The sequence below is a fragment of the Ammodytes marinus genome (assembly GCF_949987685.1).
Source record: "Ammodytes marinus genome assembly, chromosome: 2".
Lineage (NCBI taxonomy): Eukaryota > Metazoa > Chordata > Actinopteri > Uranoscopiformes > Ammodytidae > Ammodytes > Ammodytes marinus.
In genome coordinates, this window is record NC_137231.1 from 27449162 (window position 1) to 27587959 (window position 138798).

Sequence of the window (138798 nt, forward strand, 5' to 3'; positions counted from 1 at the left end):
AGCCATAGTGAAGCAGATTTCCGGCAGTTAAGGTTCTGCCTCAAAAGGGCCCAGGGCATGGTTCCCTTAATGAAACAAGTCTTAAATGCGGCAGTGGCGAAATGGGTAGGGAGATCGCCTCTGGAGTGCAGGGTCGGAGGTTCGATCCCCCGTCTCCCCGCCACATGTCGAAGTGTCCCTGAGCAAGACACTGAACCCCACATTGCTCCCGATGTTTCAGAGAGCGCCTGGGACACAAACACAATTTCCAATCCGGCGTCCATGGGTACAAATGTAGATCAATTCTGCAGGAGTTTGAGAAGAAACTTCCAAACCATGAGATCCTTCGCAACATAATAAACAAAGTACTGATTGTTTGTTTACATATTTATTTGGAGAGGAAAAAACCTCCAAAGTTCTCTTCCTTCCTGTGACTGGGTGGCCTTACTATCAAATGCTGCATCATTAGTTTAGCTGAGGCAGGTAGTGTAGGAGGCATGTTTGCTTAAGCGCTGAATGTGGTCTGGATGCGTTTTCAAAGCGCTTTCAATAAACTGAACATTTCTTTTTTTGTGTTGAGGTTACATCTTCACTTTGAGACTTTTTTTTTCTTCTTCCCACTAGCGTTACCCCAATGACTCCAAACCTCCTACTTTGCTAAAACCCTGTCATTTTATTTAATAATTTGCCTCCTGTCTAAAAAGAAACCACAGTGATTCATTCCACCCACAGCATTCACAGGTCATGGATGACTAGCCATCATCAGATCCCTTTTCTCCACCTCCATAAATCTAAACAGAGTTATGGACAGCTAAGCCACGTCAACTACCCTCATTTTCTTATTCTTGTGCCAGACAGAGCTACTATTCAGAAGCCAAGCTTGAGTCGAGGGGAGAAAAACAAGGGCAAGTTAATGTGAATTTAGAGGCCTTTATCTCATTGTTCTATCAACACAGACATTTCGAGAATAACTGTACCTGTGATCAAAGCTTGTCAAAGTGGTAATTATCTCCTCCTCTCTTAGCTGCCAGTAGTGATTCTGCTGAAACCAATCCCTCCATATTTCATCTGCAGTCTTCTTTGCGAATTCCTTTCCGTGGAACCCTGATAAAGACGGTCTCGGAAGCCCCAGGAGGATGACAGATAAATGAGACTGGCGCACCTGAAGATTACATCTACAGAAGTCATCCCGCTCTGCAGTATCAGTCTGAATAAGCTTCTATTTGGGGTGCAAAGAAAAAGTTTCAAGTTAAGGGAGTCTTATTGTGTAAGGTCAGTTCTTAGTGTCTAAAGTCTCGCAGATGAGACAGGTAGGATTTTGTTTTCAGCACTGTAAGAGTGGTTTCTTTTCTTTTTGGCTGCTGCTCCTCTAAGATCTCCGCTAAGTGGTACACAGTCATGCCTGACTGAGGAGAAGCTGGCAAACAAGAGCTGCACTGTAATTCGCTGACTCGTTTGATAAGGCCTTTGTGCTTCTCTGTTACAAGTAAAACTCCGATCAGTGATCCCATTGTCCATCTGCTAAAGTAATCTGTGTTTTACCTGGACCAGATCCTGCAGCATTACAAGATTCTTTCAACTGCTCTTCCAAAAACAAGGCCTTCAATCATAGAAGCGCAATCTGTAAGGAATTTAATGGTTTGCTCTTTAAGTTTCTCTTTATGTTTCCCCTTTCAGGCCTTTGTGTATTGCATCTGTCTGTGCTTAAGCTGTACAGTCACATTAAGCCGTACTAGTGCTGAAGTATCCACTGTTGTGCAGCCCAGAAATAATCAGGCTAAACACATCATTCGTCAATGTTTAGCTGTCAAGAACCAATACATAAGACTAATAAGTGAACTTTTACTTATCTAAACAGTGGTAGAACAAGGAATAACTCTTATTTTTCAGCTGAAAAGTAGCATGGATAAATAGGATACACTGGTACATATGGGGTTAAGTTTCAGTCAAACGATGCTGTGTTGTAGAGATAATGGAGAGTGGAAATTCTTGGAAATAGAGTTTTTGGATTTTGACTTAAGGTAAAGAACAAATCAAATTAAGTGAACAATGGTTACTTACCCTCATGGGAAGTTCAGTGATTCAGTCTTCCTTCAAGTTTCCTGGAGCATGGTGATGCAATTTATTTCCAGTTACAGCGCATGAAGGGTTAGTGTCTGGTTGCAGGGCCATTAAATTGTGATGTCTTTATAATCGAGCACCTCTGGATACACACAGGTAAGAACGATTTTCCAACTTTTAAGTGAAGCTTTGGCCAAGCCAGTGGAGTGGCTCGAGGGATGGCGATTTGACTTTCATTTGGTCTGCCATTTGGGTCCAGGCTATAATATCTCAACAACGATTTGATGGATTGCCATTAAATCTTTTACAGACATTCATGATCCCGAGAGGACGAGGCCTAATAATGTTGATGATCCTCAGGCTTTCCCTCTTGTCCCACAATGATTTTGACTTTTATGGTTTGTACTCAAATGGCTCCATGACTATTGCCATGAAATTCAGTACAGGATGAATCGTGAAAACATTCCTGATCCCCTGACTTTTCACCAAGCACCATCATCAGGTCGAAATTATATTATAATTATATTATTTGTCGAATTCTTTGGTTTATGACCAAATAGCTGCAAATATAATGACAACCAACAGCCAAATATCCACTTAAGTTTGAGTGGGAATTATACAATGTTAGCATCTTAATTCAATTTATTCATGGTCAAAATTATACCTGGTTCAAACAAAATGCTGTCCAACCCTAGATTTCATTTAAACATTGAGATAATAGCGCACATTTCATACATTGTCTCCTATAAGGCGTTCATAGCATTGAACTAATTTCTTAATCTTCAAAATCTTACGTCAGAAAGGTTGGAGGGACAGGTCAGGAGGTGTTTTCCAAAAGCTTTTCAACCAAACGACAGGCACTTTTGAAGAAACATACCAGCTGCTTTATTGTCTCATCTATATACTGTATGTGCATACAAATGTATTGTAAAAACTACCTCTAAATGGTATCTGGGACAAAACCTTTTCTTGAGACAGTGTAGACAAGACTGTTTTTAATGTAGGCCTATTTCCAAACAGACTCAAACCATTACGTTGAGGCTTCCGAAATGCGTCATTTCCCCCAACACTAAAATTAACACCAAAGTGTGCTAGGACTGTCTGTATCCACTTGGAACCTCTGTGCCATTAAAACAGTCTGAGTCAGTGTATGACATGAGGGAATGGATGGGCAAGGGTGTGTGTTTGTTTACAGTGGGCCCGTTTCAGTCTACAGGTGGTGTGTTTGTGTTTACAGATGCTTATGGGCGGTGGACCTTGGAACACCAAACCCTCTGTTGGGTCCATTTGAGTCTTCTCTGTACTGACTGTGGGCACTCGCTAATTTGTTTCGTCTAGGCTGTCCAAATCAGATTTTACTTGTTAAACTTGACCAATTGGAGGCCTTTTATTGTCAATTCCAAAAAAAATTTGGACCTAGAGATTCACGGCAAGCCTTGAAACGTAGCCTTGCTAAATAAAATCACTAAGGACTATGGTGTGTTCTTGGTTAACAATAATTTAAAGATATCTGTCTTCATCAACTGTGCAATAAACTATCAGAAGGGTGCAGGAAGTTGATGTTGGCTCACACTTGGTGCACACAGTGTTGCAGGGGGTAAATGTGGAAAGGCCTGGCTGAGGATGACAGTGAGAAGTAGTGCTGCATTTTGTGAGAAGTAGTGCTGCAGTGTGAGACCTCTTAGCAGGGCCTCTCCATAACAGATCCCTTTTATTGAACAGAATATGAGAGACATTTATAGACTGGATAGCGCAGAGGTTCCAGTTGTATTTGAATGCTCATATGGGTGGAACAGCCAACAGCATTAAACCCACTGGTTCCCAAACTAAGTGTAAAGAGTGAAAAAATGAATGGAAAGGTAACTCTGAGCTGATTAATGGAGAAGGAATAAAATAAAAACATATTCCGCAACTCAAAAGTTTTTTTTTTAAATACTGGAAAGACAGAGGAAGCATTCTACCAACTGCATAGTAGCTGGAACTAGGATACATCACATGAAATTTAAAAAAAACATGAATGGTAATTATGTGAGGAGATGAGGAAAGGGCAAAGTCAGAGTGGAAAGTATAATTGCAGAGGATTACGTTACTTGCATGCGAGTCTTATACAGCAGTCCTTACAAAATGTATGTCCAGTGTAGCCTTCAATGCCACATTCGCTACATTATGTGCGACACAGCATTATAATCATTGTGAATGAAATGTCTGCTCCTTGAACAATGGCTCCTACTGCTGTTTGACATTTGGCAGAAAGAGCAGCTTTTCAATATGGATTATTCATCAGCGTCTTGATCCTGCGCTGCAAATGTCACCACAACAATGCCTCTGACTTGGCAGCAGTGTCTGTCTTTCGGCAGCTCTGCAGATTAAGGAATTGGAAATAATTACCACTTCTAATGTGGCCTTGATTTAGACTTTGTGTTCAAAAGCTTTTTGCTTTCCAAATTATCATTATTACCATTTTGTTGAGAAGTAAGGAAATAAATGCACATATTTGAATACAACATCACTACAACAGTGTGCTCTATATGCTCTGGGATAGAGTTTCTTCTAAATGACTTGTTAATGTGCCGATTGCAAAAAAAATGCAAAAAGACATGGTGCCTCTGATGACTGATAGACGCAACAGACCTGTGGCAACCTGACCCCACACATTTCAGAAATCAATAAAGATACATTCATGAAAAACTAAAAGCCCCTTATATTTGAAACCTTGATTTGGGCCTTAAAGTGTATCTTGTATTTTTATTTGCAGTGGAAAAACAGCACCCTTTTGCTTTTTTGTGACAAAAAGTAAATATTTGTCATTTGTGCTTGAAAGTCATTTGTTCAGTTAATTAACAGTCAATATTCTTGCCATAAATGTTATATGGATCTTTAATCAACACTAATTTCTGCCCTCATTTATTCATTCATAAGATCACATTGTTTGTCAATTATAAATCAAAAACTGTTTAAAATTCCCCTAATTAAAAGTTATACATTTCCACCCTGAGGCGGCAACATATTAGAAACAGAGAGATACTATTATACGTCCCTAATTTGAGCTTTCCTAACAAGAGTGAATAGAACGTTTCTCTAAATTTCCTGTTGTAATGTATGGAATGGGTAAACACAGCGCCAGGGCATGCACTTATTGGATCCAGCTGTGCCTGGACAGAGGTTGCTGCATTCAGCTGGCCCCAATTCCCCAAGACATTGAAGTAAAACAAAAGACTCTGTGTTTATCAGACAAGAGTTTCAATCAACGAAGCATACCATTAAAGGAAGCGTGCTATTTTCAAAGTTCACATTTTGAGCCTGTTGTAAAAATAGAAAAGAACCTGATCATATGTGATCATATTCGTCCACAGGTCTTTTGATGTTTCCACTAATCTGAAGAGTTACAGCCACAGTGGAATAAATCACTGTTATAAACAGTGCAAAAACCAAATGCTCGTAAAATATGTGACTGCTCTATGAACTAAAGATGATTCATATGGATAGGGTATAAGGACGCTAGTTACATTGACACCGTCTGTCTGCAGGAAAATCCTCCAATTTCCTGCAGACACTGAACTTCTTATATCCAACGAAATGTCGGGGTATACGGGCCAGCTGACTTCTATTACCCACTACTGGTCTGGAGTAAAAACAGCCACAGTGCCTATCCACACCTGTCAATGGTTACAGACAAGGCCCAGGATGGCAATCATATGTGATGAGTAGAAGAAAAATCAACTTATAAAACACTAATAGAAAAGCATGCCTCCGGGTCTCTCTTTAAAAAAATGATTCTCAGTTTAATTTCTCTTTCCACCAGAGCTCATTCTTGGTTTCCATGACACAAGGGTTTTGGCCTCAATTGGGACTATAGGAAAGTCTACATAAATTGTTGAATACAATTGTAGAGCCTGCAGGCATAGTGTCCCACTGAAATGAAAGGGGGTTCTCAAACTTGTTTTGTGTCAAGGACCACCAGCATGTGTATCAGACCACCACAGCTATTTGTGTTTCCCAGGGAACCATAGCTGGGAAACATATACATAACAGTTACATAAGTTTCTAGAGCATGTGAGATAGGAAAGGATGGGGATTTACAACTATTACTGACCCCCTTTTTATGCTTTGCCATAGAGCTCTGCTCCAAAAACTGTAAAAACAATTATCTCTGAGCCATGCTTTTGAACTGGGTGCACAATGAACAAGAATGCTGTAGTACATTGTTTTTGTCTATCTCACTATACCTTTTCCTGGTAGTGTAAATAGCCTACTATCAAGAAAAATTTGGAAGCTGAAAACAGTCCAGACAAATACACTGTTTGCCACTGTTTGACAATCATTTACTAAAAACTACAGTAGCCAGCATGTGACATTTGCAGTATTCTGCCTTAATTTGACTAGTTTTTTTATAAGACTGACATCTGCAGTGAGAATGAATGGGTTAGGAGTGACTAAGGTCACGTTCACACCAGCCTTGTTTAGTACGGTTGAAGCCAACCTGGGAGCGTTTAACCCCCTGGTGCGGTTTGTTTGAGTTGGTTTGAAGGCAGTCCGAGACCTCTGGTGCGAACTGAAAAATGAGACAATATATCTAGCATCTGGTGCCCACCAAAGAAGCAGACTTGTAGGTGTGCACACAACCTAACACATGTCAGTTTGGTTTTATCACTGGACTTGTTACCAAGAAAAATAAAGAATTTTTCCCACATTATCCTCTCAGTGAAACAATTTAGAAAGATCAAAAACTAGTAACTCAACATATTTGGAAACCTGCTCAGTCTCCTTCTCCCTGATAATTAGATCAGAGAAAAATCAATATCACTCCTCTCTTCCAGGGTAATATAAAGCTACAACCAGAAGCTTGTTATCTTAGCTTAGGATAAAGACCGGAAGCAGGAGACATGAAACAGCCATCCCTGCTCCGTCCAAGAGAAACAAAATCCACCCAATAACTACAAGTTGTGGTACATGCCAGAGCTTGTACGTTACACAGTTACATCTTATCTCCCTTACAGCCACAACAAGTCGTTTTCATATGTCGGCAAAAAAGTGTTGATTGACTTTAAATGTTGCAGGGTAGCAGATTTGGTTTTCTTTGGATGGAGCCAATATAGCCGTTCCCCCCTGTTTCTAGTGTTTATGCTAAGCTAAAGTAACCAGCTCATGGCAGCAGCTTGTTATGTAATGTACAGTTATGAAAGTGATATTAATCTTCCAATGTAATTCTTCTAAAAAAAAGTATTTCCCAGATGTCTTGAAGAACACTTGGCAGTCCCTGGTGCACAGTTTGAGAACCGCTTCCAGAGGCCTCTGTAATAATCATTACAAACCCCATGAAACTTTAAACGGCCAGATTGGACCAGATCTTCCTCTGCGCTCTTCCACAGGCCGCGAGGACATTGCCCTTCTTGTCCGTGAACCGAAAAACTGGTGGTAACAAAAGCTCACATCCGACAAGGCTCGGACAGGTAACATGGGAAGTGCTCTTTCAAGGTGGAGAGCTCCCTTCCTTCCTGGGCCTGAGAGGACAGACTGTGAGGGGGCTCTGTGTGAGGAGGAGGGATCCAGTTGCAAGCAGCTGAATCGCTGCTCTGTTGGGTCTCCCCTGGACACTGTCATAGCGTGTTTGCTGAAGGCGGGTCAATGAGGACTTTCTTTGGCAGAGGAATTTCACAGCACACGACAGCACACACACACACACACACACACACACACACTCACAATCACACTCACACACAATGACTCACTGGATCTCTACTTTGGTGAGAACGGAAGTGGTTGTTGGGAAGGCTGTCACAAAAAGCTACTGGTTTAACTTCTTACTCTAAGAGATAAATTGGTCTTTTTTTGGTAGCTGAGATGTGTCCATCATATTATACTACTTTGGTGGAAGATGACATAGGAAGAACAGATGTGCAGCATGAACAGAAGGAGTGTTTACACAGCATATCTGTATTAAACAGATTACATTGTCAAAGTTAACGCACCCCTCACGCAAGAAATTAAATATATTTTTAAAAAAGGGAGTTAATTGGTGAGTTGAAGTTTTACATTTTTTATTGTGAGCTGGATTCAAATAATTATACATGGAAGAAAATTGTTGTGGATATCATCATGTCTATTTGGTTCCGACAATTAAAAGTTTTTCTGAACCGGAATGCAGTTTCTATTTATGCCTGACCGATAAATAAACTATATTGACCTTTTAGTATTGACTCGGATAAATGTATAAACAACACGAATACACATTATATAAATGTCAAAAACAATGTGTTCATTACATAGTTTGTCCACAACAGAGAAGGCACTGCTCTTACAAAACAATGTAGCCCACTGACTCGCTTGTTGTGGAGCTTTCGGGCGTATCACACTCTTCATCAGCAGCTCATTTGCCATTGGCACTGTAGCTAATGAAACTTGAAATATTTTGAGAAAACTTTACTATGAATGTGTCAGTTTTCCGAAACTCTATTTCTCATAAGTAGACCCTGACTATCCATGGATTTCCCATGCATTTAAAGAAATTGCCCAATATTGGACATCAAATGTTTTTTTTTCAACTCTCAAATATCAATATCAGCCTTAAATATCTAGTGCCAATAGGATAAAGTTTAAAATACAATGTTGAGTTAATTGGAGAAGAGGTTTGTTTTTACCCTGTGAGGGATATTGTATTTTATGGAGATGTTTTAATTTTGAAGGCTGATATGGGAACATTAATCAATCAATCAATCAATCAATCAATGGCCCTGTTCTCGTCCAGAAAGTCATGACAATGAGCCAACATGCACAATACCCTGCAAGACCCTGAAACAGAACTACAGAAGGTAGGCTATTTAAAGACACATTCATTTGATTTGTTACACCTGTGCTTTTATTGTGAAATGTCATTTTGATCACTTATAATGCAATGTCAAAACTTTTGTTAATTTTTATTATTTCTATTTGCCTACTTAAGTATGATATTACATTTATTTTTGGGACCACAACAGAAACATTTTTTATTTATTTTTATCTGGTAAAAGCTTCCTGAAGTGGGTGCAATTGGCAGTATTTCTAAATTCCTGAAAAGAATCCTAATGCAACAAGCAGCTTGTTGCTGGCAGTATCGCAACTCATTCACGTGTGTTCATTCATTCATTATCACACACTAGCCTCCAGCCTCCCTACAAACGATTATTCCGTTGACTGGCAAAGCAGCACACAACACACCTATGCTATAGTACTGTGTGCATCTAAACAGCTGCCCCCCACCCCCCCAGCCCGGAAAAAAAGAGAACACACACCTTCATGTGGAGCAGCGCTGCATCGTCTCTGCTGCAAATGAGTTTCCCTCGATGTCAGCTGAGGGCGACAGAGGGAGGTGTTCCCCCTTCCCGGTTCTCAAGATTTTCCTCAGTCCACAATAAACTTTCATTTTGGGAAGTCGACTCACACACACACATAGACAAACGCTTACACATACATAGGCCTACACACACACGGCGGTCGTCATCTTGTCCTGCATCGTTTCCCCGGGAAAGCTGGACTATACTTGATGTGACGTTAATTGTACTACAAAACGCGCGAAAGGAAGAAAGGAACAAACATAGGACGCGCACAGGTGGAGCTCTACAAAGCGTCTTAAAAAATAAAAAAATAATTAGTGTCATCTTCTGGAAGAGGAGTACAGGCACGCGAGAAGAGACACGACAATGACAGAAAGCTGCAGCCTTTTCACTGCAGCCGTTTGATTTGTTGTTTTGTTTGCTTCCTGTGGCACGCTCACTCCTCACGCGACCCCTCGGGGAACACCTGGAATGGAAAAACTTTATCTGCCTCGGCTGGACTGTAGCAAAAACTCCCAAGGAAGAATGAAGTAACCGCTATGGAGCCGGACAATGCCCCGCACTCCAAACTCAAAACCACTGGAGTCGGGGGGTGAGTCGACAAAAAACAAATATATATAATTTTATTTTGTCTAACGAAGGAGTCATTAGTGTACTCGTGAATCACCTGCGTCTTAATTAGCGTCAAGTCCATTGGACAGTAAAATGTTTAGTTGCTAGTAGCGTCGTTATAAATTGTAACAACTTGCACAAGTCTTTTGCAGAATATGTTCAGAAGTTGTCTGAGAAAAAAATGTCAAGTTCATGTTTAAAAAAAATAGGCAGTCATAGACTGGGAACAGGTGGTGTTACTTCAAGTTTCTGGGCAGCTTGTGGAAACTATTTTCTCTGCTCTTTAGACAGAATAGTTCAGCAGAAGCCAGAGTGTAGCCTGCTGTACTGTTCTCAAAGTTGTGTCTTTTGCAGCTTGTATTAGAATGAGCTGCCAAATAATCTGGGACTGATTTGAGGGAGATGTATGAGAGGAGGAGACAGTCCTCCTTATTCTCCTCCTCCCCCTTTTTTCTCTCTTCCTCCCTACTGTGCATCTCACTCAGCTGGTTGGGCCGGCTGTCCCAATGGGAGGGGGAATTTAAAGTCCAAATGTTGCATCATATAACCCCACTGGACATATGAGAGACTTGGCCACAGACTGCACACCCCCCCCCCCTCTCTCCTTTTTTGGGTTCCTGCTAAAGTCAATGCAAGTGAGGCGAATTGGACATAAAGCGAGGGAGGGAAGGAGGAGGAGGGAGGAAAACTTTTAAAAGCTTCAACCAGCAGTTAGTGAGTGTGTCAGCGGTTGACCAGTGGCTTTTCCGCGGCTCCCTGGGAAACCACAAATGTAAAAAGATTTCCTGTGACCGCTCCAATTATGGCACTCGTCGCCAAGCGCTGGTTCACTTCAAACGTCAACTCGCTCGCCAGGCGTCCAGTTTCATCTGCTGCATGATAGGCCCAGTAAACCACAGCACCATTAATTCCAAGAGGGTGTTAAAAAAACCGCCACATTATTCTGGTGATAATATGTTCACACTCGGCGGAGATAATGTGACACTTTCAATGTCATCTCCGCGTGTGAGAGATAAACGCTCCTCTTTATCAGTTGTCATGGGAAAATAAATGGTGTAAAGTTTGTCCCTTTCATTTGGGGATGCATGAAACCCTTTCGAAACTATCTAAAAGAAAGTGCCTATACACATGCTGTAATCAAGGTAATTTGTCTTAAGGCACTGAAAAGGAAAATGCACCTTCTTTGACACATGCAACACTTGTCTTTTCACTTAGTTATGTTATGTGATGGCATGGTTTTTAGGTTGATCAGATGTGGTCCTGTGGGAGCATTTACCTGACCGTGATAAGCAGCAGGTAATCTGTTCAGGCAGGAAGATAACACAAAGCTTGTTGTCTTGAAACAGACGTTAAGATGCTTTCAGCGAAGACAATCTTCTACTTCTGCTCTTCTACAGCAAGTCTGATCACTGTGGTAGGTGAATGTGCAGGAGTTTCTGGCAAAGGAGCGTCAACAGAAATCCCAACTATTGGATCATTTAACTTTAATTTCATATTAGTAGGAAGACTGGAATGAACATCATAGCATAAACAAATGTCTCTAGGCGAAGTAAGAAAATAGAGGATACAATGTGAGGTCTCTGGTTAACATCAATGGGAATAAATCACTGTGTTTGACATTGTAGAGACTTAAGAATGAAAACACACTTGAAAAATGAATGAATTGAAAAAGATAACATCTCCTAGACTTTCTGTTCCCCTCGATTATCTGCAATCATTTTGTTTTTTAAAGTTTTTCTCTTTCTCTGTAGGAGAGTTCTGATTCTTTGGACTATACTCTGTTGTACCTGCTCTCTAAGGCTCGCACAAGCACAAGGTAAGCAACTTTGGGACAAGGATGGCGGGATGCTTGCATGCTTTTCTGCAGACACATTGATGAGCAAGTTGTCACAAATGTACCTCAAAAGCTAGTATGGGAAAGAGGAAATTAAAACTGATGTATTGGGAGGTCACAATGACACTTTTAGGTGTATGAGCTCTAGAACAAAAAAATTGATGTAGAAAGTGAAAAGGAAAACTGTAAGTAAGTGTTCATTACCCCAACATGGGCCCCTTGTTGTGCATGTTTATCCAAGTTATCCAGATTATGCATGACAGAGGTGATCAGTATCTACATTTTCCATTCACTGCTTGCTCAGCCTTACCTCTGTCAGCATCACTGTTTGATCTTTCATGACTGATTCAATATGTTTACTCTTTCCTGGAAAGCTCATTGAGTCTTTGCTTAAGATCGGCAGCTCTTCTCCGCCTGTTTTTCCCGTGAAGTAGATGTTGTGTACTGAACACTTGAAACGGATTAGTGGGAAACTGCTGACGCCGCTCAGAAAATGGCTTCATGTTCATGGATTTTTTTTTATCGTAAGCATGAGCATGAGAGATATCACACACTCTGTTGTCACTACATCCTCTACTCTCAGTAGAGGCGATGTATCGCCGTAGGGCCTTCATTATTCATTAGAACAATCAAAATATAATGATATGTCATTTCTGAAGTACGTTTCATATTTATTTTGGTTGGATTTAATCGCAAATGGCAAGACAAACCTATACACCTTATAGCAGTCTGTAGCAGTTATGTTCTTGCCTTTCAGCTTAAAAAAGCCTCATATCTCTCTCTGATGTCTTAACAAAGGTTTCCAATGTGGTACATAGCCTGTCATTCCTCATTCTAAAAGTCTTCCCTGCAAAATTGAAATGCACTCTTTATCATGTTGAGTCACATTCAGCTGGGATGTCAGATGTAGTCAGCTTTCTGTTAAGCAACTTTAAGACCCTCATGGGCATGTTGTCTGATATTGCTGCCAATCAAAAACTGCCAGATCTTATCCAATAATCAGAGCTCTTCCCAGTGTTTCTGCCAATGCACTTTATGATTCAACTATTTCTAGCATTTACTCAGTAGTAGTAGCCTCTATAATGTGATATTAATGAGTGTCTAGAAACATATTTTGTAAAGCTGTGTTACTTTGCAAACTCTCAGAGTCTAATGAAACTATCGATTTTTCCATTAATAAAGCAGAAAACAATTCTGCTGGTATGAAACGTGCAGGCTTTACTGATTATTATTTGATTTTTTTGTACGGTCCTGGCCAAGTTAAAGGCCCGATCCAGGATCAGTAACATTGCACTGCACCCTTTCCCTCTGCATCCATCATAGTTCTACCACATGGGATACTATAACAAAACTCTTACCTTGGCCACCAGAATTTGAAGTGGCTACAAGGAACTTTCAGTTTCTGTTGATTCTAGTGGCACCTTTGGATAGAAGCACTAGTTTTTTAACAAAACCAGCGACCAAGCTTGTGCTAGCTGTGCTTGTATTTGTTTAGAAAGCAAATTAAATAGTGACCGCATATGAGGTAATGTGAGATAGGAATATGACGATGGTGAAACAAAGTAAACTTTGATTTATACCGTCTGGGAAGCACAGGATGTTCTGTTCTGCTTGCAGTAAATCATTTTCCAAGGAAATCGTATCCGAGGGAAAGGTATTAACAATAACTATGTAAAAACAGGCATTGTTTGCACCGTCTCGTTTGCTGTTTGAGGAAAACTTCATGAACATTTAAAAGTTCTTTGTAGGAGGTTCATCTGTCAATGTGCTTTAAATGTAGTATTTTTTCACACTTACAATCATTACACATACATAAACTGCCTACAACTTTTTGTGTAATGGTCAGGGCCACAGTGCAACATCCTTGGAGCAGATTTAGGGTCTCAATTTGTCACTAGATGTAATAGCAGCCTCCTTCCAGATGGTGGCTCACATGTCAGTGCCTGCAATCAAACTAGCAACCCTGGGGTTTCTGGGGGGACCCCCTAACCTCTTCCCCTATACCTTTACCTTGAAGCCATCTTGCATCATCCTTGATCAGAATGCAAAGAGTTTGAATAGTAATGAATGATGATTGTAAATGATTCAAATGTAATAAGATGCATGCACCTTGAGAATTCACGTAATCTGGATGCCCCATTGCTCAGTCATACATTTAAAAAACTCATCCATTTTAATGTGGCATGGGGAAAGTTGAACTGAGACAACTTTTGACTGACTTAAGGGCCTTCCTTTGGCAACTATGAATTAATGTGCTGTTTCAGAGGACAGACATTCACTCCCTGGTTCTTGAGAAATATAGCGTAACTTTCCCTCTGTATCATCTTGGGATTCAGAGTTCTTTAAAGACCTTCTCCATCTTTCCATAAACCCAGGCTTGGATTTATGTGGTTGAATTAAATGCCAGGAACCAGTTTTGTCACTTATCCTGAAGGAACAAATTAAGTGTTAAGAGACTCTTATGTTTGTTACTGTGAAGCAGCTGCAGGAAATATGAAGTCTGTATTGACTTACCAATAGTGGAAATGCATTTGTCTATGCCGATGCCTACTTTATGAAAACTTTTATTCTTCAGAAGGGCTTTGTCTCCAGGGGGTGTTATACTGAGTTCTCAGTTTTTTTCTTCTTTCCAGCTCATCAGGAGGTCATGAAAAGCCTCAGGCATCTGGCCTTCCTGCAGAGATTTTAGATATGCATGGGAAAGCCCTAAAAGAAGATCACAAATCACAGAAAGAAAGAACAATTTTGCTTTCCTCAAACCGCATTATTAATTCAAACGTGTGCTATATGGGAAAGCTAGCTGAAGACAGTCTTTGTTCTTCATTTCACTTTCTGTTTGAAGTTTCCTTTCAGTGTGTGGGTTTTCAAATCAAGCTGACCTCCCACTGCCTGCACAGAGGGTTTCCCTCCTAATACGTCTAGTGTCTATAATTGCTTCTCCTCTGCTCAGCCGTAATTCATCATTTAGCAGTTTATTTTAGCCTTGGCCCCATTTGTTTGGCATCAGTTCGGAAAAGGAAGAATATTTGAGTTCAAGCTTTAAGCTTTAAGTTCCGACGTTGCGCATACTGAGAATATTAAGGTACCGTGTTCAGGAATTGCTGATTGGCCAGGAATGATCAGTTCTCCTTTATTTTCCAACCTTGCTAAACTAAACAGAAAACTTTTGTTTGACATCACTGAGGACTTGCACCGGTGCCTAACAAAAGACAATCGTATAATAATGGGAACATTTCCAGGCTGTTTAGATGTTCGAATCAAAAACAGATTTCACTTTCTAAGAGCGCTGAATGTTATGCTTGCAAAAGTAATATCCTAGACTTAGTATAACACTGGTGCTGTTGTTTCAGGGCTTCATGGTTTTAGGTTCAGGACCACCATGTTGGGATTAGGGGTTTCCACAATGTTTTGGAGTTGAGAAATGATGTAGTGGATAATTACATGATTAATTACTCTAATTTTGGTTGAGCATCTTGTTGAATACTAAATAGTGTCAATGAATATCAAAGTATGGTCTTTTCTAAATTCACTTTTGCTCAGAAGTGCATTTATTGTAAGGAGTTAAACTCATCCAATTAAAAGCAATATACAGTACACACAATGCTGCAATGTGTGAAAATTACAAAACATTTCCCTTCCCATGAGATACAAGTAGCAATTAAAACCTGCAAAAGACACTGCAGTATGTTTTCATAAGCTGTGGCCCCTGTCAGAGCGACCAACTTTAATCAACATAAATTCACGGACAAAGTGAGACAGCTTTTCTATCTGTGCAGCAATAAGTCTATTAAAACCCTACCACTGTCCTCTCCAGGGACCCGCTCTGCCACTGTTTCCTGAGATTGCTCTAATTAAGACTGATGAAACGATTGCCTAATTACGGCAATCCCCAAAACTTGATGTTGATGTGTGTGGCCTTAATGGAAATTGTACGCAGCCTTTTAAAATAGCTTTTGCCGCAGGGTTTGCATTAATGTAACTTTAAACTTCTGAACTCCAAGCTTGGCACCACAACATAATTATCACTTACCATACGTATATTACTTTGATGCAGATCAGTGTACCACAGTGGATGCTTCTGAATAGGTGTCTTACACAAATTGAAACAGTATTTTCTTTTCACTCATCCAATCGTATTAAAGCACATATGAAGTGAAATGTGTGAGCCAATTATTTTAGAAGAAGCTTGGATATCATGATATAATGATATTGTCAGACAAAGAAGTTATTGTTCAGCACCTCTATATGCTTTAAGTCTATAAAGCAAAGAATCATTGACTTCTCCCTCTTTTCTCTCTCTGAAGATGTTGATGTTCTGCTGCAGCTTGGGCTTTCTGGGCGAAGGGCAGGCGAGTCGTCCACTCCAGGGGTTCGATCCATCCCTAATGGTGTCATCCCCTTCAAGTCTGGAGTTATCCTCACTCCGAGAGCACGTATCCAGGTGCCTCTGCGCACTGTCATCCCTGCTTCCTACAGCTCCACTAACCTCTCCATGATCCTCAGCCTCTCTGTTCACCGAATCAACAGTGCTTTTCTATTCTCAGTTCTGTCTAAGAAAAGGAAGGTGCAGCTCGGCGTGCAGTTCGTACCAGGGAAGGTCCTGGTGCACGTAGGGCAGAAGAGCTCTGTGAGTTTTGACTATGATGTCCACGATGGCCGGTGGCATAGTCTGGCCTTGGACGTCCAAGGCCATCAGGTGTTTTTCCACACTGATTGTGGAAGGAAAACTGTACATGCAGATTTGCATTTTAGAAAAGAGGAAGCTCTGGATGCAGAGGGCTCTTTTCTGCTGGGCAAAATGACCCATAACTCGGTGCCGTTTGAAGGTGCCATCTGTCAGTTTGACATTTATCCCTCTGCTAAGGCAGCTCACAACTATTGCGATTACATTAAGAAACATTGCAGAGAAGCCGACACATTTCGGCCTGTGTTTCAACCTTTGCTACCTCTATTTTCCACAGACCCAAACATAACTGTTACTCATATAACTCCACTGTCCATGTCAGAGAAATACAAAAAGGTTCCGAGACCTACTTTGGCCTTAACCGAGGAAAGTACCAGGACTGTGATTCTTGTTCCAAAGGACCGCTCGCTGATGCTGAACAAAACATCTGTGTATCAGGCCGTGAGCACTCTAAACCCTGATGCTTCGTCTGTTTCTCCACCGGTTCATCCAGGGCTGGAAAGTCCTTTCAAATTTCCAACTCAAACTGCTGCAACATCTCTTAGGATCAGCATGACACCACCAAACCCCAAACCAACTTCACATGACAGTGTCGGAAAAAGAACAAAGCAAGGAAATACTAGTTCTCAGAAACCTTCTGACGTTGTTACGGATTTACCTGCTTTTACCAGACCATCCAAGACGAAGCCAAACCTCAGCACCACAGCTGCTTTCACACAGGGGTCTCCTTCAGACGCCTACCTTCCCCATAAAGAGCCATCAACCACAGTAGCTTCAAAGAAACCTGAGCCAAAAGTGACCAGTGTACAGGATGTCAAACCCAACCCATTTATTCCAGTCACTCCAGCTGCAACACATGGCTTCCAAATATTTGACCTGGAGCCGACCCAGTTCTCATTGCTGGCTGGACCACCTGGACAAAAGGGAGAACCAGGACCGTCGGTGAGTGTTTGAGCTCTAAACAAACACAACACATACCTGCCTCTGAAACCCATGCATGTTTAGGGTTCATTCATGTTTATCACACCATCAAGACATAATATGTGATTCTTTGTGCCTGACCTCCAGGGTTGTTTGTTTTTAATTAGGACTTGTTTACAGCATAGACATTTGAGTATTTATTCAAAGAATAATTAGCTTTTGAAAAAGGGCATCTGATTTGTAATGTTTCAACTTTTGGTTGCCTAATTTATATGCTTTGGGCCAATAACCTAATACAACTTTAGATCACAATGTTCCACGGGTATGACAGTTTGTTGGTTTGCCTTTCTTTGATGTCCAGAACTGCTGCTGACGCTCCTTTTTGAGCGGTTTTGTGAATCTGGCACCGAACATTGCATCTATGAAATGCTTATTTGACAAAAGTGTGACGCAGTGTTAATGATTCACAATAGCTGCTTTCAGCTTCCTTGTTTTTTTGTTCTTTCTAACACGTCTTTCTGCCACCTGCATGTGATGCCTTGCTACATTGTAGCTTATTACGTAAAGTGTGATTTCCTTTTTAGCGGCAGTGATAGAAATAGTCAGGTTCATATCCAGTCTTTGCCAGTTAGAGTTCGTCTGAGTAAAGGGGCTGGTGGTCAGGTGTTAGATTCCTCTGAGAAGGAGTGTGACTGCTCAGACAGGGCATACTTCACACATACAAGTAAGGTCAAAAGTAAAAAAGGATAAAGAACTTGTGCACAATTAACCATTTAGAGTCAAATATGAAGGACTGTGCAATGCCATGGCAGTGCTTTATAACCTTTGTTGAGAGCTGAAGTATTTTTTCCCATTTTGGGCACCACTGCTTTTCTTGGTAGGAGTAATTTTTGGAAATGGAAATGTGTCTTTTGGTGTCCTTTTTTCAAATCCAGACAGTTAATTTTTTTACAAACCATGAAATCAAATGTACACCAGACCTACTAGATCATTGCTCACATCGCTAAGCTAATGATTTAAAATGCTAAAATCGCTAAGTGACTAATAAAGACAACCTTACTTTTATCATGTCAAGACTGCAGAGTTAGACTGAGCTTCTCCGTTCCGCGCAGTTTCAGTTATGAACACAGTATTTCCTTTTGTCATCGATTGCACCAGTGTTGACTGTGCACTGTATACATTCATATTGATCATGTGGTCCCATTGGGCACCGTTTTCTCTTTTGTACAACACAATGGTTTCCCACATTTTTCCTCGGTGAAAGGGCTTTTCTGTCTTGTATTGGCCTGGGTCAAGTTTGACCAAAAAGAATGTTTAAAGGAAAGCTTTCCTCCTTTAGCAATGAGCGAAACCACAGCTCTGCATGTCCATGAACCCACTCAAACCATTTTCATAACAGAAAAGTAAGGAATACTGAGGACTTTCACCATTGAATTGCTTGCTTATGTTTCACTATAAACTAAAGACTAAACAGACTGCGGCTTCGGGAACGGAATCAAAATTATTGTCATACAATTGTATTAAAAAGTTCATGACTAAAAGCCCATTATTGGGTGTTTGACCCCCCTACACTGGGATTTGTGGTTGATGTTGAGTGCACATGGACTTTTTTAAGAAGACACAAAGTACACAAGGTGCTCACAAGGGCAGGAATGTCTTTGAAAGTAAATATGACAGTCTACTGGAACTCTTTTTAAACACAGCTTGTCAAGTCTAATATATGACTTAAGTGCTGGTAAATTCTTCAACAGGCCTAAGCTTTGAAAAAAGGTAGGATTCACAATTGATAACTAGATAATCAAGAAAGGTCTTTAGGATTACAGTATTAAGTTTTAAGTAATATTATGATGCTTGTTATGTACCCACAAGTACATATATAAACATTTCAGTAAATCAGTCATTGATGAAACGCAGGATTCTTCGAAGCAGCAACAGGATTGTATTGTGTGATACAATTTACGGAAACAGTGGATTTTCTAATAGTGACCTAACTAATTAGATCTGTAATCAGCCAAATAAAGTGAATTGGTTTGGTAATCTGTCTCGGGAAATACCCTAAGGTGAGATTTTACAACTGGTATAGTGAGTGGAAAAGTTGGATTGATTCATTTTTTTAAACCTTGTTTCAAGGCATGAATAGTTATTGTTTAATAATTGTGTAAATTCTATAAACACACTCATTCAGAATGAACTGTATGTTGGCTGAAAAATTGTATTTTTAGCTTTTGGCCTACTATGTCAAACAAAAGTATAGATTTGACATTATTACAGTAACCCAATTTCAGCTGGAGTGCCTTGAGCTATTTACGGCACATTTCCCTTTTCCTTTAAACTTTTGGAACCATGGGGAAATAAGTAACAATCGTAACATCTCAAGCAAACTCAGGTTCCACAGTTTGACCCCTCATTAGATTTCACCTTTCGGAGCTTTGCTAATCCGTGTATGAAATTGTTTTAAAGCTAGCTGATGCCCATAATTAATGTGATTGGCCGCAGCTGGAGCCAGTGCCGACCTCCCTGCCAGTACAATGAGTCAGACTTACAGTTTGTGCCCTGCGATGGTTTATGGATGAAATCATATTGGCTGCAAAGGGACAGGGCTGCTTTAAGGCTGTAACATACTCCGCGAGAAGAAAGAACAAAGTTCTCGGTGACAGAGCTGCGAGAAGAAAATGACGTCATTTTCTTCTCTCAGCTCTTGTTTAGCTGTTCTCGCAGCTTGTTCTCGACACATCACCCGGGCCGAACTTTCTTCTCGCAGCTTGTCCGAGAACTACTGTGTGATTGGTCAGTTTGAAGTCAATGAGGAAAGCGAAGTGAAATCAGCTGGCGCTACTGAGTCAAATTTCCATGGTAACAATGCGCCGCGGTGAGGAGTTCGGCAGTTGAGTTCTCGTGAAGTATGTAATGTCAGACCAGAAAGAACTTCTCGCAGCTCTGTCACCGAGAACTTTCTTCTTTCTTCTCGCGGAGTATGTAACAGCCTTTAGCCTCTAACAAGAGACTCAGACGCTTTCCAACATCTCACTGATTGAACGCTTGGCAACCCTCCGCTAACTTCACTAATGTATAAGATGAAAAAAACTTATGACATGTTTGCATTTTTGCTCGAGTGCCTTTTTCACGATTTTTACTTTGAACACTTGACACTGTCTCTTACCATTGAAGGCTGTTCACGACTCCCTTGAAATGACACCACAAAAGGCAGCAACTCTTATTTCCTTATAGACTTGATTCACTCTGTCTCTGCCGTCTCATATCTTTGTAGGGCCTCCAAGGACTTCCAGGGTTGCCAGGAAAGCCAGGGAAGAGGGGTCCAAGGGTGAGTGTCTCCCAACCGGCTACAAGTTTACCATTTGCCTTTCCTAGAAGTCTTCTTTCTCAACAACCACTCTCCCAACCCCCCTCTAAAATCTTAATGATGCATCAATCATCATGTCTGATCTGCGTTATAGTCAGTTTCCACCACTGGCAGTGCACTGATATGGAAGACATTTGAGCATTTCAATCAAACACTCTGTGACATCTTTGGATTATGGAGCATTTTTCAGCCAGACGTTAGTTGGCTTTGGCTCTGGGGTTGATCAAGCTGTGCCTCTCTGCTGCCAAGGTCCATTTGTAAAGCTGGAGAGCAAACAACCGCAAGTTACAAATCTGCAGGTTGCCAATGTTATATTAACTGAACACATACGGTTGGTATTAGATGGTCATGAAAAAATAAGGTAACTTGGGCGAATATATTTATATATATTTTCCAGAAAAAGTACTTTCTATCCCATACATAAACTATTTTGGTACTTAAATTAGGCGTGGGTCCTATGTTAACATGGTGAATGCTTCTAGTGTATTGGAATGAGTCCGTCGGTGCCATATCTCTCATTTAGTGGCTCAGAGTCAGACAACAACTGGGAGCTCCTGATGGAACCACATAAAGTGAGTGCAGATGTTATTTCAAGCTCATGTTTTCAGAAGAAACATGAGAAGAGTTAAAACACTAGGAGATGATTTGTCCCAAGAGGAGTTTTGTTATTTCGATTTATTATTAAGACCTTTAACTGATGGTTGTGTATGTGTACATAGTTACTGCCCTTTAAACTGCCCCATCATTTAACTTATTTGAAAATGAATGAAGCAAGTTTAACTTGGCGAGTCCTAAATTGAAATTAATGCGGTAGAATGTCAGGCAGTGAGAAGAATGGAGCGATACCCATTTTGGTTGCTCTTTTGCAGAGCTCCTGCTGAGGTTCTCCTGCAGAGTACTTGTGCTACCTGCCGCAGCCCGTGAGACTGTTGCCCTGCGGTCAGGCCTCAGAGGGGTGGGCTGTGGGAACCCAATCCCTTTAAACAAGGAAGAAAGAGGGCTTTGTCCCCAACTTATTAAAGGCATTTAAGACCCTGTCTGGAGTTCACCAGCTCTATCCAGTAGTACGCCAACCTCTATAGAGTTCATTCATCATCAAGCTCCTGAGACCCAACTGCAGGCCACACCGACTCACAGGGAGAGAAAAAAAAGGAACCTGAGGGTGTAGTTCAGGTTTTCACTGATTTTTTTTCTTGAACCATCAAGAATCGGATAGTTTACGTGATTAGAAAGAAATTCCTCACGGCTACACACATGAGCTACAGAAAGCTCTAAAGTGGACTCTGGACTTGGCATAGCTTGTACAAACATAAGGAATGAAAGTGACATTCACTATAGTAGATTTATTTATATTTTAAATATACTGTAAGTCCAAACACAGAACAATTATCAGACAATATGTCACTCAATTCACAATGTGTTTTGCTTTAAAAGGGTAGCTTCAAGATACCTTTAAAGAAAAGTCATATTCAAATATTTGTGTTGTTGAAACTAAGTATTTAGAGATAATACAAGGTTTGTTTGGAAGAGATTAACATTGAAGAAGGCTGAATGTGATTCAGTCCTTGGTAATGCTAATGTTTAATCATTTACTTGAACTGAAAAGTACCAAATCAAAATGTTGCAGTGTGTGTGAGTTTTGGACAATACAAAAATGTATAAAAAATGTATAATCCTGTCCAAAGAATATATTTAAAGCCTTGTTGTACCATTTCTGCCCCAATTATTTTCTACCTTTTAAAATTAATCAAGGTTTTATTTGAAAAGAGATTTACTTGAAAGGCTGCTTAGGACAGACCGTACAAGAAGATTGTTTTGTGACGTTAAAAAGCCTCAAGAATCTGATGATGGGTGACGGATGTATTCCGCTCAGAATGATCAGATGTGCATTGAGGAGCTGAGATCATTAAAAAGGCCCTTATCTTATATCACTTTCCCTTTTTAAGTCAGATACTGACTCAACATATAGCCATGAGCGCCGGAGTTCAGCCAGAACCGGCTTGAGCACTGATCAAAGAAGGCTTTGTGCAGAGAAACGGACCTGCCAGTGTGCAGTCAGTACGTGATGCTAGAAAAACATTTGCATAATTAATAATGGTTTACGGTATTATGACATGAAATAAGGAGTCTACGGAGACGTGAGCAATGGAAGCTTTTTCTTTGCAAGCGGCGCAGAACCCCAAACTAATTTATGTTGTTAAATTTACATTATTCTGAAATTAATTACATGCATAGGCATGAATGAACATGCTCTCTCTGGGGCTTGATTACGTTTTTCTGTCAACATTGTTTACACTGACGTTTTCAGCTATTTAGGTTACTTAAGCTAATAGTTAGCAAACTTTAAGAGTCCAGTTAAGTGGTTGGGTTTTCAAAGAATAAGCTGGCAGTAAGTTTGTTCATCGTTGTTGACTTGTTCCTGAGCTTTGACAGTAACACTTTGAGCATATGAATATGGTTAGGTTTGTCTGCCTTTAATCCAACCAACTTTCCATGTCTTACTTAAATATTCATATTAATGTATAAAAGCACACCTGTCATCTAATCAATAATCAGTTGACAAAATTATTTACTTTTGCTTCTCTCAGAATGTGGTAGGTCTATGTACCACACACAGCCTCTGATGCAAAGGACGTTTTGCAGTTTATATTTTCAGCACCAACGTACTCGCAACAAAAATGTGAGTAGGAGTTAAGGTCCTTTTAAATCCTTTAAAAAAAACGTCATATCTAATACTCCTCCGGCTTAGTGTTTTTCCCTTCGGTGCAGGCAAGTGAAGGTGTAAGCAGGTCTGGTCTGGGTTAATGGCCAATAGTAACAGTAGCACTCCATGTGTCAGGACTGTAAAAGTCGTTGGCCCACATCGTAAACCTGGTCACAGCTCTGGCATACAGGTGCCCTTCATCTGCAGGAGTTGTGTGTGTGTGTGTGTGTGTGTGTGAGAGTAAGTGATAGTGTATGTGCTGAGTGCTGACCAGGCCTTTTACATTAGCACTCTTATGTATGCTTGTGATTATTTGCTGGTGGTCTTTAAATGGCCTTTTTGTCAGGAGATGTTTTCACTAATTAAGCTAAGAGGTAATCTATTATCCTTCTCACCCACGCGAAGGTAAATGGACAGTGTGACTCATTCTCCTCATTACGCTTGTCTCCCATCAGGATAACACCCGCCCTCCTTGTCAACAGTGCCGTGCCTCTTCAGTCTTCACTTTATGTCCTGGGAGAATGCAATTTGTAATATTCTGTCCGGACCTCCCCCTTTGTCTCTGTCTCCTGCTCCCTTTGCTCCCTAGTATCTGGAGATAATGACTTCCATGCGCTTTAATATCGAGAGAGTGAAAAGGGGAATGCTCTGAAAGGAGGCGGAGAAGGAGGAAATCTGTAGATGAGCTTCTGTTAAGTGTCTCCATATGCCCAGCAGCGAGCGCCTGCGAGGGGGGAGCGGTCTGGCCAGTTTGTTGGGAATGGGGGAGAGCTGCCTGGGCTCTTCCACTCCTCTCTGCAGTCTGATAATTGAGCAGGGATAAATAACAGAGGCAGGCCTGGATCACCCAACTGTACACTTACACCTCTTGGCCTCCTCTGTCTGTTTGACTCAAGAGTAATCCTATCCCTCACTTGCACCTCCAGTTCTGGGGAAAAAGGTCTCTCTTTCTTCTCAACCCATGGATAGTCTGAAAAGTCAAATAACTTTGAAGGGCTAAAGATACAGTAGCTTCCTGTTCTGGCCATCTGAACATGTTTCAAAGCTTTCAAATTTAGCTGGGGGAAGATTTTTTCCATGCTCAGCAATTCAACCCCGCTCCGCAGTGTGCAAGTCGAACTGAAGAATCCTCACTGGGATGCCTCAGGAAGTTGTGGCTTTTTTTTCCAAACAATCCGTCTTTGCAGCACACTTGAATTTACAGTCCCCTTCCACACAAGAAAATAGATTTTGTCTCCACATTCTCCGCTCCTTTTATGTGTCCCACTACCCACCAGGATTGACTTGCAGGAGATGGTCCCTTTCGATAAAGCATTCGGCCGGGATATCTCAGTGAATTGCATATAACCACGTTATATATCACGGATAGCTACAGTCTGTGGCACAAAGTGATTGGGGGATAACGGTGTGATGGATGAGTTGCCTTCACTTTGCGGGACCCCTGGAACCAGTGGAAAAGTGTAGGGATGAGGAAAATCACATCCATATGTCATAACTTCTACAGGCAAGCAGACAGATGAGGCAGGCAGGAAACACAGTGCGTCTCACAGAGCACCTATACACAAACACAGAGAGACCCTGGGGCACCGCCGATCTGTCCCATAACAAAAACAGACAGTGGAAAGGGAACAATATGTGCATACATCTGTGAATACTTCATATATATACTGACTCCACCCCCCTCTGCTGCTGAAAGAGGCGTGTTTCATTGACCCCAATGATCACCTTTACTCAGTGTCTTCCTTAATCATGTGTGTCTCTTTTTTTTAGGGTCCTCTTGGCCCACATGGAAACCCTGGTCGCTCTGGATCTCCTGGAGTCAAGGTACAGCCTTAAAAAAACAATAATGTCAAATGCAAATGATAAGTCTTTTGGAATAAAGAAACCCACAACATGGTCAACTAGTAAAGTGTATAGGAATTAAAGAAACCAGAACACAATCATTTAAAGCTATAGTGCGTCACTTTTTCATATAGTTCGTAAATTTTTCACATGAATTTTTCAAGCCATTGCCAAATGAGTTGACACAAAGTTGATAAAGCCTATCAGCTAAAAAAAAAACGCTCTCTGTATTTCTCAGTAAGGCAGCGTTTACAAACTGGTGTCACTCTCTGCGACTGGCGCGGGAGCTCAGAAAAATCCCATGAAGCGCCCAAGAAATGTTTCCGTTGTTAATTTTACTGCTAAGAAAAAACCTGGACATACAGCAGAAATACCTAAGCGATCACTGAAAGCCTACCTCATGTACTGTACGTTGTACAGAAGTTATGCACTATATATTTTAAAAAAAATGTCAGCCAAAGTGTGAAAGGAACAATCAATGATCCCAGATCCCACTACCAGAACTGAAACAGCAATGCCACATGCTATCACCTCCAAATTAATTGAGGTAGTTTTAAGAAGTAGACAAACGAAGCAACAACAACAACACTACTTTTTTGTTTGGGGCTTTTCACAGACTAGGTTGAGTTAGAAAAAAAAACACTTTGGATGCAAGATGTGCCAACAAGTTAAAAATGTAAAGTCAATACAACACAATAAAAATGTAAGCTGTGATTTTTAAGCTGCATGCAGCCTTTACACTCTTTTAAAGTCCTTAAGTAACAGACGTCACAAAGGCATTTATTCAACAATGTTAATTTGAAGAGCAAGTATTTCTTGTGGCTTTCCTCCGTCATCCAGTGTTTGTTTGTGATTTCCCTTAGTTTGCATGTCTGAGGTCAGATCCTCCTGGCTTTACAGCACAACTCTTCTTTGTAGCCTCTTTAAAAAGCCATTTTCTTCTGTTCAGGAGAGAACACCAGTTTTAATTTGTTCCTACTCAATCATTAGCAAGTACTTGACATCCGTCTGTGTTCCAGCTAATTGGAATTGTCAACAGAGTGGCTTGCTTAGCTCTTTAGCACGTCAGTCCAATATTGCGAATGAGTATTTTTGTCAAACTTAATGGAATAAAATGGAATATTGCCCATATTTCAAGCCATTACCATTTTGTATTTGAATGCATTGAACATCAGCATTTTCCACACTGTCTTTAAACATTCTAAAACCTAATAAGTACCATTCATTGCTCGCTTTAAAGCTACTACGAGTAAGTCGGCACGTTGGCGACACCTTTGAACAAAAGCGGTAGTATTATTACGACGCCAGCTGTCGTGAAGCTGTTTTGTAGCTCGTGCAGGCGTGCAAGATTCAAATAATCAGGAAGCAATATGGTGCGTTTCCGTGTGTTGAAAGTGTGAGGGCACCGGACTCTTTTCGGCTCCGTGAGTCTATGGGTGACACAGCATCAACTAATGCCAGTAAGTGCTAAACACACCTGATTGCAATGAGTTGATGCATTGTCACCTCTCACGGAGCTGAACGAGTCCCCGTGTCCTCACACAAAGCGAATGAACGAGAGATGGCAGTTAGTTAGTATGGATCACGATGAGGTAATGTGTTTATGTTGTAAATAATGACTATTTCCGATGAGTAATGGTCATCTGATGATGCTGGTGAGGCAAAGTAAACTTTGTTTTAGTAGGCTACCGCTCATTCATTTAGGAGTAAACACTGCAGTCTAGTTTCGCTGCGTGAAATTGTGTATACGTTGCTTGGCAACGCCCTCCCGCCCGACTATCACTCTCCCTTTTAGCTTTTCTTCATTGCATTTTCTTTTTTTTCTTTTATGGTTCAGCCCCGTTATCAGTCATTATGACGACAAACAACTGTCTCAAACAAGGCTCCCGCTCCCCTTCCCTCACCTGCGCCTCACTGAAATCTGTGACCAATACGGATATGTGACCATAGAGCATGCACGCGTGAACCGAAAATCGGACTGGGTGTACGACCAGATCAAATGCAGTAATAAAAACTATTTAAAAGTTACTCGTTGCCGCTTTAACTAGGGGAAAAATCATACATCTTACATTGAACGTAAAGTATTGGAGCTTCAACTTAACAATACCTTGCCCAATGGCTCAGTTTGACCCACTGCATGGTCGGGCTTTAAGCAAAATGACTACGCCGGTTGAAAACACAATGTTTGCAATTTTTTTTTAAAGATATGTCACTTTATCTGGATCTCATAATGATACATTGAGGGAAGATGATAATCCATGTACCTACTGCTAGCCTATAAGTAGCCTACCATTGGACTTAAAAATCAAATTAATGAAGGCATAAAATACATATATAATCTGTGCAAGGTAGTGGTGCTTGTGCTAAGTGCTTATTTGGTTATTTAGCTTTCAGGTAAAACTATCTTTTTTAGCTTATCTTTGAGTTTAAACTCTTCTGTTAATGGAGTTGAGCTGAAAACCTTTTAGACCAGAAGAAGACACAGTGTACTGTATGTAGCTCTTGGCTTGATTCTCACCGCTGGCTCTGTGAAGAAATCATTCTGGAGAAAATTTCCCACTAAGACTTTTCAGTGCCAAGTTTTAGCTGACTCAAACAACAGGTTTAAATGAGCCGATAAACCTCAGATGGGATCTCCTGTCATTCTGTCACCAGTGACCGTTGCCTTTTGCACTAAGAGGTCTGCAAAAAATATCCCCCTTAATCCCTTTAGTAAAGGAGTTAGTTTGGTGTGAGCTTCAGGATTTCACTCGCAAGTGACTCGCAATACAATATGGCTCTCTATGCCTTAACTTCAATTTGTTAGATGAAATGTGTCAGGGTCCTTGCTATCAGCTGATAACATCTGTTTGGTTGATTAACAACCAACTAAAGTACGGTAACATTTTTCAAAATATCCTCGTTTCAAACACAGGAAATCCTCTATTTCTCCAGAGACCACTAACATTATAATTGCGTAGATAACTTAGCCACTCTTTTGCCAGTGCGATTGGATGTTGAATGCTGAGCCAGAATGCACTGACAGGTTCCCACTGCCCGAAAAGGGAGAAGAATGTACACAGTCACTCCCCATCACTTCTCGCTGGCTTGGTATAAACCGAGTCGCCGCAGGGCATAAATGGACTGCACGTTTGTGTAAATACTACTGCTACTCTCACCAATAAATAGGTTGAACTCATTTCTCTCTGATAAAGTACATGCAAACAGCCAACTAGAAAGCTGTGAACCTGGTTGAAGACTACGGTATATCTCAAGCCTACTGAGGTGGGAAAAAGGTTTCAGAAAGTATAAAAAATAAAATGTTTTCTGTTTTTATGTTCTAGGGGCAAAAAGGAGATCATGGACTGTCCCCTGGTTCACCCCAAAAAGGACATAAAGTATGCATATTGTTATATATATATCTTTTCATATAACTGTGACGGGAGAATTATTTCCTGTGATGTTTTACTTAGACATCTGTGAATTGTATAATGTTCACACCTTCTGTTAGTTAAGTACCATTTACAAGGGGTGGGCTATAAAGAATGTTTTTGGAAAACAGCTCCTAAAGAGTTCATCAAGAGTTTAATTGTTTTATGTCCTAACATGTAAAAACGTTTTTCTATAATGTGTTTACCAACTGAGTGTATTTGTGTTGACACTTAAAGTGATATAACAGATGTAAACACATTTAACTGCATAGCTGCAAGTTTTGCAATGATCCTGGTCATTCCTCCTACCCTCTTTCCATGGGAAGATAGGTCTGACCCTTTTCAGCTGAATCAAATTTTGATTTCTGTTTGTTTTATCTACTTTTATTAAATACGTAAATGTTGAAAAGTTTCAGTTAATTTATTCCCACAAGGTTTAACTGATTAAAACACTTCCACAACAATAACTACTTGATTATAGTATATTACAAGACAGTCTTGCACATCATTTCAGTCTATTGAATGTGATCCAATTTGTCCCCTAGGGAGAATCTGGTGTCATGGGCCCCCCTGGACTGCCTGGCCAAGATGGACGAAAGGTAGAAAATCTGATTTATTTCAAACTCAAAAACACAAACTGTGTTTGTATGTCTATAATGAAGTAACTGACATCCTTCAGATACACTGTCCTTGTCCCATATGTGTGAAAGTTCATATTGCATGTGCATGCGTCTGCTCCCTTTTCTATTCTCAAGATATTTTCAGACATAAATCCGACACCCTGAATGAATGAGTGTCTGAATGGGTGGAGTTGTGTATATGGAGGATCACTAAATCATCTAAATTCTGGCCCAGTCTGAACTGACTTAGAGGGGGGAGTCTGTGAAATGTAAGTGTTTAGAGGCTTCAGCCAAACATGGGTGTCTGAGCTCTTGTTTGGAAGGCAGCCTCACATACTGCAGGCATCAAGGATCACACCTGTGTTCTGGGTCCCCTGTGGGATAACTTACTAAAGGATTTCAATATTTGGGTTGTTACATCATCAGTTTCACAGGCCTGTAAAAAGAATTAAGATATTTGAGGAGTGCTGAAGTTTGCTGAGTGAAACATGAGTTTTACAGGATTTAGTTTTAAATTCATGGTATGTCATTGACTCCCTAGGGAACAATTATTCTAAACGAAATAGCACATTAGTTATGAATGTGGTTTAGTTCTGTGATCTGGTCCGTGTCTGCATTGTTAGACTACAGTATTTGACTTCTTTACATGATGCTGAGCTGGGTTATCCTGACAAAGAGTGATGGTTAGCAGCATGTTTTTCCATGGCCTTGTGCATTTTATCCTTGGCCTTTTCCCAAAGCCTGTTTTCCCCCTCACAGTAATTACACATCTCATGTGGGTTGGAGCCCCTTGGATTTCCCACTATGCCGAGTAGTACTGTTTAACTGACTGACTTGGCTTTACATAATAACGTTGTTCGAAGAGAATATTTTTGTGTTATTTTTGTTTTCATTTCTCATTTTGGTGACGGCAATGCTTTTTAAATTGTATAATACATTTAATTAGAAGTATGATGTATCATACATAATACCTCCTTACATTAAAGAAAACAGCTGACAATATTGTTTATTTTTGTTATTGTCAACAAAGCTATTTATCAGCTAAAGTTTTAATGAATAACTCTTCATTTCTTGTCTTGATTCCCTCCCTGAGCCAGTTTGTGACGAGGCCATAAGCAACACTGCCATATTATATCTCTATGCATTTCCAATTAATTTCACCTTTGTCTATAAGAGTTAGCTGTACTTTGGTGTTTTCCATTTTTGGGGCGATTATGGTGGACTCATTGTAAGTGAGGAATAATTGGAAGTCAGGCCCATAATTCATGCAACATGGCGTTAGGTCTAAAGTAGTTTTTGGGCAATAATGGAATTCTATGGCTCAGCAAGGAGTAAGATAAACTAGTCCTTGCCCAAAGGCAATACTTGTTAGAAGAATACTTTGTGTGTTGTGTTTAGTGTTTGTTTTCTTGGGATTCGTAAGAGGCATATCACCAAATGTATTTTTAACCAATGTTGAAGGATCTTTGTTGTTTTGCTGAGAAATTACTATTATCTTGTCAGGTCAGTTCAGAATAACAAAAAATAAAATACAAATATTTTCCTAACAAAGCCATTGGACTGAAAGAAGTATGTGTTACTCTGTTTGTACTTTCACTCCTTTAATCAATAACACAAGTCCAGTAGTGTGTTGTTTACTAGCTGTCCATAGCAAGAGCATATTACAGTGAAACAACAGGCCTTGCAAAATCTTCCACAACAACTCATCCATCTTTTCTATTATTTACCTCCCAACGCTGTGAGAGTGTGACAATGGGCAGTTCATTTTTAGGCCAGCAATTTCACCAATTCAGCAATTCATCCAGATTCATCTTGTTAGCTGGGGGAAAATGGAAACATAACAAAACCATTCATTTATTAGCTTTTTAAGCTTGGGGGTCCGCTCTTCATACATAGAATCTAGGAATCTTTACAAAGGGAATCGCGGCTGATTTACCTGAATGTCTTGAGTGTTGCAACATCTGTTTAGAAAAACAAAGTCATAAAAGCTTGTTGAAAACTCAGGGTTTCTTTTAATTAGACCCTGTTTATAATCTTACAACTTATTGTGTAGTCTGTCAGAATTACAGTATACTTTAGTGAAGATGGAAAGAAACTAAAACAATGCATCAGTACAGTAAAAAGCCAAAATAACACACACGTGCACACACACAAACCAATAATGTGCAATAATGCCTTGGCGGGAGCTCCAACAATCTGTTATGCAATCGGGCAATGGGACAGTGCTGACTGGGAAAAGCCATCTGGTGCACTCAAGGTACCTCCATTCATTGTAGTAGTAGGACGGACTCCAGCATCCAAAAAATAAAAGACCTCTTCTCGCACTTGTGAGTCATGGAATGTGGAGTCATGGGAAAAAGCTGATATTCTTCCTGCTGATTTATGGTAATTGCGGATCTTTGCTGGGCGTGGACCGGCATCTTGGCAGAAGTTAAGTGGTTGCTACAGATCCTCTTTTCCTGTTCTGGTGATGATTTGTCCAGGTGGGATCCTGGTCCCTCTGATCAAGTCTGAGTTAACCTTGAAGACATTCTCATCCCCACAAGTAACTACTGACAGCCACACAGAGTAACACAATGCGGTTTGTATCCAGCTAGTAAAGACAAGGCAATCAGCTCGGCTCTGCTAAAAGCCACCAGACACCTCATTGCTTGCAGCTGTTCTTACTCAGATTTTTTTCTGTTTTGATCATACTGCGGCACTGGAAGCCAAAACTCCTTACAGGGCACTTTTGTATTCAAATTACACCGAACTTCCATCATCTGCCACAGATGGAACTCGAAGTTACGTTCTCTCGCGTGCTCTTGTACATCTTTGACCTGCTGCTGCTTTATGAACTCTTTTGGTTGAGTTTTCTGCTCAATCCTTGGCCTGCTGCCAGAGAAAGCCTTTCTCACTGTGGGAAATGTGTAAAGATGTAATGGGGAGGTTGCCTGGGAGTCAGTCAGCGCTCTGCGCCGTGAAGTAAGAAGAGACGTGTGTGTGTGTGTGTCTGTGTGTATGTGTGTCAAAAACCAACACTGCGGGGAGAGCGTGTCTTTAACACAGCCAGCTCTGATCATGGCACGCTGGAATAGTGCTCAACTTTTTATTAGCTGTGCAGCCCTCAAGATTTTTCCTTCCTGCTCCGCAGCTTTTCTATAATAACATTCTTATACCTCTATTGCCGAGTCTGATTTGTCCAAGAAAGATGTGTGAGACGTGCCAGGTGGGAATAAGTTTTTGTGTTATACTGTATAGTAAAAATAAAAAACTATGGAAAGCACAAGGTATTTTGTGCGTGCCAAGGAAAGTCTATTTCTTATTCCGTCAGTGGGGAAAACCCTAGCAGCTGCTGCTGCTGCACTTTTCCTGTTGGCTACTTGGTTAAGCTGGTGTGAGTTTCACTAATTGAAACTGTTTGGCCTTTATAGAGAAGGACAACTAATGGAGAGTGTGATTCTTTCCATCTTTATGTCACACGATGGATTTACAGAACTGTAAAAGCTGTCCAGGTTTTTTTTATTTATTTTTTGAGTTACACATGCAGATACACATGCACACTCCCGCACACTTCAGGCACATACTTCCTTTCCGTACTTTTACTGTACTCAGCTGTATTGGCCACACTGAAAGGCCCAGACACATTCTTTTGTCCTTTTGGGTGGCTGCAGAGCTTTTGCTCCAGCTGGAGACTCGTCCCCTCCAAAGGATCCTTTCAGATATTTCCAACTCGGAGCACATGGCTGTCTGTCCGTAGATAAATAGATAAATAACCATCAATAAGGAGTTAGACAGAACTGAAGTGTAATAGTGTCTGATAGAATTACTGTGGCCAATGGGCCGGCATCTGGCTTCACTCTGTCCCAAATGCTGCAGGGGATGTGACAGAAGGGTTTAAGACTAAATAATAGTTGGCTCTCAATGTGTTTTTGTTTCTTTCTCTCTTTGGACTTTTTTATGGGTCTCAGGGAACAAGCTCTGAACCATTTGTAAAATATCAACTCACAACTGTTTTTCATCTCTGTTACATACTTCTGTAAATGCACAAGTATCCCTAAGTATCAGTTCTCACATCATGGTGACCTCAGAGGCACAAGTCTCATTTCATTTGTTTTGTAGCTGTGGAGTTGTTGTGATGTTTTTTGTAAAGTGTTCCAATGGTATGTTATCAATGTACTTTCATGAGTTGGGATGATACACTGGACCAACATTGGCCTTTTTTAAAACAAGACTGGATGTTGGCCTGCCAGCATGACTTTACTTAACTGCTCCAGGCATGTCAGTCTCACTATGCCTCAACCTCTCAACCCCACACGACCCACCGAAGGAGAGATTTTCAAATTCATAGAATCTCATTTAAATGTATTATCGGGTCAAAAGTTTCAGGTCATAATATTTTATTCATTACAAACATAACAATATTGTAAATGGTGTAATGAAAAAAGCAGATATAGTCTTAGCAGCATGTGGTATGTGATACTGTATTTAAAGGCAGTTTGGTAAGAGCTTGTAATCTTTAGAGTTCTCGAAGTGGGAATACAGAGATGCCACTCTAATATGTATACATCAAATATAAAGCTAAAGCCAAGTGATAGTTCACTTTGGTGTGTATATATACAGACAGGAAACAGGGTAAACAGGAAATCACTTTGCAAAATGTTGAAAATGTTCCTTTAGGATAAATATAAAGTGGAACATCTAAGTTTAAGACTTCATGGTCCACATTTAACAGTTTATATTAGCATTAGCATGTAGTAAAATCACACGGCTTTATGAATGTTTAAGATATTTTGGCATCCTGCCAAGTATACTTCTTTTTATTACTTTTAATTTTTCAAATAATCAAATTTTAGCAAACCTAATATCAGCACACAACATCTTAAATTAAGATGCTTTCTCCTCCCTCATCCCCTTCACAAGGCATGCAGAGACTCAGTGAAGTAGCCTTTCAAGTTGAGCCCTGCTTTGCATCAGCTACCACCAAATGTCTCACAGGACGTTTGCAGAAGGAGATTTTAATCCTCATGTATACACTCCGGAGTCTCCAGAGTGCTCGGAATGGGTCTCTTGATGGCCACTTGCTTATTTACACTGGTCCATGCTTTTATTATTTTTTTCACATCAGCCTCTGGACGCCTGTGGTTTACTTGTTCTGCTGTCGACAGGACAACACAGCTGGTTGCTAATGACTTCACACTTGAAGGGATGGACGTGTTCTCCCCTCAGAGACAACTACACATGACTCTATCTGTACTACTGTAGGCTTTGATTGTGAAGAGATTATTGCATTTATAACCAGCTGGCAAGCTCATTTGAGACCACAAGGCAAGAAGGTGACCATTAATTACCCTTTTGGGCTTCACTTGCTCCTGTCTAATTGGTTTACTGTAAGATTGTTCTGAATTGTTTTGTCAGAGTGCAGTGATGGCAATGATTAGACAAGCTCAAGGCCAAGCAGCTGTGCTACAACAATACATTCAAATGGCATTGTTGTTGTGTAGAAATTGCAAAGCATTTTATTCAGGGTTAATTAAACCAAGCTGCCGATAAGTGTTGTGTTCGTTCCACAGTCTTAGCTGTGTACCCTTTTAAACCATACAGGTCTTAATTAAGTTATTCTATTGAACATTTTATTGTTACGGGGAAAAAAGCCCTCTTTAATGCAATAAAAAAATGTATATAGCCTATATCATTTCGGCCCCTCCGATGTTGACTGAGAGGCTTTTGAACACAATTGTGATGCATTTTACACAACACAATTATAATGTATAATATTTTCTTCCCAAGGCCAACAATCCCTTTAGGTTAACATCATGAAGCTTACTTCGCTGTGAAGTAAGCTTCATGATCAGAATTTGAAATAAGATCACCAATATATTTTCACTTATTCTCATTGTTGGATGTGCACAAACTCTTAACTGATTGTTTCCTTATCAACAGGGACAAAAAGGGCATCCTGGTTATTCTGGTCTCCCAGGTGAACCTGTAAGTACCTATTTCTTCTTAATCTTGACTACAATTTGATGTTTAGTAGACATATTCTCCCATGTATGTAATGTGTACAATGGTTGTTTTCTTAATATGCTCACTGGTATACGAAAAAGCTGTAATGTTGCTCATAGGAAACTGGGTAATAAACAGATTGCTAATTACAATAAATGTACTTTAGTTGTAACAGCATTATTATGGGGTAAGCAAAGATGATGTTCTGAACAGCAAGAAAAACTCACCTGGTATTTCTCTGACATAATCCCTCCTCCGTCCCTTTGAAGTGTTATCACGCTGACTAAATCCACTGCATGTTGTTTGTCCGTCTGGTGGCTGCACTGTTAGCTGTATGTCAATGTATGTTTACTTATCTAATGGACGAGCCAAGAGTCTACAGCAACAGTCCCCTTAAGACTGCAGCGTGTCTTTCCATTTATAGTTAAAAAGAAAGAAAGGGAGGGATCGATGGAGAGAAAATATTAACACAGACACAGTTGGACCTTAACAAATAGGAGTGGGGGATTAGTAAGAGAAAAGAGACATTAGCTGTTCTGGAATCTTGGCGGGAATAGAGAAAGGGAGATATTTGGCAGAGGCACAACTGGGCTAAATAGTTTGGACACCCCTGGGTCATTCCTCCCTCTCCTCCCCCTCCACCTCCTTTCTGAGCCCAAATCCTGTGTACTATCGCTCAGAAAAATGTGCTGTGTCACACAATTTTTTTTTAAAAGTATACTCGTAGAACGAAGGAACTATTTTCTGTGGGAAATTACTCAGATATCAAATGGTTCAAGTAGAACATGATTGGCCATGTATTCAAATGTGAAGTTATTTATATATATTTATTAAGTGAAGTCGATTGAATTTTTTCTAAACAAATAAAGATAACAAGGCGACACATTTTCTTCCTCAATCATTCATTATTGAATTTTTATTATTTTTTTAGAAATATGTGCTAAAAACTTTCTTCTCACTGCACATTGCACTATACTGTATCTATGTCATTTTAATTGTCTGTTTAAGTTTATCGCTTCCATGGCACGTACACTCTTTTCTGCTAGCAATCCCACAATGCAATGCGTTGGATTTTATATCTACGGAAATGGCTGATGTAGGACTGCACCTGTCAGTACTGACCAAATCTCGATTGACTGAGTGTTGAAGAAAATTAATGAGTGAGGGGGTGATTTTGATCACAGCAAATGTTTACGCAGTCTTCCGGCCTCCACACACATCCTACCTCTACTGCGTGTCTACTGCGCGTCTGGGTCTGACTTTTTTTCACTGACTGTGTAATCAACCTAGAGCGGCCACACATCCAACCTCAGACGCACTGCTGATGCGCGTCGGAGGCATGTCTGCAGCGACGCTCCCCTTTACCTCAGGAGGCTCGCCTATTTTTTTCTGAGAGAGAAATACTCTGCTGTGAGTCATATTGACTTCATACCGTCAGCTTTCGCTGTAGTTTCACCATTTCCTGGTGTGTCCCTTTCAAAATAAAACTTCCAACAAGCGAAAATATGGCAAAAAAATTTAAAATAAAAGGCAATGGGCCACACGGATTACTGTCGAGACTCAATATTAGACTCAATATAAATCATATGCATCATAAATGACACGAACAAACTTAATTTTAATGGGAATTATCTATGAAAACTCTGTGTAGAAAGATAGGGCTTTTAGAAGCAGCGCTGCAGCAGCAGCAGCAGCTGCTGAGACGTTCCATGTGTGGCCGAGAAAAGTCCAAGAGAGGCAGCAGTAACGGAACGCGACGCGCTCCAGGGGTAGACGCAGGATGTGTGTGGAGGACGTTCTTCTTTTTTAACTTGTCCATTTCTACGTTTCTTGGCATGCTACTGCCACCAACTGTCCATCAGTCGAATTGCTTGGTTTGCTTGCACACAACATTTTCATTGTCCCCCTCTGCATGTGAGTAGCTTCACTGTATGCTAATGTATTTCAGTACTTGTAATCGTAGAACAGAAGATATGAAGAAAACATGCTACCTGCATAGAAAAACTGTGTATTGTACTGCTTATTCTTGCTGTACAATATATATTTTAATGCCACAAAGCTTCTAATACTACTACAACGTTTACAACGGCTACTATGACTACTGTTTCTCTGGTTCCATTAAAACGATTTTTTTTCATTCTCATTTTTAACATGCCATTAATATTTTGATCTCTCCTAACCAATCATTATAGATTTTTGCTAGGAATCTAAAAATACAGTGACATAACTATCACCAGTGTATGATGAGTGTGGTCCACAACCAAACAGCCTGTCATTTCTTGCATGCCTTCACTAACTAATCCTTTTTAACTCTCTCCATACATGTGCAAGTAAACATTCCTCTCTGAGGGATGCATTTGGTTTGGTCTCACCACAAGGAAGGAATGACTCACACATTATAATGTGCGTTGATGAGGATAAATATATTAAGGCCAAAGTCTGCTCACAGCAGTCTGAGCAGCATGTGGCTCGACCGCATTATAACGGCACTTACTGTAAGATTAATTGAATGGTTAGAGTACCAATATCTGGAATGACGCCTTTTTCCTAAAACACTGACTTGACAAAACAAGAAGTCTCTTTTCAGAAACAGATTTAAATTATTCTAGGACTGATTGACTTGTTTATTTCTACATACATTAATTGCCTGTTTTTAGGTTTTATTTCTGTCTTTCTTGGCTTTCTATTCTTTTAATCCACGCTCCAACAGAAACCATGTCTGCCTAAACGAAAGAGTAGAGAATACTCATTCCCTCTCTCCATCCTTCAGTCTTTCTTCCTTTTATTTCCCTCTATTTGTCTCTTCTCTCTCCTCGTGTTGATTTGTCTCCCGTCTCTCTCTCTCTCCACAGGGCGAACGGGGAGATGATGGAAGCCCCGGGGCCAAAGGCTATCCTGGCAGGCAGGTGCAGTAAATCTAGTGTTGCGGTGCTGGTTGAGCAGGGCACACACACACACACACACACACACACACACACACACACACACACACACACACACACACACACACACACACACACACACACACACACACACACACACACACACACACACATAAAGATATATTAAACATTTAAAGATATTGGATTGGATGCCATGGGCATCTCAGGGTCAGCCTGAAAAAAATCTAATTTGGTAAACCCAAATAAAAAGTTTGTAGTGGAATAAAATATTTAAAAAAATAAACTGCTCCGAGATGTTGAGGCGACCTGTGGTGGAATTTCAGCCATCGATGCCCCAGGTCTAGCAGGGAAATAAAATCTCAAAAGGTTTCCATAGTAAACACTCCTGTGAAGAAAGGAAAGGTAATAAAAGTGTGACTAATGCCACAGCTCTGTGCCTCAGCGTCACTCCTAACTCCACTTCTAGGAATAGTGTTTAATGTGAGACACTGCGAGCCAAAACATTGATTTTTCAAGCACTGGTCAATTCAGATATTTGTGTCTATTTTGCTTCCTTAACATATCTACTTCCATACTATTTTAAATGGCAAGTCCAAAATGTACATGTATGTGTTTATTTTACTAAACCCTGTCTATTTCAACTCTATATTTTCTCCTTTACAACCATCTTTAACCGCAATTATCTCAACATTGGTTTTCTTCAATACCAAAAATCTCAACTTATAAAGCACTTACTGTATATCAACCAACATTTCAGTTGCACTATTTTAAAGGTTATTACACAAGGATTTGTTTATATGTTGTTAATTGTCTGATTTATGATACTTTTTATTTTTTTAAACATGCTGAAACGGTATTTTTTGACATGTACAAAGTATTTTTGAGTGTCTCGCCTTAACTTAAGAAGCCAAAGCTAGTGACTGTTAGTGTTTCCCCACATTTAATATCTGTTCATTTCTCTACAAACAGCTGGTTAACTACTTGTCGCTTATGTTTCCTGAATGTTTATGATAACGTAGAGTTCAGGCTCTGGTCTCAGTGTTTCCCTGTGTACATTAGCGCACTGCCTATGACTGTCTGTGATCCCTTGAGACGCTTAGTGGTGTGTGATGGATTAGGTTTTAGCACCCCCTACCATATGTGGACTGTGAATCACTAGGGCTGTGGGGATTATGTCAAAGCATTTCACTTTGCTATAGGGAGTTCTCCTGAGCCGCGAGTTGATCTTTATAGTTGCAGGGGGAGATTTTGCACACAAATGGATTTTCTGGGAGTGTTTCTGAGTAATTGTTGTGAATTGTGTGTATTAATACTACAAATACCTGCCAAAAGGCTGATTAAAATATAAAAAAATATGGATAGAGTTGTCCGAATGTTACATATATCATAGCATTTTTTTCTTTCACTTTGGACAAAAATGTATTCTGCCATTGTTTGTAACCAGAGAAATTTGTTTTGTCATTTGTTACATTTAGGGTTTACCCGGGCCTGTAGGGAAAATGGGACCTAAAGGAGTCCGGGTAAGTAGATGCTGGGACAAAAGACTTTGCTTGATTTGTTTTATTAAATATATTTATAAATTAAAATACTGCCTTAAACTGAAGGCAGTATTTTCTTTTATCATTTGTCAATAAAAGGGGCTTTGAAAGTAAATACTTTATATGAGGGTGTTTAAAGCACCCTCACAAGGACGTTCCCTGTTAACTTGTATTTTATGTTGTTGTCATGCGCCCTCACTCATCTTCCACTGAAGGCCACAGGGGAGAGAAGCGTGATTCTTCTCTGTAAAGAGAAATCTTTTTGCACTTTCACTTTCTTACGCAAACTATAAAGTGTCTGCTTAATGAATTAGCTAACCAGTGTGGATACATAAAAAAGACCAAGGTCATAAACACCACTTGTCTTCCCTTGTTAACTACCTGATGATCATGACAGATGGTTCTGTTTGTATATTTAAAGTACTGTAGGAGCAATGAACTCTGGCTCTCTTTAAATCATTTTTGTGCTTGCTGTTCTTGTAAATGTTAACCAAATATCATTAAACTATATTGCTCTGCAGCCGAGCATTACCCTAATGCATTCAGATGTTAGCTTCTCGTTAAATGTCATTGCAATTTCTGTTTCAGCTGTTTCCACACCCTTTTTTCCCCCCTTCCTTTTCCACTGACAGGTTTGGCAGCGAGATCTTCAGAGATCCCTGATGTGAGGGTATGTGCCCTTGGACTACATCGTGGAAGCCAGCACCATGCAGTCCATGGGCATATACACTTGCCTCAAGGCTTGGCTCTTCAACACCACCCCACTGAAGCAAAAAGAGTTCGCTGTGATAACAGATCAAAGCATCACAGCTTGTCTGTGTAGAGATTTTTAGACATGTGTCTGTGAAGATCTGTTGGATGTGTACAACACTATATCAATCATCTCTGCTAACTTTCATTGCACGCCCTTGTCTTCTTTTGATTTCCCCGTCTTTCTCTGCCTCATCTGTTCCTCCACTCAATCTTTCATTCACTTCTCTAGGGCCACATTGGCATCCCTGGGCTTTATGGCCTTCCTGGTCCTGACGGCGAGAGAGTGAGTATTAGTGGGTGTTCTATAATGCAACACAGTGAGAATTTACTCTGTCTGTCCGTAGGCCAAAATGACAAACTAGAAATATATGTAATTCTTGGAAGCATGGAATGCACTGCACACATGAACAAATCAATGTTACAAGCCCAATGTGAGCACACGCTCCCTTTTGCTGTATTGGATAAAGCCAGGGGGCAAAACAACCTACATGTAAACCTACATGTTGGAGGTGGATTTAAATTTACTTTAACCCAGCCACGACTCGAAAATATCAAATAAAGCTCTTGGAAAGTAGATGAAAGAATCGGCACAGAATCTCAAATCAAGTGTTTTGAAATGTTCGTGTTAGTAAATCCTTGACATGATGCACTTTTATCTCCCCTTTGGCGCCTTAACCATTTTTCACTCGCTCTGTCTCTCAACTATGCTTTCTTTCCTGTTTCCAGGGAATTCCTGGCGGTCATGGGAAGAAGGGCAAGATGGGTAGGCCGGTAAAGTTTTCTCTCAACATACTTCTCAGATAACATTCTTTAATGCCGCGGGTGTTATGCCTTGATCTATGGACCCTTACTGTAGTGTAGGGCTATTTGTAGTGTATTAAATGACCATTACGTTGACGGAAACCCTTGTTCAGCGTGTAGCCCCTCCTGGCCTTGGCTGTTTGAAATGTCCATACTGGCACACATTGATTCTAGGAATTGCTAAAGGGATTGTTATAAAGGGAGACATATGCACTCAAAATTGTGCTTAATGTATTGGAAACACAGATGTTCAGCAGATAACGTAAATATCCTGTATACAGTATATGTATAGCTGGCATCATATCAAAGCGGCTGACTCCTAAATTTATAAATCTTGTATGATTATTTGTTTCTGGCTGAAGTAGATTGTGGAACATTGTATGTTATACACTGTGCTTGTTTTGCATGAGACTGATATGATAATAGGTTGTGTCAGTTGTGGGTTTGGCTCTTCGGAGTCTCTACCCACAGATCATGGAAGTCTATAGTCATTGGCGCCTGGCAGTGAATTTCCCATCCTTGCAGGCTTACATGGAAAATACTGAAAACTGCACATAACCACTAATGTAAATCTGGTATTTTCCCAGGCCTAGTCTGGTTGTACATGTTGTTTTGGATTGTTATCCAGAAACGATCAAAGAAATATGCCCATAATAGCCAAGTCATGAGCATGCCATTTCTCTTCCTCTGCGGTGAAGAGAGAGGTCAGTCCTTTTACACAAGACGTTTTTGTCTGTCCTGAGTCAGCAGTTCCGCAGTAGAACACAATCCATAAAGACACACGAGAGACGGACTTGTCATGTTTAATCCAACAGAGATGATGCACTTTATTCACATGCCCCAAAGCCTGAAACAACTTGGCCGCAAAACGCAAATTTGAAAACAATGTGCATTTATTGCTGTTGAACAGCTCCTCTCCTCCTTTCTCTTTAGATGTTTTATTTATCCAGTTCATGGTTTATTTTAGCACATAGCAGATCTTCCATGACACAGATCACATAAAGAAAAGTCTTGCCAACCTAACTGAAAGTTCTTGTCAGTATATGAGAACAAAGACCTCCATAAGTTTCTGATAAAAACCTAACAAAATTTTTTGGAAACACAGGCAGACTTTTCCAAATGTCCCGTGGGCTTCATGTTGCATCAATTACTTTATCAACATTTGCCTAATGTTCTGAATCTAACAGACTGCCACATAAACATAAAAAAAACTCCTCCATCTCTTGAAGGCTTCATACATACATTTGACTTTTTCCTCTCTATCTGTTGACATAAAACGTGCAATCTCGCCTCTATTCAGCCATTTATCATTTATGTAACCATAGCGCTCGCCTTCAGTGGGCGACTGCTGAGCCGTGATGAGCGCTGGTTTGCATGTTGACCTTGGCACGTTGACAAGCACTCATTGAGCGTGTGGCCCTTGTGGCTGCATCACTCCTCTTGTTCTGCCTTCATAATGGAATTACGAGCACCAAGCAAAAAAAAAAAAAAGAAAGAACGCAGTCAGCAGTTCCTGGGCCAAGCAGCTTTATTCAGCCATTTAGGCAGGTCCTGGGGGCTTGGTTCGCGGGCCGCTGAGCGCTCCCTGCCAGCATGTGCACACGCAGACACTTGATCGCTCGGAAACTCTCAGCCCATGGAATTTCCTCCCGGTCTCCCAGGAATGGAGCGTGTGGAGCGCATTTGATGGGATTTGCTTGGCTTTACTCTGCAAACTTCTGTTTTGGGAAACACTTTTGGGGGTCTAAAGATAGGGGGTGCTGTATATTGAAAAGCTTGAAGGACATTTGTGATATTGGGCTATATACTGTAAATAAAATCTACTTGTCTTTGTTGATCCCACCGTGTTTGGTATGATATCACCACTGACCAACCTTGATGTCAAAATAATCAACATTTTGTCTGTTTGAATATGATAAAGCCAGTTGCTTCCCCCACTTGTTATATGACCATCCTGTTTCTTTGTGTGCTCAGGGGTTTCCTGGTGACTTTGGAGAGAGGGGACCTCCTGGCCCTGATGGGAACCCAGTAAGTAAAATAAAGGAGATAAATGCTCCCTTTACTCCACGTTTTGCACAGAGCAGTTCATCTTGTGTGACCAGCAAAGTCCATTACATTACAACTGACAAACATTTTCACAAGACTTCAGACTCAAAGGTGGAATCAGCGATTCTGGAGAATGCCTGTTGCCAAAATGGCTTTTTTGTCAAAATCAGTGAAATCTGCTACCTGTCCGTACTGTGTGTGCGCTGAAAAAAAGTCCAGTGTTAATACACAGCCTAGGCTCTCTAAACAGGTATGTAAACATAGGGTATGGAAACAAAGGGGCTCAGACCAACCCACCATAGCCAGCTACGTGCCTGTACAGTATGCTTAACAAGAAACTGGAAAATACACTCTTAAAGGCAGATGCAAAAAGAAGACACTATAAAAGCAAATGCTACTACACCTGAAAACACCAAAAATTCAAAGCCCGATTTAATTTCATTGTTTTACATCAAAATGATTTTATTTATTCATAGGACTGACTGGGAGACATTTATGAGCAGTCATTCAGTAACTCACTCACCCATCATAATCCACACTGATATAAGGCCAACAGTGGTTTCACTCTATTTTAAAATGACCCTAACTGCTGATGATTGACAGGGTCAGTGTCAGATTGTGATTGGCCTCCTCCAGGCCTGAAGAGGGGATATTCCATTTGGCCAAATTCATTTCCTGTAATGCACAGAGGAATATAGGAAGGGACAGGAAGGCCACGGTTGGTTGTCATCCACCTCTCTATTGGACCGGTCGCTTGGAGAGGATGTGGGCACGGCATGTGGCTGCAGGCTTGATCATTTAGACAACAAGCCTCTCTGTGTGTCGATTGCCAAATTCTCACTGATTGTGCTCAAATGAGTGGAGAAAATACATTATCCGGGCCATGGGTGGAGGAAAACACTAGTAAACAAACCACATTTAGAAATATGCTGTACGCTCTTTGACTGCGCTGTGATGCACCTTTTCTTTATCTCGTTTTATTTGTTCTCTTAGGGTGAACTGGGAGCTCCTGGCCCATGTGGAGTCTCTGGTCTTATTGTAAGTGTTGTTTTACCCTCACTAATTGTACAACTTTGTGAATTTGATTTGAATCAACATTGTTAAAAATGTTCAAAGTTTGTTTGGCAGAGGTCTACATTTGAGGGAAAAAAACATGTTTATATAATTTCTTGGAGTACTGAGAATTGTTTTAGGTATAGTATAACCTGCTGTTGGTATGGGTTATAGTGTGGCAACATTATCTGAAAATCTACGGTGAATGTTAATATTAGATTATTAGTTTACATTTTCGGGATTTAACTGGACATTCATCATTCTAAATGTGTGTTTTGCTGTTGTTTGCAGGGAGACATGGGTCCCTTTGGCATTATGGGCTTACCAGGACCACCAGGGCTCAAGGTAAATTATATTTTCTAATGATGTCCAGTTTTGATCAGTCACACGGTTGGTGTTTGGATTCAATTATATTCCACAGCTTGAGTGTGTTTACCCAAGTGAACCCAGGGTTCTGCTCATTAATCATGTTTTTTTTTCTTCCAAGGGAGTAAATGGAAACATAGGGGAACCCGGACTGAAAGGTGATAAGGTGATCTGCATATGTCTTTCTCAGACTACTAACTTCCTATTTTCAGAATGCTTGAGGTGACAAATCCTAAAAAAATATTATATCTCTGATTCCTGAGGAAGCTAATAGACAACACAGTTATAATGCACAACTTGTGTTAGCCAGCACTTCTGTTGTGCATGTTGCTGGCATTATTATTTTTTGCTAACATTCAGATTATGTTTTCATATTTCTTTCCTTTAGGGGGACGTTGGCATTCCAGGGGAGCAAGGGGAGTGTGGATTCCAAGGGGACAAGGTAGGAGTGTGTTTGTATGTGCTCAGGTGGAGTGGGGTCATCCTTTTATAATAAGATGGGTTGTACAATGACTGTCTTTAGAAAGGCACTGAACTGCTGATTGCTTCCACCTGTGCCACCATCAATTTGTTTGTGTACAAAGGTCAATGAGATGTATTGGAACGTTCCTTGTTCTTCTCTCTAAAAGTGCAATACAAGACTAATTCATTTACCATATATTTTATTCCTGTTTTATACATGTAGGTGGTGTGTTTTCTGTATCTTATCAAGACGTACCTACTTTTTTTTTGTCTGGTTGACTTGTTTAAATGAAGCTGGCTTCTATTTTTTTTTACAGGGGATCCATGGTTCACCTGGTTTGCAGGGTCCTCTTGGATTACCTGGCCCACAGGTAAACACCAGCAGAGAAAAAGTTGAAAAACATAAAGTATTATATTAATAATAGCACAGTTTAGCTGCTCATTGTTTCTGTTCAACTGCTTTGGGAAATTGTATGCTGTGAAGCTCTGGGCTGATCAATACATTATAAATAAAGTATTGTCTCTGCTGTGAGTTGACACAGCTTCTCTAAAATCTTGTTGTGAAGGCTATTAGTGCTTTCTTTTTTCCTTAGCTGCTTGAGATTAAAAAACTAATATTGTAAAAGTATAGTGGTTTTGCTCAAATCATACAGAATGTCTTGGGATGCAAGAAAACATGTTGGTGCTCTTGAAGAAAAGAAAGAAAACATTCAGGCCCTCATGCGTGTCGAAAAACTGGTCCAAGAAATGTATGTTAATCAAGCTGTAACAATTGCTCATAGAGCTGTGTTGAAAATTCCCAGTGCATTTGCTGCCTCGGCTTTAAGACTAATCCACCAAAGTGCACACTCATGCAGTCTTAATGTTCTGAATATTTGCAATGCTTTCTGATCTGGTTGAGTTTTTTTAATGGAAAACCCAATCTTTTGCTTGCTTGACCTGCAACACATTGTCAACACAATGTTTCGGCCAGTCTGAGTGGTGGGGTGGGGGCGGGGGGGACGCCCTACCAACTGAGCTAAGGGCGCCCCCAAATGACTGTTGCTTTAAGATAATAACAGCACAATAAAGAAGTGCTATGAGGTGCCAACGGTATTGTCAATTTGTTTGAAATTATTTTTTGTTTTCGGATCTGTGAGGTAATGGTGAGATCCTTTGTTTTTTCTTTAGGGCAAACCTGGTGAAAAGGGTCCTGGTGGTTTTCCTGGCCCTCCTGGCACAGAGGTATGACACGGTATATTTACTTAGTATTATATTTTGACTACATTATATAGTTATGGCATTCTATCATTGTACATGGTAACATAATGTTGTGTGCTGCTGAGGTTTGGTGATGAAGCTGTGGTTGGTTTTCAAAGGGCTTTCCAGGCGACATTGGCCCACCAGGACAAAATGGCCCTGAAGGACCCAGGGTTAGTACACTCAGTAACATTAAAGCTTAAGATGCCAATTGTCAGTGAAATGAAAGTTAATTTTCAGTGTTTCATCTATAGGGAAAGCAAGGGATAAGAGGTTTGCCAGGACCGAGAGGAACACCTGGAATGCAGGTAGGGTTGACCAACTTATGAAAATCAATAAATGAGAAAAGCAATTTTCCCCCTCTGACCTTTGTTGACACTTCTTTTATGGCCAGGGGGATGAGGGACCTGTTGGGCCAGCTGGACCGGCTGGACTCGAGGTGAGTGCTGATTGGATAAGCCCGGCAACTGAAGACCAGTTAGAAGATACGATATCATGGGTATCTCTTAAGATCCACACACAGCACCGCAATACTTGCTGTGCTAAATATAAACCACAAGTCTTTGCCTAAATTTAGATTTTGAGGAATGACCATGACCCTTTATGGACCGTAATTCCTTTGGCTGACTGATGTCTCTATTGTTCTCAAGCTGTTTTGAAAGGCTTCCGATTGGACACTGTATACTAATTTTACCAAACTGGTCAGCATAATTGCTATGTTCTTTTTTCACACACAATCACAAACAAAAGCAAACTCTCTTTAAATGTCAAAGCAAAATATATAGCTGTTTGTCAAATATAATTGTATCACATGATCGACTATTTTTAAGATGAATGCATTGGAAAAGGAATATGTGAAATCAATCCTGAGTTATGATTATATTGGTGTATAAATGGGAGATCTAAAGTGCTTTTAAAATCGGTGGATCAAGGGACACTGTTAAATAACTGAAATATTCACCTGTGTCTTCTGCTTTTCAAAAATCTCCACCATACATATACTGTACATATATTCTAAATTGTTAGCATCTGAACATAGGGGATAGAGGCTCCGCAAGACAAACTTTAAAAAATAGGATGGCTTTGAACTGCATTGTGAATAAAAGTCTGCAGCCTCCTTTCTAATGTGTTTGTGTGGAGTCATCACCGGCTAAACAATAGAGACGACTTCCAATGAAACTCTATTTTTGCGATGGCTGACTGCAGTCTGCCATCTCCCAAAAGTATAACCCACAAGTGATTACGGAAAACAAACACAATGACCCGATGACTTGTGTGAGTAATAGGAAGCCTTTTGATGCTGGAAACAGCTCTTTGTTTTGTGGATCATTAAGTTTCTTAAATGTTTTTTGTTTGGGCATAAAATGAGGTTTTGTTTCATGCCACGGCTTCTCGAGGGACAGCAGACGGTACCTCTACCAGAAGATAAAGGGTTTAGTGTTTGTTGTTGTCGAGCTGCAGTGCCGTTCTCTGTGTCATGTTTTGCTTTCTGTTCAGGGCAGGCTTGGGAGGCAGGGAATCCCTGGACTGACAGGCCCAGATGGACTCAAGGTCAGACCTAATAGTCACACATCCACTACCGAAACTCTGTCGTCTTAAACGGAACATTCTCTCTCCGGCTTTCTTTTATGATAATGAATCATCTGGAAATGTGTAAATTAGATGTTAATTCTCCGTTACCACCGGGGGAACAGGGCCTCCAAGCACATTTCAACAGATTTGAAACTAAAAGACGAAAGGCATGAGTAAGTTTGTGATATGCTAATTGTCTGCTTTGCTCTAGGGCGAGACCGGGATAACTGGCGAGGTCGGAAAGCTTGGCGAGAGGGTAAAGACTTTTTTAACTCTTTTCTGCTGAGTCCTGTTTGATGCTCGCTGTGTGTCTCTGTGTGTGCCAGTTTTGTAGTGAAGCCTGCTATGCAAAATATAACATCAATAGAACTCACACAAGCAAGAGATAGTTAAGACAGCGTGTTTTTCTCTCCGTTAGGGACTGCCTGGTTTTGTCGGGCCTGGTGGAGAAACTGGCATCGCCGGAGAAAAGGTTAGCATTATGTCCATTCGTCACACTTTGCTAGTGTGACAATGTTCTGTTGCTCTTTATTTAAATCAGTTAAACTGCTCTCTACTGATGTTGCATCTGATTAGTTCTGAAAAAATATGTCACTTACAGCAATTGTGATAAATGGCATTGTACTCGCTTATATCACAACATTACTTTGGGCTCATTAAAATTGTGATTGCTACTTTCGACTTTTTGAAAACCATTCTGTAGATAAAACACTTTTTTTCATTTAAGGGCAATTGCTCTACAAAAATATTAGACGGATTAATTAGAAATTAAAATAATCATAAATTGCCAATCCCGTTTTCTATTTCTCTAATCATGGCTTGTGGATCCTCAGGGTGATCGAGGGAAGACAGGTGCCCCCGGGCCGGCAGGTGAATCGGGGCCGATGGTAAGGAGTAAGTCCGGACAATGTCTCTCGTACCAGAGGGTGATCAATTCTATATAAGGGATGGGGGTGTTATATGTTTGGAGTGACTGATTTAAGTGTTAAAACAATAATCATATAATAGGATAGATAGTATAAGGCCATCCACATTTGGTCTAGCTCTAAGAGCTTTTTTAAGATTTCTCTGATAAATCATTTAGATATCATTTGAGTAATATTTTATCCATCAGGGTCACACTGGAATACCTGGAGAAACGGGGCCACCTGGACTGCAAGGGATCCCAGTAAGTTAGTTTTTAAGTTTTGTTAATTGTCGAATATAACAAGAAATATGCCCTGGGGCTTATATGCCTCCACGAGGCATAGAAGAAGGGTGAAAGTACATTGTTGGTAGGCAATGTTTTAAAGAAGATAAAGCTCTTAAGAAGCTACAATATGGTACATGCAGCAATACAAAAACAAGCTTTGACATTATGTAACAAAAAACTGAACTACCTAGTACTGTAGAAATAGTCTAGTTAGTAAAAGGATGATATTGTAGTCTATTGCATTAACTTTTCTTTCACATCCATTCAGGGGCCTACTGGTTCAAGGGGAGCCGCCGGCATCAAAGGACCCAAAGGCATGAGGGTAACTTACTGAAAACTGTCTCGACCACAATGTAACACGGGATAACTGTCTGTTAACATATAATATGACACAACAATTCTATCTACACCCAATTCATCATGGCTTTACGGATGGCAATTTCGATGTGGTGGTTTGTCGACCACTGATATATCTGCAGCTTTTGGATGGATTGCACCATTTTGGTGCAGCACAACAGACCAAAGATTGCTCAGCAACTTTCCCCAAAGAAAAAAAAAACTTTAAGAAACATGAAGTATTGTATATCTCTACATCTCTCAACATCTTGCTACTCTACATCCAGTTAAAAAACCTGGAGTTTCTTTACACGGCGACATGTGTGCGTTGCTTTGTCTTCCATGAACCCAGGATAATTCCAATGTTCGCTGGCTTTTCCATAATTGAGTTTTCTACTTTGGGAAAATAGCTTTTGGTTACACAGCAGGATCATTGAACTGAATGAATAATTGATCTAACATGAATAAGTGGTGTAATTAAGGCATTTCGTTCTGTGGATTGGTTTTACACGGATCCCTTTGATATTACAAGCAGCGGCTAATGTAATATTTAATAACTATAATAGCCGACAATGACATCAAGGCTTTGGAAAATAGAATTAAGACCAGTATGATTAAACACCAGTTCCTTATTACCCTGTCTGAAGTAATTTCCAGTCAAAAAGACCAGGAGGGGAAAAACCACTAACAACCTTTTCCTCTGCCTAATTTTATTGTATTTAAATGTGTCATATTGCTTACAAAACGAAGATAATGGCTTTATTCTTCAGAGAAATGTGGACCGTGTCTATACCCAAAAGTATATCAAGCAATTTGTTGTACAAGAAATTAATCATACGATCCCAAGAAAAGTAGTGGCAATTATTTGGAGGATGTATCCAATCCTGTTACGTGTGTGCTCTCAAGTTTAATCTTAAATTTTGCATACTTCCCTCCCTTGCATACTTCCCGTCATTCAATTCTGTTTGAAAGCGATAAATGTCCGCACAACATATTGATCTTAATAATCATATTTTGCCCCCCAAATAAAAAATTTAAAAAGCATTGGATTGAGATCATTTAAACTTTTCCAATACAGTTTCAGCTGTTATGCTTTCCGGAAATGTTTATTTTTACAAGGGGCAATAAAACAGATCAGTCCCCTAGGCTAGTACCATATCACCTTTTGTAGGTAGGAGCTGTATTCTGCTCTGGCTCTGTTTGAATTATATAAGATGCTTTCATGAACAGCCAGCAAAGCACACAGACAGTCCTTTAATGTTCTCTGACAGTGAATAGTTTGGTGCTATTTTAATGGCACGGATGAATCATCTGCAGGATTTGTGACCTTTTCCTAAAGGCTTCTATACAATAACTCCAGTGTGCTGACGGTGCCACTGTGTGTGATGGTGGAAAGAGGGGGACAAAGTCTACACAGTGTGTGGATTGGGCATGCTTCAAAGCTTATTCACAGATGCCAAGCATTTTCAAAAAACAACCACAATCACTGATGGTGTCTCTTCTATCCGGGCTTAACCACAGTCAACTGCCTCCAAGGCTTTGCTGATTATGGATGAAAAAAATGGAGATTAAGTGCCCTAATTCATTGACTTTGTATGTCAAACAACATGTGCCTCAGGTCTTTTAAAGGCCAAACTTTCCAAAGCTACGTATGCATCAGTGACTGTTTTAATTTGTTTGTATAGGGTCTGAGGGGACCTGATGGCCCGGTGGGGGAAAACGGGTCCACTGGAGTAATGGTGAGGACATGGTCATAACGTAAAAGTTTATAATGTTTAATAAACATTTTAAATGTCAAATTTAGTTCACATATGTGGCCCTTTATTGATAATGTAGCTTTTACATGTCGGGCCTTCAACTTCCTAATGGCTCACATCAAAACTGTCTCATTGCGAAAAGAAAGTATGTTACAAAAAGGCCCACATTTTTGTACCAGAGGAAGAAAGCAATTATGAGAACTTTTACAAGCAGCTTTGTTCTGCAGACTGTTATTATTGGCTATATTTAACATCCAAAGAATCTTTAGGGAACGGTCTTTGTTAACGACAAATCGAACAACAGAACCCTAAATCAAAGACTCCTAAAATATAATTGGTAGAGCTTGGAAGTCTGGAACATTTTAACTCTGGGGGGTTTGAGGAAGCTAAGTTAACACTGTTGGATTCTTTTGCAGGGCCTCGATGGTCCACCAGGAAAATTGGGATTCCCTGGGGAGATGGTAAGGAACATTGTGCTTCTTTACCTATGGAAGAAGTATTTATATTAATTTACCTAAGTAACAGTAGCAATGCTTAAATGTAACCTGCAGTAAAGAATTAAAAAGGATTATCAACAAAAAATACTAAAAGTATAAAGAGTAAAAGTACTTTGTAATGCAGTCACAGGGGCCATCCCTGTGAGAGTTTCCATTATTATTAGGTACATAAATGTATTTAATTCAATGTATTTAGTTTATTTCATACCACTGATCGTTTATCAATGCCAAACACTCACTCCCCTAAGTCTCTTAAATGTGATTTGCAGCTTCTCTGTTTTATATCACTATGAATTTAATATCTTTGAGATGTGGATTGATGGTTGGACCAAAACCTTTTTTTGAAAGCCGAATCTTGGGCGTTCACCAATTGTCGTTTTTCTCCATATTTTTTTTATTTGAAAATAACCCATTAAAGTTACAGATAATCATAAAACTTGTTACATGCAGCCCTATATTTAATCATCCCTTTGTTCTGTTACGTATGGTTTGGTTACCGTAAAATCTAAAGGGAGCACAAGAACACACAATAAAGTTGCCTTATAGCCCAATATCACAAACAGCCATTTGCTCAGTGAGCTTCACAGTCCATCCATATTACATCGCCCTCTGTTCTTAGACTATTGACAAAACTGTGAAACATCTCCCCCCACAAAAAACTACTTCTCTGACTGTACCTATTTTAGTTGACCTGGTTTAAAACAAAATACAACTTAATCAGAAACTCACTTCTTAGAGTGGAACTTATTTCTCCATTTGTGTCATTTTGCTGCAGGGAAAGCTTGGCGAGACAGGTGAAGCTGGGCCCAAGGGATTTCCAGTAAGTGATTGGGGCTAAACGGAAGTCTCTTTTAGGACTGTTTTGATTTTAAAGGGTGGAAAAGAGCATCTTATGTGGCACACTGTTACTGTAGTTGGTGTTGTAGCATTTTAAAACATGTATGATAAATACTGTTAGTGTGTGTGTGTGTGTGTGTGTGTGTGTGTGTGTGTGTGTGTGTGTGTGTGTGTGTGTGTGTGTGTGTGTGTGTGTGTGTGTGTGTGTCTGTGTGTGTGTGTATGTTATAAACGTCTGTATTGCTTTCAGGGTTTTCAAGGACCTTCAGGACCTCCTGGAGCCAAAGGAATTGCTGGAGAGCCAGTGAGTTTATTATTTTGTATATTGATCAGTGCACCCTATTTTGAATCCATATCATCCCAATTATCGAAGACCTACTGTGTGGTGATTTTTAATTCATGTGGATCAAGTGTGTGACATTTGAGTGATTACTGAATCTCATAAAAGGGATATAGGCAGAAACCATGGTGTCCCATTGTGTAAATACCTGTGGCTCTCCAGAACCTACTGTGCACCCTTCTTCTTGACCTTTAATATAAACTATACGTTTCCAATTTAACACCTTTTACTCAGGGCCTCCTATAAACCAATATCCTTGAAAAAAAAATCCCCAAAAGACCTCATCCCCTCTCTCAATCTTGCCAGAGCCACAAAGAGACAAATAGAGAAGTAGCGAGTCTGACACAATGTGATTTACAGCATCTCTGTCTGGAGAGGCCGCTTTATTGTAGCCGGAATGTCTTTATAACAGCAGGACTGTTTTCATCACTCGCCGCTGCTTTGGCTCAATGTTCTGAAGGCTCTCAGCCCCGCAGATTAATTTATCTCCGGTTCCTGTTTTTCTTTCACATTTCTTTCTCCTTTACTGTCACTTTGAGAAGTGTTTGTCTAAGATGAGACAGCACTCTTAACCTTTTTATTGATGCCACTGCTTCTCCACAGGGACCGGCAGGGCCACCGGGAACGATGGGGCCTCTGGGGGAGATGGGGCCACAGGTGGGTTTGATGGAACAGCTTGTGTAAGAACTCCCATTGACTTTAAACATCAGCACTGGACACTAAAGGATGTCACTGTTTCTGACAGGGGCCGTCGGGCAAGGATGGAGAAAGAGGACTGCCTGGTGAACCCGGAGAGAAGGTGAAGAATTGTCCATATGTTGAAATGTTTATTGAGATTTTGGACCGCTGGACTGGATTTGTTTTTGTATTTTAGTTTTTTTAACACCATGGACATTGGTGTGGGATGATGACATGAAAACAACCTGTGCTGCAGTTTATGGTCTTGGTCATAGGGGGGAACACCTCATGCTCAGAAAAATTATCACCCAAAGAATAATTTAAATGTATAATATAAGATTAGATATATTATGTGCTGAATAAATGTATACTGTAAGGTGTACCCAGGGGGCAAAGTGATTTTATGGACATGGAGCGTTGTAAAAGGTTGTTCACCAAAAATGACATCTTGAACCTTCCAGGATCCCAACCTGGGTGGACAACCTTGTCAACAAGCTGCTGGAAAGCTACAGCGTGCCGACATAGCAAATCAGAACCACTGTTTAAGTGAATGGGGGTGAATGGGGATGGGCTAATGGGGACTTTTTTGAACTTATAGATATCATTATGAAACTTTGCCAGTTGATTACTGACATTAAAACAAAAACTTTTTGTATTACAGTATTTTCCAAAATGTTTAAATAAATATGAAAAATCATCAATATCTTACTAATGATGCGTACATTTGCATATCTGCAAAGCCCCAAAATCTAGATGTTGGAAGAAAACAAAGTCAATTTGTTTTTAAATTTTGAAAACAAAACAAGTGTCCAACTGCCTGAAGCTTTTCCTAATCACAGTTCAAATTTGATCAATAACCCATAGAAAATACATTTTTTACACAGTTACATTTCATGTGCTATGGACCAAAAGTGTCCTTTTGGAGTCTCCAGCTGGTATTTTAGGAAACGGCTAGACATTCCCTTGTAAAAAACAGTGTAAAAAATGTATTTTCTATGGGTTATTGATCAAATTTGAACTGTGATTAGGAAAAGCTTCAGGCAGTTGGACACTTGTTTTGTTTTAAAAATTTAAAAACAAATTGACTCTGCTTTTGTCCAACATCTAGATTTTGGGGCTTTGCAGATATGCAAATGTACGCATCATTAGTAAGATATTGATGATTTTTCATATTTATTCAAACTTTTTGGAAAATACTGTAATACAAAAAGTTGTGGTTTTAATGTCAGTAATCAACTTGCAAAGTTTCATAATGATATTTATAAGTTTAAAAAATTCCCTATTAGCCCATCCTCATTCACTTAAACAGTGGTTCTGATTTGCTCTATGTTGGGCCCCTGTAGCTTTCCAGCAGCTAGTTGACCAGGTTGTCCACCCAGGTTGGGATCCTGGAAGGTCCTGGATATAATTTCTGGTGAACAACCTTTTACAATGCTCCATGTCTGTTTTTCCAAAAAAAGGGGTTTTGCCCCCTAGGTAGTGTGCAATTATCCCCATTAGCACACAATTATAACCTTTCTGCATGCTCAGAGTTTTTCCTGCATGCTCACTTTGCCTGACAGAATGTAACAGCCAAAACTAGAGCAGGTAGTTTCTAATTTAATGTTTTGTCTTCAGTCAGATCGCAAGTAGGTTTATCAGTTGCTAGGGAAATCTGGTTGGCAAAGAAGTAAGTCTTTACCTAGATATCTATTGAGGTAGCTAGCTAACGTCCTAGTTTTTTTAACGTCCTAGAGCCTTCAAATTTCATGAAGGCTCATGAAATGCGATGCGTGACCAAATGTTTTGGCCCATGGCTGTGGTGTGCCTATATACTATCGTCTCATAATTCATGTGCTTGAACACCCCCCCCGTACTCTAAATGTAAATTTCCCACTCAAAAATGCAAAAAAAAAAAAAACATTCTACTTTCTACTAGTATTACCATCACCAGACAATGTAGTTAAAACAACCACGGTTAAAGCAACTTTTGTACATTAAGAGATAAAACGTGTCAACAATAACTGAACTATCATGTTTATTTCCTGACAGGGGACCATTGGTCTAGTTGGCAACATTGGGGAGCAGGGTTTGATCGGCCAAAGAGTAAGTCACGCGTGTTTTCTTAATGAGTTAAAGTGCACTGGATTTACTTTGGCAAACCCACCAAAATATTTTCAAAAGTCAGCATGACACTTGCAACACAGAGTAAATGAAGTGGTAATTTATTTGAAAAACTGTACTCGGGTACACGCTTGCCACACATCTGTTCTTGATTCTTGTGATTACTGTCATTGTAACACTAAAACATATTGGAACCATAATATTTTTTATGATTTGTCTGTAAGGGTGAGCCAGGCATTGATGGCGAGGCTGGAACAAGTGGACCTGATGGAGCCAAGGCAAGTTCAAACATGAAAGAAGAACTGTGATTTAGAATTTAATTCTTTCAGCAATTTTAAAAGTGTGTTTTACTATACAGGCCCACAAATTAATTCCAAGAAATGTTTCCAATAACTTCATCACGGATTACTCCTTTACCGTAAACTCAATGCCTTGGAACCCAGTGAACTTTCGTGTTTACTGGAGCAGCTCACTGTAACTGGAGCAAGTCGAGTATTGTTTGTGAGATATTGGCCTTTGTACAGTTGTAGCTGCATTGTGGCGACGCTTAGAGAAAACAAAGAGCGGGACTATTTTAAGAGCTCTAAAGAATTGTGTCAGATGGAAAGCGCAAATAATCCTGCCTATTCAGCAGAGACACACTGCTGGAAGCATGGCTGACAGACACACAAACGAGTGTTGGCTCACAGACGCAGGTAAAATGAGAGAGCAGAGAACACAAGAGGATTAGAATAATCAGAGAGTTAACCTGAGAGTCTTTCCAGCTCTGTGCTGTACAGGACATTTACTGTTAGTTAGCAGAGTAAACCATTTTGAGGGCTTCTTGGCCACGGTGCAGCTGGATGGAAATTGGCAGCTCAAGGGGGATTTGCAGCTTTAGCTGTTAACTGTTGGGGAAAGAAAATCAGTGCATTGTCACGACTCATTGTTGTTTCATTTAAAATTGAAATATGGCAATGATTACAGGATTCTAACTTATTTTGTGAAAGTATCAAGTGACTCTTACCCAACAGCAAAGGCCTGTTTGAATGTATAGGTGCAAAATCACTGAGGAGACATTATTGTATCATAAAACACCTCCATTAGGTTGTATCAGGTTGAGCAGGCTGAGCAGCAAGAGAAAGAAAAGGGGAGAAAGAAGTAGAAAAAATGTAAATGGTGAGAATCAAAGTGGAGATTAACAGTTGAGGAACTGGACATGAAATACAGTAGAGCCTACTGAGAATTTAAATAATTAGAAAAGCACTTCTTAAAGCTATAGTGTGTAATCTTTTCATGAATTTGGATACATTCAAGCCATTGCCAAACAAGTTTACACAAAGTTGATAAAGCCTATCAGCTGCACAAAACTCTCTCTATTTCTCAGTATAGCAGCATTTACAAACTGATGTCGCCTCCCAACACCGGCACAGGAGCTCAAGAAGCGCCCATTAAATGTTTCAGTTCTTGATTCTACTGCCACTAATAGCAGTGTTGTTGTAATTCCTTAGAATTCCTCATGGGGGCAACAAATGTTGTGCACTATTGCTTTAATACAAGATTGATAGATAGACAGACCTACAGACAGACAGACAGACAGACAGACAGACAGACAGAGAATGGATTTATTCATCCCTGAAGGATGCACAAGAATATAGTTCAAAATGTGTAAAACTGTTTAATATAAATCATTTATTTCTTAGCACTCTCTGAGGATGTCTATCCTGTTTATTCCGGAGATGTTTGGTTAGTTTATAATGTGGAATATGAAAACCTCTTAGTGCAGAAAGACTTTACACTTTTTAAATATTTTATTAGATTAAGATGGTTTGTCATGTATTCATATATACTGTATATATATATATATATATATATATATATATATATATATATATATATATATATATATATGTATTTTTCCCAGTCGGATTTTTTTATTTAAATGTATAAAAGGCCAAAATCCTGGCCAAGGTTGCCTGTGCTTGCATCAAGATAGTCCAGTGTGTTGCAACTCAATTGTATGATTGAGTTTTTCCATTGGACTTGGTCTACTCCTCTCAGGGTGAAAAGGGGGACGCTGGTACAGAGGGCGCTGAAGGAGACAGGGGTGAAATGGGTCTGAAAGGACAGGAAGGACCTCCTGGGCCCCCTGGATTAGTGGGTGTCAGGGTGAGTGTCTCAGCACACAACTCCACATTGCATTCAATTCCAATGAAAAGAGTAAGACATCTCTTTTTCTCCACTTATATAACCCTGTTAGTTTTTTTCATGTTTTTCCAATAAGGGTCAGGAAGGTAAACCTGGCCAAATTGGTGAGAGAGGAAAACCAGGAGAAAAGGTTAGTCAGTTCACTTGCTTGGGCCTTAAATACACCTTTTAATTTTTGGATCATCATTTTACTTTCTTGTACAAGCGGTTGAATAGTTGCTCTGCTGCAGTGTCAAACAAACTGTAAGGTCAATAACCTCCATGAGCTGGACATTTTGGAGTCTTCCTCAAATAGACTTTCAGTATTAAATGTTTGGATTGTCCAAATATCCAGACAACTGTTCAGAGACATTTCTGAACTCTCTGCATTCCCGCTTGTCTGTGGCCTCTCTCCAGGGGAGCAAGGGTTACCAAGGTCACCTGGGTGAAGGCGGGCCAATCGGAGAGCAGGGAGAGATGGGCTTGGTCGGACCCAAGGGAGCGAGAGGAACCATTGGGCCGGTGGTAAGACTTTCACAGATAGTTTGAAAGACTTGCTCGGTTGTTGGTTGATGTTGGCTAAAAATACATATTTCTTGATCTTGCAAAACATACATCTACTTAATCTGTTTATTTTCTAGTTGTACCAATATTTATTTTATTCTGACAGTGCTTTGTGTTGTGTTGTGTGAATATGTGTACCCTTTTTGTATTTATTTTGTTTTGTGTCAAAATGACAGCGCTAGAAAAAGCGTTTTCTTTAAATGTGTCAGACTAATCCCATAATCCATTCATTCATGCATTGATTCATATTTCCTTAGGGTGCTCCTGGGAGAATGGGCCAACAAGGAGATCCAGGCATATCAGGTTACCAGGTAAGAACTGCTTCTTCAATAGTGATGAAATAATACATTTCATTGCAGGATGTTATGAAATGGGATTTACTGTACTTCCAAAACCTTACATGATTCTTTATTCCGCTGTCAATTCATCTCTAATATTAAAGTGCTTTTGACCTTGTTTTAGGAAGACTTCTTTCAATGCTTCTATGTAATATATTGAATGGGAAAAATAGATTTTAATTTCTATATTAATGCTACATAGTAGTAGTGCCTGCACAATATAACAGGGTGTTTGGGTAGAAAGACAAAAACAAGTAGGTTACCATTTAACAGGCACAATACCGGATTGAGATGATGATGATGATGATGATGATGATGATGATGATGATGATGATGAAGGAGTAAACATCATAGGCTAGCTGTATTCAATAAATCAGTTCCATTTTGTGCATGTGAGGCCCTTCTCCTTGATATTATTTCTAAACAAGTGTTTTATTCTTCTCACACCGAACTGTTTTTAAAAGACGGAATTGATTTTTGGAAGGTGTTTATATTTCATACAGAACTATATTGAATGCAGCTATTGACTTGCGGGCAAACACTATTATTGTATTGTTCTGGTGTTGATGAATCACAAGCTGAATCCCATTTGTTTTGTGCCTCTTCTTTGCTCTATAGCCGTTGATGTGTGTGTGTGTGTGTGTGTGTGTGTGTGTGTGTGTGTGTGTGTGTGTGTGTGTGTGTGTGTGTGTGTGTGTGTGTGTGTGTGTGTGTGTGTGTGTGTGTGTGTGTGTGTGTGTGTGTGTGTGTGTGTGTGTGGTGTGTGTGTGTGTGCGTGGGGGGGGGGGTCAGAAAACAGAGCAGTGACTTTACTGTCGACAAATCACTGCTCTGTTTTCTGCCTGTAACTTGACTTTGATTTGTCATGAGTCTTTGCTATTTAATTATATTAACCAGGTTTAAATATTCAATGTTGAAAAAATAGATGTGTAATGTTCTATGGATGTCATGCAAGGAGAATGAATATTTATGATAGCAGGCAGCTTTTAACAAACTTTCAGATTAAGACTGCAGCATTATTACATTATTAACTGCTACCAGACTTATGAACCCAAAACATGAGTTCCCCACGGCAACAAAAGATGAAGAGATGATTGATGGCATTGTTGCATTCCCAGCGTATAAGAGTTATACCCCTAGGTGTCTACTTGGATTCCATGTGTTTCTCTGCATTAGGAACATAATATCTCACACAGTAAATTGGACGGGAAGGTTAGGAGGTTACAGTCCTGTTATGAGCCACACTCTCTCTCTCTTGTCACAGGGTCACATGGGAGCACAGGGCCCCCTGGGCCCTCCCGGGCCAAAAGGTGAAAAGGTACATTTCCACACTTATTTGCTGTCTCTAATAGCCGTCTGCACTTTGATTGTGTTTAATGAGCTCCGGAGGCCCATAATGGATGCATTATTTAACACTGTAAAACTGCCATGCCTCTCATTGTCTTTGAGAGCATGGTCAGTTTTTTTGATGTATTGGAACTTCAGTTGTGTCGCTAATTAGTGCTCCCGCTGTCTGTCTTGTTGTCCTTGCAATATTCCCAAAGTCATCCCTAATGTGATCAATGATATGAACTAGGACACATCCAATTAACTCAGTGCTGTCTCAGTGCTGTCAAATGCATATAATTAGCTAAGCACCTGGACTCTTCTGCCCCTGATTTGAGGGATATTAGCACCATAATTTGTGTTTTATTTGACAGGAGCAGCACACAATAGAACACACTGCACCAGACTTTAGTGAGATGAAAATTAGCATTTTTTTGGTCCCTGAGCAGGAGCCATCTGGATGTGGATATTTGTTTTTTTTTCTCTTTGCCAATATTCTCAAAATAATGGCTGCACTTGCTCTGTAATTAAATCAGTATCATGCCATCACACAGATCGTTGCACAATGTATTATTGTCAATTGAGAGAGCCAGGTAAAAATGGCACACAAACATGCTGCAGATACATTCATATCTCTATCACAGTTATGTTTAAAGCACTCACACTACCATTGGTTGCTTTGCATCCATGTCAAGTGCATAAGCTTTGCTCAGCCAATGGCAGTCACTAATTATTATATCAATTTCATGAACAGCACCACACATATATTAAAGTCATAAACACATCTGTAGTTATTGTTTAATTATTCCCATACAGACCCTAGAGCAGACATTGGCTCCATTTAAGTCAAATGTGATCATTTGGGCTAATAGGGCATGAAATAATTGCCATCCACACGAAGAGAGCAGGCACTGTTTTCCATTGTTAAACTCTTTCAAGCAAAATGTGCATTGATTTTGCAGAGACCCTTGGGTTTTAGGGGGAATTCCATTAATTGCAGTTGTTTGTCTGTTCCTGCATTGCTCGTTTAGGGTGAACAGGGAGAAGACAGCAAGGCAGAAGGTCCCACAGGTCCCCAAGGTGACAGAGTGAGTTTCATATGTGTTCATCCTTTCCCTGTGTTAATCAGTGATGGTCTGGATGGTTCAATGTATCTGTTTCCATGTGAATCCAGGGTCCCCCAGGACAGAGAGGAGCGAGGGGACAACCTGGCGACTCTGGATATATTGTAAGTCAAATAAATAAACGGACACATTCTTTGGTTTTGTCTTCACCTAGAGTGTAAATAAGGTTTAGGTGATATTCTCCTGGTTTTCAACATTCTCCTCAGGGTCAAATTGGTGTCGATGGAAAGAGAGGTGAAGCAGGTGCCCAAGGGCTTCCTGTAAGTATCTCATTCATTCATTAAATGTGAAAATATAGATATTGTCAAATTGTCCGAATACAATCAGTGTAAATCAAATCAAACAGTAATGATCATTTCAGGGACACACTGGGCCAAAGGGACAACCAGGGCTGAAAGGATCCAAAGGTCATCAAGTAAGCACATAAACACATTTATTTGGATGAGAAAACTTATCATGCAATATTATTGGTCTGTATTTTCTGTCATTTAACCATGGCAGAATTGTGAATCTTGTTATGCTCCAGGGTCAGAAAGGAAAATCAGGGATAAGAGGCTCAGCTGGGACCAGAGGAACACCAGTGAGTTGGAAACATGTTATATTATCAGGAATAACTCAGTCAAGCTACAAGTTACTGATCTAAAACCCATGTGTGCTTTGACATCTAAGGGTGCAGAGGGTCCTCCTGGTCCACGGGGCGTTGTGGGCAGGGAGGGACTTGAGGGCCCGCCTGGCATGGATGGACTGCCTGGTAAAGATGCCAGTAAAGGAGTCAAGGTAAGAACACTTCCATTGGGGAACTTCTAAAAAAAAGACAACTTTGATTGTTGTTCACCAGCACTATCTTCTGTGTTTAGGGGGAGCAAGGAGAAGATGGGGACATGGGCTTAACTGGCAAAGTTGGGCAGCCGGGTACAAAAGGTGTGACCGGGCTTACTGGAAGTCAAGGCTCCTTTGGACCAAAGGTGACATAGGTTTTTCTCCTTTTTCTTGTTGCTTGAGATACGTGTGTCTCATTCACAATTAGATTTTCTTAAGTTATGACACAAGCTTCTTTTTATATCATCATCATCATCTTTATTGTCAGACTCAAGGTCCATAAAAAGAACATATATATATAAATAAATATATCACAATACAGATAATTGTATTGCTATTATTAAATTGAAATTGCCAACTCAGCTTTAATCTACCAGGGTAGCCTCCCTTTATATTTGGAGCGTTTTCCTGTCTCAAAGGCAAAACTCTGCAAAATGTCTTAACACTATTTCTCAAAACACCTCATATTCAGTGCAATTCCTTAGGGACGTTAGTGTTGCAAACATTAATGAGTTGGCCATGTCTTCATTTGCATGGCCTTGCCAATATCACATACACAATTCTAGCGTGACTATGAGAAACACAAAGAGGCTTTGTTCGTTGGACATGTGGTATGAGACAACTTTTACACCACTGCCTATGGTGAGGGAATAAAGTTGCATTATTTTTGGTAGTATATTTTGATTGTTTGTTTTCACTACATTTTGTGATAATGACACTTTTAAAACTGATTTTAAGGGGTGCCATAATGATGTAGGGGAACTGGTACCAGTCCAACAATGTTATAATACACGTTCAGTCATAGGCTTCTAACTTGGTTAGATGCCCAAACTAAATGCAATTAGCACTGTGCATTGGTGGGAAGCCATTGAGAGATAATGAGCTCATCGCTGCACTAGTAAGTAAGTAAGTAAGTAAGTAAGTAAGCTTTATTTATAGAGCGCCCTTCACAGACCAGGGGCCGTATTCACAAAATATTTGATCTTAGCACTAAGAGTACTCCTAAAGAGCACTAAAAGTTCTTAGTAAGGAGTTATTTCTTAAAACCTATTCACAATGCTGATAAGAGCAACTTTTACTAAGGAATGGGAGGGACTCCTAAGCTAAGACTAGAGGGCGGTGTTGACCCTGTTGCTATGGATGATGTCATGTTCATACCTTCTATGCCCACAGTGATTGGCTGAGAGGGAATGAGAGCTAAGAGTGAATTTATGATAGAAACACTGTGGGAGAGCAACGGAGGAGATGCTGCGAAGTGCCACATATAGGCCTCTAGTAGGAAATTAAACCCAAACGTGACACCAACAGTAACTTTCAGTGCATTGTAAACCCAAAGCAACTGCAGGAAAAGGAACTTAATAATTTTTTTTTTATATAAATTCAATAAATATAAATGTGTCTATACTTTCTAAATATAGCTTTACTAAGATCATTAACCCCTTACAGCTATTAAGGTTCCTTTTATAAAGCTCACTAGCATTAAATCTCTCCAAAACACCATCAAATGGTTGTCTGTGTGTAACCCCTTCCTGGCGCTGGAAGTATAATATGATTAAATAAGGTTACTATATAAATGCTCTAACCAACAGGATCCTGAGTACTTAGCAGTTGAATGGTGAATTTGGCTAAATCTCCCGTTACCAGTAGACAATATTATTCACAGGCATATGTAACAAATAAATGATTTAGAAATAATAGCGCAGTGCCTCCACTGTGGAATTACTTAACTCACACTCTATGAGCTATAATGGTATTTCCCCAGAAAAATATATAAAAGTAAATGTTCAGGACAATAAAATAGGATGTATAACAAATCGGGATTTATTTACGAATGCTGTTTTCTTGTTCTTTGTTGTATTCTCTAATTAGTTCTCTTTTCAATATGCACAACTTAACTGTTCATGCACAGTCTCAAACTCAAATTAGTACCAATGCACTAATAAAAAACCTTTAAAGAAAATAATAAATGCAAATAAATGTACAGGCAAGATCCCTTTAAACCTTTTCACATTAAATGTAAAAGTCTAAGAAATAAACTTAAATTGAAGGCATGTAGCCTTTAAACCTGAAATATAGTTATATCCCCTAACAGGCAAGATACCAGGGTTAACAATACTACCAATACATTTAGCACACTTGAATTCAAACACACTTCACATTAAAATAAATGAAATGTTTTGGTTAACCAGCTCAACCTTTTTAAATGTTCTCTAAATATACCAAGCGCTTGGGTTTGAATTAGTTGGGGCCCCTAAGTTGGTGCACTTATGATGAATAATTCCTTTATTTTGCTGCGACACTCTCTGTGTCGGAAACTACTCACATATCCACCAGCTCGGCCGAAATCAACGAGCTGGGATGACGTCGAAACAATGGCGGTCAAAAAGAAAAGCTGACAGCGTCAGCGCCGCTCCGGCGATGAAACGATGGCAGGCAAGATAAAACAGAAGATCCCTCTCGGCAACGGGTCTTGCGGTGAAACGATGGCAGGCGAGACGAAACAGCTCAGCTTACGGTGAAAGGATAGCAGGCGAGTTAAACACGGATAGTCCTCCGGTGGGCAATGCAGGTCCGGTGGTGGAATTCCTCCTCACGAGGCAGCTAACAGCGTCCATCCAATACGGCACTTAAGTGAAGTCTTTATCTCCCTGTGGAGCACTTTACTTTACTAAGTCAACACTACACATTATACACAAAGTTTATCCGTAACAGATATTCGTGCCCAATACTGGGTATTGCGTCTACAAATAATCAATCTCCTCGTTTAACTAAGTTCTCAGTCCTGTTCGTCCGCTTGCTGAAAGTCTCTCTCCCGAATGCGCACATGTTACCGTTTTCACTTCCTCATTAAACTTGTACTCTCCAATAAGATGAGCTGTGATTCGCTAAGAGTTCTTCATACATGAATCTTATTGGCTTATGGGTACTCAGCTTAAAACACATTGAAAATAATTTACAAGTTACCAAAAAAACAATGGATTAATGAAAATGCAGTTTCCATTCAGTTTACCCACTTATAAAATAAACACTTTATTTATTAAGCAGTAATTACCCATATATTAAATAAATCACCTTGTATTTATTTAACTGTATTTTAGGAGGTCCCTACATTCTCCCCCCACCAAAATCCAGCGTGCCCCCATGCTGGCTACACGTATTAGACCAAGTTAACTAATTACCATGTACCTTAACTGGGACTTTACAATGTAATAACTGGTATAATAGTGAGTGAAAGTAGCGATATCTTAGTCACACATAACTTGCACAGAGCAAAAGAGTTACACCACCATGCATGACTATCGTGTTTAGGAAAATGCATTATTGGTAAGTTAGCTACATGAACACTGTTATGTTGTACAACTACAGACTCCGCAATAGGCTCACCGAGCCTAGAATAAGTTAAACGTTCTGCAGGCTTTCTCTGCCTCTCAGACCTTCTTAACTCTGGTGCTGTATTATCTGTGTCTGATTTGTCTGTAGTACAAGCAGTTTCAACAGTATGTTCCTGTTCTACTTCAATGTTCTCAACAGGAAGATTGTCAGAAGAGGGTAAGTCAAGTACAACGTCAGTCATGTCTGTGGCTGGGTCAGGGGCGTTGGACTCTGTAGGCATTACGTTATCTTCTGAGTGATCACAGATTTCCTCTGACTTGTCTGTTATCATGTCTTCTAGGTAATGTCCATACTCTGACTCTGAGTCTGATGAGTACTGTTCTTCCAGGGGCACATCCACTGGGGAGTAATTTTCCTCAACATTGGGAGTTTGTGTCCTCTCCTTAGCTTTTCTGCGCCTGAGGACTCGTGGAGAAGGGGTAGGTGTGAGGTCAACCTCAGGGCTTAATCTGACTTGTTGTCCAAGGGGCAAAAGATGATTACGGTGCATGACTTTAATGGGTCCTGAACCACTTGCAGGCTTAAGACGATAGACTGGAAGATCAGACATTTGACTTTCCACCACATAAGGGGTTGCACTCCAGCGATCAGCAAGCTTTTGCTTTCCTTTTAGGCCAAGGTTCCGAATAAGGACTGTGTCTCCAGGATTTAAGCTATGATAACGCACTTTCTGGTCGTATCTCTCTTTGTTACCTTGGTTTAACTTTGCAGAAGTGGTTTGGGCTAACTGATAAGCTGCCTGAAGTTCTTTCTTCATGTTGGACACATATTTCAGGTAAGACGTTTTCGAGGTTCCATCAGCTGACACACCAAAGCAAACGTCCACAGGAAGTCTGGCTTCCCTTCCAAACATTAACAGGTAGGGTGAAAATCCAGTGGATTCATTGGGTGTACAGTTGTATGCATGTACTAGATGAGCAATGTGCTGACTCCATTTGGGCTTTTGACTGGGCTCGAGAGTTCCTAACATGTTCAAGAGAGTTCTGTTGAACCTTTCAGGTTGAGGGTCACCTTGTGGATGGTATGGTGTAGTTCTCGATTTTCTCACACCCAACATGGTCAACATTTCTTTCACCAACTGACTCTCGAAGTCTCGACCCTGGTCAGAATGTATGCGATTGGGGAGGCCATAGTGAATGAAGTACTTTTCCCACAATGTTTTGGCAACCGTTATGGCTCTTTGATCTCTGGTGGGGAAAGCTTGTGCATAACGGGTAAAATGGTCAGTTACTACCAATACATTACATACATTTCGGGAATCTGGCTCGATGCTTGGAAAATCTATGCACACAAGGTCCATGGGTCCTGAGCTTTTGATGTGTGACAACGGTGCTGCTCTCTGTGGCAGGGTTTTTCTCTTTATGCAGCGTTCACATGTCTTGCAGTATGTCTCTACGTCTAGCTTCATGCGGGGCCAGAAAAATCTGTCAGAGACGAGGGCATATGTCTTGTCAAAGCCTAGATGTCCATTACTATCATGCAATGACTTTAAAACGATGCTTTGAAACTGTTTGGGGAGCACAAGTTGTCTACGTGACTGCTTGTCGGACTGTTTGACTGTTCTGTACAGCAGACCTTGTTCAATAGACAGATTATTCCACTCTCGTTTCAGAAGTGTAACATCTGGATGACTTGTCGGTATTTGATTTGCTGGTACTTTTTGACTGATGGCTAGCCATGCCTCACCAATACAGGGGTCACTTTTCTGAGCGGCTTGAAGCTCGGCTGAACTAAAAGTGGGCATATGATTGGCTGTTACTGCAGCTGCTTGACAGAATGCTTTGGGAACAGCTGAAACTGTTGCTCCTACTTGTTCAATGACACGTGGATAGGAATGTTTGTTTCGTGGGTTGCTTGACACGTTCTGACAGAGAGCTCGTACTCCTGGAACTGGAATCTCTTGCCATTCATCCTCAGGTGTCATGCTGTTATGTGGGCGTCGGGACAATAAGTCTGCATCAACATTTTGCCGACCTGGTCTGTACTTCAGGCTGAAGTTGTAGGTGGACAGTGCTGCAAGCCAGCGATGACCAGTAGCATCCAGTTTTGCTGAGGTCAGGATGTACGTCAGAGGGTTGTTGTCAGTTCTGACTTGTACGATAGCCCCATAAAGGTAGTCATGTAGTTTATCCACAATAGCCCATTTGAGAGCTAAAAACTCCAGTTTATGTGCTGGATAGTTTTTCTCAGATGGTGAGAGACTTCTGCTAATGAATGCAACTGGACGAAGACCATCTTCATGTTGTTGGTATAAGACACCACCTAGCCCATCCAGGCTAGCATCCACATGCAGTACGTATGGCTTCTGCGGATCAGCGAACACTAAAACAGGTGCTTTAGTGAGTCGTATCTTGAGTTCTTGAAATGCATGCTCGCATTCCTCAGTCCATCGAGATCCAAAGGGTTCAGAAAGCTTGAAGTAAGTCTTGTCAGCTTGCTTTTCATTTATACTCACTTTTGAGTGGGAGCGAGGATAGCCTTGGAGAAGTCCATTGAGTGGGCGGCAGAGCTTTGAGAAATCTTTCACGAAGCGGCGATAGTAGCCACAAAATCCAAGGAAGGATCTGAGCTTGGTCACAGTTTGGGGTCTTGGCCAAGAGCTGACAGCCTCTATCTTTGAGGGGTCGGTTGCGATACCATCCTGCGACACGACATGTCCAACGTAGGTGACAGAAGTCCGTCCAAACTGGCACTTGTCGAGTGATACTTTGAGACCTTCCTCTTTGAGCCTGTCAAGAACTTTAAGCAGCCGCTCTTCATGTTCTTCAAGGGTGCGTCCGAAAACAATGACATCATCCAAATACACTAGCACCTCCAAAAAGTTCATGTCTCCAACTGTACGCTCCATGACTCTTTGAAAAGTGGCTGGTGCTCCGGAAATGCCTTGGGGCATGCGTTCAAATTGGTAAAAACCCAATGGACATATGAAAGCCGTCTTCTCCTTTTCAGCCTCACTCATGGGTATTTGATAGTACCCACTCCTCAGGTCGAGGACACTGAACCATTTACTTCCAGACATACAATGGAGAGCGTCTTCAATCTTTGGGACGGTGTACTGATCTGGTATTGTTCGGAGGTTAAGAGTTCTATAGTCCACGCACATTCGTACTTTGCCTGACTTCTTGCGTACAATTACAATGGGCGATGCGTAGGGACTACGCGACTCAGAGATAATGCCATGGGCTTGTAGTTCCTGTAGGTGTTGCCGCAAATCTTCAAAGTCAGCAGGCGGTAAGCGCCGTGATCTCTCTCGAAAGGGTCTTGCATCCTTGAGTCTGATCTCATGACTGGTACTTTTGGAGCAACCTACATCCCATTCATGTGTTGAAAAGACCTCTTTTCTTTCCATCATACTCTCACAGAGACGTCTTTTTGCTTCCTCCGGCATTGGAGATGCTCCAAAGTCAAAAACTGCTGGGTCTAGTTGACTTCTCACTTTGTCAGAGCACTGAGCCTTAGGCGGAGGAACTGGGTTAACGGGGAAAATGTGGGCTAGTGGGGTTCCACGTTTCAGAGAAACTTCTTTTGTTGAGAGGTTCTTTATTGTCACAGTGATCCGTTTATTGGAAACCACTGTTGCAGGATGAACTTCTGGTCTCACCCACAAATCTTCAGGGGAAAAGGTGTCAGTAGGCTGATCTACCAGCGCTAGTTGGTCTGTGAAATCACCAGGAAATTTGGGGATACCAGTGACTTTTAACACCTGTCCTGGTTGCAGACAGATTGGCTTGCTCTGGGTAAACCACACGGTCCCATGCTTGTTCACATCTTCTGGATTGTTAGACTGAGTGATTGTCTCATAGGCTTCTCTGAGGGCGGGATGTATTTTCAGAGTGCTCATGAACTGTTCTCCTGCTTGTTCTTTACAGGAGTCAAACATTTTTTTCACCAGCTTGGTGTTTGTTCCCACTAGTATGGCGACGTCCTGATCTTTCTCATGGTCAGGGCATAATAAAGCCAAAGTGTCAATTGTCTGTGCCACTCCAGTCACAGAGGCTGAGAACTCAAGTTTAAGGGCAACGTAACCATCGTATGGGTATTGTTCAGTGCTTAAACCCCATAGTTCAAGTTCTGTGAGTGGGTGAATCGGTAAGTGTTTCAAGTAAGTGTTATAAAAGCTGCGGTACAAAATAGTTACCACTGAGCCACTGTCAAGAATAGCTTTTGCATAAATGCCTTCTATCTGCACAGGTGCAATAGAGCGAGGTCCAATGAGACCTTCAGGTAACGGTTTGGTGTCTGTCGTCACAGGGGTTGAACTTTGAGTGGAACGTATTTCACATGGAGCCAAGCATCGTTCCTTCACCTGGCTCCTTGGGAGTTTCCCTGGTTCCGGTTGGCTTTGATCAGCTTCTGATTAACTTTTCTCAGATCCTCAGGCTCTTTACATTCTGGCCTTGTATGTCCATCCTGCCCACAATTGTAGCAGAAAATGCCTGGCTGGACAGGTCTGTGCAGTTTCACTTTGGATGATGGATCCCAAGCAGAAACTTCAGGTTTTCGCTGAGGGGGTGTGGTCTTTGTTGTCAGTGTTGCAGGTTTTGCAGTAGCTGGAGCGACGCCCAACAGTTTGCTCACTTGAGAAGACAACTCTTTCACTTCATTTCTTAGGCTGTGAAGCTCAGACGTAACTGAGGACGGTGGTACAGCGGTGGTGGAGGCAGTGACAGTTTTCTTTACTCCTTCCCTGGTGCTAATCCAGTTTTCTTCCTCTCTTACTTCTCGCATCAGCTGAGAGAATGAAGGGGGGTTTTCGCGTGTGTGACTCATCCTTATACGGAGCGCAACCATGTCTTGAGTGAGTGCACCTTTAATCAGCTGTTCCATCCGAGCTCGGTTCATTTCTTCAGCTTTAATTCCTCCTTTGAGAAGAGCGCGATGGAGAAGCTTGTCAAGGTGATACAGGAAAACGGACAGTTTTTCTCCTTCTTTCTGGTAGGTACATTTTAACTTGACCAAGATGTCAGCTCCGCTTTCTGTGGTGCCATATGTTGTGTCAAGAGCAGATAAATAGTCGGTGGCTGTGGCAGTAGGAGTGCTAACTTTCAGAAAGCGAACTATGTCAGCAGCAGGCCCCTTTAAGCTCTCTACTATACGCTGTCTCTTAGCGGAGTCAGTGCATTGCCACTCACTGATCATTTGTGTTGCCTGCTCCATCCAGGCTTCATATTCTTCTTCACCTGACGGTACAGGTTTTACTCCTGAGAATAGCCTCAGCTTTCTGTAGCTGGGTCCATCAGTAGACACTTGGTTGCATTTGTCCACTAATTTGCCAATAGCAGTCACTAGATCCATATTCACATCAGCTTTGGGAGCTTGACTTTTTGTTACCATGGTCTGAAAATCCTCCATAGACTTTCCTTCCTCTTGAAGTAGTGACATCAGCTTTGTGTGAAAAGCATCCTCTTCAGGAGCAGCATGCAGGGTAGCAAGGCTGTCCACAATGTGCACGGCCCAGGGTCCAGTCTCTCCTTCAATGCCTACTTGTGAAGGTACAACGTCAGGGTTTAAGTCAAGGCTTGTTTCCACCAAGATGAACAACTGTGTGCCAGTCAGGTCTCCACGTCTGTCAACTATCTTAGTGCAGCCAAAAACTTTAACTGTGTCTAGCACCTTATCAATGGTCTCTTTGCTAGTGAATATTGGTACATTACTCAGTAGTATCGTACTAGAAGGATTGGCAGTCTGCTTTAGACTCCACTCAACAGCTTGAGAAAAATCCATACTTAAGTGATACTGAAAGCTTAACTTATTTGTACTGTTTCACGTTGCGTGTTAAACTTTACTGAATAACAAAACTTTTGCCTGTCTGGTAAACAGCGAAATAGATCTCAGCAGTGCCTCCAAAATGTAACCCCTTCCTGGCGCTGGAAGTATAATATGATTAAATAAGGTTACTATATAAATGCTCTAACCAACAGGATCCTGAGTACTTAGCAGTTGAATGGTGAATTTGGCTAAATCTCCCGTTACCAGTAGACAATATTATTCACAGGCATATGTAACAAATAAATGATTTAGAAATAATAGCGCAGTGCCTCCACTGTGGAATTACTTAACTCACACTCTATGAGCTATAATGGTATTTCCCCAGAAAAATATATAAAAGTAAATGTTCAGGACAATAAAATAGGATGTATAACAAATCGGGATTTATTTACGAATGCTGTTTTCTTGTTCTTTGTTGTATTCTCTAATTAGTTCTCTTTTCAATATGCACAACTTAACTGTTCATGCACAGTCTCAAACTCAAATTAGTACCAATGCACTAATAAAAAACCTTTAAAGAAAATAATAAATGCAAATAAATGTACAGGCAAGATCCCTTTAAACCTTTTCACATTAAATGTAAAAGTCTAAGAAATAAACTTAAATTGAAGGCATGTAGCCTTTAAACCTGAAATATAGTTATATCCCCTAACAGGCAAGATACCAGGGTTAACAATACTACCAATACATTTAGCACACTTGAATTCAAACACACTTCACATTAACATAAATGAAATGTTTTGGTTAACCAGCTCAACCTTTTTAAATGTTCTCTAAATATACCAAGCGCTTGGGTTTGAATTAGTTGGGGCCCCTAAGTTGGTGCACTTATGATGAATAATTCCTTTATTTTGCTGCGACACTCTCTGTGTCGGAAACTACTCACATATCCACCAGCTCGGCCGAAATCAACGAGCTGGGATGACGTCGAAACAATGGCGGTCAAAAAGAAAAGCTGACAGCGTCAGCGCCGCTCCGGCGATGAAACGATGGCAGGCAAGATAAAACAGAAGATCCCTCTCGGCAACGGGTCTTGCGGTGAAACGATGGCAGGCGAGACGAAACAGCTCAGCTTACGGTGAAAGGATAGCAGGCGAGTTAAACACGGATAGTCCTCCGGTGGGCAATGCAGGTCCGGTGGTGGAATTCCTCCTCACGAGGCAGCTAACAGCGTCCATCCAATACGGCACTTAAGTGAAGTCTTTATCTCCCTGTGGAGCACTTTACTTTACTAAGTCAACACTACACATTATACACAAAGTTTATCCGTAACAGATATTCGTGCCCAATACTGGGTATTGCGTCTACAAATAATCAATCTCCTCGTTTAACTAAGTTCTCAGTCCTGTTCGTCCGCTTGCTGAAAGTCTCTCTCCCGAATGCGCACATGTTACCGTTTTCACTTCCTCATTAAACTTGTACTCTCCAATAAGATGAGCTGTGATTCGCTAAGAGTTCTTCATACATGAATCTTATTGGCTTATGGGTACTCAGCTTAAAACACATTGAAAATAATTTACAAGTTACCAAAAAAACAATGGATTAATGAAAATGCAGTTTCCATTCAGTTTACCCACTTATAAAATAAACACTTTATTTATTAAGCAGTAATTACCCATATATTAAATAAATCACCTTGTATTTATTTAACTGTATTTTAGGAGGTCCCTACATGTGAATTACTCTTAGTGACTTAGGAGTCCTCTCGAGGACTCCTAGCTTTTCATAGATTTAGGAGCTAGTTTTAGCGCTAAAATGCTTTGTGAATTACACTTATCTTAAAAAGTTAGCAGTGCTAAAATTAGGAGTGAAACGCCCCTTATTTTTGAGAGTTACTCCTAAATCAGCACGTTAGGACCTACTCTTAGCCTTAAAATGTTTTGTGAATACGGCCCCAGGGTCACAAAGCGCTTCACAATGGGAAGCAACAACAGATTAAAAATGTACATACATTTAAAAGGCCAAGACAATACAGTGATAAACATAGCAGTCCCAAGAAAAAAAAATGTGTTGACGTTTGAATGCGTCAACAGACTCTATTGAACGCAGAGAGATGGGAAGATCGTTCCAGAGCTTGGGAGCAACAGCCTGGAAGGATCGGTCACCTCTGGTCCGCAAACTAGTACGTGGAACCATCAGCAGTTTCTGCTCCACATACCTCAGAGCCCGAGCAGGGGCTGTAAGGCTGAATCAGATCACTGACATAGGATGGAGCCTGATCATGCAAAGCTCTAAAAGTTAGAACCAGAATTTTAAAGTTGGTCCTAAAGGACACTGGCAGCCAATGCAGAGCTTTTAGAATAGGGGATATGTGAGTCCTCCTATTAGAGCAGGTCAGAATTCTCGCTGCAGAATTTTGCACTAACTGCAGGCGAGACAGCTCCTTCTTGTTTAGACATGAAAACAAACTGTTACAATAGTCTAAACGCGAAGACACAAAAGCAGTTCCTGGTTAGCTGTTTGCAGTGCTGCACTAATGACATGTCTTTGTCAAAAATAACACAGAGGTTTCTTAGGCTAGGTTTAACAGACTGGCCTAGGTCACCCAAGTACTGGTTAATCCCTGGGGCCTCATTTATCAACAGTGCGTAGAAAAGGTTCTAAATTCACTCTTACGAATGAAATTTAGTATGTGCTTAAGTACAAAAAAATCGGTATTTATCAAACGTGCGCTGGCCTATCGTACGCACACCAGTAAGTCATCAATCTTGATAAATCCCACATGTTCTTAAGTACCATGCTCGTTCACGCTCAGACCATTTGCATTCAGAAACGCCTCCAATTAACCATATATGATCACAACACATCCCTTTATCAACCATGTGAATGTGTTTTATCCCTCTCCGCTACAATGGCAAAGAGGGCAACGAAAAGAAACTTCTCCAACACATAAATGGAAACCCTTGTAAACGAGGTTGAATCAAAGCAAAACATATTTTGTTGGCTCACTTAGTGCAGGCATTAAAACAAAAGACAGCTTGCTGCATGGGAAAATGTGATATTTTCGAGCAAGTTGTAAGGCAACGGCATTGTTTGGGGTCCGCGATCTGACAACTTTACGTGCAGTCATTCATAAACTCTTTCAATAAATAAGAGATGAAGATAAGTTCCTAACAACATTAGAGTTACTAAGTGAAATGAGTGATTGGCGAGTCTGGCGAGTCACCGCGGCTCGTCCAGCTCACAGCTGAGTGCTGTCAGATGAGATGCACAGAGAGCATCGGAGGGATCCTCCGCTTCAAAATATGTAAACGTGTGACACATTTAATGAATAATCAATTAGAGCTTACCTAAAAATAAGTGAGCCATATAACTATTTATTGCATTTAGGATGTTAGCTCATTTGGACGCTGTTTTGACCGTCTGTTTTCATTGATGTATTGGCGATTTTATATCTACTTTCAGTTTCATTAATGAGTCGTGATCAGTGTTCTTGAAGAAACTTAGATTATAAAACAAGAGGTCCAAAACACAGATGATGATTAAACAAACAAATGTATGACTTTATATTACCCTAGAAATGCACGGGTGGATTTGATGCGTGGCGATTATAGATATAAAGAGAACGCTGGCGGTCCTAGTGTTAATGCAGACGTTGAATCTCTGAAATGCTTTGCTTTGTGCTTGTAATATCGCTATTCTACCACTAGATTCTGTTCGTAAGCATGGTCAGAGTTGTGCTTACATTTACACACATTCATAAGTCTAAGTACATTTTGGTAAATTCCATACTTTGCGTGGCAATGTTCTTACGCCCTACTTACGCACAGATTTGTGCGTAAGTACGGTTGATAAATGAGGCCCCTGGAATTAATTTATCAGGGGCAATAACCAGTGTTTCAGTTTTATCTGAATTTAACTAGTATATTCTTGGTGTCGGTCTGGGTGTGTGTTCAGAGGTAATGAGATGGTATCTGAATCTGGGTGGGATGTGCATGCGTTTATGTGTGTTTGTGTGTGTATTCTCCAGGGTGAAAGGGGTCTTCCAGGACAAACTGGTGCATCAGGAAAACAAGGCTTTATTGGCGGGATGGGATTGCCAGGAAAACAAGGAGACCTTGGACCTAAAGGGCAACCAGTGAGCACTGATTAGTCAAGTAACTTCAAATGTAAATGTTTTGCTGGTTTGGTGTTGAAGATGACCATACCCTTTCTTCTCTTGTCTATTTCTCAGGGGGATACTGGTGAACAAGGATATCCAGGGGTGTTGGGCCTGTTTGGGCCACAGGTAAACACTCACATTAAACTTATTTGATGACCTCACATCAATCAGACCTATTAAAGTGTTTTACAGTCTGAATATGGTTCTTAAACCTTGCGCCGGCCTTATGGCCCTGAGATAGTAAAATGACCCCAAATGTAATTTCTGGGTTTAACTCACGTCTTGGTTAATGTACTTTTGTAAAGTTTATCGTATTAAATTGTCCGAAGGTACATAACTTTATATTGTCTTGAATAAAAATTGATAATAAAGCTGTTAGGTATTACTATAACATGCCCCCGGATAACATCTGCTACAACATGAGTCTGTATTACCTCCAGCACTGCTGCATTATAGATTGTTGCGGGCTGAAGAAACAGAACGGCCTTTATTTGAGTCTCAATTTAATTTAAAATCCCACGAGTGATGTTGGATATTTTACAACTGTGAGCGTTAAACGGGAGTGCGTAGCAGAGGATCTTTTATGTTAGTGTTAAGCATAGTTTTTATTAAGTTTTATAACGCAGTGAGTAAGGATAATTGGAAGAAATGCATCAGATACAAATGTAATTTCTACTAGAGCCATTAATAAAGTATGTCTTCTTCTTCTTCTTCTTCTTCTTCTTCTTCTTCTTCTTCTTCTTCTTCTTCTTCTTCTTCTTCTTCTTCTTCTAAAAGTGCAGAAATAAAGACTCTGAAACAATGTATTAGAACTTCTCAAGTCTTGTTGACGTTGAAAGGTTGTAATGACTTAACGGTGCCACTGTTGTATTCTAAATAAGAGGAGATATTAAGCTGTTTACTTTACACGAGTTTCTTATACAACTTTCAACTTTCTCAGATTTATTCCATTAATCAACTTCACTGTGTTTTGTTTATGGTACTGTTGTGATTTAGCAAAAGCACTGTGCTGCAAACCATTTATTTTTTAAGTAGCTGTTTGGTAGCGGTTTATGAAAACATTACACCTTGGATTTATCACCACAACTGTTTTTTATGGGGTTGGCCCTATACTAATGTAAGAGCATTACACCATATAAACACATTTGTGACACCACCCACACGTATCTGAAGGGGTATTTTGCAGTTTGTGTTTATGGCTCTCACTGAACATGGAGCAACTGTGTGGAGGTTGGGATAAAAATGTTCTCCCCTGAGAGTACCACGCTACGAATGCTTCAAGTAAAGCAGCGGTTATTATCCCTGTATTGAAGAGAGTAATTGGTAAAAATTGCCAAAGACACACATTAAGAATGGTTAAGAGTTGTAAAGAGGCGTTGTGTAGTGTACTGTAATAGATTACAGTTTATTGATATCATTTTTATTGGTTACAGTAGTTAATTATCAATGTGAGGTTTGCAGATTTGAATAGATGAGGAATTGTTTTTAGTAAGTGTCACATTTAAAATCTTGATAAAATACCTTTTGGGTTTGAGACATACGTGACATTTCCCACAACTGGAGGTCTATTGAAAAAATAATAATGCTTTGACTCAGCCCTAGTCTTGTGGACAATATTGTTGTGTGTTGCACAAGAGAAGCTGAAGCCTTAACAATGCACTGTGACAGTATTAGCAGACTGTTTGTTTAGCATGTGGTCTGGAAACACTGTGGTTGCACTTACTATCTTCAGACACATTTATCAATGAACCAAATCCTGCTTGTTGACAATAGAGGTCAACAAATGTCATTTAATAACCACTATCTGTGTCTTTCTAGGGACCCCCTGGAGACATTGGCCCAGCCGGGATACAGGGACCAAAAGGACCTCGTGGTTTGATGGTAAGAAAATAAATGACAGTGTGGTAACTGCCGTTCATCAATCTTTCAGCAAATGCCAGTGCACTGAACGCTCGCAAACTGCCCTTTTCCTATGAAAAATCAGCAGTGCTCCATTCTTTGCTGAAGGTTTAGTTAGTGTGTCTGACACACACGGTCATAGCACTAAAGGTGCAAGTAATGGACATCTAGCTTTACCTAGACCAAGGTCCAATGTACTTAAAAATACTATAATTTACAGATCAATTTCATTATGGAATGAACTGCCAAAAAACATTACTTTTAGCATTAATAGCAAATACAACTTTAAAAAGTCTGCAAAAAAACATCTGGTCCATATGTAATGTATACATTTTAAATGTTTCATTTCCTTTTGTAGATTTCTTATCTTTATTTTCTTTTGTTATATTTGTAATTATGATGTTTTTAAATCAGTGTTGTGTAATATTGTTGTTATTATTTGTCTATTTCGGTTTGACATAATGTCAAACAAGTGATTGTTGTCTATATTGTATGTTTCGGACCCCAGGAAGACTAGCTCTCACTCCGGTGTGTTGCTAATGGGGATCCTAATAAATCAAATCAAAATTCTCCTCTGTCGTTAACATGCCTCCACTTTCCCAGGGTACGGAGGGAGCCTTGGGCCCAGCCGGCATCATTGGCCCCAGTGGGCATCCTGTATGTATCTCATCCCGCCTGCAGAGCTTTATGTGACTTCTCTCTGCTTTTTGGCAGTGATGGAGTGATCTTCTGTCTCCTTTTCTCTCTCCACCAGGGACCCCAGGGTGACAGAGGAAGCTGGGGAGAGACGGTGCGTAGCGCTGGTTTGATGAATCCTTTTCCCGCCTGTACTGTGAGCACAGTGTAGGATACTTAGTATGGAGAGAGCACGCCACTCAGCCTCCTCTGCCCCCAGCACTTTTCATTTCCTATTGTGCTCCACTGTTTGTTGTTACACTCACAGTGACACTTAGCTGCTATGGAATTCCTGTCAGGTTGATAAATGTTGGCTCATCTTAAGCTTTCCAAGAGGTTTTGTTCGTGCGCTAATGTACTGGCATAATTCACAATTCACTCCTGAAATGTCAACATTCATGTAGGGCTTTGCTGGATGAAAATAGCATTTGCTGTGTCGAAGCAAGAGGGCATTTCAACATACTGCAGATAAAAAGCATCTATTGAATTGGTAGCACAAAAAACCCATTGTCTTATTGTGGAAGTCCACTTATGAATATTGATTTACTTTTCTCTCATCCTCTGCAGGGGCTGCAAGGACCAAGGGTGAGCAATTATTCACCTCTGTAGCTGAATCATTATTCTTTGCACAGGCCTGCTGTCTGCTCCGTAGTATAATCCTCTATCACCCTCTGTAAAGGCCAAGGTGTAAATAAATTGAAGGCTAATGTGGTGATGTAATGTTTCAGGGATCTTCTGGCCCTCGTGGACCACCTGGACTACCTGTAAGTATTTCATGTTGTACATGCTGAATGTAGTTTTTTCTGAGATTAAGGTGAGACTGGAGAACACAGATTGATTTGCAGTCTTTCATACCGCATACAGACAAGTGTTTGGACTCTGTCTCTCAGTATAAGTCTTAATGTATCAATGCAAAAAGCAACACGTACAAATTAGTATTGGAAAGTTTCTGTTTTCCCTGATAAAAGTTTCACTTTCCAAATATTTTTTTTGCATTTAGTGTAGATAATAACAGTGTTTAGACATGAGTCATATCACTCCACTGATTATGTTACTTGATCAAGGACCTTGTAACACTTAATTGTTAGAATGAGCTGATCTGCATCGAAAACAAATGAGATTATGTTGTGCAGCATCTTGTTTGCCAGAGCATCCTTTGAAGAAAAACACATTTGTGCATCTGTGCCGTCGCTAAACTGTGAGCATATCAAGTCATTTAGAGAATAACCTTCCATTGTGATCTCATTCAAATAGCTGTCAGCCATGGGCTCTTCCTCTTTGCATTTGACACCCCTAATTTCCTGTGTTCAATCACGCCTCCTTTCCTGTTGTTCATTACTGTTTCTGTGCACATCCGCCTATTGGGGTGAGAATGGCAGAACCAACCACTAACAGTACTGATTAGGATTTATATAACTGTCTCCTGAACACAAATACACTAAGTGACTGTTACTGCTAAAGAGCCGACAAGAAAAAAAGCAAGTTACACGCTTTATATTTGGCCTCTTTGGTTTTCAGGGTCTCCCTAGTTCTGCTCTTTCACTTGTAAGTATGTCTTTCTCTTTATCTTTGATTTTATGTTTTAAGAATAATGAAAAAAATGCAATTGTTCAGTAAAAATTGAAAAATAAAAATGACCATGGTTGTGGCAACCTTACTGCATTGCTGTATTCTTCGACAGCAAAATGAGGCTCTTGGTGCTGCCGTTCAAGTCATCATAAATTCCCATGCTGCACTGAGGCCAGAGGTACGTTTTAAGGAACACAATGCTCAATGCAAGCAATCCCTGTTAATTGTCTTTATGGTAATCATTAATCTGAGTCTGTTTGAACTGGAACAAGTTAGAGATCCAACTAAAGACTGTCAAAAAATATCTTATATCTCAATAGATATATCTTATCTATAAAAATAAAATAAAACAATAGAAATAGAAAACAATTAAAAAAAATAATAATTAAATATTCATTTTCAAAACAGCATTATGAGAGCATGGACCTGCCCATGTTAGACCAGAGCACGGAGATCTTCAAGACATTGCAGCATCTCAGCACTCTGATCCAGAGTCTCAAAAACCCACTGGGGAAACATGAGAACCCCGCACGGATCTGCCGAGACCTCTACAACTGTGAGCAGAGGATGCACGATGGTGAGGACACATTGAAACTGCCTTTTGGTCATTTACAGTATGTTGGTGTATTCATTCTGTTCCTGTTAATTAAGAGCCATCCCCCCACCCCCCATTCCCCTACCCCCTCTGCTACTGCTGCTCTACGACAGGCACTTACTGGATCGACCCAAACCTCGGCTGCGCTGCCGACACTATTGAGGTGACGTGCAACTTCACCGCTGAGGGACAGACGTGCCTGAAGCCAGTCACAGTGTCCAAGGTTCGGATCACTTCTATATTTAGAATATTTGCTAAACAAAGCACCCAGTGAAATGTAAATCGTATCACTTAGATGCAGACATGATCACTTTGGGAGCTCCTTATGCTGAGAGTCGAAGAAGCTTAGATTTGAATGTTGTTAATGTGATGGCGGTGCACGGCTGTTTAATTTCTGGCTCTATTAACTGTAGCTTTATTTTCAAGGGATAATTCTCAAAGACATATTTTTTTAGTTCCTTTGGCCAAATCTCCATCAAAGGCTCACTCAGTTGGCAAGTAAACCTCCAGCCCTGAAATAATAATTCAGCCAAAAGATATTGCAACAAAAAATACAGACACTCAATGCGTGCATACACTGTAAATTAAATAAGGGGAGCAGGTCATGCTTCAAGACAGTCTGAGATCCAGATGTTTGTCTAGTCCAGTTATTCTAATAAATAACTGAATAGGAGTCTTTTATAAACTTCCAAATTGACTGTGCTCCAGTTCTTCTATTATAGACTAATAAATGGAAACAACTAATTAGAGTTATTAATGTTAACATCAGGGTTGTTTGTGAACTCTTATTAACACTAGCTTGTTTTTTCTAATGATGTTATTTGAAAAACACCCATTCTTGCTTCACAGTTGGAGATGGGAGTGGGTCGTATCCAGATGAACTTCATCCACCTTTTGAGCACCGAGGCTGTGCAGCACATCACCGTTCACTGCCTCAACACTCCTGTGTGGGCAGAAGGCCCCTCCCTGCAGCCTTCTGCCCAGGCTGTGAGCTTCAAGGCCTGGACTGGGGAGAAGATACAGGCGGGCGACCTCCTGGAGCCGCTCATACCCAGGGACGACTGCTGGGTATGCACTGACTTTTCTTAGCTTGGATTTAAACCATTTAGTCAGAAATACAAGACACCCTTAGTTAAAGGAAGAGGTCAACATTGTGAAGAATACATTTATCTGTTTTCTTGCTGGGAGTTATATACAGGTCTCCACAATTCTGTTTTGACATTTGTTTGTTCACTGATAAAACAAACAAGATTCAAGCTGTAAACCATGAGGTCATTGAAAGTATTTTGATTGGAATTTAAACTTTGGAGTAAAACAAGCTCTTTTGTCTGCCTCCAGTCCTATGCTAAGCTTATTGCCCTCTGTGCTAGCCTCACTCAATGCAATACACAATACTCACAACAAGAACGTTGCACTTACCTCTTGATGTAACAAGTCATGTATATGGTTTTGGCTTTGAGGTATCTGTTCCTGATATTTCTGCCTGCCACCCAATACAGTGTAGGTAAATTGAATTTACTTTGAAGTGCATGTAACTGTGTCCCTACAGATCACAATGGCAATGTTTTCGGTAGAGAGAAGTCACACAATGAAGTCCGATTTATTTGAAGTAACTGGGTGATGGCATTGGAGAGGAAGGTTTTTGTCGAATTCTAAAAAATAAATCTATTTTATTGTGGGTTGAGGCAGTCAGTGAGTCAAACCCTGTTGTAAAAATGGTACCAATTTGAATATTATATAGTTCCACCACATGTGAATGATACCTTTACTTTCAGATCAAAGATGGCCGCTGGCATCAGACCCACTTCATCTTCCAGACCCAGGACCCAAACCTACTGCCCGTAGTGGATGTTTTCAACCTACCAACCACAGAACCTGGCGCGCGCTATCACCTGGAAGTTGGACCCGTGTGCTTCTTATAGGGCCCTATAGAGGGGCCGCGGAGGGACTGCATGGAGGAGGGGGCATAACCTTGCCTCTGTTCCCAGGACAACAGACCTCCAAATGTTCTTTTTTTTTTCTCGACAAAATATGCTTGGACTGCAGAAACAGGAGTGGGAGCCAGAGAGAGAAGGCCCATTGAACATGCAGAGATGAGACTTCTAGCACTAATCAGCCTATGGAAAACAATAATACGCTTCTTTTTTCAGAGACTTGTTTGTGTTATACAAGACCTGAAGGCCAATCTTGGAAGGAAGTATTATGAACGTTTTATTCCGTCACCTCTCGGACCATGTTGTATCATATTTTCTTCACGGTCTGATCTTCACCCGATTTATCAAATGTTTTTCAATGGATAGCTGAACCTAAATATGGAACAGTTACATCTGCAAATGCAATAACTCCTATGTTTATGTTAAGGTATTATTTATACATGTATGTGTACTGTATATTGTAATATAAAGTGCAATAGTAATTGTTCCAAAGCCTTAAGGCAAATACAGATTCAACATCATATCACTCATTCAGGTATACAGTGAGCCTCAGACACACAGGTGTACTGTCTCCAGGTAAGTTCTTCCTGAGCCTCTTATAAACAGTCCAGTGCTGAGAGAGAGACCCCGCGTTTCCACGGAACATCTTCACATCTACAACTGCTGTGTAGTGCTTTCAAATGTCAAAGTGAATACACGTTTTCTACAACCGAAAAAAGAGTGTCAAGATGCTACCTCGTACTGCACCTCTCATCTTGCAGAAAGCAAGACATTACCTGATCTAATCTGGGACAACATAGAGGTGACACCTGGTGCTGCAACAGTTGACACTGGCAGGATATAACTCTTGTCAGCTCTCAGCAAAGCTATGTCTTCATGAAAAGGGAAAATTGTAAAATATACACACAGGCCAATTTCATTAAATTCATTTCTAGGTTAGTATTCTTACAACTTCATTACTCTTCGTACTCTCTGACAGAGTCTGACACTTTAACTCAAGGTTTTTTTTAAGCTCTCTAAATATAAATGTCTAAATATTCAAGGTTTTTCATCTAAAGTGGATTTTATTTAAATTGTATTTAAAGTCTGATTTTCTTTCCAGTTCAAAACAAGGTATCAACTGCTCTTTTTGGTCTTTTAAAGCTTTAAGGATTCTTTGTTCTTCTAACTAAACTGTCTTAAACCATTAACTGTATTTTAAGACAATACCATCCTTTTTTAATTAATTGTTCATTTTTGTATTGAATGTGTCCCTCAAAGGTGCAGCAATGATGGTTGGTCCCACCAATCTATAAACTCTGAGGATTTCTTACAAAACACAACAATAAACCACAATGGTACATGAGCTCCTAGTGTTTGTACAGACGTTGTATGCGGTGTGAATGAAGTCTTAATGACTCGACAGGTAACTCAATAAATGCCTGAAACCATTGTTGCTAAGCAGCTTCACGTTTTTTTTTCTTTCATTAAATAAACCTTGATAGCAAAGTGGGAAAAATAAAATGCCTTTAAACTGCCTGCTGCTTTGGGCTGTGCGTTTTAGCCTCTATTAATTTCACAGCTGGAGCTGTTAAATCCCGACAGTACCTCTGTAAACGTGAAGAAAAAAAATGTGTCCTTGAAGTAATGCCTTATAAGTAATTGCTTTTTCTTTATTTCTAACTTCTCCCCCCTGATCAGTCTTAGTGGCAAAAGGGGAATACTTTCAAATGCAGCCTTTTCTAATACAAAAAAAACAGGCAGACTTAAGATTTTGAAAGCACTATATTTGCAGGCTTCTGTATCTTAACTATCGTGGGCACATGGCGTGACGGCCCCCATCGATGGGTAGGTTGACTCCCGTAATGAAGCTGGCGGCGTCAGATGCCAGGAATGCAATGCTTTGGGCCACCTCATCCACCTCCCCCGGTCGACCGAGGGCATGGGTCTGCTTACACTTGGCCAGAAACTGGTGGTGAAATATAGAGCAAGAATGAGGATAGTGTGTGGGGCATTTATTCAGTTAAAATAGACCGAGAGATGAAGAATGAGGGGACGTTTGGGATTACTTGCAGCACATGTCAAGATATCAGATAAATGATTGAGATGATGGAGGAGTTTTACTGACCCCTTTGATATTTTCACTGGCCTGGGCAGCCAACAATATTGATTTGTGATGTATTATGATAAAGTATTGACATGATGTGTTACCTGGACATACTGGTCCTCATCCAGTCCTGCTCTCTTGTGGACATCTGTGATGATCACACCAGGGCTTAAGAGATGTAGAAGGAGTAGAGAAACCAAATATGAACAGTCATTCTCAACAGTGTCAACACATGTCAGTGCTTTTTAAATCAGAAATCCATAGGGTCACTGTTAACTAATTGTTTAAAAAAGATAACAATGTATTCATTAAAACACTTACCAGACAGAGTTCACTCTGACTTGCTTACATGCCAGTTCTGGAATATAAGAGACAGGCTTTTTATATTTGGAACTTTGACGATGCTGAACACATGGTGGAAAATCTGAGAAAAAATCTCACTCACCAAGTGCTGTACAACGTGTGAACTGATCGATGGCCGACTTGGACATGCAATAGGCCAACACGCCAGGGAACTACGGGGAAAGAAGAGTCTGTCACAATTCTCAAATACACTTAAAGTAACAGAGACATGGAGTGGGAAACATGTGGCCAGCTGTTGAACACCCACCGATCTCTGTCCGTTGACGCTGGATACGTTGACGATGGAGCCTTTGGTCTTGATCAGGTGCGGCACACAAAGCTGAGTCAGGTGGAAAACAGATCTGAAATATGAAATGCAAGTTAGGGGGCATGCTTAGTGAAATGGTAGTTTGGGGAGTGAGTACTACTAGTCTTGTGATATCTTAAGGAAAGTGAGATCTGCCATGGGATTCACCAGCACGATAACAGCAGTATCACACCTTCATCCACACATACAGACTGGATGGTTGGAGAGTTGTGATATACATCTGGTGTTTCTGTGGATCTATGACAGGGTCAAAGTCGGGTGTTCTTTATAGGGAACCCTGTACTTTTCACTTGTCACCTAGAATTCTGTATTAGCAGTAGCCTGTCCTAGTATATGAACCACAAAACTTACAATGGACTCCATGGAGTCATGTCCCTACAGTAGATATTTATGCACACATAGTGTCTCCATAGTGTTAAGATAGTCAAATTTAGATTTTCTCAAGCATGTAAATGCATACTGTGTAGTGAGATTTATAGCCTACAAAAACAGCCAACATTAATTAAAATGCTCTTTTATTAATTTCCATCAAATTCCAGCTCCATTTGCCTCAAAAAATGTTTTGTTTCTTTCCGATAACTCTCCAATGAAATTGACATTTTTGAAGTTTCATACGGAGACTATAACTTATAATAAACTAAATATATTTCAAAACCTTAAGAATCATATTTCTTCCAGAAATCCTCTAAACCAATTTCAAATTTCGAAGAAACGCTATGTTTTTGTTATCTAGAATATAACAGCTACTGTATGCTTGGCACTAATATGTCTCCATTATGTTATGATGCCATAACCTGGTGTTTGAAAGCATACCTGACGTTGATGTTCATGACCCTGTCATACTGGGCCAGGTCTGTGTTCTCGATGCTGCCCATGGCCAGGATACCAGCGCTGTTAACCAGGACGTCCAGCCGGCCGAAGTGAGCGATGGTTGCCTCCACCGTCTTCTTTACCGTCTCCTCATCGGTTAGGTCTCCAGGAACAAGCAAAGGCTGAATACACAGACAAACAATGTGCCATTGTGTTCATGCATGTGTTTAAATGTAATTGAAATTCACTTTTTTAATGCCCATCCAAAGGAAACTAATTAACAATTTTACAAGATCCAAAACTGCAGAGAAAAACTACATCAATTCCGTAACATAAACATAAAGCATAAAACATGTCTTCTTCCTTGCTGAAGTGAAAATGTAAAATGAATATACTTACAATTGTGAAATAAATGTTTTTTTTTATTCTGGTAGGCCTATGTCATTATTTTATTTCAGATCATTCAATATATAAGCCAAATAATAATATTGTGACACTTCAATGATGCAACTGACCATATCATCCCATTCTGATCTATTTAATAATATATATTAATAATAAAAGGCTAATAAGAATAAATATATGCTACACAGTACACATTGTTCAAATATAAGCCTACACCACTCATTGAAACCGGTTTCGTTAAGTCTAGTTAAAGTGTTATTCAAGTCACACAGTGTCCATTCAGGTTTACCTCGGCAGCTCCACACTCCGTGCACTTTTTGGCTACTTTGTTGAGGTTCTCGACGTCGCGGCCGTTCAGAGCCAGAAGGGCCCCGAGTTTAGCGAACAGGATGCTGGTTCCTGCCCCAATACCGGAGCTGGCCCCGGTTATCAGGGTGACTTTCCCCTTTAGAGAAGAGACCTAAAACACACACACAAACGCCATGTTTAGGTTAGACCTGTATGTCAGCTGTCCACGTTGTAGGTTACCTTATGGTCAGTACAATTGGCTGTCATTTATTTCAATGTAGATAAGTAATGATGGAATGATACGGAAACCAAACTAGGAGAAAATAAGCATACTTTAAAAGCTTCGTCTGAGGCCATGGTTTCTTGGGGTCCTTTATTATGTTTATGTCTGCACCGGGTCCTGTATGTAGTTTTCAGGCAGTGCGTCCACTGGTGATGACGTAGTTTGACGCTCCATGCAGTGACTGATTTGTAGTTCATGGTTGCAAAATAGCATTTTTTCCATACTGGTATCTAGTCCTTTCTAGTGGACCTTTTTATAAATATGTATTTTTGAAAGGAGGAAATCCTTTTAATCCTTTCATGCGTGGTGGTCAATGTAGTAGGTTTAGCAGTAAATTTGCACATCAGTGACTGGGGATTTACTATTGTATTGCATAAGTTTGGCATATTTTATTAATTGGTACATTAAACAATTATTACTGCAGTTGAAAAATTCATTGAATTATATGTTAGAAAAGTATTAAATATTTTATTTCCCTGACATACTTTGTCAAATTCATGCCTGCAGGGATTAAATCTCTCTCTCTCTTTCACACACACACACACACACACACACACACACACACACACACACACACACACACACACACACACACACACACACACACACACACACACACACACACACACACACACACACACACACACACACAAAACAGAATATATTATTTATAAAATATTTATTTCATACAAAACAGAGGCAACAATTTACATAGCCAATGGAAAAATCTTAATGTGTATAGCAGTGCTGTACATCTCAGGCAGGTTTTCCTTTTGAACTGAATTGTGACACACCAAAAATTAAAAGAAGAAAAACCTGGATCACAAGGGCTTTAAAAAAAAACACAAAAAAACAAGACAGGCTTAAAATGGATGCAACCATTATATACAAATCCCAATCATACGCAGCTCGAATTCGGAGAAAGCATACTGCTGAATTTTTGCTTTGTGATACAAAATCTGGCACTGCTCTATAGATACTCAAGGTATTGTATTCATCCAAATGATACATTTAAATCTGGGGAATTCTTGTCAGAAAATGCTGGCATAAAAACATAATTTTGTGAAGACATTTTACAGTGTCAGAGTCAATATCCTGTTCATTGTTGATGACAAGTTTTGCATGTTAACTTGGCAAAGCTACTCAACACTGTATCAACTGTCTTATGGTATAGTCTAAGCCTGGGCATCTGCACATGCTATGAGAAAGACATCTATCCAGCAAAGGGGTTGGCGTGAATGGTCACATCCTTTATCCGGGTTTCAGTCAGCGGTCGGAATGTCTTCTCATTGACGGGAAGTTTCTCCAGTTCATCCAGAGTTTCCAGGCCGTCGATAATCCTGCGTGTTGAACAGAATATGATGTCAGCTGCTATTACATGTTATACTTTAAATCAATAAACTAACTGTAAACCAGCTATGGAACCAAAACAATTGTCTCACAGAACACACATTATAAGGTTACGTACTTTCCAAACACGGTGTACTTCATGTCCAGGTGAGGCTGTTTGGCATATGTGAAGAAAAACTGGGAGCCATTTGTGTTGGGGCCATTGTTTGCCATTGACACCACTCCTCTTACATTATGCTGAAGAAGCAAACCAAAAAAAAGTAAGAAAGCCGAACATAAAAGTGACAAAGTTAAACATTGATCCTTGATGAACTATTGTTGGGTAAACTTTGCTCAAGTCAATAGGTTCTCACCTTTAGATGGTCACTGTACTCATCTTCAAACTTGCGACCCCATATACTTGTTCCTCCTTTCCCCGTGCCTGGATGGTTTGATCAGAACACAGAAACGGGAAGTGAGGATGTGAATTCAGACATTTCCTCTGTATGTTGCAAAACCCATACTTCAATACTATGTCTTTGTATCACTGAAAAGCAATTTGAGCTTAATTTCTTATATCAAAGCTGTCACTTGTACAATTGCATTGAGATCAACTGCAGTAATTCAAATATACCCGGATGTCCTACTACAAAGAATCGCATTTTGCAGTATGAACAGTAAGACAGCATGCTTTTTTGGCTATTCTGAAGTTACCTCATATTGACTGAGCCGCTCAGAGAGAACAATCATGGACTTAAGCAGAGATAAGAGGGTGAAAGCTCAATGTTATGAAGAAATAGTATGTCCCAATTGTATGCACACTGTAAGCAAACTTATGTTTTAAGGTCAGCTGTAATATGTAGGCTAATAAAAAGATGTGGAACACAGGGTGTATTGAAATGCAGCAGGTGCAACAACAGTCCTGTTACCTGTAGGATCTCCAGTTTGGACCATGAAACCTTTAATGTTTCGGTGGAAAACGCAGCCACTGTAGAAGTCGCTGGCACACAATGCGAGGAAGTTCTGTAAACAACGAAAAAGATGTTAGAATATCCCATGACTTTGTTGGGCAAAACATGTGCAAACCTGTGTTAATATATCATAGCAAAGGGTGATTTGCACTACTTTCTATTTTCCAAAACAAAACACAAACACAAAAGCTGTAAAGTAAACACAAAGTTACCACGTCTAGAATAATATTCCATGCAAAAACCAGGAGTATTAAAAAGAGACTCCGTTTCAGGGTCGCTGCTGGTTTCAACATGTTAAATTTAAGGCCTTCCATTATACATACAATTTGAGAAAACTATCAAAGGATATATTTTTTTGTTTTGTTTTTTTAGTACCTAATAAAGACATTGAATTTGACACAACATAACCATGTCTGTAACAATATCAGACAAGCCAGGAATATTAGAAATATACTTCACAATGTATAATAACACAAGTTGAATGCAGATGGTTTGCACAATAATACAAGCCATCTATATCTGACTCACCTCGCATGTTCTGGGTGCTCGCTCACAAAACAACTCGATTTTAATCTCTCCTAGATCTGTCTGAAGCGTGACAGCCTGGAAAATGCACAAAAGGTTAAGTCAACTTTAGAGGCACATGAACTACCAAACATTATTGTTTGCTACTTAGCTTAGCATGATAGCCTACTCAGACTGCACTAAGCACGTTCTCATTACAAAAGCTACCTTCATGAAAAAACAGTATCCTCATTTAAACATCGTATAGCTACTAGTTTCTTTAGCTCTTCTGTTGTATTACACATTAACAATTTATCCGGCTGGATATTGTAACATCTAACAATTTACCATTTCAAACGTCGCGTCTACGAGCGAGTGTGTCGGAGAAACAAGTCCGTCTGGATGCATAAGCTCAGAGCTGAAAGGTTCCGCGAGGAATTTGGCGTCATAAAAAAAGGAACTAATAATGGCAAAAAATCAAATGTGATGTAGCCTATTCCCCATATTATGTGTTTCTGTGAGAATCGTTAAGTAATGTCACAAATATGATGAATTTACACTTGTGATGCTGTTAAAACATGGATTAACTATTTAAAGCTGTTATGTTACCCTAATAAGCCCTCAATGTTCCCATTCTTGGTCAAAGATTTATCAAGCCTACGCATTTTATTGAGTTTTTACCAGATATGATATTAGGTAATTTAGGAACATGTAACATATTGTCACAAAACTTAGATATTGAGCAGAGTTTGATACACAGAGCGTGTGCTCAAGGCGGTGGTAGCCTACACTTATTATATTACAGTTAAGGAGTAGGCAGTACTGTTTTATAATGGCGCATAATCCCAAGAAAACTTTAAGGATTAACCAGTTTAGTGTTAATGCAGAGTTTAAATGGTTAAATACATTTTTTATATAGATGGTCCTATATTATCTCTATTATTCAGAAGTAACAGAAGAAACCCGGCACAGGAGGATCCGTATCACAAGGTTATAGCTATAGGCCCTATAACCTTGTGATACAGGCGCTGCTGTGCCTCTGAATAATAGATAAACTAATAAATGTAAAACAAACATGTAAATGTGGTAGCTGGGCCGTTAACAGGTTAAATAACCAACACAGAACTGAATCCTTCACCACATTCAAACACTTACAGAAACCAAGACAAATCTAGTCGACCAAGTTTATTTTATTATAACCTCTAGAGTGGATTGGTGTGCAGGGGAGATAGGAAAGACACGTTCAAACATAATTCTCAATGACGAACCATTCATGTCAATACTGATGCAATGATAATTTCCTTATCATGGGTACATTACCTATACGTAGGTTTGAGTTAGGAAATGTTCAAAAATATACAAAATTAAAATAAATTGTACGGCCCCAAAGATGATTTTAAGAGGAGATGATGAACATCAAGGGACGAGGACATCTCACCATGCCAACACACACACACACACTCACACTCAAACACACACACTGTGCTAAACACACCAAAGACACAATAATTGTTAAACAATACAGCTCTGTACACGGCCATTGACGAAAAAACACAGAATCAAGGTTAAACTGAGTGGTTTCTTTAAAACACAAACACATTTTGTCTTTAAACCAGCAGTCAATATTAAACACCCCAAACTAGACAATTTATAGAAATGCATATAAAACTGTAACTGTATAAAACAATTGTTTAAATTAATAAAAATACCAGGTGTAATAAAAAAAAGAAAAATAGGCAATCAACTCAAAACAGAAGTGAGCACTAGCTGGTTTCCTGAGAAATGTTGTTACATCGTAATAATACTAAATAGCTGTCAAATGATTACAAAAGAGGACAAATACAGAGAACAAGTGAGACAAAAAGTGTATCTATTTACTGATAACACTATACTAGCAACCTATACAATGTACTATAAATGAACTGACCATTTACTTAACATTTGACATAAGGTTTTCTGATGTCATTCTTAATTAGTTGATTGTCTTACTCGGTGGTGTATTGCTGAGATGTATTGGATAACATTTAAAATGTTTGTCCACTAGGGACCAAAAGGTTAGGACAGAAATGCCTAAAAGAAAACATTAACATAACATCCAGTATCATTTTAATCTCATGACTGGCAGTCATTCAGTTGAGCCTTTCCATACCAGAAAATAACTAAAACATGTGTGGTACAGATTCTTAATATTTGCATTTACCTAAATTTAACTTGTGGTAGAGATGCTGTAGTGCAAGAAGCAGCCTCTATAGGACCAAACATTGCCTACCATCTACTTTACTTGAAATTCTCCCCATCAGTTTAGTGAATGAATGACAAAAAAGAACGCCCATGCACATTAGAAGAACTACATCACTACTAACCTTTACATAGTTTAAATAAAGGTAATATTGCACAATTTAGCATAGTTTAAAAATATTTTGCTAAGATAAATGTAAATAGCTTAAACTATGCTTTTCAACCCAGTTGCTGTACTGTGTATTGCTACTGTTTTCCTTGCAGTGAGGTTTATTAAAACATAAACAGATATATTTTTTTTCTCAGGGCTAAACACAATAACCCCTAACATTGTATGTGGCAAAATGAATTAAAGTATTTAAAATGTCTCTTCTAATGAGCACACGTTTAAACCAGAGGAAAATATGAGATCATGACCTGACCTGAATAAAAAATTAAAATTAAAAATAAGAATAATCACATATACCACAATTATGACACATTGTCTGAAGGGTGTGAGTGAACCCAGGATCTCTCAAGTCAGAGGTGTAACTATCTCATGGATCAAATTTAGAAGTTAGAATGATAAAATTATACTCTATTTGAACTTTCAGGTATCTGTATTGTTTCCCAGGAAGGGATGGGTTCTCAGGAGAAGTAAGTATCTGGCACAAAAAAAATAAAAATAAAAATAACACACAAAATAACTTTCATCACACAAAGTAAAAAAGCAACAAACTAAACGGAAGAAAAACCCTTTCATTCACATAATGAGTTGGTGTCACTTGTTAAATGTAAAAGCTTAATTTCTAGATACATTTTACAAATAAGAATATCGGAAAATTGTATTTATACTGAATTTTTGAAATCATAATGTGTATGCCCTTTTGACTTCCACATCTCATATTTGTTGTCAGAAACGTTACTGTTTAAGAGTTAAAGCTGCACCATGCAAGAACTTTTTTGTAAAAAGTCAAAGTTAACACAGCCAACGTCATGAGGTGGACAGGCTACAACAGAACAGAATGTGTCATTGTTCACATTTGAGGATTCATAAGCATCTTTTATTGCCCAAATTGATGACTGGTGTCAAGTACGTCCACTTGTCTACATGACGTGATTAAATCAAACTGAGAAACAAAATGAAACGCACATTTAAACATTGTATTACTCCCATTATGTGTGGGTAATCTGGTGCATCTTAAATCAGATAATTATCTGCATCAAAACATGGTCAATAGTGGGATCGTTTGTTTTTAACTCCACACACCATTTACATTTTTTTTTTTTTTTTTTACATAAATCAGAAAGAATTAGAATTAAAAACTCCTTTATCTTTCTTACAAATGACACATTTTCTTTTTATTAAGTGGAATGTTTGTTTTCTCGAAAGCTTTTAGAAGTGAAAGCTACAATTTCCAAATGTTATTATAATGACATTTTAGAAATGGACATTTTGGACCCGATTAATTTTGCATTAAAAAGCCAGATTCAATTCCATATTCAATTTCAAATTAATGAATCTAACATAGCAATTTAAAGCATGTTAGTTTAGAAATGGCTGTAATACTGTACTACCTGTTCAAAGTAAAAATATTATACAATTCTAGCTTTAAAATGTTATACTTGAAAAAAAAACACAAGGCCTAGTGCTAAAAAAAAAAAAAAACACATTTGAAGACATGTCAGGTTCTTTTTCTTGTTATTTGCAGACAATAACACTCAAGCATCAGGGTGCACAAGTAGACCAGTGCTTACTTCATAACAACCACAGTGTGGGTAATAAACAAACCTGCTGTTTCAGGTAAGCATTATGCACATTTTGGACACTTAACAAAAGTTAAAAAGAGAATCCATTTCAAATTAAACAGAGTGATCTGTATCTGCATTCTTCCCATGCAGACATGACTCAATTAATTAAAAACCTTTTTTAACATTTCCCCAAGATTTGTTCTTTTTGTTTTGTGCAATTCATTACAAACAAACAATGTGGATGCAGCATGACCATTAAATAGATTTTTCTAAGTTTCCTCTGAATAGTATACTGGCAGTAAGGGTTGGGTATCCGCTTGCTGAAAAGATGCTCCACTTGTAATTGTACTAGGGTTATGTCTTGTAATACTAGTCCATCAGGTGGAATTCAGTAGAATAAGGGCTAGGTAAAACACGCTACACGTATTTCCTCTGAAAGCCATCCATTCTGTTAAACTGGCTCCGTTTAAGAAACAACGCCCTTCAGCTTTATACTAGTCTAGTGCTGCTGCCAAGACTCAGGCCAACCAAAGGCAGCACTGCTACTACTCTTCAATGGCCCTGTCCCTTTAGTCTCATAAATCCCTCTCCCAGAATCCATAAAAGTTCTTGACATGACACATCATTAGTTAGCCCTGATTTGTGATTTCATGTCATGCTTTCATGATTTCCCAACTTTTCCAATTTTAAACCAAGCACATGCATGTGAAGGCCATGGTTATCTCTCTGCAATGAGCAATAGTTCCAATTTATGTAAGGTCCGTACTTGAAAAGTTGAGTTAAATGTCTTGAAATAGATGCTATTCTGACTGCTAACTTAGATGTGTAGTTTGCTTTGTCATTCCCTATGTCCAAATACAACATCCAGTCATAAAATAAAATGACTTATTGAAATACAATAAGCAAACATCTGCAGGATTTTTAATAAAAAAAAGAACACCTTCTTGCTCGTCATGATTTTATGATTAATTCCTGTGCTATGATGGGATCGGGAGTTTGATACATTTAAAGTTATTTGTTGCCATTTGACAATCTATAGACAGAAGTTAAGAGGGAAAGCTCTTTGAGATCACATTGCTATGTTCTTTCGAAAACTAACAACATTGTGCATATTATTTTATTAATCCTATATTCATAGGAATTGATGTTTACTGTATTTGTGAACAGTTGGTTAAGTTTTTTTTCTCCCCATCTTGCCCACAGTTTTGCATATTTACATACTTCTCCAGCACCACTGAGAAGCATAAAGTATAAAGACGCTGCTGATCTTGATGGCACTGCTACATTATTGCTAAAAAGCATCATTACTAGGTTACGATGGGAAGGCCTGAGAAGTTGTTTGTAAAGTAAGGAGCATCAACTGCACAGTTAAGAAATTAAGGGAAAAACCAGAAGCCATCAGTGTTTTGGTTCTGCCAATCTTGCTGTGGTTCTTGATACCCAACCTTACTGGCAGTACGCGGCAGCAGTTCTACCGCCTGCCTCAACAAGCCCTCGGGCACAGAATAGCCGTTCCTTCTGTGTTAGGGCCAAGTGTCCGTTTCTGTCTTTACTCACAGCCAAAGGCCTTTTCAAGCCTGCTCTTTGTCACTTTTCCACAACTGTTCCTTGACCTCCGTGGGCAGGGTGTTGAAAAGGTCCTCCTCCACCACCAGACCGGTTCTCTTGAGCTGTCGGCACTCGGCCAGCTCCACAGGGAGACACTCCAGACGGTTTCCTCTCAGCTCCAGCTGTGTCAGCCCGGTCAGCTCTCCAAAGCGCGACGGCAGAGACTGCAGGCAATTGTTCCCCAGGTTCAGAGTGCGGAGCTTCTTGCACTGGAACAGCTCATTAGGCAGGCTCTCAATCTATATTTCAAGAAAGGGACAAAGGGAGATGAGAGCACCTGTCTTTTCACACACACGTGTCAGTAAACAATCTTAACCTAGAAGCTAACATTTATCAATTCACACAAAAGCATATTGACTTAGTAAAGTTAGTTCTACTTATTTTGCATTTACCTGATTATGTCACCACAACGGTATTGTATTTATGTTCAATAAAACAGAATTTTCCTATATCTGGAGAAATCTCAATATGTAAAGTAGACAGACATTTTCCCGGTTTAATGCTGTGCAAAATGTACTTTGCACTTAAGCCTCAAGAGTCAATGGCAGATGGCTGACACATATTTGAAAAGTCCCAGCATGGCGTAATTGGGAATGCTCAAAACACCCTTGGGCTCCTAAATAGCCAAAATTAAATAATTATCTATCCTAGGGGCAACAAAATGTTGCAAACCATAGACGATAAAAACACAACACCATACCTGCAAACTCGTCGCTTTTCGGCGAAAATCGCCGTTTAGAATCAAAATATATGACCCACGTGAATCGTATAGATCCGAAGAGTTTTTGTTTTTGGGAGGGGAGGGGGGGGGGGGGGTAGCGGCAGCTGCCAGAGAAGTCAGCCAGCGCTTCCCAGACTGGACTGTGTGGGCGAGTTACCGTAGTGTGAGACAAGGGAATATCGTTATCTTGGCAATAAAACATCTTTGGTAGACGTCATGAGTATTGTCCAATCAGCGTTAAGATCGGGCACAAGCATCACTGCTGCCGCTGTGTGTTCAGACTTTAGAATTGGCTAAAAGTCTCAATCAAAACCCTTTTGATAATAAAAAATTAGAGGCTTTGATTAAACACTGTCAATGCTTCAGAGGTTAATGTAACAGCCTACTGAAACAGAAACTATACGGAGGGACGCAGCTCACTGTAGCCTACAGTCCCTTTATTTAGTCGCGCTGTCAGTTTGCCGACATGGCTCTCTGTTAGACTCGAGACATAGAAAAAGATCGCGGAAGCCGTTCCCGTAGACAAAGTTAACGGGCAGGATATCCCCGACTGATTTCATCCATCAAACCACAGAGTTTTTTCTGAGCGGCGTCTCACTCGCTCACTGGGTCTCCCGGGTCCCGGTGATTTTCACCGTCACAGCGATCGACTCGCTGCTTTGCTGGGGCGGAGACTTTGTGTGAAGGTGATTTAACATCACGGTCGTAGACGAATGTTATAACTTTATGCTGCATAGTTTGCACTGCACTGTTGACCCACACAGGACTCTTAAGTGAAGCTGACAGTTTAATGAGCGCACATTGCAGAAATGAAGTGTCTGCAGTGCGCTCACAATCAGAGCCGACCGACAGCCCCACCCCCCGCCCCCCCAATTTATTTTTATTTTTTAGTTTGTGTGTTTGATATTAACATCATATTATTATTTCATACAAAAATAATAATACAATGTTTTGATCTAGATAGCCTAGTTAATAGCCCAATAATTTAATCAGTTCATCTGGGAGGTAATCCAAGTTTAACTGATCACGTCACGTTCACGTCCAGTGTGTATTGAGTTTATTTAAAAACATTTGGAAATGGGGCTCAGATGCCCATGCACTGTATAACCTATTTCAGCCTCATCTGTGGAAAAAAAGATAGCTGGACAACAGAGTTCTTCTGCTTCATTCCTCTCACTGCATTTAAATGCATTCATTATATTACAGAGAAATATGTCCCATAAAAGAAAAAGAGCACCAAGCCCAACCCAGAGGACCCTGCATAATATTTTATTTTAAATGAACATTTTAATGGAAAATCCAAGAAGCTTCTAATTCATCCGACCCAGTGTCTCCAAATTATTTGTTCACACAAAATTCCTCAGATTTAGCCTCTTAATTTCCCTCTCAAAGTGCACCAGATTCATGCATTTCACTTTAAAAAGTTTAAAAAAAATCTCCCGGGGGGGCATACCCCCGGACCCCCCTAGGAAGGTCAGGATCTCAGCTGGCTATTATTTTCACCCAGCTGGACATTGGAGGCAATAGTGGAGAACTCTGGTTGTGTGAATGATATTTAACAATAGCCAATCGTTTGGACAGCGAAAAACACCCGACCCCCCTAGAAGGGACGGGTGTTTGTCACCTTTTTCACCTCCTATGAGTTTGCAGGTCTGCAACACACAATCTACACGATTAAAATGGTTGGTAATTATTCAAGCGCTCACCCTGTTGGCTGTCACTGCCAGGTACTGAAGATTCTGGAGGAAGCCAATGTCTGCAGGGATGTGGGTTAGGTTGTTATGGCTCAGGTCAAGGAAGCGCAGCTTGCGGCAATAAAACAACTGGCTGGGGATCTTCTCAATCTTGTTTCTGTTTAGGTACAGTTTCTCCAGGTTGGTCAGTGTGCCGATCTGGATGGGAATATAGGCGATCTGGTTGTACCACAGCTTAAGGCAGACCAGACGATGAAGATGCTGGAAGCTGATGATCTCCTCGATGGTTTTCAGGTTGTTGTCCTTCAGATCAATCTCCTGCAAGTTGTGCAAGCTGAAGATTGAGTGCGGTATGCGCTCTAGATCGCAGCGAATGAGCTCCAGTTCTGTCAGGTTCACCATCTTCTTCAGGCTGTTGAGCACCATCAGCTTGGTACCTTCGTTATTGACGGAGAGCTTCTGGAGGTGCATGCCTACATCGGTCACCACCTGAGGTAGCTTCGTGAGATTGCTCTTCAAACGAAGGACTTTCAGCCTCTTGAGCTCCCGGAGTCCATCGATGACAATGTAACGGTTGTTTTCTGCACTGAGGTTCCCCGTCAGATGAAGTTCACTGAGGTTCTTCAGACTGTAGATCCATAAGGGAATCTCTTTGATGTCTGTGAACTTGATGTGCAGAGACTTCAAGTTCTCACGCAAAAACGCCAGCGCAGGAGCTTCGATTTTGGCCGGTGTGTGGTAAAGCCACATCTCTCGCAGGTTGATTAGCTGGGCGATGATGGGGGGGATGGTGATATCTGGGATGAGCTCCAGTTTGAGCACCTCCAGCTCCATCAGGTCAAACACTGTGTCTGGAATGCCACTCAGCATAAAAAGGTGCAACTCCAACTTCTCCTGAGAGTTCTTGGTAATCCTCTGCCTGAGCTTGTCCAGTGTCCACTCATTGTTGAGGTTGAGCTGCCTCAGCTTATTTTCGCTCACTTCTGAGAGGAACACGGCGAAGCGTTTGGAGTACAGAGGGTCATACTGGTCAATCATGTGCATCATGAACGCAAAGTCATTCTTCACGTCTGGTATGTCACTGTAGCTGCTCTCTTCCCGTATCGACTCAAAGGAATACTTCTTCAGAGAGCGCCGAAGCATCCAGCAAAGTGTGTACATGCAGATCAAACCATACACCACTACTAAGCTAATGTAGAAACAGGCTAAGATTTTAAAAAGTGTAGCCAACGGGTGAGCACAACGGTAAACGCTGTAACCTGTCAGGCTCTCTATATTCACCGAACAGTCAACGCTGAATTTGATATCGTGCACGTAATACCCTGTATAGCAGATTATAAAAATAAACTTGATGACTTTGATGATAGTCTGACGGATGTATAGTCTGTACACAATGTCTCCTTCTTCCACGTGTATACGGAACTTCTTGACTTTTTCAAACAGGGCTTTCGCCTGCTCTCCCTCTTTCTTGTCCAAAACCCCTGTTTCTGTTCTGTCCACAATGCCCTGCTCAAACCGCGTCTTTGTCCTTTGGAGCATAGGAACGCTTGCTTCTACATCCTCGCTGATAACGGACTCCTTATGGTCCATTGAACCGTTCATTCTCATTGGTTTTGGGTCACTCTCTTCGACCACAGTCTCCGACAGTGCCCTAGTTGTCCATGGGGAGTCAAAGCATTTCAGCAAGATGGATACAAAGTGCTCTAGTTTAGAACTAGTACGTGGGAACTTAAACCAAAAGTTGCTGCACGCAAGGAAAATAAGGGTGTGGAGTAATACTAGGTAAGGAAAATACTTGGCAAACCAGTGCAATCTATTCTCATAACAAACAGCGTCCACATAGTTGTACTGGTGGCGATCCAGTTCATACTGTATCCCTCTGGGCTCCACCTGGAATGATGACGAGAGGGTAGCATTGAAGTTCCTCTTGCAGGTCTGATTGACCACCCATTTGCAGGGCAGACAGATCATCTTGTCCTGGGTGACTTGCAGTGTCCCCCCAAACACAGAAATCATAAGCATAACAATGGAGATGTAGTCTGTGAACACATCCCACCATGGTTTCAGGATGCGGTATGCTGGCTGTGTGTCCACAAAGTACCGCAGCTCAGTTATGGGGATCATGGTTTATCTGTGGGAAGAAAAGAAAACAAAATAGTTGTGATCATTTTAACTGATGTACTGAATGATCTATCCTTGTCACTCAGACACCTAAACACAACAGATACGTAATTACACAAAATCAAAAGCTACCCCCCCCCATCCCTTAACAGCCGCTACCTGAACCACAACACAATACCAAGACAAAAAATCAATACCAGAATGCTAACTAACAAGGTCACACATCAGAACATTGCAGACGGTTGATTTGAAGATTCCCACTTGTTGTTGTGACAGAGACCTGCCTGATACCATGTTATTGATTAAACTATTGTTAGACAGAAACAATTAATCTTGCTTACAAAAGCGAGTGTCATGCTGGAAATAGCATTTCAAATGTTTTGGCCAAAATGACAAAGCAGCCATCAATAAAATATGAATTTAACTTGTCTGCATTTTAATTTAGTCCCACAAGGTAAAGGTGAATAATAAATGGATTGTCTCTATGAAGGAAAGGGGGGGGGGTACAAATTTCACACAGGCGATGAGACAGCTGTCTTGACAGTGCATGCCGGCTATAAACATGATAAATGAATAAATAAACAGAGCAGAGCAGTTATTTTAGATTGGCTTAATCATGAAAAACCGATGAACCTGATATGCATTGTAATGGGCACCCTCTACCCTGATTAGCAGGGATGCATTGCACTCATCCCACGTTTTCTCTTCTGAGGCTGATTATGACACCTAACTAAGTTATTCAAACTGTATAAGCACTGTGGTAAGAAATATTGTAAGTAGTCAGGAAACTTTCATTGGTGCGGCAGTTGCTCAGTCTGCACCGAACAATCCTACACTGCAGTCTCTGTGAGACTGGCTGCCCATCACTCTGACATCTCTCCATTCAATGCATGTGCATATGTGTAAAGGTCCTGTTTACATGTCTGTATTTCGGGCCTGTGTGTGTAAAATGTATGTATGAGTGTAATTTTAATTATTTCTTCTTCTTCTCTTGTTCTTCATTGGTAAAATAAAGCCAGCGTGGAAAAAGAGTATCACTGATCCATCATTACTGGCCTATAACCTGCTGTGTGTCAGTTACGGTGCTGAAACTAATGCTGGTAAAGCATAGATGCGTCACTACCTACTAAGGCTAGAGGTGGGAGATAAAGTGATTAATATGGTGAGAAACTATAAACAGATCAACTATCAAAGATTTTGCAGTACTGTTTATAACCCCACTTTATTGATCAGTGTATTAGGTAGAAATAAGTAATGCTGCAAATCAACCAACAGGACTGCCTAATGGCAAAATATTGGATTTTAGATGAGTTATTCAGCAATAAGATGTGTGCAGAGTATTACATTCACTGGATAAGCCTAATTAGGAGTGAATCCGTTAGCATCCAGTCCATGCAACCTCACCTCTACACGGGGCACACAGACAGCAAGAACCACTTATTCCTCCACATTGTTGGGATGAAATATAAACAAATTAAATACGAAAAAAAGCACATAAGCAACATGCTTTGTGTTCAAGAATATATAAAAAAGCTCTTAGGTAGGGTTGGGGATCTAAACCCGGTTCTAATAAGGATCTGGAATGTTTTGTTTTGTTAGAACCCGAAAATCAATCAGGTTTGAGCCTATCCACACTACTATCAAGTCAGGTAGGTCTTGAGAGTCGAGTCATGTCATTTAAATCGAAAAAATTAAAACAGAAATCAAAGACATCCCATTTTGAAAGCTGTGTTGAAATTGGCAGGACAAGAGTAGCAAAAAAGTTTTAGATGTGATATGTTCAGGATGGCTCAGAAAAATTAACATTAGAAAAAGAGAAATGAAAAGTCATCATGATGTGTTAAAATGTAACGTCCAGAAGAAGAAAAAACTATTTCAAAGGAAAGCTGAATAATGAATAATACAGTTGTTTTGGTGAGAAATCTATATTGTTGTCTCGTCCTTCCACCAAAAAAAAAGATAACTATCGAGAGTGGAATCGACAAATACTCGGATCTTCATTTCTCGATAACGGATAATGACTATCATAAACAATCACCATGCATACTCTTAACGCACTTGAAAAAAATGGTTTTACTTACATATCCGAACTGTAAAGTGCAATAACTCCATGAATAAACAAGAGCACTCCACAACTACTCCTCTGCCGCTGCTGTACATCGGAGCCAGATCTAGCTGGCCAAATCAACTTGTAGCCCTGTGCGAGTGTGACACACCCTGCATGTCAGCTTGAGAAGGCACTCTTCTAAAGATGATATTCCGTTTTGGCGTGTTCAACCCAAACAACACAGCCGCCAGGAGACACCTTGCTCTCTATTCTTAGCCATTTCCGTTAATAATACCCAGAGTATTGTCTGTGGGGGCCTTGAGAAGCACCTCCCTCGACCTTCAGGAGGAGATCCTGTTTACCTTATAGAAGCTGCTGTCTCCAACCAGTGTCTCCCTGGAATACTCTACCGTCACCTTTTGCACCACCGCCCCAAACACACACACACACACACACACACACACACACACACACACACACACACACACACACACACACACACACACACACACACACACACACACACACACACACACACACACACACACACACACACACACACACACACACACACACACACACACACACACACACACGACAAGAGTGGGGGAGTTGGCATTCATAAGAGCTTGTACTTTGTTAGGAAACTGGAAAGGCGAGGAGTCAAGACGCCCAGTCTGATCCTTGGCCAAAGAAGAATATTTAGACTGGCCACAGTTCAGAGAAACTTTTAGCACACCCATAAACTATTCCAGTGCGGCCGGCCTGTACTGGCTAGATAGATGACATGACAAAAATAGCAAGAACACTCGCACTAAATAAAATACTCACTGCTTTGGAGGTGTTATCTGTGCTCCAGTGCCTGGTTATGTCTCTGGTGGACGAGCCACTCTCCGTGTATCCAAAACTCCTCATGGACAATTGCCTCTCTCATCGCTATGAGGTTGAATAATAGAATACCTACAGAAAAAAGACATTAAAAGATGGAGATGAGGCTTCAGCGGGTTTTCGAGCAAACACGAAAGTTACCTACGTACATGTTTATTACAGATCAAAGTTGTGGTCAAACAACAATACTGGTGGATATACAGTAGCCTATACACCTCGGCCGATGTGTGCCTTACAAGGTTATGGTTGTTTTTACAGCGTGTGTATTTTATCGTGTCAGATACACATGTTAGTACAAATGGTTCCATCATTCACCGGTCGAAACCTTAGCATGGGATGTCTTTGTCATCCGGCTAGATAGCTGGGCAAGCAGAAAGTTAAAGCACGGGGATGTTTTTTTTTTTCTCTATATGTCATTTAAAAACAACTGTGACAAGCTATTTTTAAGAAAGCACACAGGTTTCCGACAACACATAGCTTATTAGCACCTAAGACGAACAAGAACAATTGTTGCTGATAAGACAAGTTAGCAAACTGAGCTAAGCTGCTAACAAGCTAAGATAGCTACGCATTGACTCTATCTTGTCATCGGAAGTTTACACCTAACACATGCTGAAGTTTATGTGACAGGGGTACATTGATAACATGTATTGTGTATTGAATCTCTCGGAGTGTTCAACTTACTACGTTTGGCGTGCTGTGGTCAAATCCAACGCTATTCTATTAGCATTAATGGCTAAGAAAAATGCGTTCACTGTCGCTAGCAGCTCAGCTTGCTAGCAATTGTTGTTTTTTTCTTTTTCGCTACCTCCGCCAAGACTACGGGTGGCGGTGTGGCACATTTGACCAAATCCGTATTCCATAGAAGAATAACACGCTTCCTCTCCCCTTCTGGAAAATGGCATGTTGATGTTTTGACAGTAAGGAGAAGATCATTTGTTTTGACTGATTCAATTATCGATCATAGCGTTATTCAAATATCGAAGATGTTGTCATTGAACTCTCTGCGGTTTGTGTGCTCATCCCGGGCTTTGCTGCACACGAAGTGGCTAAGGACAAACAGACAGTGTGTCTATGAAGCTGTTACATGTTCAGCACACTGTATGTCCACCAGCTTTCCCAGCAGGGACGCATGGCACAGCGAAACGGACCTCAAAGCTTTGGGAAAGGCAAGAAAGCTACACAATTTCAGTAATCCAGTCAAGTCACTTAGGAATTACAGCACAGGTCAAGTCAGACTGAACTGCTGGAGCTGCAAACAACCTCTCGACCAAGCACCTGCTTTCTTCTGCATGTCATGCAAAGTAATCCAGCCCCCTGAGACAGGGACATCCTACTTTAAAATCATGGATTGGTGAGTAGCCTACATATGTCTCATTTATTACCCATAACATGTAATCAAAGAAGGCTACAATTTATAATTTAAGTCTGTGCAAAAACCTTTCATGCGTGTGTTGCATCTTTTCAGTGACTACACATTCACACTGGACACACAAAAGCTGCAGAAAAGGTACTTGAAGCTTCAGAGGTCCCTACACCCAGACAACTTCAGCCAGAAATCTGTGGTAGGCGAGGGGGGGCGGGGGGAGGGGGTGGAGGGATCAGTTGAATAACATGGTTTTAATGAGTCAGCTAAGGCTGTCTTATCTGTGTGTGTGCGTGTGTGCGTGTGTGTGTGTGTGTGTGTGTGTGTGTGTGTGTGTGTGTGTGTGTGTGCGTGCGTGCCTGCGTGCATGTGTGTGAGGAAATTGGGTTTCGCCCCATGTCCTTATTACGTCACTTGATAATGCATTGATGTGTTGTCTAAGTTCATTCTGGATTGTTAGAGGAAATTACTGCCTCCTAAAGCAGCTTTCCTGTATAATAAGCAACCAAGCAGACAAGGTCAAGTCGCATAAGTTCAATGAATCAAAGGCTTAACAGCTGAGAAGAAGAAAGGGTTTGCTTTAAGATTGAAAGGACGGAGGATAACTTGCAAAAAATATCGTAGAAATGAATATGTTGAGTACAACGTTTAAATTAAACGTTAAGGAAGTTAAATAAACTAAATAGTTTTACTTGTATTGGTATTATATGACATAACCCCTGCTGGAGTGGATCTGTCGTATTAACTGCTCAGTTTGCATTGGAGAAATAATGGCCCATAAATTAGCTGTGAAGTTAAATGTTAAAGACACATTTTAACTTGAATGCATATTTTGGCAGGGGAAGGAAATTAAGTATTAGACATTCTACCCCCAAAACAAAATAAAAACAGTGGGAAACTAATGACTATTTTCATGATTGACTCATTTTCTGTTGATGTACTCCTGGGTTCAGCTCACATCAAAGACACAATGGATACCTAAACTGCACTGATGTCGGTGTGCTACCTCTTGCCCTACATGTTTATTTCTTTATTTCCCCCAAAATAAAGTTGCACAAAGCACCATTGCATGTTATGGGTTCCAGCTGATGGAATAAGTCAACTGTTAAGTGCACTGTCACAACTGATTTTTCGCAGAAAGGTCAGATCCAAGTTGTGAGGAGTACCTTGAAAACAACTGTTTTAAGGTCTTCTATGGCTCCGGAGGAACTATTGTCAAATCGGAGTTAAATAACCACCATTATGTAACAGTGATGTCCTCTGGCCGGGTTATATTTTGCTTTTGCTACGAGACTACAAACTTCCAACAGAAAGCCTGTGGAGTTTAAAGGCACTGGTTTTTACCTGTAGCAGTTTGGGTCTTCGGAGAGATGCTATCAAGCAGCATTCTTTCGGCAGCTTCATCCATACTAAGGACTAGAAGTCAGCAGGATATCTCAGCCTGTGCTGCTTTGAGTATCCTTTAAAATAATATACACTGTTAATAAAATGCAAACCCTTGGCTTATACTGATAAGTAGTAAGTAAGTAAGTAAGATTTGTGCTGAGTTGCTTAAGTGCAGTGTGTTTATGGGTTATAAGTGGTAAACAGTTCAGAGAATTTTCACATTATCCCGACTCTCCCCCATTGTTGTTCATTAAAAAAATTGAATGGCATTTTAGAAGAATAAGTATGTCAGGGAGGAGTGGAGGTGTGTTGCTGTGTGAGTAATGTATTCTGTACACTCAGGTGGAAAAGGACAATGTTGTCATGATACGATATGAAAGCTGAATTTGTGTGCAGCAGAACGTGAGGCAGCCTAAATGCCGTCTTCACACACAGTCAGTCCAATGCTGTGCAGACTCTGTTTTATTTATCAGCACCTCTGGCCATTTTTTCTTAATTAGACATCCTCCTGCCTCAGGGGTCTCCCTCATATAAAGAAAACCCATTACTTATACAAGGCTACAAGGCAGCCACCCACTCACTGCACTGGTTGTTATTACAGAAACAGCTCCACGCGACGGGCCCATGGGCAAGAGCTTGAGACTATTGATTTTCACAAGAGCTGACAGACCTGATAGCTGCAAAATGTACTCGAATCTGCCAACCATTTCAAAATGTTTTCCTCCACTGCTTGTTTTCACACATCTGTCGTGTCAAACTTACACCTGCATCCCTTGAAGGGTCCCACAACGCTGCACTACAAAAGAGAAGCAGCATGTCATACACCTAATTGTCAGTATCACAGAGAATTTGTTGTGTGAAAAATTGATAGTGGCATAGATAGGGATGGCAAGGTGTGAAATATCTCAGGTGTTTATTTCCCTTTTGGCTGTGTGACTCTGCATTAAAGGTCACATATTATGCTAAATGCACTTTTTAAATGTGTTCTAACATATCCATGGGGCCACGGTGTGCCTAGAGACTGCCAAAATATCAAAAAAAATAACAATCTCTCCTTTTCTCACTCTCCCCCTTTCTGAAACCCCCACCCCTCCCCCCCAATATACTCCAGTCAGAATTCTCGCCGACTATTACGTAATAGTCGGCACAGCCACATCCCCATATTTTCTTTATATGCCCATGCTTCCCCCCCCCAGAAACGTCCACCGTGCAGTAGTCTATGATAACCCCATCCCCCCATTTCTTATTGGTCCACGGCCCCAAGATCCGATGGAAAATTTTCCGAGCGACAGCCATGTTGTTTTCCCCGCTAAGCGACAAGATGCCCTTAGTACAGCCTGAATGTTACATACACCAACACAGAATGCTTTTGCTCATACTCCACTAATTTATCTTAACCACAGCAGTCTATTAATGCCTCGTTTTTAATAACACAACGGATAGGAAGCTACCTGTGCTTTTTTTTAAACGGTGAAACTAGAATAATAGTTTTTATTGGTAGTTTTGCCTGACTGGTGTATAGCTATTAGCTTTGGGACAAGCAACCAGCTTTTGCTCATAACACGCTGTTTATATTTCCCACAGCAGTCTGAAAATGACTCGTTTTTAACATGACAAAGGATGGGAAGATATTCCTGTAGAAATCACACTTTGAAGCTATTGTTTTCACTGGTTTAAATCGTCTGAGTCTTATTTTTAGCGTTAGCGCCCATGTAGCTTCGGTTGTAGCACCAAGTTTTGCTCCTAATACACTAACTTAGCTTTCCCTTGCAGTCTAATAATGACTCGTTTTTAATAACACAACGGATAGGAAGCTACCTGTGCTTTTTTTTAAACGGTGAAACTAAAATAATAGTTTTTATTGGTAGTTTTGCCTGACTGGTGTATAGCTATTAGCTTTGGGACAAGCAACCAGCTTTTGCTCATAACACACTGTTTATATTCCCCCAGCAGTCTGAAAATGACTCGTTTAGCGCCCATGTAGCTTCGGTTGTAGCACCAAGTTTTGCTCCTAATACACTAACTTAGCTTTCCCCTTGCAGTCTAATAATGACTCGTTTTTAACATGACAACAGATGGGAAGATATTCATGTAGAAATCAAACTTTGAAGCTACTGTTTTCACTGGTTTTAATCATGTCAGGTCATGTCAAATTGTTAAAAGTATGGCTTAGCTCCGGGTAAACACTGTGTTCGCAGTCACGCAATGTCTCTCTAGTATCGCGAGAGCACGGCAGAGACGGTGGGAGAGCCCCATGGACACATAAAGAAAGCCCGGCAGTGAGGTGGGAGGGGCCAGCCAGATCGCACAAATATAGGTCATCCTGAGACCAGAGGACAATCAGGGTATAGAGGCTTGCTACAATAAATGATCTGAATGGGTTTTTCAGCAAACATCTAAAAAAATATGTATTAGGGACTACTTAGACTATATAAAATTGACAGCAAAGTGCATAATATGTGAGCTTTAATGTCAAAACGTGTTGTTCCCAAAAAAAAAACAATATCACAGATTTTCTTTCCCTTTTCAATTAATAAATATGCATGCTATTAATATAGATATACAAGCTTTGCCGACATTAGAAGCAACCATAAAATAACCTTTTTTTTGCAGAAAGAACAGGAGTATTCAGAAAGCCATTCGGCCCTTGTGAACAAAGCGTACAGGACTCTGCTTAAGCCTTTGAATCGCGGTCTTTATATGGTGAGTTTGAAATCCTTACTGCCAATGGATAGTTTGTTTTCATAAGTGCAAGCTGTGTGTCTGATCTCTTGCTCTAGAGAGACATCTGACAGTTAGAAGTAGTGGCAGTCGAGTTTGATGAACCCGCATCCTCTGTTTCAGCTGGAGTTAAAGGGAATGCGTATAGAAGAGGGCACAGACTTTGGGGCTGATTCTGGGTTTCTGATGGAGCTGATGGAGATCAATGAAGCCCTTGATGAAGCACAGAGTCCAGAACAAGCCAATAAGATTGGCCAAGACACAAAAGGTAAACAGATACGACTGTTCAATGTATTGAGTGAGTCTGGTTGAGTGGGTTGAGCTGATTGTTGATCTTAGATTAGCAATGGGGGGGAGAGAGAGGGGGAAACTAATTTTAAGACTAGTTTCCCCCTCTCCAGGCCTACACAATGCAGCACTATATAACGGTCAACACTATTTCAACAGCTGCTTTGTCTGAAACACAACAGAAGAGCAACTGGTGTATCTGTTGGGAGGCCAAACAAACAAACTAATGTTGGAGGCACGCACATAGGCAGTTTAAATCCAGGATGGGAATGGCAGATCCCAACACTTACAAGGAAAGCTATTTGAAAGAAAGCTAACTACAGAATGTAAATACGTGTAATGGCTAATGCAGAAAATGCGATATGCTTCTATGACATTTGTAATGTTTTTCATTTCACTTCAAATCATTTGGTTTGTCACAGAGGTGATAAAACGGCATGCCATGTCGTGTTTAAATCTGAAAAACTGGATCTTGTCTCCTCCTCACTTGCAGGCAAACTGGTAGAATTGACGGATGAGATCGACGCTGCCCTTCTTAAAGGTATTCGGTTCAGAAACATTTTCTTCTCCTCCCACTCATCCCTTTGTTTGTTTGGTGATCTATGCTGAAGCTTTCGATATAAGTCGCAGAGTGAGTCATTGATTGAACATTTTGTTTTTTGTTTGTTTTTTTACCAGGAGAGCTTCAGGCTGCCAAAGCACTGCTCGCCCAAATGAAATACTATGCAAACATTGAAGAGAAAGTGAAGGAAAAACTTTCGGATTTCATGTAACTTTCCTCCTATTGAGTGTCACTGTATTTATTATTCTTAGCTGCCTTTGAAAACTTTTGCACACACATTTTTGTACATTTGTCTTGAGATGATATAGAATTGTTGCTCAAGTTGAACAATACAACTTTCCTCGTAATGAATAATACACAACTGAATAAATTACGATTTGTTTGTTTGAATCTGTTAATTCTTGATGCTGTTAATTGAGGATGCAGAGATACGAGCGTGTAACAGGATGCGTACAGTATCTCCCTTGAATATCACTAATTTCACAAGCTTAATCAAAATCCACTCGCATCTAATGTATCATTAAACATGACAGAGATCTATAATAGGCTCTGATTAAAGTGCTGTTCAGAGTGTTTATATGATTATCCTGCCTATCAGTTCAGGATTTGTCATGTGGGACTCACAACGCAGCCACGGGACTCTCACTCAGTTCCTCAGGTTACCTTAAGGTGGAGACATAACACCTTGACAATCACTGTGCAGCATGCTTTGAACAAATGGGATATGGGGCCAGAAGGAAGTCCTTCATTGAGGTAGACAGCCTATTGCATTATTTATAGTGGCTTCACATGTAGCTTTAATGCTATGATAATCAGGAAGGCCCCGCTGAATGATGATTATTTGACGAGCCAAAGATCTGTGAAATTCAATTTTATATATTGATGTACATTGACCCTGAACACTTGAGTGAGTGCGGCACACTGATACATTGCATCAGCATGCATATTTATCCATTTCCCTCATTTGATTTTCTCAAGTTTATTTTAACACCATAGCGGGGGGAAAAACCTGTCATAATCTGTAATTACATTGTGCATTGGAGCTCCAGTCACATCAAGGCTTTTGATCCGAGAAACTGATACAGGTGTATCATACTGAAATATGGACTCACTTCATCTGATAGTAGAAAGTGAACCATCAGATCACATATCATATGGAAAAAATGTTATCTGAGACACACTCACATCACATCCTTAACCAGTTTGTGTGTATTAGTAGTTTTACACCAACACTGTTTTTGTGTGAGTGTTAGTATGTGTGTGTGTGTGTGTGTGGCCCACACATCCCACTGAAACAGCTAGCTATAACACATCCTGACTGGTTGTTTATTGAGTCTGGAACAACAATGTCATGTGTCTGAGGCTGTTCCGCTTTTTTCACCGCGGAGAAGCAGTTTCCCTAATACACATGGATAGACAGTGAATTAAACAGGGCTTCTCCCACCACAAGGAGACTAAAAGGTCTATTTATTATTCATGTCGTAATCGAAAGGCATCTACGGCGCCTCGCAATTAATGAGAAAATGTGATCGAACCAACACTGAGGCCACTGCTGTCTCCCAGAACTCTGTGAAACTGAGTTTGAAAGAAGTCGCAAAGGGGGAAAAAAAAACTCACTCCACAGCCCAGCTGTGAAATTGACTTGGATGGGAAAGCTTGCAAAAAAATGAACTAGGTACGTGGGACCACCATGGTGAGCATAAGCAATACAACACAATTTACTTCTGCTGTTGGAGTGTTTACTTAGGTCATGGTTTACTGGTTTGTTATTCTCTAGTCTAGATCTGAGCTCTAGTCTACATGGAAGTAAATGAAATTCCATAGTTATGTTAGCTACTGCAGAAGTTGAACATTTTGTGAAATAGGATGAATGTATTTCCTGTTGAGAGTTACAAGACTTTTTTTATCTGTCTGCTAAAAATGAAGCAACTGCCAACAGCTGGTTATCTTAGCTTGGCATATACTGTAGACTGGATGTAGCTTACCTGGCTCAGTCTCAAGGTAGTAAAATGAGCTCGCCAGCACATGTACTTTATATCTTGTTTTAAGTTTAATTACTAAAACTCATGAGTGAACAAAACTATTTTGACGTGGTTGTGTTGTGGACCTTTTTCTGTCCAGGTGAAGTGACTGGGCAAAACCAAGATAACTGTCCTTGTTTTCAGACCTTATATATTAAGCATAAGCTGATGTAACCCAGGTTAACGGACAAAAAAAATAAAAGGTTAAAGCTGGGGTAGAGGATTTGGGGAGAAAATGGCAGTTGGGATAGAGATTCGAATCCAAATACCTCAACCGTTCCACTTTTTCTCTTTGGTCCCTCCCCTATGGTCCCTCCCTGACACACTCTACACCAGGGGTATTCAACTAAAATTCAAATAGGTCCAGTTAGAGAAAATGTCCTCAAGCAAAGGTCCGGAACATCATAATGTCTAACTTGCGTTATGATTCAGTGTGATATATAGTGAAGTAGCCTAGTAGTTGTATCAACGTCTGCATGTAATTAACAACTGACTGTCAGATCAATATAGAAAGAACAATTCAAAAACATTTCAACAATATTTATTCTCACTTTTAAATAATTATAGATATATAATACTGAAGATATATGTATTATTTAAGTGACTCAACTGAAACTAATCTCTTCATAGAGAAGGGCTGCATTTAAAAATAAAATGGTGAAAATAAATATAATAATAATCTTAAAATAAAGATAAAATATATAATTCATTTTTGAAAAATTAAATAATTTTGAGAAATATTTTCAATGTATCATTTCTAAACTTCACTATACCTACTATGTTTGTTTAACATAGTAATCTCCCACTTTGTCTAATACTGGATTTTTATTTTGCAATTTTGAAAAGCTCTGAAAAAGTGACATGTCAGAAACTAAACCCCTGTAGGGGGGTCTGGGGGTTTCCCCCCCAGTAATTTTTTTTTGTGTTTTTAGAATGTAATCGGAGCATTCTGGTGCATTCTGGGGAAAATAATAAAAGAAAAGGTCAACATTTAATATAGTTAAGATGAATAGAAAAATTAACAAAACAACATAACTTGCTAGCAGCCAGATAACTGGACTGAGGGACGGATGACCACTAGCTTTCGCTAATGTTAGTGGGGGCTACTGCCAAATATCTTGCTAAAAAATTAACCTGTATTTATAAATTCTGCCATTACTAAGAATATGTAAAACTTAAAATGTAGATAATTGAAACTACATACACATTTTTTTTTTAAATAATGTTTTTCCTGTTGCTGTTGTGGGCAGTAGATGCAGTGCTGCTGGCGATTGGTGATTATGTCAATCTTATGTCTGTGTCATTCACACATAGGTCTACATCAGGGTAATAGAGAGTCCACATGATTGCACCTTGACCGGTTTTCACCAGTCTTACAAAAGGGGAAAAAACCATAGATAGTAAATAATAGGAAAAAACTCAGCTGTTGATCGCTCGTTAACTCGCTCGCGACACACGGAGCCGGTGAGCGAGCGGGCGAGCGAGAGAGAAAGCTGTCTCTCACTCTCCTCCCGCTGTCTTTCTCACTCTAATCTGATTTATTTCGCTGAAATTCTCGTAATTCTTGCACTTCTCTCTGTCATCTCTCGCATGATCGCTCACTGTCTCTGTCTGTGAGCCAGCCTGAGCCGGGAATGCACAGATTCGATTGGCTGCCTGAGTAGCAGGAGGCGGGATGGCTTAACTCGAAAGCATTTCCTGATTCGCTAAACCAGTACCGTAAAGTCTAGAAAAGCTGCGCCGGTCAAAATAGAAGCGCCCCGTCAAAATTTTAAATACTTAAATAATTTATTGACTACAGGTCCGGGTCCGTATTGGACGGCGTCTGGGTCCGGACCCGGACCGCGGTCCGCCTGTTAGTGACCCCCGCTCTACACCAACAAAGTCGTGCCAAAGTGAATGGACAGTCCCAACAGCCAATAAGAACAGAGAATCGGAGCCTCGCTCTGATTGGTCAAAGTGTCAGCTCATGTTAATTTTGACCAATCAGAGATCATATACCCCAGCTTTAAACACAATAATAAATGTATTGTGGGAATCTAATATATTATGTTTTATTAAGTTAAATAACATTTTAAAACTAGAAACATGGCTATAATGTTAACAAAACTTTATTGTTGTTATATTGTACCTTTGTGATAATATAATTGGTGTAATGCTCCTTTAGCGAGTGCAGCCATAAACAACCAATCGGAACGGTGTAGCGCCACTTCAGTGTTCATATTATCAATATTTCTCCATCGCCAAATAGATGTTTTTTATTGCAATACAAATAGCAACTCATTCCATGTGTATGGTTGCTATGAAAAATGTAATTATTCTTGGCTTGGGCAAATGTTGCACCTTGAAAAAACCACTGGAAAACAATTTGACCTGGATTGAGTTGCTAAGCCTCTGACATCGTGACTAATAGTGCGTGTAGTAATTGCAGCATTAATCATCTCCATATGGTCTTAACATAAATATCATCATAAGAAAAGTGTGCCCTTGTGACCTATGACTTAATCATAATGTTTTCTCAATCACGTTAAGGCTGAAATGTTGCACGGCTACTGTAACCCAACTGCAGGACGCTTGACGGGAACCTAATGGAAAAATTCCTCATTAAGGACCTCATTTGGCTCATAATAACACCAGTACAAACACCATATAAAGATCAACAACCAGTAGCCAATGAAAGGCCTGATTGACAAAGGTATGAAGCAGAGGACGATGATGAATCACTCTAAGCTCTTTGCTCCTCGGTGGAGCAGCAATCTTTATGATCCTTGTCCCTCTGCCCGGCATCTGTGGGCCTCAGCTGTTGAGTGTCTTTCCCATTTTTCCACAGACACCTCACACCCGCTGTGTGCACTCGTGTCTCGCCGGATAGTAATGCCATTATAATCTAACACTATTAGGCTTTCTTCCCACCCTTTATCCTTGTTTTGTATGTTGTTTGCCTCATCTCTTTGCCAAGGCAAGTCCCCATAAAGCTCCTGGACTACAGTCTACTTTGACACCTGGTGCTCTGTTACATTTGAAATGTTCACTCCTACTCTTTTCTTTGCCTTTTATTGAGTGTGCATTCTTTGATATGGTTTTCAGTCACAGCCCACTCACGCAACGTGGTGATGGCACTATGAATCATGCAGACATTCTTCTTTCTGAACAGTAATGTGACAGTCTTCTAAAAGCTGAAGAACACAATGGGGATTAATTACTGATGGTGACAAAATCAATATGCACCATGTCCCATATGTCTGTTAAAGTGGTACAGTATATACAGTATTGAACATATTGGAAAATACAAGATGGCAGCATAAAACAAATGCTACTACCATTTGCTTTTTAAATATGTGCTTAAATATTAATTAATTAATGAATTTTCTCCCTATTGTTTACACCGTATCTTCACCTTTTCATTAATAAAACTATGGATGTGTTATCTGAAGCAATCGAGATTGCTTTGGCTTGTTTTCCCCTCATTGACTGTAATTATGAGTCAAATTAAATATCACGCAGACAATAACTGCCTTTCTTTTCGGCTACATGTTTCTGGGTGTAATTCCCAGAGGTATTAACCTCACTGCAGCAGCAGGCAAGCCGCTCCTCTAAGCTTTTGATGTCTGCCCTGCATGCAAAGAGATTTCTAGGTGAATCTCTGCTCTCCTCAGCAATGAGGTAAAGGCCTCCGCATTTAGACACAGCATTTTTGTGTGTTCGTGCCGGCCAGAATCGAGAGCTCCCGTATCTTTAAATCCCTTTGACTTCTGAGAATGGCTGAATCGGCCCACCAAGAAGCAGTTGTCAAGTAATCCCTTTATCTATTGCCTTCCCCTGAACCTCTTGTCACATGAATTCCTCCAAATGATATCGGATTTGATCTGGTACACCGAGCCATACATTTTGCTGTGTTGCAATCAAGTCTTGAAGCCCACATCTTGTTAGTGTAGGTTGGAGGATTTACAGAAGATGGCAGTTCTTATTTTAGTCATTTCTTTTCATAATTCAAATGAATCAGATGTTATGTTACTGTGCCACCGTTACATTATAGGTCTATCTTGCATGCTAGCAAAGCAAATTCATGATCCACCTTAAATGGTTACGACTGTGCAAAAGCCTGCATTGCTTGTGAATTTCAACTTTATCTACAGAATTCTTAAGTATTGAAAGGTGCTATAATAAAAAAGAAATGTATTCCAGCACAGCAAATGTAGGGATACTTCATATTTTACAGATGCAGTTCTTTCACCTGGAAGAGTTCCTGTAAAAGTACCTAGACCCAGTGAAGGGAAGGTGATATGTTGTTTGCATCTTAAAAATCGAATAGTCCAATAAAAACAGATATCAAATACTTCATGTTTACCACATTTCCGCAGTTCTTTAACGTATTATCCCCAAGCGAAAAAGAGAGGTTTAATTAAACATCTGTGAAACAGCAGGCGAATCTGCAAGTTTAGAGGGATTTTATGGTGCATGGGTTTCCCATTGAAACACCGGGACACATTGTTTCAAAAGGCCCCTTTGCGGTTCTTCAGTTTAGAAAGCCTTTGAAGGTGAGGAACCGTGGCTTTTAAACAAGATGTGCGCCTGGAAACACAGATCAGCCATTCACTTTCAGCTTGAGTGAGAGTGCAAACCACTCGCCGCTGGTGAGATGGCTCCCCCCACCTTATCTCCTCTGCTATGTTGCAGATAGTCCCCACTGCCTATCTCACAGATATCACATTGTTCATGGTTCAGCTCTGGTCTGTTTGATTCTCATCTCATCTGAATACCACGCACAGCATTGAACCACTAGATAACATGAGTCAAATTCCACATTGTGGCTCTTGCATGGCTTAAGGCAAACACTTTGGCAAAGCTCTGAACTTATACCTGCTCTTCTTAGTGCATCTTCCTGTCTGTCTGATTCTTAATACACCCATCAACACCAAGGGGCAAACTGGACAGAAAACACAGAGAGAGGTCCTCATCATTGCTGCCCCTATATTATTAAATATCATTCTAAATATTGTGTGCTTCTACCACAGATGCCTGTCTATGTATAATGTTGCTGTTTGTTTCCGGTCAAACAATGACTGGGCCAATTTGGTCCTGATTGGCCCATTGTTTGATCAGACTGGACCAGCATCCTGACCTCACGTTGGTCCCTACTTCAGTTTAGTGAGTTCAGGCTGGTCTCGCCAGACTACCTTAAACCAGCGTTAACTGATTTTTAAGCCACTAGGGGGCGGTGTTAAAAGCTGTAAAGACAACATACTGTATGTTATCACATTTATAAAGTTGATAGAGGAAGCTTGTTAGCGTATCGTCAACTGTTTGCATATCCGGCAGATGTAGAACAATGTAAGCTTTTCTGTTGAATAATTTCTGTCCAGTTGAAAAATGGAAGTGCAGTTTTCAGTCTCAGAGGTCCAGAGAGAAAAATAATTGGCACTGTAGAAGTGAAATATGTTCTACTTTGTTCCCCAGCTTGTTGATGATGCTGCATAATGTTTTTTTGATTGTGTGAACATTAGCCCCTTTTACACAGAGATTGCGGCATACTGACGGAACAACATCACTCCAATATGCCGGCTTTGCTTGATTCTGTGTTATTTACACAGAACCAAGCAACGCCGGCCTGCTGGCGCATCAGTAGCCCCTTTTACACAGCGTCCGGAATGAAAGAGGTGCTTGTAAACAGCGTCAGGTGTGACGTAAACATTTAGCGCAGCGCCGGTCAGCTGCTTTACAACAACAACACTGGCCAGTGAATTGAGAGCAGAAGTGCTGGAGCTTGCAGTAAGAGGGCCGTATTTTACTGTCCCCACGATGTGCCGGTTGATCTCGCGACGCGCTGAGTCCAACATCTCTGGGACTGTTAACCAAACTGACAAAAATCACTTCGCTGCTCACTGCTTCACCTCTGTGTCTGTGTGTGTGTGTGTGTGTGTTTGTGTGACAGGTTTGCTGTGAGCGAGTCTCTTTGTAAGGGCAGCGATCAGCCTAGCTTAGCTTAGCCTAGCCTATCTTAGCCTAGCTTTCCCATTGTACAACTTCCCCTGGGCAGAAATAGACTCATACACTCTGCAAAATGAAGCGTGGGGGTTTGGATTGAGCAGCGGACTTTATGACCAGCTAGATTATACGCCGTTCCTTTTATTTGGTGATTTTTACTGGACATCAGGCCGCCGTGGTTAATGTTAAACACACGTCCTTCAACTGCTAACATGGTCGCATGTTTAGAACGTAGGCTATGGAACGTCAAACGCCCCCCTGTTCCGCAACAACAAGCTGGCCGCATTTAAACAGAGAGGCGGAACTGATTGTGTCGGGAATCTTACTACCCCCCGAGGTAGTAAAATTCCCGGAACAATCTCTCGCACTTTTCTTCCCTCCTTCCGCAACGGTCGCATTTATACAGCAGGGCGGAGGGCCGAAATTCCAGCATATTCCCGGCTTTCACTGGCTGTGTAAAAGGGGCTATGGATTGCAGTGGAATCCATAACCCAAACTCTCTGTCAGTGTGCAGCATGGAACTCATGTGGAAACAAGACCTGGAGATTTTTTTGATTTGGCATCAAATACAAAATGGCCTCCCTTGGCTGAATAAAGGCACCAGGCAATAATGCAGTTTCCATGTTTGAAAATGGCTCTACACACATTTGTTAAATTGAACTGAAGCCCATGCGCTCTTTACAAAGAGCCTAGTATCTTGGAGATTGCGAGGGGTATTGGGAGCGCTCAGTAAGCTCACCCGTCTGTGTGAATGCTAATGTGCAATCCCCAAGTGAAGAGACATGACACCGTGCCTCAGCTTTTACTGCAGGTGGGCCAGACGGTATTCATTTTTCTGAAGGAGGCCAAGACAAGATGATTGCATTGTGTTGTCGGACAAACCAATTCTGAGCCCTGGAAAACAAAATTCTATGTTTGGGGTTTTATTTCTATGCAGGAATTCAGCCAAATCCGTGCACCTGTGGCAGTATATCGCCTTGACTTAATATTGTGCAGGAGCCTCAGCATATTCTCCCGCATTTTCAAACAGAGAGAGGGAAAATATGCAGCCATCGGCACACGTTAATTCGTTAGGCCTTGCTTCTTCTTTTTTTTTCAAGCAAACAAAGGAAAATACGGTCGCCTCTCCGCTTGTGCTGCTGATACCTCACATAATGATAACTCTCATTACTCCGTGCATCCCACCAAGTTCAACAACAATCTAACCTTTTTTCTCTCACGGCAGCTGTTTCCATGGCAACGCGAGCCCCTCCTGCAACTTTAGAGCGGTATAAACACAAAAGCTAGAAAATGGATTTGATTGATCTTGCTTCTCTCCGCGGGACTGATATCAAGACTGATAGGGGTGTTTAGGTTAACAGACAAAGATGAAAAAGTGAATATGCTTTGTTTGCACCACTCACACATTTTCCCAAAGTTATATATTACTATGAGTTAGAATTATTACTGGGTTTCCAAAAGCTGTCATATTGCATTGAATGGGCAATCGCAGCAGGGTAGTTTTCCCAGTAAGGTTGCAGACTCATTGAACCACACACTAATGTCTGGGTAAATCTTTCTAAAGAAAAGATTCAGACCGGTCTCTCCAGAGATATAGCTGCATTATTGCCGGCAGCAAGTATAGGATCTGTGTGTTATAAGAAGCTCCGGTTAGAAGAAAAAAAAGCAAAAGAAAACACTGAGATTTTCTCTGCTTTGCTTTCCTTATTGCATTTGACAGGACAGGGACCACATAACTCAATCTTGTCACCAGCTCGAATTGAGACATTGACCCCTGGGCTTCACTCGGCAGCTCCTCAGCTTATAACAGCCAGGAATATGCTGTCCACCTCAACAGCGAAGGTAATAGCTTTGGAGCTGTTTTTCCAGATTCTGAAAAAAACAAGCAACACATGAGGATAAGTGACACAGTGATGGTGACGATGATGATGATGATGCGCCATCCTCAGTTGGAGTCTCTTGCCAATCACTAGAGTGAAGTGAAATGAATCACTCCTGGGGCCTGTCAGTTGGCGTCAGCCCTGGGACATTTATCTTTGAACCCATGTCAGTAATTTGGCAATAACGGTTCCTCTGATTAATTCACTGGCTGAATTTGTGCCAGGAGAGCAGGAGTTCAGAGACAGTGACAGATTGATGATGCTTGTATCCTGTGATTTCACAGCCCTCACACTTTACAATGATTAGGGCTTGTGTCAAAAAAGACAATCGGATACTCACTTACCCCTAAATGTGTTGATATATGTATACTGTATATGAATCATTGTTTAAGTGCAGACCTGTCTGCTAATGCGCGTAGTCAGCACTAGCCTGGATGCATACTGTATCCGCTGTTTTGTCAGAAAGTCACAGCTATAGTTATTGAACTGCCCTGAGGATTGTTTGCAGTCGGGAGTTCACGGCGTCCAAGAATCACCTGCAGTCATGCTGCTTAAGCAAAACTGTTGACACGTCTCAAGATAACAAAGTTCATCCAGAAAAGAATTTGAGCCAGGAAGAGAGGAGAGATATCATAATATTTTGTCAAACCGGCAGCACAAAACGCTCTGTCAGCAGGTGTCGTTCCCCATATTGCCACCTCCCCTTGATTTGTTTTTTTGGACAAACTTCAAGGCCTCTCGAGGGGCCTGCCTGTGAGGTAAACAAACAAGCTTAGGACATCTTCTACTTTTTCCTTTGACAGCCTATATAGCATGGGGGTCTTTCTTTCCTGGACATTGTCTCCTACACAGATCACAAATCACCTTTTCCACCAAAGCCAAATGGGAATTAATGACTGTTATCCTCCACACAATTGAATCTTATTAGTTTGAATCCTAATTTGACAATCACTGTTTTTTTTATTTTATTTTAATGAAAGCATTTGTCAAGATGAAGAATTGCTGTCATTACTACATTTAATTGGTATTTTGAATTGAACATGTTGTTTTTTGTCACAGGTCTTTCTAATTCACACTTCCCTTTCTAAAAATAAATATGTGAATAATTAGACAAAACAAAATCCTCTTTGGGCCACTTGTCAAAGTTAATAATGCAATAAGCTGTTTGCTAACTGCCTTATACAGTAATTGGTCTCTCGAAGGAATGTGGTGGGGTTGTGTTTTGGAACTGGACATTTCCTGTTGAAATTGAAAAGGGATGAGGCATATAACATCGGCTTAAAGGTGAAGTAAGCGGTTTATTTATGTTAATATAAGTGTAAAATCGCTCTTTATTCATACAGTGATCACTTACATAATGTGCGCGATTCATAAAGCCGATCTCTGAGTCAGCTGCTTTACTTTGCATGTAATCGGCAAATAAACTTATTGGAGTATCCCGAAATTTTTATCCAATCACAAGAGAGAACGCTACAAACCAACACCCGTCTCACTCATATATAGTATATACACTCCAAGGTCTCACTGCCGGTGCACACCAGAGCAACAGATGGGTGAATGTGTATGCGCCTACAATGGCGGAGCAGGAAAAAATCCTTCACAATGTCTGTTGTGATGGTTTTTATTATGTTTTATCACACTTATGGATCTGAGATGATGCTAGATAACTTGCCGCTTGAAGACCGCAGTGCATTAATGTGGTGACGTAGGGACGAGCGAGGGGACTGCTAACTGCAGTAACTGACAGGAAGTTAGCTAAAAGAACCATTCCGCTTACAGCACCTTTAACAATTAATGTAGCCAGCTATATCGGGCTTGGTTGCCAGTGAGTTTCCACTGTGGTCCTCCTATGTGAGATCTAAGAATTGGTTTTGACAGCGTAGGTCAGGGGAAATATAATGTTTCCCAGCAGATGGTCTCATCGCTCTAATCACAGTTTCCATCCTCCGTATGGATCTTTCCCCATCCATCCTCCTCTCTATTCGCAGCCCTTCCCTCCACTACAACATCTCAATAAGAGGTTTGCTCTCCTTTTATCTTGCCTGTTCATTTACTGCCTGCCCGCTTTCACAAACAACAGCTTCTACCTATCCATCAATTATATGAACTCACGCTAGTAGGTTCGAATAGCTGTGACACCATCTGTTTTCTCTGTCTTGACAAATACTTGCCAGTTGATAGGGGAGATATTGTGAAGTCTCGTCGCTGTGTGGAGTTGCCGTGTGGGTGTTATATTCCTACTCCATTTTTCATTTAACTGTGGGTCTCTGACTGTAGTCATGGAAACCTAGCTGCAGCGCGTGACCCATCCCTTGGTAATAGCCTACCTTATTAAAGCAAAAGTTTGTATTTTAAAGTAATGGAATGTAGCCGTAATTGGATTAGTATGCTATTACAGCCATTGCACTTATCTTCACAGCTCTCCCTGATATGTGTCTTAAAATGTTCCACTCACTAATGGTTAGTCGAATGCAAGTGCCTTAGAGAGCACATTTGCACATTCTTGCATATGTATATCCAACAACCGCTGAAATCACTGATGGCGACCTGTTACAATACATTGCATATATACATTATAAATATGAACAGAGAATACAATCATTTACAAAACACAATGTATAGTCACAATGTATAGTCAGTCTAGGGACTTAAAATAAAATAAGATTAAATTAAATAAACAATACTAGTACTACTACTACTACTACTACAACAACTACTATCTATTCTATACTACTACTAATAATGATAAATGAGCACCTTTCTGCAGCTTAAAAGGCTTTTATATTTATATCTAGTGTGAGTTTTGTTTGAAAGGCTGCCACCTGCTTCTCCATCACTGTGACGTTCCCTCGGGCGAGTCCAGCCGCCTGCTTGAGGAATTAAGGAGGAGATTTGGAGAGCCTGGCCAGATTTTACAGCTGAGTTGACATTAGCCTGCGTGGGACAACTTGCTGCTCAGATAGAGAGAAACGCTCTGCACTGGTGAATTGGGAAGCTTATAGGATGTTGCCTGCTTCATTATGTCCCGGACAAGCTTTTCTGACTTGCTGGCCAAAGTGTATTTTCTGCCCACTGCCCACGCAATGTATTCTCAGGGACGGAGATAGGGGATTTTGGTTTGACCAGGTGTGAAAATATGCTAGACTTGCAATTTCCCCACGTAGGTTGACCTCGTGGAAAAACCAGCTGTTAACTTTGAGGCACCTAACAGGAATTCCAATAAGTAAGAAGCTTTGGTAAATTGGAAAACTTTTCCTTCAAATTTCGACATGGGGATGCTGGGTCGCCTGTGCAAAAAAACTGGAAAAGAAGAACACATTTAATATGTTATCCAACTGAGGAATACGCTACAAAGTCAACACAGTGACATTTAATCAACTATTTAATACATGTTGGCAGGTCTCAGGCCTAGGTTTTATTTTAAGGGTTTGATTGACATATACTGTCTGGCAGGTTGAGGATTTGCTGTCAGAGATGATCGGACAGTCTGTCTTTATTTATTTAAGCTTCAAGTCTCCCTGCTCTGTAAAATACCCTAAGCAGGTCTTATGATAAGGATTAAAAGAAACTGATATTCCACATATTGCAAGATTGATTTCCTTTGCGTGTGAAACATAAGTTATTCATTCCACCTGCAGTAGCATTCCTTCCAGTTTTGTAGAGCATATAAAAATGGAGTCTTCCTCTCTTCTACATCATGGTGCACTACAACTTGCCCTTGCAAGTTGTAGTGCACCAAGTTTGCCAATAAATCTGAATCGAAAAATTAAATATTCATCAAGGTTAAGGGGCCCTAAGCCTCAATGTGAGAACGCAAGAGAATTAAATCTGTTTTATTTTATGTACTGTGGGTTTTTTGCGCTCCATTCTTTTTTAGCTCTGCTGGGAGAGACTATGAACAAAATGATGCAGGCTTCCACCTACACTCTAGTAAAATTTAAATGATCAAAAATATCTTCATTAATCTCATCCCAGTGGACCTTCACATGTATGAAAAGCACACAAATTAGCATTTTCTCACAGCAATTGGACAGGGACCCTCAATTGTATTGCACACTTGCACATATTCTCTTAAACCATAAAATTGCCTTTATTTAGGTTTAACAAACATAATAAAATAAAGTAGATGCACTGACTAATGACTCGCTCCTGTTTGAGGTTGTGTTTACGAGCGTAGTCACGAAAAGGTTTGATGCAGAGTCTACTAAATTTAAAATTTTTATTACATTTTACATTTCCTGTGACATTTCCTCACTCACACACACGCACACACATACGCGCAAGCACACACACACACACACGCACGCACGCACACACACACACACAGACACACACACACACACACACACACACACACACAGATAAATTGATTAAATCTCTGGTAAAGGGCGACATCCGTGACAAAGTATTTCCATCTGTGCTTGCACAGTGTAGCTGACACAGTTGCCGGTTGATAGAGCTTTGATTGGCTTCCTTCTAATGTTTCAAGCATGAATTTCATCAGACCCAAAAAGCTGCTTAAAAACTTAAAGGTGTACTTGATGGCTTACATCCTCCTCTGGAAACAGGCATGGGGTATTACAGTATCACCGACATATCTCTGTAGCACACCCCACCCTGAACCCATTTTAAACTCTGTTGGGACCGTCGCCTAGAATAGAAAAACTATGAATTCACATTCTCCCATCAGGGGAAGGCCTAAGTAAAAGATGTTTATTCAATCAGAGATCCTGCAGAAACAATACGTGAAGATGTAATTAATCCATTATTAAAAATACATACAGTATAATGAATACTTCAAATAAATAGTGCATTTTCATTAACAGGTCTGCCTTAAAAAATAAACTTTAGGATACTTGTGTGGTGAACTTTCCTTGAACTTTTGGCAATTAAAATGTTTTGCTTTAAAACAGTGTGAGACAGACAATAAGTTTTATGAGCCTAACCCTTTCTGCCCCCGGCAGTTATATTATGATCATTTTGTGCGACTAAGGAGCAGTAAAACTGTTGTTATTGTATTGTCCCCTTTAAAGCGGCTACGAGTAACATTTAAATATCTTTTAAACAGCCTCATGTTTTCTCTCATAATCATAAATGACCTTTAACAGCAAATGAGACCATCAGTGCAAAGAAAGTCGTTTTTATATAGTTTTTATTACTGCGTTTGGTCTGGTCGCACACCCAGTCCGATTTTCGGTTCACGCGTGCATGCTCTATGGTCATATATCCGTATTGGTCGCAGATTTCAGTGTGGCGCAGCAACGTGATTTGAGAAGCCTATCCCTCCAGGTGAGGGAAGGGGAGCGGGAGCCTTGTTTTGAGACAGTTATTTGTCATCATAATGACTGATAACGGGGCTGAACCATCAAAGAAAAAAAGGAAAATGCAATGAAGAAAAGCTAAAAGGGAGAGTGATAGGCTGGCGGGAGGGCGTTGCCAAGCAACGTATACACAATTTCACGGGAGCCTAGACTGCAGTGTTTACTCCTAAATGAATGAGCGGTAGCCTACTAAAACAAAGTTTATTTTGCCTCACCAACATCATCAGATGACCATTATTCATCTGAAATAGTCATTATTTACAACAACATAAACACATTACCTCATCGTGATCCATACTAACTGCCGTCTCTCGTTCATTCGCTTTGAGGACACGGAATCTTTCAGCTCCGTGAGAGGTGACACTGCATCAACTCATTGCAATCAGGTGTGTGTAGCACTGACTGGCATTAGTTGATACTGTGTCACTAACCACTCTCACGGAGCCGAAAAGAGTCCGGTGCCCTCACACCTTCAACACACGGACATGCACTATATTGCTTCCTGATCATTTGAATCTCGCACGCCCGGCACGAGCTAGAAAACAGCTTCACGACAGCTGGCGTCATATAAATACTACCGCTTTTGTCCAAAGGGGCCGCCAACGTGCAATGTTACTCGTAGTGGCTTTAAGGGGTTAGTTTGGGCTTTTTTACGCAATTAATCGGTTATTTTTGCAGTGGCCTGAAAGTCCTTTCTGTCCATCCCAAAAAGCTAATTTTTAAGATGAGTAAAACTTGTAAGTGCTATTTTGGAAACCATAGGCCATATATGAGCTCAGCGAGAGTGTCTTTTAGTTGTATATTGTTCTAGCATTACCAACAAATACTTCTACTTAGAACATGAACCGATGAAAGTGCTTTCTCACTGGACTGGAAGGACTTTTGTGATTGATCAGATCCCCAATCTGACCATTAAATGATCCTTCCCTTAATTTTAGTTATACAATTACAGGAACAGATCTGCAAAAGCTAATTGAGAGATTGAACGCAACATTTCCACATGTAAGCTGACAGGAAAATAAAAACAAATCTGAGACTGCAGTGGTTACATAACGGTTGCAGCTGGTGAGATCCTTGCGGAGTGAGATGTTTAATTGCAAAAACAAAACATCTGCTTTGTCTCATTCCACATTCCTATCCCTGTGTTCACACCTCTTGTATTCTAACGCTGTTCCATTTCACCTCACCAAAATCCATTCACTTTGTGTCTTCCTCTCAGCATTAGTGATTATGGCTGCATAGCGCTCTGGTGTCCGTGGTGGCGCTGACCTTAACTTGTGTTAAGGTCTGTTTGGTGGTTTAATCTGCCTGCAGGTCACATCAGTGCTATAACCTTTAGCCCGGGCTACACGCTGTTAACGATGCGTCAGCGCGGGCAGCACTGTCACCAAGGGCTGAGTTGCGATGATTCACATGAGTGAGCCATTAGGAAATGGATGTTTTCCTGACCCTGTGAGGAGGAGAGCGTGTGGGTTGAAAGTGTGCAGGCTTTCTGAGAAGGCAGGCAAGCCGAATGTGTATGAGAAAGATGCACAAACAATTTCACAGAATCCATCTTGGTAATTGTCCTCAGGCTTCATTAAAACTCATTAAAAAGTTCACGTCTTTAGTGTGACTCGTAAAAGTGTAATCCATTTACTATAAATAAGACTGCGAGAGAGCTGTTAGGGGGCTGTTGTTGATGCTTCAATTTTCATGGAAAAAAAACTGCAGACAAGGATTCAATTCTCCATCTCTTGTTCGGACAACCCGTTAGGCATTCAGCCTGTTAAGAGCTCTGAGAAAAAAACACTAGAAACACTTAGTCCTTAAGAGGAAGGATCTGTTGTTTACAAAAGGCATGCTTTAATGGATGCTGTATGCTTTTTCTTTCCCATTTCACTCTGAAAAAGCTTTGGGGAAATAAGGTCTAAGGAGCAAAGAGCACCACACCACGTCTCATGCATTTAAACCGCTTAGGGTGAGATACTGCAGGCAGAAAATAGTTTTGTCAATTTTGAGGTTTGATTCTGTTTTAACATGGGTCTTCTTTCATCCTAATATTTATAAAAGGTCCAACATATACATTCAGGTGTTCATTTTACTAAACCCTGTTTGTTTGTGTCTGTGTCCATATAACCATCTTTGACGGCCATTATCTCAAAATTGTATTTTTCTAATACACTGAACCAAAAATCTCAACTTCTAACTCACCCACAGCAACTAAACTTGTCATTCTTAGCACTATTCTGGAGGTAATTACCGAAGGATATGTTCAATGTTGTTCTTGTCTGATATAATAATGAAAAGACCTGTATGTAGTATTGTTTGATTTATAAAATAAAAAAAGGTTGTATCCAAAATGTGTTATGCTAAAACTCTAGACACTAAAATCTTGTTAAAAAACTTGGGCTTTATCAAACATCTAGCTTTGATCTTTTTTTAAAGAGATGCAAATTCACACATAATTAGTTAGCAGGGCTCCAGACTGCGACCAAATGCTCGCATTTTGCGACCATTTTTTGAGACAGTGCGAGTACTTTTTTCATCTAGGGTACGCGCGCGACCGGGAAATTCGCCGACATATTTTTTCATTATTATTATCACAGCCATTATTAGTGCTTTGTGTTTGAGAGAGAGAGAGAGAGCAGTTCGCGACTGATCAGTGAAACGTGACCTACTCTCATCTCAGTGTCCCGCTGTCGTCACCTCATTAACATGTTGCCAACTGGCGACTTTTTCCGCTATATTTGCTGACTTTCCGCCATAGCGCTAAAGGCCAGGACACACCGGCCCGATAATCGCCGTCGTAGAGTTTCGAGGGGACGGGGACACGAATCTGTTTGGTGTGTGCCGTGAAATCGGTCGTCGTAGATGTCGTCGGGCTTCTTTTGAGCCGATTGAAATCGGCGGCGGGCAGTCTTTCAGTTGGAGCAATTTGATTTGTGGAGGGCTAGCGAATCAGTGAAGCCCGGAAGTGAGGCGGGTAGCACAAACAGCTAACAACAGTTAGCCATTGTTTTAATGTGTTTGTTTGTTTCGTTCAGCGAGTACTCACATGCATCAACCCTTGTTGACTGCTCGACACCATGCTCGACACTCTCTGCTAAAAATGGTGCTCTTTATGGTCCATAAATATAAATACGTATTTCTATCTATGTTTATGGTCTAGAGAGCCGTCCCATCATTTCCGGCTTCCGTATTTTTTCGGGCCACAATACAGATTAGCGCCGCCTGCTGTTATGGAGACATTACGTCCCGCACAAGCGCAGAGCATACGGAAAGTCAGCAGTTAGTTTGGTGTGTTCTTTGCACTTTTTCGGCCGCGACGGGAAGACTGGAGCTCCCTGAATCGGCAGTCTCCATTTTCGGGTAGTCGGACTAGTGTGTCCTGGCCTTAAGGCTAGTTAAAGACCAGAGACACATCTTGCAACTTTTTTTTAATACTGCTTACCAGAGCCGAATACTAGCAACAGCTGCTGTCTGCTCCTCCTCACCGCTGACAGCCCTAACTCACACGGTCTGTGTGTCTGATAACAGCCCCCTGGTACCTGCAGCAGCCAGCAGCTAGACAACACCATGTCGCTCTGAGCAAGAGCTGCCAGGTGACGTTTGTAAACACGTAAATAGTTTTATAGGTCCACATTCAATTAGCGACTGCATATCTATATATAAAAAGCTAACCTTGTAATTATGGCAACTAACTACGTTTTTAAAGTTAGTTTGTAAATATGTAAAGAGGCCTAGGTAATTTGTATAGGCCTATTGTCTATTCGTTTTGCCTCTTTCAGAATTGCATATTATGCAAATGAGTAGATTATGTCATCTAGCTACTACTAGTTAATTTTGGGCCAATAACTATTTTCCTTATAGAGGAGTCAGCAGAGATAGAGGAGGAACAATCACAGGGCTCAGGTGCAGAAGGGGTTGTGGTTAAAATGGCTCAAAATCCCTTTTCCTAAAGGAATGTCAGAAGGATTTCACATGGCGTTGCAAAATCAAAAACACAATGTATTGTATTGTGTATGTAATGTACAATGTATTGTATATTGTATCATCTGTTGTCAGTGTGGTCCACAACATGCTGACAATACGATGTCAGTAGGCATAATATAGTTTAATTTGGGAAAAATTCTAATGGTGCGAACACACTGCACTCCGCGCCACCGCGCGAATCGCAGGTTCCGCGCCGCATGATAATTTTGGGTCATATTGTGTCCGCCGCCTGACCAGAGTAGCCTTCTCTACTCTGGGGATATGCTGGTGCTGGTGCAAACCGGTGCTGAGATCACCAGTCAGCTGTGCTGATGGTGCTTTACCCAAGCTAACCGGTGCTAACTTGGTTCATAAAGCAAAACTGATAGCTGTACACAGCAGGCAACAGACACAGGCTATTCACAGAACCTATGGGAGCAAACTGTGACTATTATGTTTTCATCCATCTTAATTTCCTCGCGCCGCATTAACCGCTCTATGCCCGCCGACGGCCGCCCATTATCGCCGCGCGAAATACATTGACTTTGTATGTAAACTTGCCGCGCGGTGGAGTGCAGTGTGTTCGCACCTTAATAGATGCGTTGCAGGCCTACGCACGTAACGCGTTTGGTGTGGCCGCACCTTTAGTCATTCAAACATTTCAGAAATTTGTAATACAAACAAATAGTTTTAATCAAAGTTATCAACGGGCAACATTGCATGGGGGTATCTAAGTAAAACATTTTACCCCATTCTCCTGCAATGTTTCACCTCAAAAGGGCATCTTCAGCTTTATGCATTTAACTCATTATAGCTTTCCTTTATATTCGACTCAACCAGCATCTTCTATCTCTATTATCCTTCTGCTATGTGGCAGTGACTGGCCGAGCAGACAGATTCACAGTCAGCACCACATCTCAGCTCAGTATCCCTCCCACTAAGAGCTGTAGGTTTACCATGAAGCTGACCCAGCACACTCGAGGAGAAGCAGCAGGGCCAAACAGTTTATAGAAGTCCACATGGGAGATGCCTGCAGGGGAAAAGGACCCCTCCCGCTCCTCCATCCGTGCTGACTTTCTTCTCTCTCGCTGCTCTGTCCTGCGCTTTAAAGGCGTGGCCGGGGGCACCCCTCGGGGACCCGTTTGCCTTCTATAAAGCCCTATTGCTATGGAAATTGTGTGTAATTTCGGGGCCCGTTAACGGTGACAGTGCAGGCATGCATATAGAGTGTTGCTATCATCACACCGGTGCAGTAGAAGAGCACCCAGGGCAGAATCTCATATTCGTTGCTCCTTTTGCCAGTCTTTGTTACCGCAACATGACATGCATCTCCGTGACTTAGCAAGCAGAATTTGGAATGGGCAGACTGGGGAGCGGAATGCTAGGGGAACGCAGATGAGATGCGGAGGAACTGAGATAGGAAATCGGTGACAGCACAAGAGAGGGAGTGTTTTAGAAAGAGTGAGAGAAAGATGGAAGCAGCAGCAGAAGGACAAATGAAAGGAAAAAGAAGGGGAAGGGAATGTGGGGAGAGATTCAGAAGCCTGAATCAATATTTATACTGCGAGATGAGACCATTCTGAAGCAGTAATTAAATTGCTGTGTCATATTTCATTCGGCAACTGGGCCGAGCTTACATGCAAATGATCCAAAAAGGCCTCATTTTCAAGTGGATTTCATTTCTTTTTATGACAGTGAATAGAATGGAGCCAGGCAGAGAAAAATAAAAATACTACTTCAGTATTCATGGGCTTATTGTTAGGAACTTGGGGGCCATTCAAATGCAATTCAGCAAGGGCCAAGAGCAGGGTATGACACAAACCCCTCTCTGTGACAGTCGGTTTCGCAGTTAACCATTTTGCACTCAAACTGGGCGCAGGGGTAGGGAAGCAAATCAATCTCATTTGAATAATGATGAGTGAAATTAAGCAATGCTGTCATTGATTGGAAACACAGTCTGATTCCCAACATCGCCTGGCCTCTCTGGAGTCAAGGAGAAGGAATAATACATATCAAAGTAAGTGTTACAATGGAGCGCTGCCTGTGCAGAATTTTTGGGGTCAGAAGCAGTATCCTTCACACATCCAGTAGTTTCACATCCCCTGTCATTTTCATATTTGTAATACAGTAGCTGGCGATTTGAATAACTAGTGCTGTATTGGTTCTTTAAGTTACACAGGGATTTGGACGGATGACTCTGAAGGGTGACTATAGTTTGAAATCCTGTCACCATGAAGTGTTGGCAATAAGTATTAGTTTCAGGTGTTGCCTGTCTATTACAGTGCACTGCACTTCCGATGAATGAAATTTGGAGGGGCAACAACAAGACCCAGCTCTGCCTCTGCGCGGCCAATTAAAAGTTTCCTGTCCACCTCTTTGGCTCTCAGTATTGGCTGTTCTTTTTTCGGTTTCAACTTCACAGAGCGAGAAAATAAAAAAGGATCAAAAGATAGAGTACAGCGTCCAAAAGCACAGCATCGGTGATTTCTCTTAAAGGCCTACTTCACCGGTTTGAATATGAAGGTGTATTGAATTCTGAGATCCTATGTAGTATAAATGTGCGAAAAAAAATTAAATCGGTTCATCCTAGCCTGAGAAAAGGCAGAAAGAGTGTTTTTTTAACCCTATATTTCTCTTTCTCGTGACATCACAGAAAGAGAAATATAGGGTTAAAAAAAAACTTACTTTGTAAATATTACTGTGATGTCTTTTACTGTGACATCACATTTACAAAGTAAGTTTTTTTTAACCCTACAGGGCTCAACGCTAAGGTTTTTTTTCACTTGCCCGGTCGGGCAAGTGGGTCTGAATTCTACTTGCCCGAAGTCAATTTTGACTGGCCCCTATAAAAAAATGTTTCTATTAGTCGTGTTCAAATAATTGTTATATTCGCTCTTTATTGACAATGTATAAACACATCATGGACAGTGTTATAGATGATCATACTGAAAGTGGAGGCTATTATTCAAATATTATTTGAGTTGGAACATTTGTAATCTTTTTTGTTTCTAAACCTACAATAACTGCAAACGAGACATGTTTTATGCAAACAAAAATCATGTAAAGAACTTTAACAGCACTTATTTTTATTTGTTTTACCTTATTCCTTTTACAACAGCAATTCTTTAAAACTTCTTTCTGCTAAATTTTTTTAGGCCTACAACAATCTGTTTTAAATTTATTTTTATTCTTTTACTATAGGCTATTATTTTAATGTGTGTATGAGTGATTTTAATTTGATTGAAAAAAATTGGCCCGTGTTTTGAACTCTTTTCCAGTAGCTTACTTTTAAGCTTCCACTGCCTGTTCCTCTGATAACTGTTGCTGATGTTTGTGTTGAACTGCACATTAACTGGTAGGCTACTAGGCTACTAGCAGCAGAGCTAACGTTAGCATCCTCGCGACTACTAGTTTCACGTTGGGTGCATAATGCATTTCAAAACCGCGGATATTTTCGCTGCTTTTCAGACGGTCGGGGTCGACTTCACTCCATTTATAATTTACTCGTTGGCTTTTGGACTTTCTGTCACATCAACCTACTGCGTGTAGTTCTCTTCTCTACCTCTCTAACTGGTTGTATGTGCTCACCGGTGTTGAGCCGAGTCTGCGTGTGTATCGGCGGTGGAGCTCCGCCCCCCCTTCACAAAACGGAGGAGAGGAGAGGAGAGATGCAACGTAGCAGACACTACGCGCACACAAATGAGCGTTAATGTAATAATTAGCACCAGTTAAATATGAAAATAAACCATAGATAGATTACTTGTATTTGGCGATTCAAAAAAATTAAATAAGAAATATGATTATTTTTTTATTATTCAAGAATTTCAGCGGAACCTCCCAGTTGCCCGGTCGGGCATGCCAGTTGTCATAGTTACTGGCCCGACATGGCATTTTACTTGCCCCGGGACGTCGGGCAATCCTTATTGTTGAGCCCTGCCCTATATTTCTCTTTCTGTGATGTCACGAGAAAGAGAAATATAGGGTTAAAAAAACACTCTTTCTGCCTTTTCTCAGGCTAGGATGAACCGATTTTTTTTTTTTTTGCACATTTATACTACATAGGATCTCAGAATTCAATACACCTTCATATTCAAATCGGTGAAGTAGGCCTTTAACTATAACTCAAATTGCCTCGCCGTATACCTTTTTCTTTCTACTGTAAACATAACGTTGTCGATTTTCTATAAAAGGGAAAAATGACCCCGACCTGTGAGTGCAGGCTGTGACACTATACATGGCACAGGATGGAGAAGCACTGGAGCGCTGCCACGTTCAGAGCACAGGTTCTGCCAATGGCATCAGAAGTGCTGCCAACGGGAAACTCGACATTAACGTCTATAGCCGTGGAAAAAGAACAACAGCTGTTTATGTTGTGTGTTCCTGTGCCAGCGCCCATAGGGAAAGAGGATTGTTGGTACTTATGGTGTGTGTGTGTGTGTGATCTGGAAGTTCCTCAGAATGTATGCGATTGTGTGTGCTCCTACGTGCACCTATTGACTACTGGTTGCAGAAATCACAGTACCAGTGGTAACACAATGTACTGTAGGCTGCATTCCTTTTTGTATTATTTGCAAAATATAGTCACATAATACTTCAAGTTTTGTATTTATTATATTTATTATGTTTTATTTATTTATTTATTTATTTATTTATTTATTTATTTATTTATTTATTTATTTATTTATTTATTTATTTATTTATTTATTTATTTATTTATTTATTTCGGACAATTTCAACCAATACACAATTATCTCTTTCACATCATACATCATACTTTGTGTTGTCCGCCCCCATTTTCATCAGATTCAGATACACAGATACACAGATACACATTTACTGTTACAGAAAAATAAAAAAATAAAAAACACAATGTTGTTGTTGTTTTTGATGATTTTGCTAATTTTTTTTGTTAAGCAGCTGCAGTCCAATACACAGTCAATTTCCATTCTCATTATTCATTGACACATCTGCAAAAGTATTCAAACCCATACAAGTCTGTCTGCTGACCTCTATTATTCATTACAATAATGTTATGATAGTGACATTCACCTTGTGCTCAGCTTATTAGTAAGCCCAATGTGCTCAGCTTTCAGTCTGTAATTTTCCATAATTTTTGAGATACAATTTTTTTTGAAATTGCGCAAACTGCAACTCCCTGTGACATCTTCATCAAGTTCATTCCATAATTTAATACCCTTTACAGAAATCGAAAATGATTTAAGTGTGGTCCGTATATTTTTCTCAGTGAATTTTCTTTTTCTTCTTAAATCATGTGAAACTCCTCTTTCTTCAAACATTACTTGTAAACTGACAGGAAGGCTTTTTTTGAAGCCTTGTAAATCATTTATACAGTGTGGTAATTTACCACGTCACGTAATTTGAGAATTCTACCTTCAATAAAGAAGTTATTAGTGTGTGCCCTGTAATTATACAATATATCATTGGATGGTTGCTACCAAGCATTAATAATGAAAGCAGCATTTCCATGTTATACGTATATTCAAAGTGGAGCTGATTATATAATTAACATATTGTTTGGTTCTTTGATCTATATGAATTCACCATACTTATATTACATCATGTGTTTCCTGAATAGTACAAAATCAAAGTTTGCTTTGATCAACCATTGTCATATTATTAACATTATTAATCTTAGTTGCATATAAATACATACATCATGCTGTCTCTATTTCCCTCGCTTCCAAAACAAATGCACACCCTAGCAAAGATCTTTAGGACTGCAGGCGCTGGTGTCATAAAAACACTTCCGCTTTTGTCCAAAGAGGCCGCTAGATTCAACAAAAACTGAAAGTTCCTTTGAGCCACTTTAAAAACAGAACAGTACAGTAAAGTAAATTTAACTATCCCATTTCACTTTTATACATAGCAGCAACAGGCAATCAAATACTTTATAAACAACAACAATCATGTGATCTGTAAAGTCAGGTTTTATGGTAAACAGGACGGACACAACTCATTTTTATTAGACAAATACATAAAGGAGAAAGGGAAAGGTTTTTACACAGTGAGAGAATAGTACTCAGTGTTCACTGATGGTGGAGGAAGCTGTTACCAACCTCAAAGAAGGAAGAAAACCTCAAGTCATGTAAGACCATCAATGCACTGAGAGATAATCACCCTGCTGGTGTCTATAGGCCGATAAAGACTTCATGCATGGCTTCACGTTTGGTCAGGAGTGGCCAGCCGGAAGAATGACACATCTACTCATTATTGCGGAGAGCATATGGAGGACCATATAACTGCCTGACGCATGGACCAGTGCATGGTGGCCAGAGGCTAGACCTCTGCTGTCTGCTGCGCCACAGCTGAAGGAGAGCAGAACACTTGAGCACTCACTGTTTCTCTGGGTGCACTTTGATGTTTTCACAAAATAACCTTTTAATCCAACCCATCCCAGAATAGATATTCAATCATTTGTTTTCAGGTCATGAACGGCTGCAGCCTTGTTGAGTAGAGGAGACAGAAACAACAGACATTCTTTCATATTCATTATGTCAATTATAGTCAATTAGAGGCAACTTTGAACAGTGGGAGAGAAAAACATATGAACTTGGTGAAAGCATGCACACCCTCCAACCCCCCTCCCCTCCTTGCAGTGGCCACAAGCACAAATCATAATACTAATATTAGCATTTTTTATGCACATTTCTGCAAGCCAGCTCTAGATGGCACTGGAGACCCAGTGGACCATTTCCTTGAGTATATGTGTGTGTGTGTGCGTGTGTCTGGGGAACATGTGTGCATGTGAATGAGGGTGCACGTCTGTGTCTGCATCTGTGTGTATGCCTCCCAGATTCAATTATTCATCATTTCCAGTGCAAATAGGCTTTGGCTTCTCTATGTCTTTTTTTCTCCCAGTTTTGTTTATTATTTATTATGCCAAAGCTCACACTGTTTGGGTAGAATAGAAAGCTGGGTTGCAAAAGTGTCACCGCGTGGGTTTCATAATTATTTTCTGTTGCAAACATGTGGGAAAAGGTATTGGCCTTGTGTTGCAGGACCCCATTTGCCTTGTGTCTATGCACTGACAGCCGGAGTCTGAAGACTGCATTATTTCACCAATATCCGACAGACAGGATTTTCAAATACGATATCTGTCTCTGGTCGGGATAGGATATCTGTCAATATATCATCGAACGTGTTCCCACTACGGTAACGATCCATTTTGCTTCCACCATTCATGTTTTCTTTTTCTGTGACGAAGATTTCCCATTCAAATAATCATTCATAATGACATATTGACTTGGAAAGATACTTTCTATCTAAGTTAAATTCATGAGTCACTCGGCACCCATGGTAAATACATTTATCGATCATCGCAGCCCACCGAGGATCTTCAGGGCGCAGGCGGTGATTTATACAGTAATGCTTTCAAAGCACAACATGAAGAATGTTTCTCGCTGTTAGGAATATGATTAGGATTTTTTGGGGGCAGATATATTCATGAACGTTAAGAGAAAACGTGCAAAGAGCACAAAACATTGCCTAATATTTTTTTTTGCAATGTGTCTTAACGTAGGAGTGATTCAGGAATGTTCTCACAGTGACTCAGAGTGAGAATTGATCTAAGTGAGGAGGTTTCTTTTTCTTTTTCATTCTCTGTTATTGATTGATTAAGAGAATTATGTACCCCCCCCCCCCCCCCCCCCCCTCTGGGAAACATGAATGTTGACATGAATCCATTATAACCCAATTTGGTCTATATTGAATTGTTGTTTTTCATGTCTCAAAAAACGAAAATCCTTAGCCATCAAATATTTAAAGTGATAAAATATTTGGTATGCAGTGAACATGGCTCTCAGCCATATACAGTATCTCACAAAAGTGAGTACACCCCTAACATTTCTTCAAATATTTCATTATATCTTTCCATGCGACAACACTGAATAAATGACACTTTGATACAATGTCAAGTAGTCAGTGTACAGCTTGTATAACAGTGTAAATTTACTGTCCCCTCAAAATAACTCGACACACAGCCATTAATGTCTAAACTGCTGGCAACAAAAGTGAGTACACACCTAAGAAAAAATTTCCAAATTGGGCCCAAAGTGTCAATATTTTGTTTTGCCATCATTATTTTCTAGCACTGCCTTAACCCTCTTGGGCATGTAGTTCACTAGAGCTTCACAGGTTGCAACTGGAACCCTCTTCTACCCATTCATGACGACATCAAGGAGCTGGTGGATATTAGAGTCCTTGCGCTCCTCCATCTCCCGTTTTAGGATGCCCCAAAGATGCTCAATAGGGTTTAAGACTGGAGACATGCTTGGCCAGTCCATAACCTTTACCCTCAGCTTCTTTAGCAAGCCAGTGGTCGTTCGGAGGGGTGTTTGGGGTCGTTATCATGTTGCAGTACTGCCCTGCAGCCCAGTTTATGAAGGGAGGGGATCATGCTCTGCTTCAGTATGTCACAGTACATGTTAGAATTCAATGAACTGTAGATCCCCAGTGCTGGCAGCACTCATACAGCCCCAGACCATGACACTCCAACCACCATGCTTGACTCTAGGCAAGACACACTTGTCTTTGTACTCCTCACCTGGTTGCCGCTCCACACTCTTAACACCATCTGAACCAAATAAATGTATTTTGGTCTCATCAGACCACAGGACATGGTTGCAGTAATCCATGTCCGTAGTCTGTTTGTCTTCAGCAAACTTTTTGTGGGGTTTCTTGTGCATCATCTTTAGAATAGGCTTCCTTCTGGGATGACAGCCATGCAGACCAGTATGATGCAGAGTGCGGCGTATGGTCTGAGCACTGACAGGTTGACCCCCCACCCCTTCAAGCCCTTCAGCAATGCTGGCAGCACTCATACGTCTATTTTCCAAAGCCAACCTCTGTGTACGACGCTGACCATGTGCACTCAACCTTCGTAAACTGGGCCGCAGGGTGGTATTGCAACATGATAACGACCCCAAACACACCTCCAAGACGACCAGTGGCTTGCTAAAAAAGCTGAGGGTAAAGGTTATGGCCTGGCCAAGCATGTCTCCAGACCTAAACCCTATTGAGCATCTTTGGGGCATCCTCAAACGGAAGGTGGAGGAGCGCAAGGTCTTTAATATCCACCAGCTCTGTGATGCTGTCATAAATGGGTGGAAGAGGGTTCCAGTTGCAACCTGTGAAGCTCTAGTGAACTACATGCCCAAGAGGGTTAAGGCAGTGTTGGAAAATAATGGTGGCCACACAAAATATTTACACTTTGGGCCCAATTTGTAAAAATTTTCTAAGGGGTGTACTCACTTTTGTTGCCAGCAGTTTAGACATTAATGGCTGTGTGTCGAGTTATTTTGAGGGGACAGTACATTTACACTGTTATACAAGCTGTGCACTGACTACTTTACATTGTATTAAAGTGTCATTTATTCAGTGTTGTCCCATGGAAAGATATAAAGAAAAATGTGAAGAAATGTGAGGGGTGTACTCACTTTTGTGAGATACTGTATAGGGGAAATAGAGACACGCTTTGCTATATATAAGCAGACTAGCAATGATGCAAATGTGTCCCATGAATGACCCCCACAGCACAAAAGGAAGGATGTACCATCCATTAAACCTACTTTGTTGGCTCGCACAAATCCGGTGAAACTAAGGCTTAAGTAACTTTCATGACAAGAAAGGATTGCAAAAGTGACTATGTAACCCAAATACATTCTCAATGACATCCCACTCATTTTCCAAGGTCTATCCTCCTGTCTCTTCTTCCTGTGGACTCAGAAAACTGCTCAAAAAACTACAATATCCGCAAGAAACCTCCTCCCTACACTTTAAGAGCCGTCGTCAGAGCTAATAGGCTTTGTGTTAGATTTGTGTCTTGCAAGTATTTTAAATGTATTGTTCTGGTGAAATGCTCACTGGCTTATAGTAGCTTCTTACTGACTGATTTTGAGGACAATGTGTCAGTTCTAACCATATATAGTAAATAATATGGATGTAGCATCCGGGCTGACCTCAGTTATTCACACGGCATCCAATAATCCTGGTTTGTGCACGTCGCCATTTTGTGAGATTTTTACTCCGCCTCACGTCGGGGGGAGGGAGATTGCTGGCATTTACCTCCGAGACAAAGATCGCGCCAATACATTTTAACCTCCAAAAGAATAAAAACTAGCGTGGTCCAAAAAAATTCACCCCCCCTCAGTGTTGTCATGGAGATATGACCTAAACATACAGACTAAAATGGTTTTGTGGACCAGGCTGTAAATAGGTTTAATAAGACTTTGAAAATGGCATGTCTAACAAGTGAGTCAAATAAAAATTGCGCAGTCTTGGTACCACCCCATGGTGGCACTTCCGGGTTACTACAGTTGTAGTCACTTCTTATTGGATGCTGGTAAAAATCGCTGAGGTTGGGGCTTGGTTCTAAAGGTAAAGGCAAAGGCATTCCCATCAGCCACTTCTGTACTCATTTTGTGCTAACTAACACATCTAGCAAAATCACTTATGCACACACAAGAGATTTACAACAGCACTAGCAATACTTGGAAGAGAGAGACTGTGAAAATAGAGCGCCCAGCATCTGAGAGATGATACCATCTCGCCGCTCTCCCTGTGTGGCCATTTGGAACAACTATAAACACTTTTGCCTTCAGATGGGATTGAATAACACTTTGCACGACCTGGTTCATTTTGAGCAAACCCCTCTCCCTTAACACACGCATGAGAGAGCTGGGAGCGTGGCTGCAGACTCTCTTTACTAAAGTATATGGTAAGAATACTTAGTATTGTCTGATAAATGTACTGACACAGACTGATCTCCATGTCAACCAGTTACTCTTAGCTCATTGACTATGATGGAGCATGATGTCATTCATGGCAACAGGC

The 138798-nt window shown here is 40.5% G+C and overlaps 5 protein-coding genes across 6 annotated transcripts; 2 read left to right on the forward strand and 3 right to left on the reverse strand.

Moving 5' to 3' along the window:
* The first annotated feature begins 9528 nt into the window (after positions 1 to 9528).
* col27a1b (collagen, type XXVII, alpha 1b) lies at positions 9529 to 83464 on the forward strand. The gene is made up of 61 exons (XM_080045187.1): positions 9529 to 9942; positions 11714 to 11778; positions 16101 to 17422; positions 20670 to 20723; positions 25237 to 25290; positions 28632 to 28685; positions 29264 to 29317; positions 35261 to 35305; positions 38176 to 38229; positions 39702 to 39746; positions 40747 to 40800; positions 41244 to 41288; positions 43293 to 43346; positions 44358 to 44402; positions 44709 to 44762; positions 44905 to 44949; positions 45172 to 45225; positions 45563 to 45616; positions 46416 to 46469; positions 46604 to 46657; positions 46739 to 46792; positions 46879 to 46923; positions 47982 to 48035; positions 48268 to 48312; positions 48475 to 48528; positions 48890 to 48943; positions 49171 to 49224; positions 49517 to 49570; positions 51270 to 51323; positions 51758 to 51802; positions 52614 to 52658; positions 52926 to 52979; positions 53619 to 53672; positions 53761 to 53814; positions 55725 to 55778; positions 56021 to 56074; positions 57837 to 57944; positions 58060 to 58113; positions 58380 to 58487; positions 58784 to 58837; positions 60129 to 60182; positions 61222 to 61278; positions 61365 to 61418; positions 61521 to 61574; positions 61676 to 61729; positions 61841 to 61894; positions 61984 to 62091; positions 62172 to 62279; positions 75266 to 75373; positions 75470 to 75523; positions 77216 to 77278; positions 77900 to 77953; positions 78051 to 78086; positions 78539 to 78556; positions 78700 to 78735; positions 79490 to 79516; positions 79653 to 79718; positions 79949 to 80117; positions 80249 to 80358; positions 80985 to 81203; positions 81911 to 83464. The coding sequence occupies exons 1-61, from the start codon at positions 9890 to 9892 to the stop codon at positions 82055 to 82057; spliced, it is 5115 nt and encodes a 1704-aa protein (XP_079901313.1). The 5' UTR covers positions 9529 to 9889; the 3' UTR covers positions 82058 to 83464.
* Positions 83465 to 83764: 300 nt separating this feature from the next.
* Positions 83765 to 86746, reverse strand: LOC307259936 (3-oxoacyl-[acyl-carrier-protein] reductase FabG). The gene is made up of 8 exons (XM_080040023.1): positions 86662 to 86746; positions 86330 to 86500; positions 85639 to 85817; positions 84766 to 84859; positions 84601 to 84670; positions 84477 to 84513; positions 84260 to 84323; positions 83765 to 84017 (listed from the first exon to the last, which is right to left on the reverse strand). The coding sequence occupies exons 1-8, from the start codon at positions 86683 to 86685 to the stop codon at positions 83859 to 83861; spliced, it is 798 nt and encodes a 265-aa protein (XP_079896149.1). The 5' UTR covers positions 86686 to 86746; the 3' UTR covers positions 83765 to 83858.
* Positions 86747 to 87275: 529 nt separating this feature from the next.
* Positions 87276 to 89806, reverse strand: ppil3 (peptidylprolyl isomerase (cyclophilin)-like 3). The gene is made up of 6 exons (XM_080042533.1): positions 89764 to 89806; positions 89440 to 89514; positions 88870 to 88963; positions 88315 to 88382; positions 88080 to 88198; positions 87276 to 87951 (listed from the first exon to the last, which is right to left on the reverse strand). Exons 1-6 carry the CDS (start codon positions 89764 to 89766, stop codon positions 87825 to 87827), a joined length of 486 nt encoding a protein of 161 aa, XP_079898659.1. The 5' UTR covers positions 89767 to 89806; the 3' UTR covers positions 87276 to 87824.
* A 792-nt stretch (positions 89807 to 90598) lies between these two features.
* lrrc8ab (leucine rich repeat containing 8 VRAC subunit Ab) lies at positions 90599 to 103264 on the reverse strand. 2 transcript variants are annotated; one of them, XR_013845466.1, is made up of 5 exons: positions 103148 to 103264; positions 102407 to 102535; positions 97420 to 99538; positions 93315 to 95231; positions 90599 to 93278 (listed from the first exon to the last, which is right to left on the reverse strand). XR_013845466.1 is itself a non-coding variant. In XM_080051291.1 (4 exons), exons 3-4 carry the CDS (start codon positions 99529 to 99531, stop codon positions 94956 to 94958), a joined length of 2388 nt encoding a protein of 795 aa, XP_079907417.1. In that variant the 5' UTR covers positions 99532 to 99538; positions 102407 to 102535; positions 103148 to 103264; the 3' UTR covers positions 90599 to 94955. The 2 variants fall into 2 exon arrangements, 1 of the variants encoding a protein (XP_079907417.1); XM_080051291.1 differs by having other exon boundaries at positions 90599 to 95231.
* A 92-nt stretch (positions 103265 to 103356) lies between these two features.
* Positions 103357 to 109176, forward strand: hscb (HscB mitochondrial iron-sulfur cluster cochaperone). Its single transcript, XM_080050353.1, has 6 exons — positions 103357 to 103817; positions 103932 to 104028; positions 107829 to 107918; positions 108060 to 108204; positions 108718 to 108765; positions 108903 to 109176. The coding sequence occupies exons 1-6, from the start codon at positions 103450 to 103452 to the stop codon at positions 108995 to 108997; spliced, it is 843 nt and encodes a 280-aa protein (XP_079906479.1). The 5' UTR covers positions 103357 to 103449; the 3' UTR covers positions 108998 to 109176.
* The last annotated feature ends 29622 nt before the right edge of the window (positions 109177 to 138798 follow it).

What these genes read in the sequence shown, in the direction of transcription:
- col27a1b (XM_080045187.1), top strand. Translation starts at nt 9,890, where the DNA reads ATGGAGCCGGACAATGCCCCGCACTCCAAACTCAAAACCACTGGAGTC. An exon ending in AAAACCACTGGAGTCGGGGG is followed by an intron (nt 9,943 to 11,713) that starts GTGAGTCGACAA and finishes CTTTCTCTGTAG; the next exon opens with GAGAGTTCTGATTCTTTGGA. An exon ending in TGGGACCTAAAGGAGTCCGG is followed by an intron (nt 39,747 to 40,746) that starts GTAAGTAGATGC and finishes TCACTTCTCTAG; the next exon opens with GGCCACATTGGCATCCCTGG.
- LOC307259936 (XM_080040023.1), bottom strand. Translation starts at nt 86,685, where the DNA reads ATGGCCTCAGACGAAGCTTTTAAA. An exon ending in CCTCAGACGAAGCTTTTAAA is followed by an intron (nt 86,501 to 86,661) that starts GTATGCTTATTT and finishes TGTGTGTTTTAG; the next exon opens with GTCTCTTCTCTAAAGGGGAA. An exon ending in ATGAGGACCAGTATGTCCAG is followed by an intron (nt 84,018 to 84,259) that starts GTAACACATCAT and finishes TTTCACCACCAG; the next exon opens with TTTCTGGCCAAGTGTAAGCA.
- ppil3 (XM_080042533.1), bottom strand. An exon ending in GAGCACCCAGAACATGCGAG is followed by an intron (nt 88,964 to 89,439) that starts GTGAGTCAGATA and finishes CGTTGTTTACAG; the next exon opens with AACTTCCTCGCATTGTGTGC. An exon ending in AAGTACACCGTGTTTGGAAA is followed by an intron (nt 87,952 to 88,079) that starts GTACGTAACCTT and finishes TTCAACACGCAG; the next exon opens with GATTATCGACGGCCTGGAAA.
- lrrc8ab (XM_080051291.1), bottom strand. Translation starts at nt 99,531, where the DNA reads ATGATCCCCATAACTGAGCTGCGGTACTTTGTGGACACACAGCCAGCA. An exon ending in TGGCAGTGACAGCCAACAGG is followed by an intron (nt 95,232 to 97,419) that starts GTGAGCGCTTGA and finishes CTTGAAATATAG; the next exon opens with ATTGAGAGCCTGCCTAATGA.
- hscb (XM_080050353.1), top strand. Translation starts at nt 103,450, where the DNA reads ATGTTGTCATTGAACTCTCTGCGGTTTGTGTGCTCATCCCGGGCTTTG. An exon ending in TGAATCGCGGTCTTTATATG is followed by an intron (nt 107,919 to 108,059) that starts GTGAGTTTGAAA and finishes CCTCTGTTTCAG; the next exon opens with CTGGAGTTAAAGGGAATGCG. An exon ending in CGACGCTGCCCTTCTTAAAG is followed by an intron (nt 108,766 to 108,902) that starts GTATTCGGTTCA and finishes TTTTTTTACCAG; the next exon opens with GAGAGCTTCAGGCTGCCAAA.